Source organism: Hermetia illucens, chromosome 4 (assembly GCF_905115235.1).
Source record: "Hermetia illucens chromosome 4, iHerIll2.2.curated.20191125, whole genome shotgun sequence".
Taxonomy (NCBI): domain Eukaryota; kingdom Metazoa; phylum Arthropoda; class Insecta; order Diptera; family Stratiomyidae; genus Hermetia; species Hermetia illucens.
In genome coordinates, this window is record NC_051852.1 from 552534 (window position 1) to 696712 (window position 144179).

The following is a 144179-nucleotide window of genomic DNA, read 5'->3' on the forward strand; positions in this document are numbered from 1 at the left end:
TCAAGGGGTGGGGAAGTCGTGGGGGAGCTGAAGGACATTTCTGTGCTGTGATTAGCGCGCTACACACCAACGGGTAAATGGTAACCATATATATATATATAATTATGGAAACAGGGTCACTTAAGAAATTTAGAGAATAAATATATGTATGCATATGCCCGCATGGATATATGACTATAATATATTTTTGATATATTCCCAGCGGTAATTTTAACTTGAAAGCATATTCCTCGAAGATACGTAAGTAATTGATTTTCCCGGAAACATAGGAAATTTGCAACTAGCTGTTCTGCTTGCAGAATAACTTTTCCAGTGAAGTTGCCAACATCTAAGTGAACTTCATTGAATTCTGAAAAGGACTCCATCAACCATCAAACCAACCAACCTTATAATATCTGTGCATGTATACTTCAAGTGCAGTGCGCGTTGCTATTAATATGCATAGATTGCATGGATGGAAAATGATTGTCACTCCTTTGTCTTCTCTCAACTTTGGCACGTAAAATACAACTCATATCTGCACATGAAGAAAATGTCTAGATCTTAGGGCATGTGCTATTAGCTGAGAACTCGGTCCAATTAAGAGAAATTCAAAACTTTTACTAATTACAAAAGTTTCTTCCACTGCTCTATGCTTTGTTCAATGCTTCATGCAATGGCATATTGCACACATGCTCGTATGTAGGTACCCCACAGTCCTCCCCGTTGACAAAACTACAAGTCCTTTCTCACGGACTCTTCTTTTAATAATATCCTTTGCATAGCTCTCTGAAGGCATACAATATGTGCATTTTGCACATACGTGTGTCTTTACCACTTCGTTTACCTTCAATGACGTACAACTTCAAAGTCGGTCTCTCAACTAAATACTCCTATGCTGTTGGCTCGAATCCTAGCGCTGTGTGTAGCGAATGGATGGTTTGGTTAAATTTTCTACCTAAAATTGCATGGCATTAGTTATTTTAGTTTTTCGGTTAATATACCGAACTACGGGTAAGTACATATACGATATATCCTTGCTCTGCAGAAACACATGTTAGCGTGGGGCTTTGTGATCTACGCAAAACCTGACTAGCTCCGTTTTGCTTCACTTCCTTTTCCAGCACGAGAGCGATAGTGGTAGCATATGAGTACAAAGCTTCATAGGAATACCAAGCGTTTCCCTAATTCCTCTTTGGCGTACGAGCATACAAGGCTTCGCACATCACAAAGCCTTCACCGCTTCGCAAAAGCAGAGCGGCACTACTCAATCCTCTTCCCGAAAAAAATGTGGTTAAAGTTTTCTGAGGAAATGAAACACTAGATTCCAGTCTTTCTCTTCGTGGTGGAGCTATGAAGGGTCCTTAGGAAAAGGAGTTTTGGGGATTGGTGAATTGTGTTCGGTTGTCGCTATTCTATCAGGGAGAAACTATTTCATATATGCGAAATACGTGTACGGACCCGATTGCATACCATACACTGCGTCTCATCGAAAAGTTGTCATCAGTAATTAAGTATAATATTTTGCGAGGAATTATAGTAAATTTTGCGGTATGGAGGAAAGTATTTTCAGAATGTTGAAAACTGTCTTTATTAAATGTGTATAATATTTAAATGGTCCTATTGAGTTACAAGCCGCAAGCTTATATTATATAGAATGAACGACTCTAACTATGGCCACATATTACACATTGACATGGGTAGGTATTAGTGGCCGCTCCGTGGAGCCCATTTAGCGCTGCGATGCGCCGCTTTTTGCCACAAACTCCTAAGACCATGACAGCTGTTATGAGAGCAGGGAGGCAGAGTCCGGTCGACTCGGATCTTCAGAGCCAGCTCGTAGTATTCACGAAGGAGAGCAGCTTTCCAACCCTGCAGCTAGGACATACTTCCAGTATCGCTAGTACTTCCTGGGAGACTCGAATACACTATGTATTCGAGAAAACCCTCGCGCAGATTCCGTAGATCATCTTTGATCGATGGTAAACGACCAAAAGGCAGACCTAAGCAACGGTGGCTTGATACGCTGGATGCGGATTTGAAAGCCTCGAGATTGCACCCAGATCAGGCATTCGATAGAGCTAAATGGCGAAGCCGATCACGACGAGCCGACCCCGCTTGTGAACGGGACAAAGGCTGAAGAAAAAGAAGATCTTTGATCCATCGATAAAGATGGTTAATAATCCTGGCTTTTCAATGGAGCATGACAATCATGCTTCAAATTCGATATAGCCATACTTTTCAAAAGAAATTATATTGACAGCAATAGGATTGTAGGAGAAAATATAAAAGGAAAGGAAACTTACGGAAAGTCTCGATAGTCTCAATTATTAGTTGGTCTAGTTGGATGAGTCCTTTAGGGTTAAAACCAGACTTAGGAACCCAGAATGAATTTCGGATGGCTTTGCTTTATTAACGTTACATATGAAGGAATGGTACCGTGAATCTAATCTACAAAAGTTCATTGTTTGCGACAATTATAGGAAGGTATTTTTGTCACTACGAAATCGGTCATTAAATGCTGCCATCAACCGATTCACTTTTAAGTCGGCTCCCTGTTTATTTGAGGTGGATAGGAGCATCTTTATAGGTAGTGTTTTTTTATTTGATATAATCTTAGCTCCTTAAGAGGGCCTGAAAGCATCTACCTAGAACATACTTTCTTTTGGAAAAGACTGCTTTTGTAGTTGATAGATACACATTCTTGGGAGTTAAACGTCAGTTCACAAGAACGAACTTCACTAAAATGGAAATCTATTCAGTAGATAGTAAACAACTGTCACCGGGGTTTATTTAGAAATATAAGATAGAATCTGGGTATCTTTTAAGATACGCAAGCTAAATAAATGGAACTTTTTAGTTTTAGTTTAATAAATTTTATCAAAACTGAAATATTGAGTATTTATCTTCTTGTTAAATATTTGGAGTACTTTAGGAAAGGCTAAATGTGTAGACAAATAAATTACTTTTTCCTGTGGTTTTAGTTTTTTTAAATCTATTTTCTTTGTAGGCTTTTTCTTTTGCTTTAACATTTGTCCCGCTCACCGCTGATCGGTTGGTAGTCGCGAGGCTTTCAAATAACCATTCAGCATATAAAGTCGCCGTTGTTTCGTCCAGTATTTTCGCTGTTCAAACCAATCTTGTCAGTGTCAGTTGGAGTTCGAGAAGTCAAGCGGGAGGAGAGAGGAGAGGTCTGCTCAAGGACGCAATGCTAAAGCTGAAGCCGCCACCACCCACCAACTACGCAAAAACCGTGGCTGCCCAAGGATTTTGAATCCTGTACGTATATCCTAACTAGGACGGCGCTCCTCGGAGGGCGCTGCAGCCACCATATGGGGGAACTTTCGAAGTCCTTGAGCGAGGTCAACATCATTATAGCCTCAACGTCGGGGGCACGATCAAATGGGTCTCCTTGGCTCGATTAAAGCCCATCGCCCAACAAGAAAACGCGACCAGGACGAAAGGCGCGCGACGCGTCCATTTTCATTTGCGGCAGCCAGGGAAATGCAGCCGTGCCTCTGGTTCCTTGCTGAAATCTCCCTTTTGTGTCAGTTGGGGGTGGAGTGTTGTGGCGGAACGGGCAACATGCGGGTGGCGACCATGACATTGAAAAACAATTTCTGACATCGAAAGTTGTTTTACGGTATCAGTTGAGTTCAAGAAGTCAAGTAGGAGGAGAGAGGTCACTCCGCTCAATTAATTTAAGTAATTTAAATCAAGTTAAAGAAATTAAAATAAAAAAATCAATTTTAATAAAATAAAGTGTTTAGATTATAACGTGTTTCGCCACAAGTTCCACGCAACATCTTCGCCTCCATTACCGCAATGTCTTTTATAGTCGGCCAACACTCAGAAACATAGAGGGCGACTGGGTGGACGACATTGCAATAAATTTTTAAATTTGAGACGTTCGTTGATACGTCGATCACAAAGAACAGCAGTTGTGGAACGACACTTCATCCAGGTTGCTTTAATGTGTGAAGCAATTTCATGGCGCAGTTCTCCATTGGCTGGTAGCATTGATCCGACATATTTAAAACGCTCAGTTCTGGGCACGTCACTGTCATTGACACTAGTAGTGCCTATTTCATGGGGATCGGTTGTCAAAAATTCAGTTTTATCGTTCATTTCATTTTTGGAGATTTTGTAATGGATTGCTAACGCTTTCTTTGCTTCCCCGTTGGAATTTTTGTAAATTTGTCAATTGGCCAGTGTTTTATTGTCGAGAAACTTGCGGTAGAGGTATTTATTTTTATTCACGGACCTTTATTTTCACATCGTCATTCCAAAGCCAGGTATCTTAGTTGATTAACCGCTTACCTGGCTTGGTGACCTCATGGGTTGCATAGGCCGTTTTATGGATCGTGTCTTCAGTTAGGTTCCTCACGCTGTTTTATTTGTGGCTTGATTCGTAAGAGGGCAATCAACGGGTGATGTTGAAGTCCGATGGTCTTATAGAGAAAGGTTTTGCAGTCAGTGACGATGGTAAGATGTCGGCATCTTATGAGAATATAGTCGATTTGCATTTTACTGCTCCCATATGAGGATGAGACAATCGTTTGATTAACCATGTATTCATAATTACAAGATCATGGGTGTCCGCAAAATCGACTTTACGCTCGCCCTCCTCACTTTGGGCTCCAAACCCTTTCCCCCATGGCACCTGTTGCCGTCTGCCTTTTCACCCACATGACCATGAAGGTCACCTGCAATGATGATATAGTCATCAACGAGCATGTTAAAGGCTTTTGCATCGAGAAGTTGCCAGAAGGTATCCTTTTCGGCATCAGGTCGACCTGTCTGTGGTGCGTACACGATAAAGAAGTGAAGTCAGGTGATATTATGGTGAGGTTCATTAGCCGATCATTAAATCCTTTGACTTCTTTAATGCCACCACAAAAACGCTCTGAGATGGCAATGCAAATACCGTATTGATTGTGTGGGCTACCAAAATAGAGAAGTCTATAGCTATAGCATTGTCTCAGAACCTTCCTCCTTTTCCAGGGCTCGGGAGTAGCATGCTATGTAAATAACATGGCGGAGTTACTTTCTTTCTCTACAGTGCTTTTTATTAAGCTTATTTTGTCGCAAAAATTCGTTTGGTTACAGTTTCAGCTAAAGAAAATTATTCTAATTTATGGCGACTCACGTTGCGCAAAGAATTGTTAGCGAATACGACTGTTCAAACCGGACTGTACGTATTTCTATGCATATATCCCCCCGTCCCATACGTGTGCATATCGAGCAGTTTGCTATATTTGAGTAGGGAACATAGGAAGTGGAGTTCAGAAAGCCCTCAGGATGTCTGAAATGAAGACGAAATGGGTTTTGGATAAGTTTTCCTTTACACACTCTAAAGTCTGAACTATACGGTGAGAAGACGACTTAGTACCATCGTACACATCCTTTGCCGAATCTTATAGTGGTTTCAGATATACTATGTATATTAGTACATGCGGTTTTATAGAAAATTGATGGAAGCAGAAAATGATGGTTGCTTAGTTTCTGCATGGTAAGGTTTCTTCAGCAATAATATGTATACTTGAAACTTTGATATAAAGTCAACTCTTTTGAGGGAGGTACATCGAATGATGAGTTACATAGTGCAGCTTCCATGATGCGGAAGACATGTGAATTTGCGTTTCTCACAATATTCTTGAGAATCGGCGTTTCTCATCAAGATATTGTCTACTTTCCTGTATGTGTACAATTATTTTTGCTGTAGTGGGCGAGGAATATATGTAAATAATATTGGAGCGTCGTTTTCTTTATTGTTACTCAAGTAAATCATTATAGCGAAATTTGCATCTAAAAAAAATTATAAAAATTTCGAGTGGGTATTATCTGAGATATAGTCGTATCTACCAAGCAATATAATAGCTGCCGCGTTATATATATGTGTGTAGATAGAGAAATATTTAAAACTATCGAAGAAACATATTAATTGGTAAAAACTGTAGGCAACATTCACTAGCCCGAATTTTCTTATCGAAGGTTTCGCTGGTCTTCCTCATTTTAGATTTTTCGCTGGCCGGATCCTTATATCAGCCAACACTAGATGACATAAACTCAAAGCTTACCCCGCTTCAGGATATATCACGCAATCGACCGTTACCTAACATTTGGTATTGTCCCCTGGTTGACTCTTACACACTCTCCTTCTTATGTTGCAAAAAATGATGGCACGACTATAATATGCAAAGTGTTTGCGAATTCGTTTTCCCTCATTCATTCAAATTGACTCCCCTTCACGTGTTATCTATGACTTCCATTTTCCTCTATCTACTTTGGACTTCAATATTCACATCTGGTTCCTTGGCAGCAGTTGAGATGAAGAAAATGGTGAAGTCCTTTTGGGTTCAGAGCGACGTCAATACTTCTCCATCCAAGCAGAATTCATACGCGCAATTTTCGTAACCCTCGCTATCACGAATTTTATCCTTTTCACCTATGGATGGGATATGCGGACCGGATATAAAGCCGGCGGGTATCTAACTCCCCCAAAAAACGCACAGAGACAGTTCCCTATCGTTTGTGAAATCCAGGGCTCCTTCGAAATTATTTTTTCTACTTGTCGCCGGGAGGGTGCGTATGGTAGCAAGGAGTGATGAAGAAAAACAAGTCAAAAGTTTCGCAGGGACCATTTTTATATCCTCCGCCTCCCACAATCTCAATCTTGCCGTTTTTTAGCCTCACAAGGATGAAAATTTGCAAGTTGTAGGTGGATGGCATTTTTGCAAAAATGTTTTCAAGTGCGTGATATAATGTACAGTGTCTGACTATCTTCTGCGTATGCATTTCGGAGAATCTATTTTTTATGATACACATACATTGAAGGGACTGAAGAATTTATAAAAATGCTATGATCTTAAGGACGAAATGTTGCCGGAAAATTGCCTGGAGGTGTGCTAGTAACTTTCCGTCCGCTTATGACGCTGCGAATTGGACTCCAATCATAAACTGTCTTGTCGATTTAATACGCGCTGTAAAGATAAAATTCTGCTGTTAGGATAAAAAAGAATGGGAAAAAACGATGAAATATATTGGAACGACTGGAACCGTTAAGATAAGAAATGTGTCCTATGTATGTATATATGAGGGAAAGGGGCGAAAGATACAAAAATATGTATGGTTATAAATGTTCAGGTTCATATCTTTTGTTATTTTCCAATTTTGCGAAGCACTTTACCTTCACCACTCATGTATGTCAAGAAGCCAATACTTCTTGTGATGCGGCAGAAATGGTATCAGATGTGACTTACGTGTCCTCATGTGGAAAGCGTCCTTACAAGAGATTTGATTGTTTCTGCAAGACATGGAAGCCTCACAAAACGCGAAATATCTATGAGCTGTGAAATGAAAGGAAAAAACCCACTAGGACCTAATAGTGTTTATGTTAATGGAAATGTCAGTTTGGATTTGTTGGAGCGATTGATACACTTTGCTAGATATCGAAGATGTAATAATTGAGATCAAGTTACTTGGGATATTTGGGGGCATTTCCATATTCACTGGGTTGTTCAGATACATGCCCGTATAGAAGTTGTAATTAATACCTGTCGTCGAAGCAATATTCAATGGTGGAAAAATGATGCTTAGGAGATATTTTTTAACTGGAGTTTGGGTCATCTGGATTTGCAGACGAGTAACCATATTTAATTTGTTAGTGAAATTTTGCCCGTAACCATCGAAATCAGCCAAATTTTATGATTTAAGCTTAAAAAAGTCAATGTTGGACACATTTTTGGCTTGATGTACTCAAGTATCAGTTGATGTATAAGATACAGAGGTAATTTGGGTGACAGAAGCGAAGATCAGCAATTGAAATTATTGCAGTTGGGAAGCTATTTTTGTCCTCCAAAGTTAAAAACTCCAAGTATCGTTCTCAGCAATTTTATTGAAAGCATATGGACAATAATATTTCTTTAAAAGAGGCATTATCCAAACAAAATTTAAGGACGCTAGCTGGCATCTTCGTTCTTACTTAGCTCTCCCAGAGTGCTGATACTGTGTGGTGAGCGAAGGTTTTTGCCTCTGTCGCGGCTGCTACAGTTGGGCTCAACTCTAGAAATGTATTCATCATCATCAACGGCGCAACAACCGGTATCCGGTCTAGGCCTGCCTTAATAAGGAACTCCAGACATCCCGGTTTTGCGCCGAGGTCCACCAATTCGACATCCCTAAAAGCTGTCTGGCGTCCTGGCCCACGCCATCGCTCCATCTTAGGCAGGGTCTGCCTCGTCTTCTTTTCCTACCATAGATATTGCCCTTATAGACTTTCCGGGTGGGATCATCTTCATCCATACGGATTAAGTGACCCGCCCACCGTAACCTATTGAGCCGGATTTTATCCACAACCGGACGGTCATGGTATCGCTCATAGATTTCGTCATTGTGTAGGCTACGGAATCGTCCATCCTCATGTAGGGGGCCAAAAATTCTTCGGAGGATTCTTCTCTCGAACGCGGCCAAGAGTTCGCAATTTTTCTTGCTGAGAACCCAAGTTTCCGAGGAATACATGAGGACTGGCAAGATCACAGTCTTGTACAGTAAGAGCTTTGACCCTATGGTGAGACGTTTCGAGCGGAATAGTTTTTGTAAGCTGAAATAGGCTCTGTTGGCTGACAACAACCGTGCGCGGATTTCATCATCGTAGTTGTTATCGATTGTGATTTTCGACCCTAGATAGGAGAAATTGTCAACGGTCTCAAAGTTGTATTTTCCTATCCTTATTCTTCTTCGTGTTTGACCAGTGCGGTTTGATGTTGTTGGTTGATTCGTCTTCGTTGCTGCCGTTGCCACCATATATTTTGTCTTGCCTTCATTGATGTGCAGCCCAAGATCTCGCCCTAATGGCCGCCTGCTCGATCTGGATGAAGGCAGTTTGTACGTCTCGGGTGGTTCTTCCCATGATGTCGATATTGTCAGCATAGGCCAGTAGTTGGGTGGACTTGAAGAGGATCGTATCTCTTGCATTCACCTCAGCATCACGGATCACTTTCTCGAGAGCCAGGTTAAAGAGGACGCATGATAGCGCATCCCCTTGTCGTAGACCGTTGTTGATGTCGAATGGTCTTGAGAGTGATCCTGCTGCTTTTATCTGGCCTCGCACATTGGTCAGGGTCAGCCTAGTCAGTCTTATTAATTTCGTCGGGATACCGAATTATCTCATGGCCGTGTACAGTTTTACCCTGGCTATGCTATCATAGGCGGCTTTAAAGTCGATGAACAGATGGTGCAACTGTTGTCCATACTCCAATAGTTTTTCCATCGCTTGCCGCAGAGAGAAAATCTGATCTGTCGCTGATTTGCCTGGAGTGGAGCCTCTTTGGTATGGGCCAATGATGTTCTGGGCGTATGGGGCTACCCGGCCTAGCAAGATAGCGGAGAATATCTTATAGATGGTACTTAGCAACGGGATACCTCTATAATTGCTGCACTGTGTGATATCTCCCTTTTTGTGTATGAGACAGATAATGCCTCGTTGCCAATCGTCAGGCATTGATTCGCTGTCCCATACCTTGAGCACAAGTTGATGAACCACTTGGTGTAACTGGTCGCCTCCATATTTAACCAATTCGGCTGTAATTCCATCGGCTCCTGGCGACTTATGATTTTTTAGTCGATGAATTGCACGGACTGTTTCTCCTAAACTTTGTGGTGGCAGTATTTGTCCGTCGTCTTCAGTTGGCGGGACCTCCAACTCGCCGATGTTCTGGTTGTTCAGTAGCTCATCAAAGTAGTCAACCCATCGCTCTAATATTCCCATTCTGTCGGAAATCAGATTTCCCTCTTTGTCTCAGCAGGATGAGCATCGAGGTGTATAAGGCTTCATCCTGCTGACTTGTTGGTAAAACTTCCGCGCCTGGTGCGGTTACTCCCTGTACTTTTCTAGTTCACAGACTTGTAGGTTCTCCCAGGCTTCGTTTTTCCGTCTGTGAAGTCGCTTCTCCGCTCGACGAAGTTCGTGATAAATCTCTGCGCGTGCCCGCGTTCTTTGAGAATGCAACATTACTCGGTATGCGGCATTCTTCCGTTCCGTTGCTAGCTTACATTCATCGTCAAACCAGCCGTTCCGACTCGTTTTGCGGCTGGAGCCAAGTATATTTGTGGCCGTATCCATGATAACGTTCTTCAGGTGGTTGTGAAGATCATTTGTTGATGCTTCATCTCCAGATCCTCTGTTGACTGCACTTATTGCGGCATCCATTTCCCTCTTATATGTGTCGCGGAGGGTTGTGTTGTGGATGGCTTCAGTGTTCACTCTCACCTGATTGTCAGAGGGGATTCTAGGTGGTATTGTTATTCGAGCTCGGAGCACCATGCCAACGAGATAGTGATCCGAGTCTATATTGGCCCCCCTATATGTTCTGACATTCATCAAGGCTGAGAGGTGGCGGCGTTCGATCAACACGTGGTCAATTTGGTTGAAAGTGGTCCCGTCTGGAGAGGCCCACGTATGTTTGTGGACCGCTTTCCACGCAAACCAGGTACTTCCAACAACCATTTCGTGTGACCCTGCTAATTGAATAGTCCACAGTCCGTTATCATTTGTTTTTTCGTGTAAGCTATGGGGGCCAACGTATCGCCTGAATAGTGGCTCCTTCCCTACTTGGCTGTTAAAATCCCCAAGTATGATTTTGATATCATATCTGGGACAGGCTTCGAGGGTTCTTTCTACTGCCTGGTAGAAGGTATCCTTCTCCGACTCTGCAGTCTCCTCTGTAGGGGCGTGAACGTTTATGAGGCTTATATTTCTAAACTTGCCTCGCAAGCGCAGAGTGCATAGCCGTTCGCTTATGCTTTCAAAGCCGATAACAGGAGGTTCCATTTTTTGGCTGACTAAGAAACCTACTCCGAGCACATGGTTTACTGGATGACCAATGCGCAAATCGTTGTTCCTTTGTCGTTGCCGGGTCCGTCGTTGTAAAATCCGTCCTATCCGAGGCTCCTGTTGTGGCTTCGTAACAAGTTGTTTTCCATGTAGGGTTGTCAGCCCTACCTTACCCCCAACCTGGAGGACCGGTTGGTACAATTTGTCCCGTTTTTAGGCGCGGGAGACTCGCCTTCATCCTCCTCCGTCTGCAGCTTTTCGTCAAGAAATAGCTCCCAGCGGTCACCACGTGGAGGTGGAGATAGGGTTTGGTAGTAGAACTGTTGGTGTTGGTTCAGCAGGCATTTCCCAGGTTTTATGCTCCATCGTGGGTACCAATCCACGTTTCGCCCCGGGACCTATACTACCCTTTGACCCTTGAAATGTATTAAGTTCATCTGAAAAGATGATCGCGATAGAAGGAAGGCGCCTCGAGAAGCGTGTCAGGAAAATGGATGTCAGAACAACATGATTAAATATTGCAAATCTGGTAAATACCTGCCGGCAACTGACACACATGGCTTAAGGCAAGCCGAGAAATCAGGGAAACGACTATAGAAACAGTCTGCCGATCTGCGTGTTTCGTCTGTATGTATTCATAGAAACGAAGAGCTTCGACCTTCAACTTCAAGACGTTCCGATTTCGGGTTATGGGTGTCGTTTAGCAGTGGGAGAGCTATCCTCCGAACCGGATGAAAGACATCTTAAACACACCTGGTTTCCACTCTGAATCCCTTCCTATACTGACCACATAAACACCTTGCTGAGTATTTAGGAATAGCGGAGGATGTTTAGATATCCGACAAGGTCGCATTCAGTCATTGAAACTACTACTTCTTGTTATGGATAAAGTTGTCTATGCTGCCTTTCCTCAAAAACCTCGACAACATTGATGGTAGCTAATGGTTCTGGAGAGGGAGGGAAGCGGAGTCTGTTTGAATACAAATATCGACAAAATTGAGATTTTCAATCTCATTTCGGTCAGGTTTCGATCAATTATCTATTTTGGTGGTGTTGTTTCTGCTGATGGTGATATCAAACTCGACGTTGCTCGACGCATTAATAGCGCTGGATTCACCTTCCCTGTTTTGTCTAAAATCTGGATATGCAAATACCGAAGGAATTTCTGCGTCGTTTCATGACCGCCGATGAAACATGGCTCCGCCGGTACACCAGAGGAGAAGGAATAGTGGAAACATTAGACTTCATCCAGCGAATGTGCTTCGAAGAAGAAGAAGACTGTCCTGTCGGCCGGAAATGTTATGGCCACCGTTTTCTGGAATTCACAAGGTGTAATCTGAATCGACAGCGAATCCAGATCAGGTATTTGATAAAATAAAATGGCGAAACCGATCACGACGAGCCGACTCCGCTTGTGACGCGACAGGGGTTGAAGAAAAAGAAGAATATAATTCGGCAACCTGTAGAAGGACAAAGTCGTCATAGGACTCTACTATGCTGAATTATTGAGCCGATTCGACGCTAAATTGTAGAAAAAAAGCCCCTATTTGAGGAAGAAAAAGTGTTTTTCCATCTTGACAACGCACCTGCCACGTTCCAAATGGTCGAATTGGGTTAAGAACTGCTACCCCATCCACCATATTCTCCAGATTTGGCCCCGTGCGATTTCGTTTTGTTTCTTAACTTTAAAAAGTGACTCGCCGGGCAGAAATTTGAATTGAATGAAGAGGTCATCGCCGCCATTGGGGCCTATTTTGCAGACATCGAGAAAACATAGTTGGAGCATCGTTGGGTCAAGATAAGATGAGATTATGTTGAGAAATAAATCGCCACTAATAGCATAGCTTAATCTAAGGTACAATCTATGGCTTAAACTAACTTATCACTAAAGAATAAATGGCAAATATATGAAAAGATGTCTGGAGGAAAAGTCGAAAAAAACCTCCATTCATTAAATTTTTTTATAAAAGCGGGCGGGCGAGGAAGGGACTACGATGTGGGTTGGGATGGGGGTCATGCGGGAGGGGTTTGGGAAAGGAAGCTAGGAGTGGCGCTAAGGATGGGTAGATTTTGAAAACTGGGATGAGGAGTAGATACCGTTGTGGAAGATTACTCTACCGCCGGGGTCGAAAAGGAGGTTACGGGACTGGAGAGATAAGAGGATTTGTGGGAACAGATGAGTTCGTAGAAGATTCTCTTCGACGATCTCGATCTGCATGGCCTGGGAGATAAGTGGGTTTGAGTGTGACATGGATTTTTCAAGGAATTTGAGGGCATGACGGGCTAGGACGGCGTCAATGCGGGGCGTTTGGGAGGAGTCGTAGAGGATCTGGTTGGAGATGTATTTGGAGCGGTCTTCGTTTTTGTATATATTGGTGCAGTGGCGGAGGATTCTGCGCTCTTTGCAGCGGATTCGTTCGATTTGGTGGGGGAAGCGTCGGACCAGAAGATGAAGCCGAAAACGAGGAGGGGACGGATAAGCTGTTTGTAGCAAAACAGCTTGACTTTCTGAGGTGTTGGGCTAGTGTATTTTAGGATTGGGTATAGGGATTTGAAGGCACCTGTTGCACGGTTCAGTGCCTTCGTGATATGTGTGACATGGGATAGGCTGGAATTGATTGTCACCCCAAGGTAGATGACCTCTTTGACGGTTGGGATGGTGTCGTTGTGGATCTTCAGGGATAGGGATGAAATGTCGTTCCTCATTTTCGGCGTCATCTTAGCGGTACCACGGAATACGATGGTTTCGCATTTTTTGTGAATTTAGGGATAGTTTCCAGCGGGTGAAATACCGGTAGAGCTCGTCCAAATAGGAATTCAGGCGGGCTTCACCGGCAGGGATGTTTCTGGTGGAGGTGTAGAGGATGAGATCATCCGCGTATTGAAGGATTCGGATTGGATTTGGGTGTGGAGTTGGTTTAGGAAGGTCTGCGGTAAACAGGGAAAAGAGGGTAGCGGAGAGGACTGACCCCTGAGGGATGCCAGCCGGGCTAGAATATGGGGAGGAGAGGTGTTCACGGAGTTGGACTTGGGATTTCTGCCCATCAAGAAAGCTAAGAATTAGCTTGCAGAGGTGCGGATGGAACTGGAGGACTTCAGAAAGCTTGTATGCGAGTCCGTATTGCCATACGGAGTCGAAAGCCTTCTTTATGTCGAGGAGACAGGCTATGGTCGGAGCGTTCCGGTTGAGGCCGAGGAGGAAGTCCGATTTGAGTACGAGTAGTGCATGCTCGACTGAGTGTTTGGGACGGTTGGCGAATTAGAATTGTGGGATTGAATGATTGGAGTCACAGTGCTCGTCGATAGTGACTTTGATGATCCGCTCGAAAATCTTGGCAGAGGATGAGAGGATTGAGGTAGGCCTGTAGCTATCGAGATTTAGTGGGTTTTGGTATTTCTTGGGGATAGGAACAATTCGAATACTCTTCCAATCTGTTGTGAAGTGGGCGATGATAAGGCAGTGGTTGATGATGGAGGACTTAATGGGGGCAATGCTTGGGGTGCATTTCTTAAGGACGATGGAGGGGATTTTGTCAAGCCCAACCGATTTCTTGTTTTTGGAGGCTGCGATGGCCGCCCTGACGGAGTTTGGACTGACAAAGTGGATGGGGAGGATATTCTCTCGCTGACTTGGGTCGGCGAGGGCATGGGTGAAGGGATTTTGTGTGGGTTGGGAATGAGGTAGGAAGGGTGGGTTAGGAGTTAGGAGATCTTTTCGTTTACCTCGTTATCGAAACTTGGTTCACGGAAGTGGAGGGTGCAGTGGTGGGCTTGCAGGAAGTGGTGGGCGAGGACTTTCACTTTTTCTGTGGGTGGGATGTTTTGGGGGAGGATCGCGTTTTGTTGGACTGATTTGCCCAAACGCGGGTAGGTCTTTCTGAGTTCCCTGTATGTACCAGGGTTCAGCTCAGTGTTGGAGAGGCGGTTGTGGAGATATTGGGTATATAGGGTGAGGAGTCGTTCGCGAATGAACTTGTCCAGTTCGCGGATTTCGGTGAGGAGGTGAGAGGATTGCGGAGAGTATCTATTCCTAAATAATCTCCGCCTGAGGGTCTTTTTATATTGGATGTCGGATAAGATATCGTCGGGAAGGGTGATTAGGTTGCGGTAATTTAAGGGACGGGAAGGGATCAATTCGTCGCATACTTGCCGAACTGCTTCGGTGTATTGACGAACTGTCAGGTTGATGGAGTCATTAGGAACTGTACGGTTGGATGGATTACTTATCGAACCGCCCTCGTAGTTGCTATTTGTATCTAATTTCACTAACCAAGAGAATAAGAAGTACAAGTGAAAGATGGTAACAGAAAACTGATCCTGGGTGGACACCTAACTTGAAAATTGGTTCTTCAACCACGCTTGCATAATAATGTAAATGTAAAACTAATCTTTTTGATTGCCTGTAGAGCTAACTAATTTGGGTTAGGCAAACCGAGCAGCCATTGAATGAGAACTTGCTTTTTCCCAGATGATAAAAAGCAGTAACAGCATATTATCAATAAATCTTTCATGAAAAATACTACAAACGATGTAAATATGTAAAAGATTTTTGAGTAAAAACTATAAAAATGATTTAGTCTCGATGATTATTCCTGCATCTAAGTCATATGATATACTTATGTACGCATAAGGATATGTGTAAATTCATGCAGTTTCATCGTCAAAGTGGTCGAACAGTCTTTTCAGTCTATTATTCTTGGTATTTGTAGTTGTTTAACGTCAACGAAAAGTTTCCTATTCAGTGACAAAAGCATGCAGATAGTATTAGGGGATGCCACGAGTGGAAGACTATATGTGTACATAAAAGAAGGATTAATCTGAAAACCCACTTCAGAATAGTTTCCTTATGTTTACCAGACTCTTACGTTTTGTGGGTTGATTTTTCTTTCATTTTGCATTTCTTCATGTTTTTTGTGTGTATTCTGTTTGTCTCTACTGCTTGCTTGGGCTTTTCACCGCATATTCATTTTCTTTCATGCTGCTTGCTTCGTATACGACATGATGTTGGTGAAGCTCAAAGCAAAGAACAGCTAAAGATAGAGGATATAGAAGAACACAACTTGAATTGTTGGTAAAACATGTTAAGGCTCTTTATCCATGGCCGCATAAATGTTTTGTGCAAACATAGAGTGTACTATTCGTTTGAGATGAGACTGCCAACCGGGTGAATGGAAGTAGGATTTCTGTAGGAAGGAAAGCCACCAACTTGAGAAATATGTCTCTGAAGAGAGGACCAACTAGGACTCAACTCAAATCAAATAGGATCAACTCTATATACATAGATGTGGTGCGCTAGAAATGAATTTTTCCTTACAAACATACTAAAATTCAATATGACGGTGGTGGAAAGATGATTTCCTTTCGCTGATGCACTTTTTATCTTGTTTTGGAATCTTATGGATAGGAGCCTATGGAGAAGGGACGGTGGATACATTTTGCAGGTTTTAACCCTTTGCTATGATTCGATTATGCATGAAATATTGATAAAATAATTGGGCAATAGTGATTGTAATATGGATGGAAGTATTACATATCTTCAACTATATCTACGTGTCATAATTTTCGACTTCTAGCGAGGTGCCAAAATTGTCCCTGGAATTTTCAAGATACTTATGCTTTTGTTTGATTATTCTGCGCCAAGAAGTATCAGTTCTAGAGTAGCCACTCGTGAACCTTCAGTTCTTTCCATTGGGTGCAGCAGACCAGATTCTTGGTTACTCTGCACTAAGTACTAGTGATCATAGAACAACATCTCTTGGGCTTTAATAAACGTATCTGTTATTTTTGGATAATATGCATTTCTATCTTAATGGGATAAGCATGAGTAAAGCCCATACACATATCATTAGAAATTGTGAAATCTGTGGATCATACACATTCTGATGACATCCTTTTCAAAGGGTTAAATTTGTGACGAAACAAGATTTTCATTTTTATGGATACGTTTTATCTGAAAATATTTCTTGATGATTTTTATTTTCCTTGAAGATGGGAACACTAGCCTGAGATCACGTCCTTTATCTTTCATTTATTAGGCCTTGGTCGAGGACAATGTTACTACTATCATCAGTTCTCACAAGGGAAGTGTTGATGTTTTGTTAGCAGCGATGCATGTCTTTTCTAACACAAAAACTCGTAAGTAACATGACTTCAGTTTCAGGTAACTATATGGGTGCGAATAAAATTTGATGCAAGCAAGGACTTGGATGTATTCCAATTACACCAAAGTCATTCCATTTTGTAATTTGCCTAACTGTATTTGGCTATATTGCCTGAAATGTTGAAGATACAAAATTTGTTCGTAGTATAAGAAAATTCTAATCAGATCTATGTTCATGCCAGTATTCACATGATAAAAACCAATCGAAAAAATATGAAGATAGGACTCAGTTTGCAGTTTCTTGTTTGGAAAGCATAGTGGTACGGTGGACGTTTCCTGGATGTACATAGAAATTCATAAGGGATTTTAGGGCATCTATGTAATGCTCTAGGTTTCTATTTGAAATAATCCTTGAATTAAGATGGTAGAAGGTAGCCAACAATCATTTGTCACTAGTTTTTGGTGTGTTGGAATCTTGAAATTTATAGTATCAAACTTTCGGATTTTTGACTTTCTCATTACTTGTTGCTCATGTGCCTAAGAATATTTGATTTCCGTAGTAGAAGAATACTTTAATAAATAATTTTTACATTCCGTTCCCCTTCAAGCAGACCCAGGAGTGACAGGCAAGCGAAGGTAAGCAACCTACAGATGATCACCTCGTTGGAGTCGAAGTCAACCCGTCTATTGCTGATAGTCTTCTTTTCTTCTTTTTCTTCAGCCTTTGCCACGTTCATCAGCTGGGTCGGCACGTCGTGATCAGTTCGGTTCCCTATTTGGTTGTATCAAATGCCTCATTTGGATGCAATCGCGAGGCTTTTAAATACCCATCCAGAGTATCAAGCCACCATTGTTTCGCCGGCCTTTTGGTCGACCGGACCAATCTTGGCAATTGAATTCTCGTTAGCACGAATTTCGTGGCCATACCATCGAAGACGCCTCTATCGCAATTTTTCCACAATCGATACAACCCCAAATCGATTGCGGATATCCTCATTTCGGATGTGACCAAAACGTGTTACGCCACTAGACTAACGCAACATCTTCGTCTCCATTATCGCAAGACGCCATTCATTGTTTTTTATAGTCGGCCAACACTCAAAATCATAGAGAGTGACAGGACGGACGACATTGCGGTAAAATTGTAGATTTAAGACGTTCGTTGATACGTCGATCACAGAGAATACCAGTTGTGGACCGTCACTTCATTCGTGATAGTGCCTGTTTCATGGGGATCGGTCAATCTGAGACCGTGTTGCATGAGGCGATCATTCCATTTTTGGACAAGCTATTCGAAATCATTTTTGCTATTAGACGCCAGAAAAACATGATCTGCATAGGGCAGTGTATACGGCGCTGGACATTGGGTGTCCCATGTGATTCTACTGTTGGGTATGTCTATTGCTGGTAGTGATATGGTCAACCTGATCTGTTTATTCCCGGTTAGGGAAAACTTAAGGGACCTTTCATAGTAAAGAGTCAGTCAAATACCGGCTCCCAAATCGAAACAGTGCCAACAAGCCGTCGCCGGATTCGTGTTTACTACTACATACTAGGCTTCCAAAGTACGAAACACAGTGCCGGAAGGCGAGGAGTATCTTCAGAGTTTCAACAAGCCAGAATGTTTGGCCGGATTTTCATTTATGTCCCCGGTTCTTGATAATGTTGCCGAGGAGTTTGTGCGCATTTTAGCAATCAACTAAAAACCACTTTCGATAGCCAAAGCCAAAGTCAATCTCTGTCTGATGCGCTTTTGACGTTACGGGCAACAATAGTGTTTCGAAATTTCCAGGATAGTCCACAAACTTGTATGACTTTTAGTGGTATGTATTAGCCATAGTTCACCGCAACCGCTATCCCTGCTTCCTATCGTTCGCTAAAGGGCCGTAGTCTATATGTTCTCTTATTGGTATTCACTAGAACTCTCACTAGTCAACTCTCGAGTTAAGCCAAGTGGTGTACGTATGCGGATATTTTATGCTGGATGGCTTTTATTCTGCAGTTGTCCATTCAGAGTTGTTAACTGAGGAGTAATGCAGAATATATCGTTTATAGTTTCTAGTTGTGAACGAATAGACTAAAGAAACTGTTGAAGACTTGTTAATGCTAGGAAACAAGAAATTTTTTGATGTGTATTCCGTGAACTTTTCGGCTGCTCTATTATGCATGTCTTTGTTTGCAAGAATCGCCCTACCTTCCTATTCCTATCCTAAATCAGGATATATATGATATCCAGAGTAGTCGTGAAATGCATATCTCCAATTTCTAGATGAAATTCTTAACTAACAGAGGAATGGGCCACACAGAACGAACCCTGCTGTGATAGTTCAGGAAGCATTAATTTTTTCTACAATAAGATACCACTGGTGGAGACCATTTTTGGCACTAGCGATTATGCTGAAAGAAATGCCACTTTGGATACGTAGCTAATTGGGAGACGCAAATCTAATATGAAATCAAATGTAAAAATTAGAAACTTTAAACTATTGAATTATCTAACTATGAACAAGATAGAATTTCGCAAGGAACCTACGCTTGAGTTGGTGACTTGGAGGATATTTTACTGTCCGGATTTCTGTGACGTGTGAAGCTAGTGTCGAAATCGCATATCACGGGTGAGAATAAAATAAGTGCACTGAATGTGTTCGTCATCCCTTCACTGGCATATGCACTCGGAATATTTCCGTAGGTGAAGATTGATCTGGAAAATGTCTAGCGGTGGATACGGGCTACTTCATCTAAATTCCCAATGATAATAATCGTTAGTAGGACCATTCGATTGGATCAGAGCCGTGAAGCGTGTTAGAACGCCTTATTCAAGACCGTGACGATACGCTATGGATTTCAATACAAAGTAGGAAGTAATATAGGCAGCATTGCGTTCACCCGTGATTACTACTTTGATTCGACTCAGGAACTCATTGACAGCAGAGTCGACTGTTATCAGAGATTCAGTCACGATACAAATCGCACTGTGCTACCAGTGATAGTTCCACAATATCATCGCCAAATCAATCCACTATGAGCTTATTTTTACACCAAGGTACTGGCGAGTCCTTTGTTTGCAGCTGTTTGTAAGGCAAATTGCGGGCTGACTCCACTTAACTTGAAGACTTGATCTTTTAACCATGCGAAGCAGGTGAAGTCAGATGAAGAGTGAATTCATGAATGGAAATCGAAGACTGTCAACACGTGAATTGTCTCTGGCAGCCGTTTGTCGATTTCCATTTGTTGGACAGATGTCTGTATCCGGTGAATCTCTTTTTTCAGAACAATGGGGCTATGTGTGCCATTCAGGACAGCATGGTCGCTAACCAGACTTATAAAAAGCTTATAATGAAAGAGCGGGTGGAGAGCGAGTACTGCAAAATATTTGGTTCGGCATTAGAGACGCTGGACTATTTTATTTCTGGCTGCACCTTTATGGTGTCAGCGCAAGACATAGACAAACATGTATGTAAGGTGATTCATCAAAACCCATGCTTGAGACCGATCATGGAGGGGGGAAGGGGGGGAGGTGATCACGGGAACCTGTATTCAATATTTGCGTTTATAGAAAGGATTGGGAACAGCAAGCTTTAACTGATCGCCATATCACACATAATAATTCTGACGTGCTGATAGCTGACAAGATGGGTCACTCCGCCTATATTATTAATGTTACTATCCCTCATAACAGCAACATTGAGTCGAAATATGCGGAGAAAGAGGAGAGAAATGGTAGTTGTAGTTTCAATAACATTGTCAGCTCCGGGTGTTGTACCTTAATCCTTCGTGGCTTCTCTTGATGTCCTGGGACCCGAAAAAAGTTTGGTTCAAACCAGGCAGAAGTACACCGTTATGAAAAAATTGCACGGAATTCTTGACGGATTTTTCTATTAATCTACCACTGGCTATCATTACCAAACCCCTGTATATTTTTAAGTAGGTAGGATTGTTCGAGCCTAACTACTTGCCACACCTGACATCATCAGAGATTGTGACAACTCGGGAAAAATAGTAATGTAATCTATTTGCTGAGTTTCCGCTCGAAACGTCTCACCGTAGGGTCAAAGCTCTTACTGTACAAGACTATGATTTTGCCAGTCCTCATGTATTCCTCGGAAACTTGGGTTCTTAGCAGGAAAAATTGAGAACTCGTGGCCGCGTTCGAGAGAAGAATCCTTCGAAGAATTTTTGACCACCAATATGAGGATTGACGGTTCCGTAGCCTACAAAATGACGAAATCTATGAGCGATACCATGACCGTCCGGTTGTGGATAAAATCCGGCTCAATAGGTTACCGTGGGCGGGTCACTTAACCCGTATGGAGGAAGATGATCCCACCCGGAAAGTCTATAATGGCAATATCTATGGTAGAAAAAGAAGACGAGGCAGACTCTGTCTAAGATGGAGCGATGGCGTAGGCCAGGACGCCAGACAGCTTTTAGGGATATCGAGTTGGTGGACCTCGGCGCAAAACCGGGATGTCTGGAGTTCCTCATTAAGACAGGCCTAGACCGGATATCGGTTGTTGCGCCGTTAATGATGATGATGATTTGATGAGTCGGGAAACTCAAAGGGTTTCTATCATTCATATTTCCTGCGGAACCTTTCTTCGGTATGCCTGCTGGATTTTTTTATTATTTTGCTCGTGGACATCCCCCCTAAGAAGTAGGACAAATATCAGGGTGTAGGACTGGATAATTGTTGTAATATATGAAATCTGTCCAGGCTTCTGACAAACAAATTTTTTGGTCCCAACAAATAGTTGGCAGCAGAACGTTCTCGCTCTTAGGATAAGTGCTACCGCTTCCAAATTTGTCTGAACGCTTGACTATGTTCGCCTTATTCGATTCCGATAAAGTAATGAATGAAATTACAATTTCAATACGAATTTTATTCTCACTATTTCAACACTTCTCAAACTATTCGAATAATTTGTTGGCAAACAATTTTATTCGATCTCATTTGCCACCCATCTAACTACCTCTGAAATCATCGGGCATGATTTATTACTTGAAAAATATTTTAAGGATAATCCGCCCATAATTTCACAAACATTCATCTGTGGGTCATTTCGTAAAACTATGCACAAACATATTGCCCACTCGTTAGGTCACGCTTGGAACATGTCTTTCTTGTGCGTGAGGGTCATTCTGCCTTTAGGGTCAATTGACCAATGTTGTTAGCGCATATGTTGACCCTACGACTTAGCGCATGCTGTGAAATCTTTTTAAACTTATATGCCCATGGCACGTCTGCTTGGAAGGGTGTAAACAATTTATGCAAAATTATTTTCCTCCATTGCAGAACCCTAACTTTGACCAGCGGTCAGCGAGGTATCTGGAAGGAAATGTAATAAGTAATGGTGATTTGTTGATGAGGAAAGCGTGGCCAAGGAGTGAGTCAATGTGCTAAATAGCACATAAATCAAAGTCTTATGACTTTTTCCCCGAGTTGTATTTTGGAATAGCTTCTTATACCGGAAATTTGTTGGGTGATGGTCGGACAGTACCTCTTGGGTAATTTACATTTTTATTTTCGACAGGCTCGTGGTCATAACATGGTTAGATTATTAGGAAATATTTTCGGTCAATATTCTCAGTGGGCTGTTAAATTGGTTATAAGTAATTTGATTAGGGCTTGAGAAAAGGAAGCCTTGTGGGGATGCAGGAAATAATCTGAAGTTTGTATCATGATGAGAGTTTTTTGGTATAGTTTAGTAGTACGTAAGAATATTGCTTTTTTAGGATGCCTTGCCATTGCTCCTCCAAAATAAGTTATTGATTCAGATTATATTGAATTATTTACGTGAGTAACGTGCCGTGTGTACGTTGAACCATGAACATTTACACATAAAACGAGAAGTATGGAAAACAAGAATCGATTTTCATTCCTCCATTTTACTGAAAACAGCAGCCATGACTCTCAATTCAATGGTCATCTTGCTGGGTAAGAAAATCGATAGTCTAAGTCCTACCCTTCTCATTTCTCTTCCCCCACAGTCACATCAATATTCCACCGTCCAGCTTCTTATGTCCTGGCCGCCCTATTTCTACGTGAATGTCGAAAAGTATTGTATACGAAGGAGACGACCGACGATACCACGTCCGTGTCCGTTCATCTAATACATTGCACTATATTCCATGTTCTACTATACATGAAAATCCTCGATTCATACAAATACGAACGGACACCAAACAAGCAAGGACGATTCAGATATTTCGGTAGAAAATATATATAATAGGACAGCGAGCAATAGTGGTAAATAGCTTGAGTTAGCTGATTGTGAAGTCCGTTCGAAATACTGGGGGATCTCGACTAAGATTTTATGAAATCAATAAGGGTGGGTGGTTTTTTGTGTTTAGTTTATTTTAGGGGTGATGCCTTACAGACCTGATGAACTTGCAAATATTGTTAGGTGGGTGATGTGTGGGGGGATATTTATAGTTTGACGCTTCCGAGAAACTATCAAAGACTGAATAGTAGAGAGTAAACATAGAACTACATCAACATCACAAGGATACCAAAATAAACCTTGAAACTGTCCCATCCTGAAAAGTAATCAAAATTTACAATTGTCAATTATCTGAGAAACCAATCTATGGAAATTACATTAGATAGTTTATAGGAAGCTATTTGTAGAACCACGGAAAAGAGATAATGGACGCTTTGTTCTTGGATGATATCCACAATTGTGCATAATCTATATGCAGCCTTCCATTTTAGAAAATTTATTCGCCATCACACATGTGCGCACGTTTCGCACACCCCATACACTCTGCATATGAGATTACTTACTGTCATATATAGCAGAAACTCACCCTCTTGAGCAGATATATTTGTCCAGGCTTTTCCATCGTATACTAAACTCCACTACTCCTTTAAGGACACATACGTACACAAGTATGTATCACCCACTAAACTGCCGTCACACATGCTTTCCGAAGAGACCATCGTGCACACAACGCTATCATCATCAGCATCGTCATCAACAACGTTCGGAGGAATATCTCTAACCAACTTCTCAACCTCCGCCATTTCGACGTTCCATTCCTTGCTGCCGCACAACGTACTCCACTCCCTGTCGAAATTTCACCAAAGGAGTAGTAAGCCAGCATTCAGAATGGTTTGATATCCTTGATATGGACAAAATGCTATATAGTATATACTCTGTGCTCCGAAGGTATAATGCCCCTATGTGTAGGGGTGACCGCAACTTTTCAAGAGTCCTGAGTCCTGTTACCCGTAGCAACGCCGCCATAGCAACGGTCAGGCAGGCACAATCTAGAGTCCTCGTATAGCGAAGCAGAGTGTATACCATACATAGACATTCGGTCGTTTGGATTGTGCTTAGGAAAGATATTTGCGAATCGTTTCGTTGTACGAACGTACGGGAGCACATCTAGCCCAAGTGGTCATATCCTTATTTTACATACATACAATATTCCTTGATTCCGGGATCGGGACTGGAACCAACTCCAACTATACGTCGTGCTGGGGTTCGATGCGGAGACGTTCCGTAGACGGGTAAATACATTATGGTGTAGCAGGATAGCAAAAGGAACGATAGGTAGCTTGGGTATGACGTGTATGTCCCAGTGGAGCACTCTTGCGTTTAGTCCTTTTTAGAATTGAGTCTTTCAGCTACAGTTGAGTTGAACTTCATGCTCCATCTATAGGAATCGGAAGGTTTAGCGGTACACATGTACACAGGGAAGTATAGTGTAGATTCGATGGGGTGGATTTGATGGATATTGCTTCACAAAATAGAGAATGGGATAAAGGAAGAGTGGGCATCATTCGATTTTCTCGTCTTTAAAATAGTAGATCTCGGGGCACAGGAAATGGTTCGATTCACATAAAACTGTACAAGGAGCAGAAGACCCAAGAAAAATAACAACAATGGAAGCACGGAAGGACAAAACCAATACTAGTTCGTTTACGTGCCGTGTAAGCAGCGGAGCTGGTGGAGCACTCTAGACATAATAGAATATTGGGAAAGTCGGACAAAATTGAAGGATGCGAATGGGCAAAACCCAAAGTTTTGTACATGGAATTTAATATTGAGGCCCAGATAATTCCGAGTGGAAGGGTATTAAATTTTGCGGATTAGGAACAGTTGGCATGAGAACGTTGTCGTTTGATTAAGCCGCAATTAGAATTTCATGATGTCCAATTCCGTTGAAACAAAACGTATATTTTGTACCGTTCGATACTGGAAACTTAATTTCAATTTGCAGCAAATTCGACATGATTGCCTTTATCCTTGTTCTAATGGGTACACAAACTTGGGGATTTGGCGAAATAAGCACAAGAACTAAAACTCCAGCAAAATATTGCACTTCCCTTTTTTTTCTGCACTAACCGCCACAAAATATTGTCACCCGGTCCAAACGGCAAACTTCTAAATACTGCACTCATCCAAAACATTCGAGATTCATTCCTTTTATCCTTTATACCTTGAATTTCTCATTCATCCTGATCAGTAGAATTTTTCAATTAATTATTCACTTACCTGCGTGTGTAGCAGAGAAAAATGTCCCATTTGAATATACATATATGTATGGAGACATGAATACGTATATACAAAGTTTTTTTTCCTGATTAGGAAGCATCCTTTTGCACTACTTTTAAATTAAGGTTTTGAAGAAGGGAGAGATGCAGAGAAATTTTGCATAATACGGACCTTCTTTACACTATTTACCTGCATATGCTTGTGTGTATGTATATCTATGCAAATTAGGGATTGAACCTCGAATTTAAAAGGGATACATTGCGATTTTAATATGACCTTCATTAAAAAATTAAGATTGGTCCCATCTGAATTTGGAATTCCCCAGTTGTTCGTGTTCAGCTATACACGGAGGTTGACGACTAGAGGATTTATCGGGCTTAGGGTCATTGAAGGAAATTCCAGGCCCGACGTGAAAATTATTCGGGTCCATTCCGAAATTGCAGAGTTAGCTTACTTGTGTTAACGACTCTATTATTGGGCTCCTCATGAAAACACCAGGCTCGGGAGATGACCATTATTTCAAACCCGCTTCGCGATATTTGAAAGGTGCACTCATTTTCAGTTTTGGACTTCAACTGCTTTGAGGAATTTTCAGGTTGTTTACACTCTTTTTCAAGGTTTGGTGTAAAACAAAACCTTATTAAAATCGATTCACTGTCTGTCTGTCTGTTGTTGTTGCTTGTCTGTCTGTCATACTCAGATTTTTCCAAAACGGCTACACCAATCCAAACAAAATTTGGTGGAAATATGGGAACTATGAAATCCCACGTATACAATGAGTAATAGAAATTTACGGTGAGTTGAAAGGAGGTCCCCCTATGGACTCAAAGGGCATGTAATTCTTTTTCACCTAATGTGGTCATGTGGAGTATCAAATGGAAGGTATCGATTAATGCTTTCCGAAATGTTAGTTTTGACGTAAATCGTAAAATGCGATAGTAAGAAGTCAAAATGTGCACACTTAAAGTGAGACGGAAACTACGCAACCATATATGAAATCTAGGCCTCAAAATATGTCTCACTCCGATATCTGCTAAAATAAACTTACTAATAGTATATTACCAGCTTTTTTAAATTGACTGAAAAACCCTTTTAAGTTCACCCTACGGGTACTGAATTTTGAATCAGCACGTATGTGGTTGACTGTTATCAATACAGTGCTTTCCAGATCAAATTGTTTCTGTAAATGGCTCTTTAAAAAATAGTTTAACTATGTACAAACGGAACTGTCGTGTCACTTAGGCAAACACAAAACCTTTTATACCTGAAGTGTCTAGTTTCAGCGATCTCCTAAACGGCCTCTTCCAGTGGACTACCCTGCTTGGGCGTTGGCCAAGCTCGCGCACTAGCTCCTGGATGTTTAATTAGAGGACCGTGGTTGCTCTCCTTCCGGGTTGCCGAAACTTAACTTCGGAACGATGGGGTAATCAAACACTACTGAAACAGAAAAGGCTAAAATGTTAGGAATTATACTTACGTTGATTGGCTTGGATTAAGTTAAAGAAAACACTCGCGACTCCACTTCAACAAACCTTTTATTTCTAAACACAATATTCTATTTTTTTCTTTTTAACAATTTTACTAACTAATTTCATAAGCGAGTTTAAAGAAATTACCGCGCGAAATAAAGTGTTCTCGGATAGAACACTTTAACTCTGTTCAGAGGCTTTTTGACTACTCAAAATTAAAAGTAATGCTATTCTTTAAGTCACCTATGTTTGACCCTTCCGTGTTTACACATTGCTTTGAAAGTGTTCTTGTACACAACACAATAACACTTGTTTATTATTATAAATTTGGTTGTTGGCGGCAAATCGACACCTGCTGTTGCGCTGCGAATTGCTGACACGGAAGAAAGTCATGTCGAGGCCAAATATACCATTTGGACGCATGGTATCCAATGCTCTTCCCAGCGATCTAGCCTCCCTTTGGTTTATCTGAGGTAAGTCAACTAACGCCTGAATTTCCTTTTCTATTAAGGCCCGTCGACTACTGTATCTTCGGTCAAGAAGAACCCATGCTTGTTGGTAATTCTCTCCGTATATCCCTAAATGGTCAATTACACGTTTTGCATCGCCTCTTAACTTGCTCTGAAGCATCATTAAGCGCTTCGCAAAACCGATTTCAGAACCATCGTATACAGAGTTGAAGAGGCTTTTGAATGGTTCGTATTGACTGATATCCCCACTGAATATTGGAATATCTGGGATTGGTGGGGCGGGTCTAAAACGATATCCTGAGTTCCAAGGGGAAAAATGGCTCGAAGGATCAAAATGGTTTGGCCGGGTCTGGCTGGGATCCAAGAAGGATTCTGAGCGGTTTGGTCCAGGAGTCCGCAAATATTCTGGGCGGGGCTGACTAGGGCCTAATAAATAGTCCGGTCGTAGTTGGGTGGGGAAGGGCCCAAGATTAGATGTACGCGGTTCGTTTCTCCACGTTGGATAATTTTGTCTATCCTTATCACATGCCCCCCATGCCCCTCCGAATGCAACTTCACACCTGCTTGAACTCCTGGGCGGATCCCTAGCTGTCGCTTCACCTTGGAGTCTGTCGTTGACGTCTATGTCCAAGTCTCGTTCTAATAACTCTGTTTCAACTTGTCTTGGGACGGCCCCCCTACTCGAACTTCCTTCACCGGGATCTATATAATTTTGAGTCATTGGCGGGAGTTTAGGGACTTGCTCCCTAACTGGCCCCAAAGTTAACGGGTCGACCTCTGTTTGTCTCTCCTCAGGAGTAAGAGAGGGATGAACTCTCTCAACGAACTCCTTTGCTTTCGAATAAATTGATTGCATGAGTCCCAGCTTATTCTCTCGAAAATATAATAAATCTGCCGAGGGATTCAATAATAGAAGCCGTTTATGTTCTGCAATGAACTCTAAATAGATCTGCCGGACCTCACTCCACGCGGTTTCAAAGCGTTCCTTAGTTCGCTTCTCCTGCCGCAGTTTGCGTAGCGTCTCGCGAACCTCTTCAATTTTCAAAACCCGCTTTTGCTGAGCTTCAATGATCGCCTGGATCTCCATTTTTTGGTTCTATTTCAACTGGTGGTCAATTAATTGATTTAAATATTTCCGTTTGGCACGGACAGTGTGTATGAACGACACACAGATAACGTGGGAGGCGCAACACTATAAGGACCTTTCCTTTGGTCTGAACGCGCTCACGTAACAACAACAATAATTTTTAAAAATTTCCGTTTCGCACGGACAATATATTATGAACGACACACAGAATACGTGGGAGGCGCAACGCTATAAGGACTTTGCCTTGGGTTTGAACGCGCCCACGGATCAACAACACCACAAAAAATTCACACCAACGATGATAGAGTGTCGTTAGAGAAACGTGGGAGGCGCAACGCTATAAGGACTTTGCCTTGGGTTTGAACGCGCCCACGGCTCAACAACACCACAAAAATTCACACCAACGATGATAGAGTGCCGTTAGAGAAACGTGGGAGGCGCAACACTATAAGGACTTTGCCTTGGGTTTGAACGCACCCACGGATCAACAACACCACAAAAATTCACACCAACGATGTTAGAGTGTCGTTAGAGAAACGTGGGAAGCGCAACGCTATAAGGACTTTGCCTCGGGTTTGAACGCGCCCACGGATCAACAACACCACAAAAATTCACACCAACGATGATAGAGTGTCGTTAGAGAAACGTGGGAGGCGCAACACTAAAAGTACTTTGCCTTGGGTTTGAACGCGCCCACGGATCAACAACACCACAAAAAATTCACACCAACGATGATAGAGTGTCGTTAGAGAAACGTGGGAGGCGCAACGCTATAAGGACTTTGCCTTGGGTTTGAACGCGCCCACGGCTCAACAACACCACAAAAATTCACACCAACGATGATAGAGTGCCGTTAGAGAAACGTGGGAGGCGCAACACTATAAGGACTTTGCCTCGGGTTTGAACGCGCCCACGGATCAACAACACCACAAAAATTCACACCAACGATGATAGAGTGTCGTTAGAGAAACGTGGGAGGCGCAACACTAAAAGGACTTTGCCTTGGGTTTGAACGCGCCCACGGATCAACAACACCACAAAAATTCACACCAACGATGATAGAGTGTCGTTAGAGAAACGTGGGAGGCGCAACGCTATAAGGACTTTGCCTTGGGTTTGAACGTGCCCACGTATCAACAACACAAAAAACAATGCACACCAACGATGACGTTCAAGTACTGTTTTATATTGTGTAGACGAAACACAATCACTATAATTTCCCGCACTTTATATATATTTTTTTTTTTTTTTCACAAGAGAAATTATTTTTATAATAGTAATTTTATGTAAAAACTTACTTTGGATCGTAATCCGGCTCGACGGACCAGCTGTTTACAAGCATTAGCTTGTTCATCTAGGGTTCTAGGTGCGAAATGGAATTCCAGTCATGGATGTTTGTGCTGTGTTTCCGTTTATCTTTCTGCTTTAAGTCTATTGCTTACGTAGCGATTGTGCGACGATAATAAAATTATAGTATCATCTCTCTGAAAATCAAAGAGTGGGCGCGAATAATATTGGTCAGGACAACGCTGTCGATGTAAGTTTCCCCTTCTTCTTTAGCTCTTATCTTATACGGTAGTGGGGTCGGTTTTCTTGATATGCTTCACCACTCTCCTGGGCCGTAAGCTTGGCCCGAATTGAGTTGAGAGGTTTTTAAACATTGAGCATATCAAGGCTTCCCAGTTTCGATCGGAGTTTTTGTAGTTTCCTATTGACACGAACGTCCTGACCTATCTTAGCTAAGGTATTACCACTGACGCGGATCCACCCATTGCTGAAACGTCATGTTGATGGCGAATGTCCTCATTTTGAATGCGATCAGAGCGATTTACGACACTGATCTAACATAAAAGCTTCCTTCCCATATCCACGAGGCAGGTTTTGCTGATACTGGTGGCTCGGAATCATACAGAGGGACAGGATGGGCAACGCTATTTTACATTTTGAATTTTGGACGTCTGTGCCATGCGGTGATCGCAAAGAATGCTAGTTGTGAATGGCTCTTCATGCAGGCTACATTGATATATGAAGTAATTCTATTGCATACTTGACCAGTGGTTACTACATATACTACATAGATATGAGAAAGGCGTTTTCAAAATTTAAAAATATTTCCATGTGACGTATGAATTTCATATCACGGATAACATATTTTAGGGGTGTTAAGGCCGTTTTTTCGTTTCTTTTCGGGAAGTTTTGTGAAGAACTGAATAAAAGTACAAAATTAATGCGTAACAATTTTCCGAACCCAATATTATCGTTCATTATTGAAGTACAGAACAAAACACTCATCTCCAAAAACGGTGTTTTTTGGGTGTTACGCTAGTTAGCGCTGTGCTTATAATCTTGTCACGGTTCTTAAACTAGGAATATTAAAAATTATCCGTTGATTGGGGGATTTCTTCCTTCCCAGCGGATCCGTAGCCCCAGGTAGTAATTTAGCCTGTCTATTTGGTCGCCATGAAACCAGTTAAGGGCTAAGGCATTCCCATATTAGTTTGGAGTCCACCTAACTCGCCCTAAGGGCCTTGATAGTTGCTTGCCTTTCGGTCAAAATAGCAATATTTTACCCCTTATAGTTCCTTTGGATGTTAAAGAAGGCACACCTTTCTATGGTGTATATTTCCGTCTGAAATATGATAGCGTGCTTACCTGTTGATTCAAAATACGGTTTTCTAAGATCGTGATACCTGAGCTTGTTCTGTTGTGAGGGACTAGTCAGTATACCAGGTAATCAGTTACTGGTTTAAACCATAGGTCACCGCCGCGCTTTCCCAACTTGCCCCGCAGCTCCATCGTGTTTCAAAATGAATATGCAAACCTGATTGTGATGGTATCTCTTGGTATCAGTAATTTGTGATATCTCCCAGAAAGAATGCCAAACTTTTTTCGATTTATGCAGTTCTTCACCTCGTTGTTGCACTCGGACACTCTGAAGATTGTTTTCCTTGGATATATGTGTGTTTGTGGGAAGATGAATACGGTTTTTTTGTTTATGGATTGAAGGGTCCTAAGTCCGCATCTCATTAATGTCGAGCCGGACCAAATGGAGAGCCACTTACTCCCACTCTTTTTTTCCACCGATTCCTCTTTTAGGTTTGATCGCCAAAGATTCATAAAATTAAAGGATGAAGACTGTTTACGATTTAGTGCCAGGGCAAAGGCAACTTTACGCTCACTCACCTCTACCCTGGGAGCAGCGTGACCGAGCGGTTCACAGATGTAGTACGCTCTTTTTATAATTTGAAAAACGCAACATGAGTGCGAATTATATCAAAGGCGAATCCGCCCAAGCTTGAGACCAAAGTTTGACCGGCTTTAAAAAAAATTTTTGCTTAGGGATTGAAGAATAGTAAGTACGCATCCACTTGATGCCACTGATGAGTTGCCTCTGTTTTGGTACGAAACCATAAGCCGTCTTCGCTCTGTTTTGACGAATAGGAATCTATCTCAGAAGGATCTCCAGGGAACATACATACAAGCCAGTATCTGAGGTGTGTGTATCCCCATAGCTATTATGCTGAGTTCGGTTGTACTTGTCCAGATTACCGTCGCATAGGTGTATATCCAGTGCACATCCAGCGTTGTCTTTTCGGGGTGCATCCCCATTTCTTTTTTGCTATGGCCCTGCAAATCATCAAAACCTTTGTTGCTTCCCCACATACATTGCCAATATTCGTCTTCCTACTCTGAAAGTAGTATAATTGCCAATATTTGACCTCTATTTCACCTGTCGGCACTTCTTGCAATATCTTTTTAAATGTGTGAGCTAGATAAAGAAGTGTATGTTACAGAAACTTACAAATGAAATGAAATGTCTCCACTGAAAGCGATACTACTTCTACGATGACGGTCCACAGGAAGGTCAGCTTCCAGTTTGTCGATATTTTTTCCAGGGGTTTCAAAAAGGTGTCTATTGGATGGGCTTCTTTCATGGGACTTCCAAAAAGTGGCTTTGATGGCTTAAGAACTTTCTCGGAGAGGTGTTGTTTTTTCCCTTATTATTCATTGGTAGGTTCAACATGATTCAAGTTAATGCGGACTTAGGACCCCACAATTCTCAAAAAATAGGTTCAATTTGTAGAAAGTCATTTGGTGGATGTAGATTTTTTTTTATAACCATTCATCTTACTTTTTCAGTATGAGTTGCATGTACCATTGAAAGGAGGCGGAGAATTGTTTTGGCTTGTATAGAAGGCTTTTTGTAGCTACTCCTATTGCTATATCGTCTCACTCAACCTTGTTAAGTTGTATGGTCTTATCATGATAAAACGGAATAATTTAGGGATAGGTTTTAAAAAGGCAGACCTAAACAACGGTGGCTTGATACGCTGGATGGGGATTTGAAAGCCTCGAGGTTGCATCCAGATCAGGCATTCGATAGAGCCAAATGGTGAAGCCGATCACGACGAGCCGACCCCGCTTGTGAGAGGGACAAAGGCTGAAGAAAAAGAAGAGGTTTTAAAAAGGCAGTTTCTTTATTTTCTGTATTTCGTTTAAATAAAACTATTAAAAAAAGTTTCCAATTTTACTATAGATTTATTTTTGAAAAGTCCAAAAAGGTGTTTCGATGCAACCTGTGCTCTTTTTCAGTGCTGGAAACTTTTTCTTTTAATAGTTTTAACTTAGGGATGCATCTAGCTTTCTCATTACTGTATTAATTCTAAATATAGGTGGCTTTCAAAATGGCATCAGATATGTTCTAATTCATTTATAAGGATTAAAGTAGGTAGAGGACGCCTTTAAGACGACTCCTGTTTCCATGCACTAAATGGTTTTTCACGAATCATACGGAAACAATACTGCATTTTCAAGGATGTAAAGAAAGTTTTCCAAATTGTATGTTTCAAAATTGTACTATAGAAGACTTACCACTCTCCATTAATAACCGATCGAAGGAAGTTCTTAAATTACCTAATAATATGCCATTGGGTCTTCCCCATTAGCAGGTAAATCAATTGATAATGACGCTGATGCAGAAATTTGAATTAGGGATTTGAAGATGACTGGAGGAGAAATTTTTGCATGGCAAACAGGGGTTGCAGAATACCTTTGAGAAGGGTAACGTTTTCTTTTGTAATGAATGAATGAATATGCATTCTAATTTAATAAGGTTTTTGCTTGTGCAAGGATTAAATGAAGGGTTGCATAAAAATCCCGGTCTGCAGTTGCTTCCGTGGGAAAATGATGCAATGAAAACGTAAACCTATTCGATCACCTGAAGATTCTCATTCAAATTAAAATATTAGCAAGGGAATTTCAGAAGATTACGTTGTGATATCACATTACATTACTATACTATAACACATTACATTACTATACTATTAAAAAATAGTCATTCAAATCAGGTATAATCGGCAGTACGAATATTTTTGAAAGGTAAATACTCGTTTTCTTGAACGCTTCCTTGATTGAAATTAACGAAATTATATCAATTCTCTCCCCTAAAATGATAATACTATATATATACTATACCTCCCATCATATGGAACCCATCAAGTTTTAAATCTCTCGCATGGACGCCTCATAAAATCGATAAATATCTTTCACATATAATTCTTTTGCAGGAACTTTACAGACTGCACAAAGGGTATTGTTAACCGTTCTTCGACTTTAGCACTCTTTGACCACGAATCTGAGAATTTCGCACTTATCATGGTTACTACAAAAGGGTCAGAAAGGAATTTGAATTTCAATAATGTCGGTTGAGTACTTGATGGAAATTGTAGAGCGCTGTATGTGGTATTAAAGGGCATGGAAATCTGTATAACTTTATCACGCTATTAGTTGAGTGGATTGATCCACTCGAAAGATACATAAATTTTACTCTAACGGTGACAGTTTTACTTAAGAGTATCTGAAAAGGAGTGTCGAAAATGTAGAATATATTGTGAGCAATGTTGATTTGAATAAATTTCAAGTACAAGTAGTTAAGGGGTAGGTTCAACGGAGTTTTCCGCACCATCATGAGTCCATAATTACTGGAGTAGAGCAAGTGATCGCCAGACGTATTATTATTTTTTCCGCCCATCAAAACCTACTGGGTAACTATCATCAACAAATCATCTGTCTTATTAAAGTGTTGATCAAAAATGCCGTGACATTAACTGATTGACCTCGAAGAATCTTGACTTTTCACCTAAGGATACTGTCCACTTTCTGCTCAATAAACGTAAGGTGAAGAGCCCTTTAGTTCTGATGACACTATGAACTTTAAAGAAATGAACCCCTCAAGGCATGTCGAAATGTTACCTACAAATGTGTTTCTTGACTGCGATATGAATGCCATGAAACTTTGTCTTTACCCTTCCCTGTCTCTTGAATTTGGTAGCACCGTTAATTCAAAGTAGTACAAGAATGAATCTGATGCGTTCCGTGAGAGATCTATCGGGTAAAAGGTGAAAGGGTACAATGTAAGAATTGAATTCAGTCTTTACAACCCTCGTTTCAACTTCACATTCTCTGTTGAGCATTACGTGATAGACTTCTCAACAACAATTCGATCGTGAAATATGCATCCTTGCATAAACAGTTAAGATTGCATACGAGTAGATGCACTCCTATCAAAATCACACATGTCAAATGTATAATTTCTACTTCGGATCCTTTAGACTGAGATAAGGTTACCCCCTATCACCATCATCTTGTCACAGTGATTATGCAAACGCATTTGTAAAGAACATTCCAAATTATGATCGCATACTGCAAGGAAATTTCACCGAATTCAATATCACAAGGTATCGTGAAATATAATAGCGGAAGGGTTAATTTTCGCTATTTTTTTGGACCCTGGGAGAAGAAATTAAAATTTGCATGGGTAATAATTTTCTTTGGGATCGGGTGGATTGGAAGCGAAGGGTTTTTTTACGAAAGAATTATTGCAATTGTCCCGATCGACAGTGTATTGACAGTGAATTATTTAGGTCACACATGTCGCCGATTTCCGTGATTCACGTTTCGGTCCCTATCATTTGTTGCTATTGTTATGCAAAAACTGCAGCCTAAATACAGCACGTAAAGGAATTTAGGGTTGAAATGGCTGGGTAAAATTCAATACGTTGAAACGCAGATGGATGAAATAAATTAGAATGATACTTTGTACAATGAAGTTGAGGTGCCGAATTTTGGTACATTGCAACAACATATATCATGTCAGTGATTATACACTTATTTCCGTTCAAATTCTGCAGTGATAAGAATTTTGATGAATTCAATAAATCTGATGCAGAAAGCATTCTGACAGCGAGACGTGGGTCCAAAAAGCTAGATGATTGTGAATATGAAGACGTGATCTTGCGAATGTCTAGCTGTAGTGCTTTAATGGGGTCGTGATGTATTAGGAAGAGGAGTTAGATTGATGAGTGTTATCTACATATACGAGATTGACTACTTTATCTTTTCTTTATGGGGGTTAACACTTTTAAATTTTTTTATGACTTGTCAGGAATATTGTGAGAAAATTTGAAATGAATCGGAGCAAAACTTAGAGAGATACAGTGGTTTAACCAAACACGCCTTATACGTGACTCAGTGCACACTCGTGGTACGAGAGGCAAAAGGCTGGAGCGGCTAAAGCGTTGGATTCGTTCAAGACAACTATAGTGCTTTTCCTAAGGACGTTTTGGTTGCCATCAGGCCTATTAACGAGAATCTGAGCAAAGATACCCTCCTGGAGCGATGTTTCAGAGGTTTTCCACAGATTAACAATGAAAGTTCGAATCAATTTATTTAGAAAATCTCACCAAATCACTTGAGTGAAACCTCTGTCACCGTTGAGATCGCACCATATATGGCAGCCTGTGTCTTCAATGAAGGTTCTTTGCTTTACCAATCTTTGTGTAAGGTATGAAAATCAGAAGTGGACCAAGCGCCCGTGAATGGACGCGATAAGCCAAACCGGGCCGAGAGGTGAAAAGCAGACAAAAGAAGGCAGGGTTTGTTGTAGACAGGAGCAAAAAGGTGCTTTAGACATTATGGATGATAGCAACATCATTGGTGGGCCTAGCACCGATGATTGAGCCGATGCATCTCGCTTAGGAATATTCTATTCCAATTTTCTAATGTTCAAAAATTCAGAGTGTTTTTCCCACAACTCAGGTGTTTAAATTCGGTGCCCCTCATAACAACAAAATTACAACACCGATCCTTTTGAAATTTTGAACACTCTTTCTGCATATAATTTACGAGGTAACACTGGAGATTTTTTTCAAAATTTTTTATTTTGCAATAATAAATTAACCGGCTTTTTCCGCGAAAAGCGTGTTTTTCCCTTCAAAGTGTTTCCAAAAAATGAAAAAATAAAATTTCCAAAAACCCTCCCAACGTTACCTGGAAAAACGATAATTTAATGAAGGAACTTTGATTTATTGATTTCAGGTGAACCGCTACCGCATTATTAGGGGCACGGCAATTCGACTTTTTAGGAGACGCTTCCGAATAATTGCTGCCATTCCTTTATTTTTTAATATTTTTTCATGAAAATTTTACACAATCTTCTTCGAATGTCATACCTTAACCTTGTGTTGTCAAAAAACGGTAGGAATTGTTGGAGAATCTCATCAATTTAATGTCAATTAATGCTGAAAAATGTGGCTTTAGAATGAGATGATTTAAAGTTGATTCAATTGTGAAAGGAGTGAAAGCAGTTTGGTTGAGACAAACAAGGCAAAGTGATTGGTGATCTCTCTTATGATTATGAGTGTCCAGAATACCTTCAGCTCTGCAAGGTAGGCAGATATGCTTCAGGCGTTAGAAAATAGGTAGTTTCAATCCTGAACCGACGCATCTTCATCTATGAAATTCGAAGGCGATAGAGAAGCAGCAGAGGCCAAATCAAGTGAAAGTAATATCGATTAATCGGTTTTGTGAGTGCAGTGATGAGAGAAGTTGAGGGAACAGACGAGTACAGAGAAGATTGTCTTCGGCGTTCTCAATCTGCATGACCTGGACGATAAGGGTATCGGCGTGTGTCTAGCATTTGGTTAAGAAATTATGGGCTTGCGGACGAGGACTGCGTTGATACGGGGAGTTTGACAGGAATCGTATAGGATTTGGTTGAATATATATCTGGAATGGTCTTCGTTCTTGTAGAACATGGAGCACCTGGAGGATCTTCCGTTCTCTCAGGCGGAACCTCCTTATTTGTGACGGTGAATAATCGGACCAGAAGATGAAACCAAAAGTTAGGAGAGGTCTAATAAACTGTTTGTAACAGAATAGCTTAATTTTTTGGGACGTTGTGGCACTGTATTTTACAATGGAATGCAAGGATTTGTCCGGAACGTCGAGATTCAAATTTCACTGGTGGTAGTGTATCGTGATTTAACGTCGGATAACAGTCGACTCAGCTGTGAATGAGTATCTGAGTCAAATTCGGATAATAATCTCGGGCAAGCACCATGCTATTGTAATCCTGTAGTGTACCTTTACGGTCTTGAATAAAGTGCTCTAACACAGGTCAAGGTCCTGATCCAATTGGATTATGGCGCCAACGATTATTATTATTATACAGAGATTCACAGGCACCATTTCCACGGTTCAGTGCCCTCGGAAAAGTTGGTCATATCTTACTGCTTCAAATGGACGAATCGCACAGATTGCTCTTAGCTTGAATTGTTTTTTCTAGGCAAGATGACGATAATATGAACGAATCTAAATCGACGATGGGTTGGTGTCAGAACGAGATTTTTATAGTGAATTCCAAGATTAAAAGATTAGAGTGCACTAAGAATATTTGCATAAGTTGCCAGAAGTCAATGCCCGTGGTGTACTTTTAATACTATTGAAATGTAAGTTGGAGCATTCTATTGAATGTTTCGTATTTTTATCATTTTGAGAGAACTAACATTTTTTCGCTTGCGTCTTAGTTTACATCATCAGCAATACAGCGTTCCATTGTTTTCTGTCCTGCTCTGTAACCTTGGGTTTAATTAATTAATTTTCTTTTTTCATCCATTTTTCCAGTAAGCATGACAATTAGTTTTGTTGTGGCTTTGATTTTCAATTTTGGGGATGAAATTGAGAGTTTGTGGCGGTGCTGGCAGAAATTCGAAGTGGAACGATCTGAATTTGCGTGGGTGTGAAATTCACTTATTTTTTTTTAGATTAGAGACTGACTGCTTAATATGAATCTGAATAAATGTCTATAGTAATTGCAGTAGCAATGTGGCCAGCATTATATTCGCTTGACTCTCCTGACTCTCTCTTCTTACTTTATTATAATTCCGGAAAATTGAGTAGGAAGACAACTGCAGTCAGTGAAAGCAGGATTTTCGTCAACAGCAACCAGACTGCACCCTCATTTTTCATTTCTATCAAATTAGAGGGAATTTTCCAATTAGCGGCATCGTGAAATCTCAGTTCATCTTCATCATGAACGGCACAACAACCAGTGTCCGGTCTAAGCCCGCCTTAGTAGGGAATTACAGACATCTCGGGTTTCCATCGTCAATTCGATATTCCTAAAAGCTACCTGGGGTCCTGTCCTACGTCATCACTCCATCTGAGACAGGGTTTGCCTCGTCTTCTTTTTCTACCATAGATATTGCCCTTATAACCTTTCCGAGCTAGAGATAGATTCAACCATATGGATTAGGTGCCGCGCCTACCGCAACTTGTTGAGCCAGATTTACCCACGGTCGTATCCTCATATAGGGGACCAAAAATTCTTCGGAGAATTTCTCTTTCGGCTGCGGCCAAGAGTTTGTAATTTTTTTTGCTAAGAACCCAGGTCGCCGAGGAATACATTGTAATTTTTGACCCTAGATAGGAGAAACGATCAATGGTCTCAAAATTGTAGTCACCTATCTTAATTGTTCTGATTTGACCAGTACGATTCATTATTGTTGATTCTTCGGTTTTTGGCGCTGACGTTGCCACCATATACTTTGTCTCAGTTAGTGTGGTAAATTTGGTGATTTGGGAATTTGTACAATTTTGCTATTTTCCAAAGAATCCTTTTTGGTTTTCTATAATATAATTTTGAAATTAAACGAAATTTTGAAAAATATGCATATGAAATGAAAATTGGTGGTGTTTCTATCAGTCTCCTGTTCACTCTTTTGTATAATTTTCAAGGATGCTGGGCTTCAGTTTCAGTATCACATCCATTCACATGTGCAAGTTATAAGCATACGATAGCAGGAGACCACAAAAACGAACATAAATAGCAACAACGAATCATGCTAGAACCCGGAGCGCGAAATTGGGGAGGCTGATGCTCGACCAAGTGGACGATCGTGTGTTTTGCAATCAATATTGGACGTCTCCCAGGTGTGGAAATCAATAAGCCTATTCATTTAGTATTAAGTAGTATAGAGTAAGAGTAGTATTTTTTCATCTAAAAGTATTTTCCGTCTTTCTTCAGCTCTTACCAGGAATCTTACGAAACGAGAATGCTAGGATGGGATGGGATGGGATCAAACGAGAATTTGACTCGTAGACTCCACGAACGTAGTAGAACACTCTTTATTTTTTATTTTTCACGATTCTACTGAAGTAGGTTTTGATTCTAAGCCCTATCCTGTTGCATGGGTCTTTAGCACGTTGTCAACTTACGATATTTTTCTCCTTCAAGTGATTGCTACACGGCATTTGCGACAAAATAAGAGGAGACCGATGAAGTTAAAAGAACGCTTCAATAGAACATTCTGTCCTGGAATTCCAATAGGGAACCCTAGAAATGTAGTTTCAACGAGATGTTTAGTACTTCTTCTCCTTAAAGTATTTTATTTTTTTTACGTATTTCGAATATTTAAATTTTAATTTAATAATGTAGGGCGATACAAAATGGATGGTAAACTTCAGTACAAAAATCAGTATTAATGTGTTCACCGCCGCGGTTGGAAACAGAAGAGACCGGCTTATTTCCATGCGGTCCTTACTGTCCCAACCAACGGCATTTTTCCACCGCTAATTCTCCACTCCCTTGGTGCGTTCTAAAATGAGTGAGTGGAGAGTTCCGCGCCATCTATCCGTCCGCATCCGCAACATTCGAAATAAATTTCGAATGCTGCAGATCCTGCCGCGCCACATCACTCCGCCCCCAGACGAAACCTAGGGGTGTTGTAGGTGGTAACTGAGTGGCTGCGGTTGCTGAAAGATTAAGTGACGATGTGCCCACAGCACTCAAGAACGGCCATGTTATCGGCAACCGATATTCTTCTGGCCACTGAACGCAAACCTTTAGTCAGACAAACTGATGGTTGACCATTTGGTACTGCCGGTGTTTTCTTAGTTTGAACACGCGCGGTAGCGTTATTCACCTCAATCTTGCGTCCCTCAACCACAGTGCCGTGAAGACGTTCGCGTGCTCGCTCCGCATCGCTACTATTAGCGAATGTTACAAAACCGAATCCCTTACTGCCCCTTTCATTGAAAATTATTTCTACGTCCAAAATAGTTCCGAATTGCCCGAACATTGCTCTCAAATCTGGGTCACGAAATCTAAATGGAATATTGGATACATGGAGTCGCTTTGGTTGACTCTTTTGATCTGCAGAGGCTAGTGCTGCAGCCGATACAAGTGCAAGTGAAGTTGCAGAAGCTGCGGCCGGTGTAGTTACAGCAGTTGTCACAATCCCACCACCAGCTGCTGACGCCGCTCCCCCAATTCCTGTTACTATCGCTGTAGGGACTGTTGTTTGTGACGCTACTGTGCTTGAGGACGCCATTGATGGGAGACCCAAAACTGGCAAACCTGCAGAGTTTGATGAGGGTCTACAAGTCGCGACTGTTCCAGTTGCTACTCCGGGACTGGCGACGATTTCACTGCTCGCGAATAAAATTGTATTTATTGTATCTGTTGTTGTTACGGTGTTGGTGCTGCTATTGCTCAATCCACTGCTGCTCATGGACAAAGCGCATCCAACTGAACTCGCTATCGAGGAATTTGGCGGCATTCCGTTGAGGGCTGTATTTGTGTTCACAATTCCACTACTGCCTCCACCTCCTCCAGTACTGGAAAGTGTCTGCTGCTGTTGTTGAGCCACCGTTGTTTCCGATTTCGTTTGCTGTAATAAATCAGGTGTTTGTTGTTCAATTCCATTTGCTAGATTACGATTGTTACTATAACAGTGATTCCTCAGGGGTAAAAGACCAGAAAGAAGTGCCAAATATTTTCATGCATGACAAGTTTAACTAAAATTTGCTTTCGAATGCTGCAGATCCTGCCGCGCCACAGGTCGGCGGGGAAGGTTCTTTTCCGGGGAAACTGCCCCACCTGGGAAAGTAGATATTTTTGAAGTTTTGTTTGTTGAGTTAGAAAGAAATTAGAACCGTAATTTCAACTCAGTCTACAATTGTACTATCCACTGAAGCCAGCTTCCTGTCTGCTTTGCTCTCTGCTTTACATTGACTACAGATAATCGCGTCGACCACTTTAATATTATTAACAATAAGGATTCTCCTATTAATCTATCACTGGCCACCACCACCAGCGCCCCTTTATCTTTTAAGTACGTAGGATCGTCCGAGCCTAAATGCTTGACACTTAGTGCTAGTATTAGGTATGATCCGGCATCTGTTGAGATTGTGTCCTATCGGAAATAATAACCGTTGGTGCGACAATCCAATGGGATCAGGGCCTTGAAGTATGTCAGAGCACTTCATTCAAGACCGTAAGGGTACACTACCGGATTACAGTACCCTGTAGGGGGCAATGTGGTCAGCATTGCGCTCGACCAAAATTATTACCCTGATTTGACTAAGGTACACATTCACTATGAAAAAGAATCTGCAATTGGTCATTGGATATGAATTCTAGCAAGACCGGCTTATCGTCGTCATATAGTTGAACTAGAAGCAAAATAACATACAAGGGAGGCACATATTATGATAAATCGAAAACTTTGGAAGTCATTATAATAATAATCATTGGCGCGACAATCCAATAGGATCGGGGCATTGATGTATGTTAGAGCACTTCATTCAAGACCCTAAGGGTACACTACCGGATTACAGTACCCTGTTGGAGGCAATATGGTCAGGATTGTGTTCGCCCGTGATTATTACCTTGATTCGACGTCAAGTCACGATACAAATTCGACTGCCACCAGTGAGATTTGAAATGCGACCTTCCGTACGACAAACTATTACTCTAACCACTGAAGTGATAACTTAAAGATCAATGTCCCGTTAGAAACCTTATTATGTGTCCTAGGACCCTCAGGTTTCTTCATAAAGATTTTAGCCTGCTGACAGGAGCCAATCTATTAGCCTCTTTATGGTCAAAGATGTACGAATTCCCAGGCACCAATATCAGGATCGCCTTGTTTAGTCGACCGATTTTCAGCACCACCTGCAGGCCATCAAAAATGGAATAATAAGATGTCCTGTTCAGTAACGGGGCCGGCTCGTTTTGATCAAATGCGCCATTTCTCTCAGTCATAGACTAGGCTCGCGAAATATTAATTATGTTATAAATAAATCAGTGCAACAGCCAACTCTTGTCGGTGAGCAAAATGTTTTGTTGAAGTATCTAATAGATACCTCCAATAATAAAAATACGAACAGCCGTTTTTGCATAGGTAACTTAAAAAATTTATTTTGAATATACTTCAATTTCTTTTACACTCCTATCGCTTGTACCAAGGTCCTGGAAATTCCAAGAAAATCAGGGAATATCGCTGAGAATTATGAAGATTATTGTAGTGAAAGCTCTTGTATTTCTTGTAAAGTGCCGAATATTTGAAAGGTAATGAAAGGGTTTCATTATTTATTTTATTTCCGAGTTATCACAATCTCGGCAGATGCCGGATTTTACCTAATACTAGCACTAAGTGCCAAGCATTTAGGCTCGGACGATCCTACCTACTTAAAAACTAAAGGGGCACTGGTGGTGGTGGCCGGTGGTAGGTCAGTGGGAGAATCCGTCCAGTACTCCCCGCAACATCGAGCACGTATGCAGAATGGTGTACTTCTGCATGGTTTGAACCAGACTGTGCGAAAGTCCCAGGACATCAAGGGAAGCCGTCAGGGATTTAGGTACAATACCTGTAGCTGACAATATTATGGGAACTACAACCACCCGCTCGAGACGCCAAATTTCTTTGATTTCCCGAGCCAATGGCTCATAGTTCACCTTCTTCTCCACGTATTTCCGTTCAATGTTGCTATTATGGGGGATAGCAACATCAATAATATACGCGGAGCGACCCGTCTTGTCAACTAGCAGTACGTCAGGCTTGTTGTGTGCGGTATGGCGATCAGTCAGAACTTGCCGGTCCCAATACATGCTGTAAGCAGAACTATCAAGTACTGCTTGCGGCTCATATCGGTAAACCGGACATGTTCCCGTGATCAGCCCATGCTTATATGCAAGGTTTTGATGGATAACCTTACATACAGCATTATGCCTGGTTATGTATTGCACCGGTGCCATAACAGTACAGCCAGAAATGAGATGGTCCAACGTCTCTAACGCCGAACCACACATTCTGCACTGGTCGTTCTCCACCCGTTCTTTCATGATGAGCTTTTTATAAGCTCGGGTGGCGACCACGCCATCCTGAATGGCACACATGAACCCCTCCGTCTCAGCAAAGAGCTCCCCAGCACACAGCCATCTGTTCGACAGATGCAAATCGACAAATGGCTGCCAAAGACAATTCACGTGTTTACCGTGCATTGCCTTCGACTTCCATTCCTCGATCCGCTCTTGGTCCGACTTCACCCCACTCAGAGGATTGAAAGATCGATCCTTCAAGTTAAGTGGAGTCAGTCCACAGTCTGCCTTACAGACAGCCGCATGCAAGGGACTCGCCTGCTCTTTGCTGTAAAAATAAGCACGCAGCGAGTCGACTTGGCGATGATGTTGTGCCGCCACGTCAACCACGCCCCTACCTCCGATGTCACGAGGCAGGTTCATCCGCTCCACGGCAGACTTTGGGTGATGCATTCGGAATTTGGACATAGTTGTCCGTATCCGCCGCTGGACGTTTTCCAGGTCGGTCTTCGTCCACGGCAATATTCCGAATGCATAAGCCAGTGAAGGGATAGCGAATACATTCAACGCGCTTATTTTATTCTTCCCCGAGAGATGCGATTTCAGCACCAGCTTTACACGTCGCAGGAATTCGGACAGCAGAGCTTCCTTCAGATCACCAACTCGAGCATGGGTTCCTTGCAGAATTCCTAGGTACTTGTAGAAGTCTGTCTCGGTCATAGCTTCGATGTGGAGGTCACCAATGCTATGTCCGGCATGCGGCTCGTGATGACCTTTGCGAATGGCTTGGATTCGACATTTGTCTAATCCAAACTCCATCCGAATATCACGGCTGAACATGTCTATTATTCTCAACAGACTTCTAAGATGGTTGTCAGTACCAGCATACACCTTGATGTCATCTAGGTACATCAAGTGTGTCAGTTCGCACTTAGCACGTAGGCCATATTTTATTGCAAAACCATGCCCTCTAGCATCATTCAGTAGCCATGAAAGGGGGTTCAGTGCCATACAAAACCAAAGAGGACTCAATGAATCCCCCTGGAAGATGCCCCTCCGTATACGGATGGGCTCTGAGGTATTAGCACCCTCAGATGTACGGACTGATAAGGTGGTATGCCACCCTTCCATGACTGTCGCCAAAAACTTTATTAGTTTCGGATCAATGCGATACAGATGTAGGATGTCGATTAGCCAGGTATGCGGAACGCTATCAAAAGCCTTGGCATAATCGATATAGCAACTGAAGAGGTTTCTTTGGCCTCTAGTTGCTTGTCCTACAACTACCGAGTCGATAATGAGTTGCTCTTTGCAACCCCTTGACCCAACTCGGCAGCCCTTCTGCTCCTCGGACAGAATGTTGTTGGTGTCGAGGTGCGCATTGATCCTTCCACTAATAATGGACGTGATGAATTTGTAGAGGGTTGGTAAGCAAGTGATCGGTCTTGTGTCTGCGGGGTCCTGCACCGTGTCCTTCTTAGGGATAAGGTAGGTAATCCCCGCAGTGAGGAAAGGTGGAAATTCCTCCGGCCGACTCATGACCTCATTTATACTGCGTGCCAACCAACTGTGTACGCTGGTAAATTTCTTATACCAGAAATTCTGCACCCGATCCAGACCTGGGCCCCTCCAGTTCTTCGAGCTGTTTATGGCTCCTCGAACTTCCTCTTCGGTAACATCCGCGAAATTCATGCCAGGTGTATTGACATGGCGGGTGCCTTCGGCGGTGATTCACTCAGCATGCTCAGCATGCTGGGCAGGTAACCCCCAAAGTCCACCCCAATACTCTTTCGCTTCCGTCACCGAGAACTGTATTGTCTGGGTGCTCTGTTGGGATTCGTTGAGAGATCTGAAAAAGCTCCGCTGGTTCCTCGCGTATGTTGCATTCTGGACACGTCTGGAATAACTTTCGCCATACCGCCGTAACCGACTGCATATGACAGAAAGTTTCTGTTTTAGTGTGTCCAGAATTTCAACTACGGGTGTCTCACAGGGGATGGCATAGTTCCGGTAAACCCTCTGCACTTTGTTTCTCACCCGTCGGCTGGCACTGCCAGTGCTGATCTGAATCAGTCTAGCAATGTCCTGCCTTAGTGAGTCCCGCCGACGTTCCAGACGAATTTTCCATGGTGGATCTCTTTTCTCACTCAAACCAATAACACGAAAGCGAATCTTCTGACCGTGCAATCTGATAGCCGCAACTGCACCACAATACACAAGTGATTGTAGTTGCAGCAGCGACATATCAGCACACAGTCGAGATGCAATCTCATCATTGATTTGAGATAGAATTCCCGGAGTTGCTGGAGATGCATAGAGCCTGGGAATGCCTGGTCTATGCAAAGGATCCATATCCGAGAATTCTATACACGCTCTTTGGAATTCGTCCCGAACCTCAGCGGAAACCTCAGCTGGACGGTGGAGAAGAGTGCTTCGGCGAGTACTGAACCTGTTGCCAGCAGTGCGGCGTGGTGTTGTTGATGCCGCCGCCTCTGCCCCCATCGACTCTCGGTCACCAGTTTCCCCGATGACTTCAAGTCGAACACGTTCCCTGATGGTGGCCGGGATTGTGTCGCTGCGAGTAATAAAGCGGTACTGGTCTGCGACTCGCTGCACAGTCACGTGCGCGAATTGCGGGAAACGCTCGACGAATCTCTGGTGCAACAAGGGGCGGTAAGATGTTGTACCCGCCCCCGCCGTTATTTCGTAGTAGGAGCGGATGATGAAGAGGTTCATTTCTTCAGTCCATTTCATCCGCTTCCTACGCGAACCTGCTGAAGTGGTCGCCACAGGTTGTGGCGAAACAGCTGCAGCAGGCGGAGCTGTGCTCCTGGTCGTCGTGGCGCCTAGACGTCGAACCGCCCCACGACTAGCGGTTTCGACGCCGTGCTGTCCATTACGAGAGCCCGACCCAGTCACCAAGTCAGACGACTCCCGCCGGTTATCCGTACCGGACCTTAAATTTCTCCTTCTTCTCATTTTTGGTGGTGCATTTTATCCCTAGCTGCCAGGTGTGTAGATAGCTTCCTTAGTGAGTAATCTGCAAGTCTGCAAAGTTCCTGCACTTTCCTCGCCTACCCCCTGAGACGCTGCGGTGGCGTACAGCCATTCAGACTGAAGCTATCCATCCCTCCTCCTTTCACAACCGGGCTTGGGACCGGCTTCGGCGGAGTTGTTATTGTTGTGATATTAGATGGAAGTATTGGAAACTTCAGAGGGTCAGATCAGAACAATCGTATGGAGTGTGGATAAAAACTTTGAAGACGTAGAACAAGTGGATGATCTCGATCTAAAATTACGCTTTTCTTTCAATACATACGAGTATAGTCGAAAATAATCTACCATTTTGTTTGCCCCTTAGTATCTTTTTAACCAAGAGAGTAATATCAAAAGGTCCTAGTAAGAGTCTACGAAACGCTAGTTTCTTTTCTGTAAGAATGAAAAGTTTTTCTTGGACAACCAATGTCAGTATGAGCAGTAACGTAGGTAGCAACAAAATAGGGGTTGAAAACTTGAAAGGACAAAGAAAATGAATTATAAATGTATATCGAGTGTCGTCAATTAAATGACAGAATCAAAGAATGGGAATATGGTTACCAATAGATTTCCAGATTTCGATAAGGATGGCAAATGACTTGGTAAATGGTTATCTAGAAAAACACAATTGCTCAATCTTATGCAAAAGCTTTATATTCTTTAAAAAGGACATAATTACTAATAGTACCTTAATTTTATAAGTAGCTAACGTTATACAACCGTTAAAAAAGTTCTACTTGCATTTGAATGATGATCAAATATCACGAATTTATAACTAATGTAATGTTTAAATGCCTACAAAGGATCAGATCCTTTACTACTAGTTAATATCCTCCGAGATAACGTTTAAGTTCATTAAAGAATGCTTCCTTGTAACTTCTCTTCGTCTTTATAGTCCCCAATCATTGCTTCCGAACAATGATTTAATATCCTTGCACGAGGAGTTCTCGCGCTTTTCACTTTTTCAACGTTGATGACGTCGAACTGTGGCAAGTGCCACGACGTCGGAAAGAAAAACGCTCGCTTTTCGAACAAATGATATTCTCTGATTTCCCTACTTTTATCTTTTCTTAATTTCACTCCGCGCTGAACTTGTTGTAGCCTCACTTTTCCTTCGCGCCAACAAGCTACTTCTCCGTGTTGACTTTCGTTCTCTTCTTTACGAGATTCAACGTACAACGAACCGGCATTGAGATAAACTCGCACTTCTATATAGCGTGAAAAGAAAATTTAAATTCTTCGGGTAATAAATTTTCCGCGAACAGCAGCGAAAAAAAAAATAAGGAAAAAAAAAATCGGGAAAAATTGGATGGTATTGCTTGCCAGGCGGATCCTTGAGCGTGGAGCGCACGTGGAGAAGAGGTTATTATCATACAGTTGTTGGGAAGTACTTGCCGGCATTATTACTCCTACTACTGGTGTGGAGTTCCGATCCAGTTTTTTTTTTGCTTGGCACTCTTGTATGTCAAGGTCGCTCCTGTTGTTGTCAATGTTAATTACTATCGATTTTTTTATAGTAAAATATACCACCCCATCTAGCCTGTTCATTTACATTCATTTACGAAGCGAGCACAGAAGGGAGGGAAAGAAAGAAAAATTCAAGTGCGAAAACGTCTTGGGAATGTCTGGCACTTCGAGACTGAGTTTAAAAAGGACTTGTGAATTAATGTTATGCAAATTATAATCAATCTTTGACACAGTTTTGCCCTGCACCTGTTGAAGTAATTTTCATTGTTGTTTCTTTCCTGGAGGAGGAAACTTAATTGTTTGGTTTCTCGCTTTTTTTAAACCGCGGAAATGTTTTGAAAGAGTGTTGATTTAGGCGATTGAATTTTATTTGGATAGAGTTTAACTGTGGATCCTTGTAAACTTCTAATTCAGTTGGTATACATATGAAATCCACTGTTCGATCGAGCCCACTCCGTTTGTGTGTTAATATGAAGTAAAACATCCAAATGCTTTTAAATCTAGATTTTTCATATCTATGATAATAAAATGACTTTTCCAAGCTAAATATTTGTGAAATTATTCAAAACAGTTGAAAATATTCTCGCCATTTCCAAATCACATTCCATGGATATAATACGCCCTTCTAATTTCCTGCGTGACCATCTTATTTACTTATGTGTACTTCACCCTCGCAAGCAGTCCTGCATTTGGTTGGCCGACTTTGTTCCATAAATCCACCCTCTGTTCCGTTTTTTTGAACAAGGGCTACATACATAAGTCGATTGACCAACATACAAATGTGATTAGTCGGCCATTTTGTCGCTCAAGTCTGGGTAGGGACAGTTGTTGCTTCGTGAATGCTTATATTCGGTGGCATGACAATGAGTTTTGGTTTGTTTCATTTCATTATAGAAATGATAGTGTAACACATTGTTCAATAAGTCCCGGGACTAACTATGAAAACAACATTTTATCGGCAAAATTCTTTATTATTCATCAACAAAATCTCCTTCAAAGGTAATGCAATCATTCCAAACCTTCTCTAACTTTTCAATGCCATGTTTGTAGAACGATTTGTCTTTTGACTCAAAATGAGCCTAAGTAGCAGCGATCACCTCCTCATTTGAGCCAAATCTTTTTCCCTGGAGCATGTTTTTGAGATCCGCAAAGAGCCGGTAGTCACTGGGGGCCAGATCCGGCGAGTACGGAGGATGAGGAAACAGTTGGAAGCCTAATTCGTTGAATTTGGTCATCGTTTTGATTGACTTGTGGCACGGTGTGTTGTCTTGCTGAAAGATGACTTTCTTCTTCTTCATGTGTAGGCGTTTTTTTCGCTATTTCGGCCTTCAAACGATCCAATAACACTATGTAGTAGTCGCTATTGATGGCTTTTCCTTTTTCGAGGTAGTCAATGAAAATTATAATATTCGCATCCCGGAATACGGACGCCATCACTTTGGTGGCCGACTGTTGTGTTTTTGCACGCTTCGGGCGGCTTTCACCGGTCATACGCCATTCAGCTGACTGCCGACTTGACTCCGGAGTGAAATGGTGAATCCATGTTACGTCCACTGTCACATATCGACGCAAAAAATCCGGTTTATTGCGAGTAAACAGTGCCAAACACCTCTCCGAATCATTGATACGTTGTTGCTTTTGTTCCATTGTGAGCAAACGCGGCACCCATTTGGAAAAAACCTTTTTCATAGCCAATTTTTGGTGCAAAATAGCAAATGCAGTATCAGTTGATATGTTCACCATCTTATCTATCGCATGCACTTTCATTTTGCGGTCACCCATCACGTTTTTCAATACTTGCTTGGTGTTTTCGGGAGTTACTGCCTCATTTGGCTGACCCGAACGTTCCGCATCATTTGTATCAGCACGACCGCGTTTCAAGTCAGCATACCACCGACAAATGGTTGTTTTCGACGGAGTAGAGTCCGGATAACATTTTTCAAGCCATTGCTGAGCTTGAACAGTGTTTTTTCCCATTAGAAAACAATGTTTTATCAACACACGAAACTCGTTTTGGTCCATTTTTTTCACGATTGCAAAGGTAGCGTCACTTTGACCACTATAGCTTTCTTGGTTATGTTTCGAATTACATGAAATTTTGACACATCTTATCTGAAGGTTGGTACTTCCGAACCTTGGTATATAAATGGCATTATTAGCACCATTTCTACGCTAGTCCCGGGACGTATTGAACGATGTGTTATTACTTAATGAGGATATTTTTAATCATGAGAGTAATGAGCTATCGCCAATAACTGTTTGTAAGCGAAATTAGAGATATCTATTCTTGCGCAGAACCCCGAGCGTATTGCTTTTTTTTTAAATTTTAAATTGATTAAGTTTCTGCTTCACAAGCGCCAGCATTACAAATAATAATCCATCCAGATATTAATGACAAATTTCGTTTTTGCGATTAATCCAACCATTAAGCCTTCTTTAGACTACAGCAGAGTCATTTCCCTGCAGCATCCTTGACACATGAGATTGCGCCTTTTATACATACGCGTGTGTCCTTTATCTGACTGAAAGTTATTTAAATATTTCGTCGGTTTCTGATTGTCATTTAAAAGACTCATAGCGGTTAGCTACTCACACCCACCTATCATGGACGTGATTCCTCCACTGGATCAAGTGTGTATTCTAGACAAGATGGCACTTAAACGTTCGCATATATTATATGGCAGGGCGTTTGGAAATTTATGCGTGTATTTATTTACATTTTGCCTCCTTAATGGTTAAACTTTTTTCAGTATCGCTTACCTCACGAAACTGGCAACATGCAGGTTATATTATGCTTTCGTTTATCTTTCATTTTGTGGGATGTGCGACTATAGGAACGGGACTGAGATTTGGAAAAATCTCGTCCTTAACAACACATGGAATGTATGCTGGCATATGTACATAATTACATACATACATGAACGCATAAATGAGATAAGTTTTTCGCATCAGTACACACTTATTAGATATGTGTGTACAAGTAAATCCTTCGCCATGTATGCTATGCTAAATTGCCAAAGCAGTCACAGTGAGTATCTTAAAGATACCTACTGCTGAAGGATCATAAGCCTTCCTGAATATATTCTACTTTCCTTGACGGGAAATTGAACATGTGATTACAATTTAAATATTAAAATTCCTGTAACCACGGTATTCATCTTTTTTCTGAAACAACCTGCATCGTATACTCTGTAGGTATGCTGGTATGCTTCGCTTTACTTCAGCATCGATATGGTGTACGCTGTTTGAGGGGATTCCATGGAGAAAGGAGAAAAGGAAAGCAGGAAAAAACTGATTTAATGGATTCTGAATACTATAGTGGGCTGTGAGTTATTTCTCGGTGAATTGTAAGGCAGACATTGTTTCATGTTAGTAGCTGGGAATTCATCGAGGAATCCCTAGGATGAGTTCGACTTTTTTGGTTATGGTATTCGAATTGACGCTTTAAGGTGTAATCCATGTAAAATAAATCGAGGAAATCGTATATATATATATGCTTATTTTTGGTCAAATAATGATTTGGCTGTGGAGATAAAACCTTATTTACAACAAAACAAACCCTTAGTAAAGTCGGTTCACTGTCGGTCTTCCTGTTTATCTATTCGTCCGCTTTTCTGTATGGGTATCAGCCGATTCATTTGCCTGTATGGCAATGTCCATCCATCCATCTTGTACCCAAATGCTCCTACATTAGAAATCCACAAAACCTTTCATATCTCTAGCTCCGAGCTTCCGGTCTTCTACTTGTTAAGGTTTTGTGTGAAACAAAACCTTATTAGAATCGAAACGGTGTCTGTCTGTCCGTCTGTCCGTCTGTCTGTCTGTCTGTCTGTCTTTTTTTTTTTTATGGATGGAGGTTGAAATCTTAGAAAGACACTGCCGCGCCAGGTTGCAGCAGCGTGTGGGATTCTCACCCACTAAAACCACCCCCACTTTCTCCTTTTTCCTTCCCCGCGGGACCGCTGGACTGCGCTTTACGCGACCACGCCTTCCGTTCTTCGCGTCCTCCTTGCGCGCTCCGCTCTTGCCAGTTCCTCTTGTATTCGTTTGATGGCGGTGTTCACCGCACACCAGTTTCCCTCCGATTTCAACATTTCCCCGACGATGTTCTGCGGGCTTAGAGTGGTTTTCAGGGAGTCTTCCAGACTCCTCCTTTCTGAGAGAAATCGTGGACAGTGGAACATAACATGCTCCGGGTCTTCAGGTGTGCAACCACATTCAGGACACAAGGGAGAATCATCCAGCCTGAATTGGTGCAGGTACTTCCTGTAACCGCCATGTCCTGATAGAAATTGCGTCAGATGGTAGTTAATCTCACCGTGTCGTCGCTGGATCCATTCTTCAATACGGGGAATCAAAGTGTGGGTCCAGCGACCCCTCTGCGAGTCATCCCACCGTTTCTGCCACTTCTCCAGCGACTCTCGCCTTGCCGCCTTTCGGCATTCTGCATCCTTTTCAAGAGGATTCATTTTCCTTGTCTCGTACAGGCAGCGTGTCTCACTTGCCAGAATGTCTATCGGGATCATTTCCGCAATAACACACGCTGCCTCGCCTGATATTGTTCTGAAGGCGCTGCACACCCTTAGCGCCACTAAGCGGTAAGTCATATTCACTCTCCTACGATTACTCTCACACGCTAATGCTTCCTCCCAGACTGGTGCCGCGTATAATAGTGTGGAGCGAACCACTCCGGCCACAAGTAATCTGCGACTGTACCTTGGACCTCCAATGTTAGGCATCATCCGCGCTAATGATACGCTGGTATTTGCCGCTTTCTCACAGGCATAGTCCAGAGGTCCCTTGAAATTGATTTTAGCGTCAATCATCACCCCTAGGTATTTGATAACCGGCTTCGAAGTGATAACGTGACGTGAATATTAATCGTATTCCTCTTCCTACGATTGGTAATCAAGACCGCCTCCGTCTTTTGTTCCGCAAGGTCAAGTTGAACCATCTCCAGCCACGCTTTTATGGCGCTAATGGTTTCGTTAGCGTACATTTCAACGTCTTTAGGCTCTTTCGCGACGACAACCACATCTAGATCATCTGCGAAACCGATTATCGTGGCCTCCTTTGGCACGGGAAGGACAAGGACTCCATTGTACATGACGTTCCACAGGAGAGGACCTAACACTGAGCCCTGTGGTACTCCTGCGGTGACGGTGCACTGCTTGGATCCCTCATCCGTGCCGTACCACAGTGTCCTCTTCGAAAGGTAACTGTTGAGGAACTTAGTCAAGTAACTAGGGACACCCGTGTTAGCCAGTGAACTTTTTATCCACTCCCAGCTTGCGGAATTGAACGCATTTTTGATGTCCAATGTCACTACGGCACAGCATTTTTTAGACGACATCGCGTCTCGAGCCAGCTTCAAAACAACGTCTACGGCGTCGATCGTTGAGTGGGCTTGACGAAATCCAAATTGTCGCTCCGATAGTCCATCCTTGTATTCGATGATAGGGAGCAGTCTGTTGTAGATGACCCTTTCGAGCATCTTTCCTGCCATGTCGATAAGGCAAATCGGTCGGTATGATGATGGGTGTCCTGGGTGTTTATTCGGCTTCGGGAGCAAAACTAGTTTTTGCCTCTTCCACCGATCGGGGAAAATTCCTTCTATCATGCATGTCTCAAACACGCTGATAAACCAGTCGGGTCTGGTCTTAACAGCGAGTTTAAGGGCTCTATTGGGAACAGCATCCAGACCGGGTGCTTTGTTATCACCAATTCTACGGCAAATTTGCATAAGTTCCTCCTCAGTTACCGCAGGTATGGTGTAGACGTCCAGTGCTCGCTTGTGTTGTTTGCGCTCCCCTTTATCCGGGGGGAAGAGCGCCGTCACGATATCGAGCAGAAGATGCGGACAGGTCAATTGTGGTGTTCGCCCTCTCATCTTCTTCACAACTATCCTGTACGCTGTTCCCCAGGGGCTTTGGTCTGCCTCTGTGCAAAGCTCCTTGAAGCATTCTCGCTTGCTGGTCCGTATAGCCTGCTTAAGCCTACCTCGAAGGTTCACATATGCTAGCCGTTTCTCGTCGAAGTCTGGTCTTGCTCTAGATCGTTGGCAGATCCTTCTAGCACGAAAAAATGCATTCCGTAGCACTGCGATCTCTTCATTCCACCAATAGTTTGAGCGCCTTTTTGCGAGAACTCGTCGCCTCGGCATAGCAGCGTCGCATGCTCTTGTTATGCGTCCCATCATTTGCTCTACCTTTTCCGTAGCCGTTTCAGAAGCAACTTGCTCCTTCTATTTGGTTCACGGACCACTCTTTTCTTGACGATGTTTCTAATATGTTCAAAAACAGTTTGTTTTTTTTGGCTTGGTCGGTTTCGATTGCAAGGTAGAGGTGATCTCATCAGAAGCTGTCTCTACCTTTCGGAGCAGCATGACCGAAAGCGGCTTCCTTTTCCTTTGCTATTCTTATTTTTCTTCCATTTTATTTTTAATAAGACCATGCTTCAGTTTATTCTATTTATTTATTACCATCGCGTTTAACTTCATCAAAGAAATAAATCTACGACAGCGAGATATGCATTAAGCTGCACACAAACATCCATGACGAATGGGATTCGAACCCGGACCAACAAGATCGAAACGCGTTAAATTTGTAACAAATAATATTCATTATCGTTTTTTGATATGAGACATTAGACGACAGAGGTAAGACGAGGTTTCAACTTTGGTGTTCGTAATAAAAAATATGAAGAGAAACTTTAGTATACCATTTTATTGAGCGATAATAACTAAGCAGCTAATTAGTTGTGGTAAATCTCTTCATGAAGTAGTTATATACTCTTCATAAGTTGATATCGAACCTTGATCGTCGGGAAAATCTATCGATCGCGTCCTTCACTTTCGAAATCTGAGTAGTGATGCCCTATCTTCGCCAACAGAATCTGCCCAGGGCTTTTGTGGTTTTCCCACCGGACTTTGTCCCTCTGTTTTTTCTACATTCTGTTATACCTATGGATGTGTAAATATGTGTTCATGCACTTTTCTTTTCTGACTGTGCATGGGGTAGTGTTTGCTCATCTCTGGTGCGCAGACAAAAATGGCTATGGGAAGGATACCCAGAACATAAAACCACACTGGAAGACAAGAGGAGGAAACTTACGGTGCAGGGGCTCGGAACCCCAGTACCGACAGCTTTTGGGAGTGAGCAAGCGGGCTCCCGGTCGTCGATATCCCTCGACCGCAGTGCCTCGGTGGTGGACAACTTGGCCACCTTGGCATATAATGCTACAAGTGATTTGGATCTAGAGAAGGAGATGTTTAAGCGAAGTACAACCTAACCGAGAACACCAATAACAAGAGCAAACAAAGATGAACTGAAGGCAGATCGCTGGACAACAAAAACCATGATAACACCCCAACATATGTTAAAGATGCGCAAAAGCAGGAGGTACTCCATGACCAGGAAAGGAATCCATTCAAAAGAAGCGCGTCAACTATAAGATCTCCACCAATGTCGAAGACGGTAAAGGATAAGGTACAGTCAAGGTCTATAAACGCCAAAAGTGAAGGAGCGTATAAAAGGAGTAAGCCTGCCGGGGCTTATATGGAGCAGAGTCCCGATCCGGAGGAATTACCCTTCACCCAGCTTGGGGCCAAAATAGTTGAGCTGTCCGAGTTTATCAATAACAAGCACAACGTGCACCAAGCCATAAAGAATATGGTGAGGGCTATTAGAGTCTTCTATAATAGATCACAGATGGAGGAAAAGAATAATAAGGATACACCGAACCCCGCTGTGCCAACAGTATCACAAGCGACCCACGTGACGCCTAACCGTGCTAACATCGAATCCCGACGAAATAAACGAGTACGTGAAAAAGAGGGGGATCCTTCAAATAATCAGCAGGCGGAGAAAAAAAGTCGGACGGAACATTCTGAAAACCAACACCAACCGCTCAGAAGGAGGAAAGCGTATAGCGAATCTAGGAAACTCGACCAGCGTTGCAAAGCCCAAGACGAACGAAAACGATGGATGGACTAAAGTAACCAACAAAAAAGCGAAACGAAAAGCCAAACCTGTCCAGATGCGATTGTTATCTCCAGTAAGGGCAATCTGTCCTACGCGGAGATACTCAAAAAGGTCATAGCTGATCCCGACCTAAAAGATCTGAGCGGAAATGTAAACAGAATCCGAAGAACCCAAAAAGGGGATCTCATGTTCGAGCTGAAAAGATCCAGCGGCGGCAAAACTGATGACTTTCGCACTCAAGTGAAAAACTCACTTGGGGAGAATGCCGCAGTGCGTGCCCAAAAAGATGAGATCTACCTATAATGTAAGGATCTCGATGAAGTAACATCGAAAGCAGAAATTTGTATTGCTCTGAAGGAGCAATTCAAGTTGAAAGAACTTACAGAGGAGTCTGTTGTGGGCTTACGAAAAGCCTATGGTGGTACTCAACCGGCCACAATACGAGTACCAGCGGAGGCAGCGCAGATCTTGTTGGCTGCCGGAAGGGTTCGGATTGTATGGGTTTTTTACCGTTTAAGAGAACAAATTTCACTGAAGAGGTGCTTTAAATGCCTCATGTTTGGGCACTTCGCGAAGGCGTGCACCAGCAGCATTGATTGATCCGATCGATGCAGAAGGTGTGGGGAGAAAGGCCATATTGCCAGAGAGTGCAATAGGGACCCTAAATGGTTACTGCGCGAAGTAAAATGGGGACAGGCTAACCGGCATATTGCCGGAAGTAGTAAATATCCCGAATTTAGGAAGGCGCTCACTGAAATGAGAAAATGAGGTCTATTCAAATAAACCTGAATCATTGCAGGGTAGCTCAGGATTTACTTGAGCAGACCACATTGAACAGTAGGGGTGTCAGTCCATCTCATTGCTTTAACCTGACGTTTGCCTTAAACGCATTTGTCAAGCTATTATTGATTCTGACTTGCGTTGTTGATGGGAACTTTGTCATTCCTGTAAGGCTTATTAGCTTTGCAGGAATTTTCAAGTGAAGCATTACTTTTTATGGTACACTTCGGTGAATACCCTCGTATGCCTGCTTAAATTCAACAAATGTTTCAAGGACCAGAGGGAGATTATGCGGTGTTTCCAACGATTAATTAATTGAAGTAATAAAAACTTGTTGTTTCTTTTTCATTGGTGTGGGTATTTATTCTTGGAAATTTCGATATTTCGGGAACCACTTGTTCCCTTCATCAGTGCAAACAAGTTCTTCTTCTTGTTTGCACTGATGAAGGGAACAAGTGGTTCCCGAAATATCGGTATTTGCAAGAATAAATACCCACACTAACGAAAAAGAAACAACAAGTTTTTATTACTTCAAGTTTCAAGGACATCAATGTTGAGTTGCTAGCATTTTTCTAGCACTTGCTTGACCATAAATAGCTGGTCGATTGTCGATCTTCCAGACCGAAAACCTCCTAATTCTTGTCTATAGTATTTTCGTCAAGATTTGATAAGACGTACAAAGTAGTGAGAAGCTTCTGTAATTTACCCATCTCAACTGGCCACCTTTTTTGTGGATAGGGGATATTACACTTTTTGATCTGTTCTTGGTTAGAGATGAAAAGAACCAAATTAAGAATAGTTTTCATGGTCCATGATGAGCTCTTCGGGGATGTCATCTATACCTGACGCCTTGTTTCTTTTTTGTCATTTAATTTTTGACCCTATTTCTTGCAATGTTGATGGGACAATGTTCCCATTATCGTCGACCATAACTCTTGTAGGTCCTGGTGATTGTTCTTTGAAAGAAGACTCCATCTCTCACATATTTCACTTTCACCAACTATGACTGCCTTGTTTTTGCGTTTACAAAGGGTGGTTTTGGATTGATACATACGCCTTAGGCTCTTTACTACTTGGTAGGCTTATGGCAGGTGGGTAATGCTGTCTTTAATTTTCTTTGACTTCTCGTCAATTTCCTTCAATACTTCATGAATTTGTTTGTATTTTATTTTATATTTTGTGGGTTTCGGAACTGTTGAACAAGTTCATTGATTAGGCTGCGAGCTAAGTCGTACTTTGGAAGGTAGAAAGCACTGCTCGACCGTATTTCTTGACTTCACATAAGCATTTGACAAGGTCTAGCACGAAGGCCTCATCTACAAAATCAAGGAAACGCTACCTACGAATGCTTGCTCGAGTCCTTGCTACTAACAGGAGATTTGTTATTAAACGAAAACGCTCCACTTCACGAGAATCTAAACTCAAAGGGGAGATTCTATAAGGTAGTATCCACGGTCCTCAGCTTTACTTGATATATACTTCAGACTTGCTCACAAATGAGCGCCTATTTACTTCTACCTTCGCCGACGATACGATGATACTTTGTACACATTCCCAGTGTTGAATTTCGAGGCCTCCAGGATTACATGAAAGAGTTTGAACCATTGCTGCCTGCTATCAATGAAACAAAGTGGAGTCATATCACCTTGACATTGAAGAAGCGAACATGTTTTCTAGTAGAGCTTTAGAGCGTTTCCATTCCTTAGGCTAAGGAGACAAGTTACCTAGGAATATACCTATATGGAGGCCTAACTTGGAAAAAACATATTGCGACCAAAAAAACTCAGGACAACCGGAGATTAAAAAGAGATATATAAAGTGACATATAAAGCAGCGAGAAAGCCAATTTGAATTTGTTGTAGACAACTCTGGGGATCTGCTGATACATCCTACATCAAAGGACTAAGCTCCTTAGAAATCTTCCCTTCCTACCTGAATCAGTTCAGAATCTAATGGGCAGAGACTCTCCTGAAGCCAAGATGCTCTTTGATGATTTTCCAACAAGGATCTCTTCGCTAGATTCCACCATTCCACTAGATTTGTTTCGCATCGGACTTTTTAATTCAGTTTCATGGTGGTTCTGGTTTACGCCCATATGGTGGACAAAGCTCCTTGTGGGCTCAATGAGTGAAGTTGCGCTGTACAACTCGAAGGCCGTAGTCCTTAATTGCTCCAGAGGTATTAAGTAGGCCTCGCATTCACTCGTATGAATGCTGAGCCTCCACTCAGTATGAACCAGTACCGCTGCGCTAGTCATGACGGGGCTCTGATTGTGTACACGGCAGGTACTCGCGTTAGACTCCCATTTCACTGGAATTCTTGTAGACAAATCATTAGTGGGTTGATCAAAAAGTAATGATAAAAAATAAGCGTCTATGAAACAGGCATTACCTCAATAATATCTCAGAATTCCTGTCCTTGACGTTGATCATTAAGCGGAGGATTCGCGAATGATAGCCTTTACATATGCGACTTTCTGGGTAGATGCGATGTTGAGAACACCAGTTAGCAGCTTGCCTCGCCTTTTCTTCTTCAAGGCTTCGCGCCTTCGCCACATCTGCTCTATTGCCTATTATAGTGGCTCTCTCTTTTATGTAGTCTGTAGCCCCATGGATTTAAGTAAATGAAAGTCATAACATTCCCGGAATCCATGATTTCTGGACCAAAATGATGGATGTAAGTTCTATCTATGATCATGAAACAAGACAAAATTGGGATCAAATTACTCTGAAACATCTCAAGATCTGCTCTTAAAATATGTGTTAGGTGTTGCCTTCAGGTAAATATTGTATCTGATGGTCATCATCGTTCAATTTCTTTTGTTCTCTGCGTGGAACATGGATGGGTCATCTTGGCGGGGTCCATTTTCTGTCTGGGTTTTACCAGTCTAAACTTCTTCCACCAGCATGCAACTGTGGTACCTTTTTGAAAGATAAAACTTTCTTCTGGGAGGATATCATTATTAGAATGTTTTGGGTCTACTGTTAGGGAACTTAATCTATGATGGCGTTTTACGGCTCCCAGTAGCTAAGCTAGCCTTTGTCGTCGGGCTCACAGATAACGTTGGAATGATCATAACATCCAATCACCCCGAAGAAGTACAGATTTATGCGAACGAAGCTATATGGACGATGAAGTCTTGGCTTAAATATTTGGGGCTGGAGTTTATCGAACACAAAATGGTGTTAGTGCTCTTTATATGTTGCATGTTGTTAGCTCTCAGCTTCAGCTGAAATACTTGGAAGTAACATTTGACTCTAAGATGTGCTCCACCTAAAGCTTACGGGGCGGAAAGCGGCGACTATCACCAAGGCAAGGACGCTCTCAAATATAGGCGGCCCTAAACACAGTCGACAATTACTTTCATCGCGAGTCGTTAGCTCTGCCTTTTTATATGCGCCAATAGTGTGGGCGTCCGCGATAAAAATCGGAGAAAATCGTAGACAGCTTCAAGATGTATATCGGCTAAACGTTCTCCGAACATGTTGTACCTATCGGACAACACCTTCTGAGGCAGCACTCGTGATTGTGGGGATGATGGGGATATTCTAGTCGACGAGGCAAGCCATTTGTACGAGAATCAGGAAGCGAACCTAAACAAGGATAGTGAGTGATGAGGTCATTGGCTGCATGGCAAACAGCGTGGGACCAGACGGAGAATTGCCAGTGGACACACAGGCTTATCCCAAACATAAGTATGTGGACTATTCGGAACCACGATGAGACGAGTTATGATCAATTCCTAACCGGACACGGTGGGTACAGGAAGTACCTCTATAGGTTCGGTCTCAATGAATTGCCCGATTTTCCTATGTTTGAAGGTGCAGCCGAAAATGGAAAAGACGTTTTTTTGACTTGTCCAAGATTTAAAAGCTCAAAGAAACAGAGCTAAATATCCGTTTAACAGCGGAAAATCTGGTAAGGTGGAATGGTGCAATCAAATACCGTATGGGACGCAGTAGTTGCAATGGTGAAACGGATCCATCGTCACCTAAAAGAAGTAGAAGCGCAGCGGAGACATAGATGGGAAGCTACTGCAATTAACGCCGCGCAAAGCGGTAGCAACTCAACTAAGAACTGAACAGCTCTGCAAATCAATACTAGAATGGCGATCCGCGGGTGTGGTGAAAATGTGGGAAGTTTTAAGCGGTAAGAGTCCGGCATGCCAGATACGCGTCCATGATGGATTTCGAACAAGGTCCCGACGAAACTATAGTTCAAATGGATAGTGCGAACTTCACCTCATAAACTTTTGCTCAGAAAGTATCAACTAAATATTCAATTACCCCCTAAATTATAAAATTACAAATCAATAAAATATTTCCACTATTTTTTTCAACCCTGGAACAAATCCTTCCGTTAATTTCATTTTTATTTGTCAGTTGGGTCACCTCATGCAGCACTGAACCAGGGTGAAAAGTGAGCAAGGCTGGTTAAAGCGCTTGATAATTTGTTCATCAAATAAAACTCCATTAAAATTTGAATGTTGCCTGCGCCCTCTCCAGCGTTTTACCCTTGTTGTTGTTGTTAATAATGTTCATGATTATGGGGATCCTCGTAGTGACGACTTGGCATTGTTGAAAAGGAAGAACACCATTTACCGAAAAAAATCCTTAGACAAAAAAGAGCATCAAAATCAAAACACTTGGCGCGAAACATCCCATCAGTCCCATTCTCCGGATGAAACCGGTCTGTCTGTGGAGGATACTCCCGTAAAGTTGAAAACTCGAAGCTGCTATTGCATCATTTTTGAGAGTATCCTCGTCTGCGTTTATATTATTGTATTGTCTCCAGTCGGCGAACGCCTTCCATCTTCACTTTCTAGTCTCATTAAAAGCCAACAAGTGAAAAGAGTTCGCGGAAAATTCAACAGGATGAGTGGGCGGTAATGGTAGCCAGTAAGCACAAGGCCCAGTCGGAGTCAAAACAGAGAACAAAATCCTTGATGAAAATGAGAGGGAAAAATTAAAAGAAAAAACAGAAATCCTCTTCTGCTACACATAAACATCGACAGGATTTTTAGATTCTTTTCACGCGCCCCATAATAATTCATTACTTCAGTACAGTCGGTGAAGTTGGCGGGCTTTTCCAGAAACAAAACACATTTTCACGTTAGTCGAGAGTCGAAACAGTTTCCACAGAAGACTTGCAGGACAACATAGGCAAAGTAAAGTTTACCACCAAGCATTCAACAGCGTTCTCGTTTAGATCCACCGGTGAGACAAGGGCCTGCTGTTGGTAATTAAAAAAGTTGAGATGGCAGGGGCCAATGATGGGGCTCCATTGGGGTTGTTATTCTTAGTAAGAATTTTCCAGGAAGTGTCCTTCCAAGCTTGGAGCTCAACGAAAATTCAATCTAATGACGTTTGACGTTTAATAACTCAATACGCGCCAATCTATTTGTTCAGAAAGTTATTCAAGATATTTTATGTTAGATACTTCCAATGAATCTCTGTTATATCCTGAATGAGGTTTGTTAATCCTTACTCATTATCTACCGTTACTCGCAGGGATGGTAACATTGCTTCATCACTAAAGCCTTACACCTTTCCAGCTTTCCGCTACTATCGCGAGGGTATTACAGCAGACCATCATGAAAAAAATTTCCGCGGCAAGGATATATGTATATGCGATAGGACTAAGTAGCGGTGGTGGGTGAAACTCTGCTTAAAAAAGTGGAAAAAATGAAGAAAGCACTCTGTCGCGACATGGCCTAGGTCATGGACTTTGACACAAGATTGTTATGCTATTACCTAGTGGTGTACTTCCGGGATTTTAACAAACCGAGAAGCCTTCTAGCCATTTGACCCCGTCGCAGCGCAACATCCCGCTACCGTGTCCTTTGCTCCTTGAGTTTTTTTTGTTGGGTTCATTGTTGCTTCCACTACCACAGTCGTTTCGTTTTCGGTTTTCCTCTTGTTTACTCATCAGAGGCTCATCATCTCAGACTCATTACTGTTATTGTCCTTAATATCTTCGAGAAGGAAAAGACCAGTCACGAGACTTTGCTGTTTTTTTTTTTCTCATTTTGCTGGGATCATGGGAGGAATGGAATTGGGTGAGTATGGTTGAGTCCTGCTAGGACCGCGTGATTAGTGAGTGCGTTTGAATAATGAGCAGATGGAGATGAGATTTGTTTGTGTTGTTGGGGCTTTTTGTTTTCCTTTGATATTTCTTTGAACTTTGTGGAATTTTTTTTCATGAGGCAGGAGAAAATGAGGCTAAGAAATGATTCTAATGTGCAACGTCCTGTAAACATGACGTCTAGAACATAAACATACGAAAGTTAGCCGTTGGGTAGATGCCACACTTCAGTGCACTCGTGATTAAAGCTGGAGATGTTATTCTTTGGGTTCAATCTTTTCTCCTAATTAGCTTTTGCTTATCTCATAGCCAGTGGGTTGTCGTATTTTACGGGGTAAGAATGAGGGAAAAGTAATGTGGAGAATATTTAAAAGGAATTAGTACAATTGGTCACTCTTTAGTTATTTTTTGGCACTAATATCCTTTCAGAATCGTAATGTGCATTTAGTAAGAAGTTTTGGGAAAAAGGGTCCTTTTTAAGGTTTTGTGTGAAACAAAACCTTATTATTATAGAATCGATTCGATGTCTGTCTGTCCGTCTGTCTGTCTGTCTGTTTTTTTTTTTTTTTATGGATGGAGGTGGAAATCTTAGAAAGACACTGCCGCGCCAGGTTGCAGCAGCGTGTGGGATTCTCACCCACTAAAACCACCCCCACTTTCTCCTTTTTCCTTCCCCGCGGGATCGCCGCAAAGCATTACTTCGCGGGATGGACTGCGCTTTACGCTACCACGCCTTCCGTTCTTCGCGTCCTCCTTGCGCGCTCCGCTCTTCCCAGTTCCTCTTGTATTCGTTTGATTGCGGTGTTCACCGCACACCAGTTTCCCTCCGATTTCAACATTTCCCCGACGATGTTCTGTGGGCTTAGAGTGGTTTTCAGGGAGTCTTCCAGACTTCTCCTTTCTGAGAGAAATCGTGGACAGTGGAACATAACATGCTCCGGGTCCTCAGGTGTGCAACCACATTCAGGACACAAGGGAGAATCATCCAGCCTGAATTGGTGCAGGTACTTCCTGTAACCGCAATGTCCTGACAGGAATTGCGTCAGATGGTAGTTAATCTCACCGTGTCGTCGCTGGATCCACTCCTCAATACGGGGAATCAAAGTGTGGGTCCAGCGACCCCTCTACGAGTCATCTCACCGCTTCTGCCACTTCTCCAGCGACTCTCGCCTTGCCGCCTTTCGGTATTCTGCATCCTTTTCAAGAGGATTCATTTTCCTTGTCTCGTACAAGCAGCGTGTCTCACTTGCCAGAATGTCTATCGGGATTATTCCCGCAATAACACACGCTGCCTCGCCTGATATTGTTCTGAAGGCGCTGCACACCCTTAGCGCCACTAAGCGGTAAGTCATATTCACTCTCCTACGATTACTCTCACACGCTAATGCTTCCTCCCAAACTGGTGTCGCGTATAATAGTGTGGAGCGAACCACTCCGGCCACAAGTAATCTTCGACTGTACCTTGGACCTCCAATGTTAGGCATCATCCGCGCTAATGATACGCTGGTATTCGCCGCTTTCTCACAGGCATAGTCCAGATGTCCCTTGAAATTGATTTTAGCGTCAATCATCACCCCTAGGTATTTGATAACCGGCTTCAAAGTGATGACGTGACCACCAACGCGAATATTAATCGTATTCCTCTTCCTACGATTGGTAATCAAGACCGCCTCCGTCTTTTGTTCCGCAAGGTCAAGCTGAACCATCTCCAGCCACGCTTTTATGGCGCTAATGGTTTCGTTAGCGTACATTTCAACGTCTTTAGGTTCTTTCGCGACGACAACCACAGCTAGATCATCTGCGAAACCGACTATCGTGGCCTCCTTTGGCACGGGAAGGACAAGGACCCCATTGTACATGACGTTCCACAGGAGAGGACCTAACACTGAGCCCTGTGGTACTCCTGCGGTGACGGTGTACTGCTTGGATCCCTCATCCGTGTCGTACCACAGTGTCCTCTCCGAAAGGTAACTGTTGAGAAGCTTAGTCAAGTAACTAGGGACACCCGCTTTCGCCAGTGAACTTTTTATCCACTCCCTGCTTGCGGAATTGAACGCATTTTTGACGTCCAATGTCACTACGGCACAGCATTTTTTAGACGACATCGCGTCTCGAGTCAGCTTCAAAACAACGTCTACGGCGTCGATCGTTGAGTGGGCTTGACGAAATCCAAATTGTCGCTCCGATAGTCCATCCTTATATTCGATGATAGGGAGTAGTCTGTTGTAGATGACCCTTTCGAGCATCTTTCCTGCCGTGTCGATAAGGCAAATCGGTCGGTATGATGATGGGTGTCCTGGGTGTTTATTCGGCTTCGGGAGCAAAACTAGTTTTTGCCTCTTCCACCGGTCGGGGTAAACACCTTCTATCATGCATGTTTCAAACACGCTGATAAACCAGTCGGGTCTGGTCTTAACAGCGAGTTTAAGGGCTCTATTGGGAACAGCATCCAGACCGGGTGCTTTGTTATCACCAATTCTCCGGCAAATTTGCGTGAGTTCCTCCTCAGTTACCGCAGGGATGGTGTAGACGTCCAGTGTGTATGGTGGGGGAGAAGCTACAGCTTCTGAGCACTCAGGCCGCGTTGGCCCATTGTACTCGCAACGTCTAGTGCTCGCTTGTGTTGTTTGCGCTCCCCTTTATCCGGGGGGAAGAGCGCCGTCACGATATTGAGAAGAAGATGCGGGCAGGTCAATTGTGGTGTTCGCCCTCTCATCTTCTTCATAACTATCCTGTACGCTGCTCCCCAGGGGCTTTGGTCTGCCTCTGTGCAAAGCTCCTTCAAGCATTCTCGCTTGCTGGTCCGTATAGCCTGCTTAAGCCTACCTCGAAGGTTCACATATGCTAGCCGTTTCTCCTCGAAGTCTGATCTTGCGCTAGCTCGTTGGCAGATCCTTCTAGCACGAAAATATGCATCCCGTAACACCGCGATCTCTTCATTCCACCAATAGTTTGAGCGCCTTTTTGCGAGAACTCGTCGCCCCGGCATAGCAGCGTCGCATACTCTTGTTATGCGTCCCATCATTTGCTCTACCTTTTCCGTAACCGCACCACCGGGACTTTGGCCTCCCAATAGCATCTCTATGAATGCATCCTCCTCAAGCCCTTTCACGGACCAGCCCCGGTTTCCAGCCTCACGGGAACACGCATCGACGCATGGCCCATATTCGATCTGGAGGAAAATCGCCTGGTGGTCGCTGTGAGTATAATGCTCACTGACAAACTATTTCATTCTCCTCGCCAATGTGGTACTCACATATGTCAGATCGACTATTGAGCCCGACCCTGTCCCACGAAAAGTGGAAACGTTTCCCGTGTTGGCAAGCACCAAATCTAGCTCCGCGAAAGCCTCGAGCAGGATACGGCCCCTGGTGTTCCTAGTGCGACTGCCCCAATCCACGGCCCACGCGTTGAAATCACCAGCTATGATCTTGGGGTTTCGACTTCTTGCATCCGAGACTAGCATACCTAGCATTCCTTCGAATTCTGTTATCGTCGCGCTTGGTGGAGCATAGCAACTATATATATAGATACCAGCTATTTTTGCCCTGACGAATCCAACTTCTGGAAACTCCATCACTTCTTGAATGGCCTGATTTCCACACGCCCATATTGCCGCCTTGCCAGTTTCATCTGCAGTCCAGGTACCGCTCTTATTGTTGCGATAGGGCTCGCTGATTCTGGCAGCTTCGATTCCCTTCTCATAGATGGTCTGCGAGAGAAGGTCTTGCGCTGCCTCGCAGTGGTTGAGGTTGATTTGTATCAACCTCATTTTTTTACTGTATTCAAGGCTCGCCTAAACACTGGGCATCTGCTGCTGCCTGCAACGTGCCGACAGTCGACGCCCTTTTTTTCCTTGCAGAGCATGCATTCAGGCTCAGCCTTGCACTCCCTGAACATATGGCCTTCTCCCCCACATTTTCTGCAACATTTTGACCTGTCACAGTCACCGGTGCATTTCGCCGCTATGTGGCTGAATTCCAGGCATCTAAAGCAGCGCTTAAGGGATACTTGCTCCCTGAGTCGGCAAACGACCCAACCTATTTTTACTTTCCCAGCCGTCAGCAGTTTGAACGCTGCTTCAGTTGGTAAGCTTATGATTGCCGTTTGCGTGCCTCCGTATGCCTTCCTCAGTCCTCTGATTGCGGAATCTTGCAAGCCAAGGGGTCCGAACTGCTTTTCTAAGGCGTCACGGATATCCTCCTGGGTCGTGATTTCGTCAATGTCCTTACATTCTATGACAAGCTCCTGCTTTCTGGCCCGTACTTGAGCTTCTTCTCCTAAGGACTTCTCCACCTTGCCGAGGAAATTTTCCACTGTTTTGCCCGCAGACTTCTTCAGCTCCAGCATCAAGTCTCCTTTCTGGGAGCGTCTGATTCGGCTGACGTTTTCTCCAAGGTCCATCAGCTCAGGATTGGATTTGATCTTCCTAAGGATATCGGCGTAAGTCATATCCCCTTTTTTGGAGATGATGATTAATTCGGGCCGTAATCTTTTTTTCTGCGTCGTATTTTTCCTTCCGCCAACCTTGGTCCATGCTTCCTTGGTCCCTTTTTGAGGCTTTGCCTCCCTTGGGTCAATTGGAGCCGGCGCCGCAGTTTCCACGATGTTGGTAACTTTGTTTCCCTTGCCTTTTGCCGGTGAGAGGCCTTTTTGCCTTTTCGCGTCCTGTGAGGATCCGAAAGAATCGTTCGCGCACTCTCTACTCCTCTTTTCAAGTTTACCGCCCTTTGGATTTTGAGGGGGTGTCACTTGTGTTGCCTGGGTGACGCTTGATTTCTTCGAGGCGTTTCTTTCTTCTTTGGCACCATTGTATAGTACCCGAATGGTACGGACCATGTTTTTGATGGCCTGGTGCCTGTCTGTCTGTCTGTCACAGCCGATTTATTCGGAAACGGCTGAACCAATTGTCACGGTGGGAATATGTGATCTGCCGTTCCCTTTACATGCAGCAACTGCCACCATTTTGTGTTAAGTTTAAGGAGGGCTCCCCATACATGTGAAAGGAGGGTGCAAAATTTTTTTTCATAAAATGTGGCCATGTGCGATATCAAATGAAAGGTCTCAATTAGTACTTTTCGAAACTGGCTCAATATTTGATATTGGCTGAAACATAGGGGAGTGAGGGCTCAAAATATGACCCCCGAAAAGTGTAACAGGTCTCGTTCTCAGAACCTATCCAACCGAAAAATCTGAAAAAAATCACAGTGATGCATCTCTACGAAATCTAGGCCTCAAAATATATCCGGTTCTGATATCTGCACAAATAAAGTTAATAATATTTCCACATTTTAGAAATTTACCCGGCACCCCCCTTATGTTCATCCCAGAAGTACAAAATTTGGCATGGGTATAATGAAGAATATAATGCACAATTTGGTCAAGTTTGAGGAAAATCCAACTATTATTAACAAAGTTATAGGAGGTAAAACTTTACAATTTTTTGTGAATTTCGTGCACTCTACAACCTGCATGACGTCATCATTACATATCAATTCGTCAATACGACAACGAAATGAGTTCTTATGAATTTGGTCGCAGAGAATTATTTTGTTTTAGTTTTATCTAATCTGTCAATCAGATATGTGTGTATGTAGGTATATAATATATGCGTGCTAATGAACTTTGCGGGTAGAGCCTAATTCAGATAGATATAAGAAGTAAATCGGAAATATGGGTACGATCAATTTATATACGTGCCTATATGTGTACAGTATTCGAAAATAGGCAGTTTGTTTGTTTAGGGTGAGCGTAACATCTATGGCTGTAATATGTACGTATGTCTCGTAGTTTTGTAGCTGTATACGGGGAGAAAAATGTGCGTTGAAATTTCTTAGATAAGATGAACACAAAACCTTTATACCTGAAGCACGAGCTTCCGGTATTCCGACTTGTTTATTTCTGGTGCCCCGTAACATGCTATTTACAGGAGCTTATTAGATCATCGTCCTTTCTTATTTGTATCCTTTTAAGCAGTCCACCCATACTGTGCTGCCATCTATTACCCCCTAGATTTCATCGCATGCATGCAACTCACCTTCGTCTATCAGCTACCCATATGAACATGGCGCAGTTAATTTACACAAATGTGAAAGGATAGCGTCGTGCCAATCAGAAATTCCTAATTCAGAGCCAGCCAAACGCAAGATTCGGTTCATGGAAGGACATACGTCGAATTCGAGTAAGCGCACATACATATACCCTTCACTCACACTTCAGCTCTTATATCGACCAAATTGAATGGAAGGTTGGTTTCGAAACGGACATCCAGGAATCGGGTTTCTATGCTCGTCGTACTTGTTGTGAATTTCGTTCGTACGAGACACACTCGATGTGGGTGTTGAATTGAAGAAGTTGAGGGGATTGGTCGGATGTTGCTGACCCAACATTCACCCTATTTCACATATTCAATGCGCATAGCGTGTTTTGCGATTGCAGATATGTGGAGGGACGAAGGATATTCCATGGACTCCTTTACAGTAGGGATATATGGAGGTATATGCACGTGAATATGTGCGAGCAAGTACGAGGATAAAGTCATGGCAAATGGCTCTGAATATTGGACCATATCACCTTAATTTTAATTCAATTTCGATAAGTATTGTACATATGGAGTTTTTTCTTTTGATGAAAATCGAAGAAAGACGCTGCTGTGTCAGGTTGGAACAGTGTGTGGAACTCGCACCCACTAAAATCACCCCCACTTCTTTGTCCACATCTGCAGGGACGAACGTGAAGTATTATTTCGCAAGGAGAGCTTTATTCAAATCACGTGTCTGCCCTGGTTTTTCGGGCTAGATCCTGGTTTTTGGGGTTTCTATGCCGGTTAATGTTGCGCTTGCGACACTCCAATTTTTATCCCACCGTATTATCTCCTTTACAAGGATATAAATTTCGATAATTACATTGAGGGCGTCGCTTTACTTCCTTCCTTCATCCATGGACCGGATGGATCGGTAATCCAAATAATTCCTATAACCAACGTGTCCCATATGGAACTGTGGCAGTTGGTACTTCGACCCTTCGTGCTTTCGCTCGATCTATTTTCCAATACACGAGATCAAGGTAAGGTAAGGAATTATCGTATCTTTAGCGACTTATCGAAAGTGCGCAGCCACTTTGGACGGATTCGTCGTTCTTCCCTGATTGAGGTAGTGCACCTTAAAGGCTAGAAAATCTAGAAGGATCTTTCTCGCAATAACACACACTGCCTTCACAAGGTTGTCCACTACCCTCGCCCGGACAGGAACTGCGTATAGCGGGTTACTTTCACTAGATTTACTATATGTTACCTGCGACTATATTTTGGCCCTCCCGTCTATCATCTTTGCCTGAGATGAACTAATCTTTGCTGCCTCCTATCGCGCATAGTCTAAGTGCCCCTTGAAGTTCATCTTGATATTGATCGTTACCTTTCGGTATTTAGTTACATATTTTGAGACTGCCTCCTAATCGCCAGCGCGGATGTGACAGTAATGTTTCTCCCGCTTAGTAACAAGGACCGACTTTGTCTTTTCGTCTATCAGTTCCAGTTTGGCGATTGGTAACCATAATTTGATGGTATGAATGGCTTTACTTCAATATAGCAACGTTTCTCTGGGGTATTTCGTAACGATTTGGTGGCTGCTCTGACTACAGTTTTCACTCATCCAGACTCATCACTCATTCACTCATCAGACGGACGATCCGGCCCAACCTTCCACCTCGGAAAGTAAACACCCATCCGATGTAGGCTAGCACGATGTCCAGTTCTGCATTTGAAATTGCCAGCAATAATTTAAGGGCTATGCTGTCTAACGTTTAACACCAACCAGTCTGGGATCTCCTGACATGATGTTATAGTTACGTTAGGAGAATCACGCTGTTGATTTTGGGCCTTACAAAACCGGGTCTCTCCATTGTTCACTGTATGTTTCGCCTTCTATATGCTCATATTGCGGCGTTGCCATGCCTTTCATCCAAATATTCAAATATAATTTGGAAACGGTTCACATTTTATCAGCACGTCTACATTTGCTGTAATGTTCGATTTGTAATTAGTGGTGCGATCCAGCTTACATTTATATACCAGACGCCTATCGCTAGCCGCAACATATTGGTTGTTCATATCTCCTTTTCCCTTGTTTAACATAAATCGCGAACCTCCGGTGCAATCCTTGATGAGTTGACTGTTTTTCCGCACTTTCTGTACCTTTTCGACCTATCACAGCAAACGGCGCAGAAGAAGAGCTTTTACCTAGTCCAGAAGCGGGGTCGCCTCGTTTTGGTCGATTGTCCCATTCTACCCGGTCATAGGCCTGATTTGCAGTCGGAGTTGGGACGCTTATCAAGCCACCGTTGTTTCGTTGTTGTTCTTCACATCATCATTAGCAACTGAGTCCTCGTTAGCGCGAAATGCATGTCCATATAATCGAAAGTGTCTGCCTCGGTAATTACCGTGCAAAATTTTGCACAATCGCGGATGTCCTCATTTCTGATGTGTTGATGGTGTGTTACGCCACTTATCCAACAGAACATCTTTGTCTCCATTGCCGCAGGCAGCGTCCGTAGATATACCTAGCTTCCCTAGGTGATAGTTTAGTCGGCAGTGGGACCAGTGGGAATTCCCACTATGATTCGGAGGTTCTTCTTTGTGAGGCTTAAACAGTCCGTTGTGCGCTTGGGTTCGTATCCCCTAATAAGTACTCTGGACTGCTCCATTTCTGGTAGGCTCGCCCAGTATAGTTTTTTAATGTGATAGCCATGAGTTTATTTCGGTGTCCACAGAAAGGTTCTGCCCGTGTAAAGGCGTCCTTGCTTCCAACGCAACATGGCCTGGAGCCCAGAGTATAATAATAATGATAATAATAATAATCGTTGGCGCAACAATCCATATTGGATCAGGGCCTTGAAGTGTGTTAGAGCATTTCATTCAAGACCGTAACGGTACACTACAGATTATCGAAGACTCCTTCGAGATCTAAAACCTCACATAGTGCTTTTTCTTCTGTTTCTATGGCATCCCGTTATTCATCCGTCAACTTATACAGGGCAGTTTTGGCTGATCGCCCTGGCCGGTAAACGTATTGACACTGATGTCCATCCCATGCACATCTGCCTGACGATTAGGTATTCGATAGTTTCCTGCTCCTCACGAGTGAGTATTTGGTCGAGAAACATTTTTGGCAGTATGGCCAGTCGAATGTCCTTGACCACACTAGCATAGCTAATGGCGGGCTTCCTGATTCCTGCTGGTAGATCAAGGTTGAATGTACTCGGGTTTTCCTCCATCGTGGGTTCAGGTTTCTTGGGAGCATTCCCCTCATGTGGGCTAATCTCCGCTGCTCCCTGCTTTTTTGGTTCTGATGAAAATGGCTTAGAACTGTACTGAGTCTTCTTAAACGCCTGTTCTAGGTTTCAGGCCTTACTTCAGAGAACGTAAGTACCATTTAGCATCTGCGCTACTGCGGCCTGTCTTCTTCCTGATGTTAGATATATTGATCTCAGACGTGCCTCTACTTATCCCTGCTTTTTGAGCAGTGGTGTTTATTGGTTATTGTCCTCACAGTACGCCTTAACCTTGAATCCACTGCTTGGCGTCCTAAATTCTCACTTTTTAGGTGTAATCACCTGGCTCCCACTAATTCGGAGATGTGCTTCCGCTTGGTTGAGCCTGTTTGTTTGTAGTTTTTTTGTTTTTATACGTGTACTTATTTGATTCCCTCGAGTATGAGGGTTAGGAGGTCTACCGTGCCATAACCTCCCGTAGCACGGTAAGGTCAAACTTGCTCACTGAGGTAATCAGATATTAGTGAGGCTCCGTTCGAATACTGTTTTACCCCCACTGCAAACTATTCATTGGGCACGGTTTGCATGACAGTCTGGATTGGGGGAGATGTTTTAATAGTAAGGCCACGTTGTACAGGGAGTGACTATCACCATTCACTAATCGTCTTGGTAAACGAGGGGCTTGGCTCCTGAAAATCCACATATCACCGTCGAAGAGAGATAGCTCACTCTTAGAGAGAAACAGGTTGGCCCAGGAAGCTATATTCCGTAGCAGTTTATCCTGTAGTGCACCGCTTGATCCCAGCTAGCTTTTGTATACTCTTGCATTCGATTCTTATCTCCTGCAACTCTAACATCAGATGCTCTTTCTATGTTCTTTCACTATCACTCATACCATCAGCCGATTCCGAATCCGCTTTTGCCTTTCGAATACTTTCTCCGTCCTTGGAATTATTATTCCCGGACGGATCTTCCTCTTTATCCCATTGCTCTGGCTTGCGAGTTTTCAATTCCTACAATTTTGGGTATGTTCGCCGGCTCAACTTTCTTCAGTGAAGTGGCTTTTTTCCTCTTACCAGCTTGCTGAGGGCTCACCGACATCCTTCCTATTCTATTCTTTTGCAATGGAAGTGATTGACCCCGCACCTGCATGGTAGTCTCCAAAGAATTCCAGGCTAACCTCGTTAACGACCTATGTGATGGCGACACCACATGGGCTAAGCTAACCATAAAAAGTTAACAGGGAGATAAAGAGATACTATGGTGCTCTGCATATTTCCCCTACGACGCAGAAGACGTTCCCAGTGGAATATTCATCAGAGCTATCCAATATGCCAAAAGTAGAGGCATGGGGGTAATAGCAGGATGTGATGTCAACGCTCACCACATATGCTATGGAAATTCGAACATCAATGCGAGAGGACCGAGACTACTGGAGTATCTAGTAGGAACCGATTTGCAGATCCTAAATGTGGGTAATGAACCCACTTTCTTCAACGTGGTCAGGCGAGAGGTCATCGACATCATGGTGGCATCTCCTGACATCGCGGCTCTGATCGGATAGTGGAGGGTATCAAACGATATTACACTCTCGGATCACAGACGCATTGATTTCGTTATGGGCATGGATCCACCTCCACCCACTTCATTTCGGAATCCGAGGAAGACAGATTGAGTGATGTATCAAATGGAATTGAGCGCCCGAGTCACAATCCCTGGGAAGCGCATCAAATCCATTGCTAGAATTGAGAAGACAACACAGATGATCACAACTAGCATGGGAGTACCTTTCGAAGAAAGCGGTCTACTCAAGATGCCAAAGAAGGGTAAAACACCATGGTGGAACTCGGATTTGGCAAAACAGAGGAGAACGACAAGGAAGGGTGAATCAAGCATTAGCTGGAACCACTATAAAGAGGCACAGAAGGCTCTAAAGAAGAGCATAAGGTCGGCTAAACGATCATCTTGGAGACGCTTTTGCGAAGAGACTAACTTTCTTGAGGCAACCTCAAAGCTGAAGCGGATTCTGGTCAAAGAACGTAGCCAGAAACTGGGTTATTTACGTTTACAGAACGGGAAGTACACTGCTTGAAGTACACTTCCCAGGCAGCATCCAAAATCTAATCTCGGGGCCAACAGGTGCATGCAGCCCTCAACAAAGAGACTGGAATCTGGCATTCAAAGTAGTATCACTGGAGCGAGTGAAATGGGCATTTAACTCGTTCCATAGATACAAGTCTGCAGGTCTGGATGGCATCATCCCTGTGCTAGTAATAGAAGGAATGGATGCCCTGGGTCTACACATTCGGAATATATATCGTGCATGCCTAGCACACGCTGATATTCCAATTAAATGGCGGGATGTGAAGGTGTTGTTCATTCCCAAACCAGGAAAACCCACCTACACAGATGCAAAAAGCATTCGACCGATCAGCCTAACGTCCTTTCTGCATAAGGGATGCATACATTCCTAAGTGGCCACTTCGCCATAGGCAACACTCCTACCAGAAAGGCAAATCCACGGAGACAGCACTCCATGAACTTACGGCAAAAATTGAAAAGGCGATGTCCGAAAAAGAATACACCTTAGGCGCATTCATGGACATCGAAGGTGCCTTTAATTATGCCTCATTTGCGGCAATTTGTGATGCGGCAAGACAGCATGGAATCGAACCGCTGCTAATCAGTTGGATCCTTCACATGCTAGAGTGGAGAAAAATCCACATATCGGTCGGCCAGAAGTCTATTGAAGCAGGATGTCTCAGGGGCTGCCCACAGGGAGGGGTTCTCTCTCCACTGTTATGGCTCTTGGTGATGGATACCCTGCTGTGGCTCCTGGAGGACAAAAAAGTCTTCGCGCAAGCATTTGCGGACGACCTAGCCGTAATAATTACCGGCAAGTTTGCGGACACGGACGCATGAATGCAACTCTGCATGTAATCCACAGCTGGTGCCTCCACAATGGACTCACGGTGAACGCTAGAAAGACTGGACTAGTTATGTTCACTAGGAACGTCAGGTGGGGCAGCTAAACGCTACCTACCTTAGCAGGAGAGGAAATCCAGCTGGCACAAACAATCAAGTACTTAGGAGTACATTTCGACTTCAAGTTAAAGTGGAAGCATCATATCCAGGAACAATATCAGAAATCCTGCAGATTGCTCTGGTGCTGTAGGAATGCGATAGGTAAGACCTGGGGACTTTCACCCAAACGGATATACTGGATGTATACATCCATAATAAAACTCATTTTGATGTATGCATGCATCGTCTGGTGGCCAAGACTGAACTTTGCTAACAGCAGGAAGCTGCTAACGCAGATTCAGAGACTTGGTTGCCTAAGTATTACTGGAGCAATGAGTACTATACCGACTGCGGCACTTGAAGCTATCCTAAGTTTATCCCCGATTACCCCCGAAAGCGGCCAACGACGCATATAGGCTCGATACAATTGGGGCGTGGAAAGGCGGCCAATCAAACGGTCATGCGTCTATCTGGAAATTCCTTGAAAAACATCCGGTAGCCCTGATGCCGACCGATCATATGGTTTCCAGATTCGTCTTTGAAAAGGCATAGACTGTCGTAATCACCGAAAGAGATGAATGGTTGACAAGTGGCTATGAGTCTTTTCAGATTACAGACCTAATAATCTTCACCGACGGGTCAGTCATGGAGGATGGATCGGTCGCAGGGGTGTTCTCGGAGAATCCGATTATAGAACTGGCCCGACCCCTCGGACCATATTCCAGGCGGAGATATATGCCATTTCATTGGCAGCAGAAGAATGTCTGCGACAAAAATGGAGTGATCGCATCATTCGAATCTGTTCCGACAGTCAGGCGGCACTAAACGGCAACAACATATCAAGCCAGTTGGGGTGGAGTTGTCATCAGATGCTGCTGAAACTTGGCCGACTGAACGGAACATTCCTCGTGTGGTTGTCGGGCACTCTAACATCGCCGGTAATGAGGAGGCTGACAGACTGGCTCGCCGAGGGTCTGGATCCACAATGGTGGGGTCAGAACCAGCTCTTGGAATCCGACCATCTACTGTCAAGTCTACTCTGAAGGGTGAAATTACAAGGATTCACGCAACCGAGTGGAGAAATTTTGACTCTTGCCGGCATGCGAACATCCTTGTGAAGGAGCCTAGGGCCACTAGAGAGGCATTTTTGTTGTCCCTTAAGAAGTGGGACATGAAAACCCCAGTAGGGCTTTTGACGGGGCACTGCCCCTTAAACTACCATATGGAAAAGATTGGGGTAGTGGTTTCGGCTGTGTGCAGCCAATGTGAAGAGGAGGAGGAGACGGCCCTGCACTTTTTATGCAGCTGCCCGGAATCCTCAGAACTCAGACGAAGACACCTTGTCAAGGTTTTCTTCAACGAAGAATCTGCACACTCTCTGCCTCTGGAGAATGTTCTAAGATTGCTAAAGCCTGCGAACACCGTAGGCGGGAAGCCATTGAATAGGCAACTTACGGGGATAGTACAATGGGCCTAATAATGGCCTGAGTGCTTGGAGCTGCGCTCGTACATGCGAACGTACATATTTCATATTTTTTATTTACTCAGTTAATGTATAACCAGATGATGCGCCCTCTATTGTAAAAAGATATTATTTTACATCTTTCAGGTTTCGAAACTCACCGATCTGTAATTCGAGTTAAGTGAAGACAAACTCCCTTATCCATGTCTCCTACAATGTGTATGTGATCATATGTTTTTCGTTAAGTGAGTACACACTCCAGGAGGGAGTCCGGTATGCTGCTGATCTCACCCCTAAATCGCTGAGTGGATGGCATTGTGAGCTACATCGATCTCATTCGAAGAACAGCTGTGTCATTGCGTTGTTGTTTCTATGCATTGTGGCAAAATGCGTTCGTGGAGGATTGCGTGAATTATGCAGGAATTCGATTAAAACATGTGGAAGCCCGTTATTTCCTGGAGTTCAAAGGTAAACTTTTTTACTATTTTATATTTTGAGAAATTAAGTATTATTATACACATATTATTGGTTGAATTGCTTGGTCGGTAAATACATAAACAGATGATGAGTTTGGCCAGAATATTTCTATTGGAAGCCAATGCCTGCTTGATGAGCAGATAAAGATTTTAGTTTAAAATTTTAAGAGCAAAATAGTTTGCCCCGTTGGATGTTGGCCGGAAGCTTAATGACGCGTTGATGGAAAAAGCCCAAAGTGGTTAATCATTGACACGATCATTTCTTGCAATGAAATTATCATTTTATCCTAAAAATTTGCTTTAAATGCAATCAGTTTGTCTGCATCAGCTCGAAAGAAGTATGCTCCACTAACATATCCGGCATAGTACCGGACAGTAAATTTCCTTGGATTATCTGTTGTTGGAACACTTGCGCCTGTTCACTTGACCAAATGCGATAATTCGCCTCTGCTTCCATTTACTCTAGACCTTCTAGGCTTTGTCGGGATAACTAACTAAAGGTTAAATATTTGAATTAGCTCCCATAAAGTGGTCATGTCTCAATTAGAAGTTCATAACAAATACGAATAATTTGTAAACATTTTGCAAGCTTGTATCTTTTTATGATGGAGCGATAAACCTTGATGAGATGAAATGCCGTATAAGGAGAAAAGTCGGGACCGGGAAGAAAATTGTAGGGGGTTTCCTCTTTAAGCCTCTCTGTGCTAAGTCGACCGAAGAACCCTACGATTCTCCCCTATTGTTCTACGGTATGTAATTCTAGAGCAACTCACTCCTTCGGCACTCCGTGATGCAGCCAGCAATACATTCGCCCTTTATAAAAAATCGGATGTATCCAGCGTATCTCTAATCAACACATCTACCGGTAACTGATTCATCCTCCAACTTAGGTCATCATTGATGATTAGAATATACAGAAGCCTTGAAGCTTTTGAGTAACAGTGGCGGTCAGTTTCCATGTAATAGCATGGAGGGAATATTGGCCTGGAACAACCTCAAGTCAGATAGGAAGATTGCCTTGGTTTTGCCGGTGTTTATCTTCAGTTGAACTCTGCTTCTCTCAATTTCCAAACCAGAGCCATTTGACCAAGGGGGGAGAGCAGACAAATGTCATCAGCGTAGTGTTTGAAGAAACCTGTCATCATCCACTGAATTCGCTCACGTTCTCCGAACAAAGTAGTATTCGCGACAGAATGTAAGCTTGCCGTGCTCCGCTTTAAACTTCTAATTCCTTAAAAATTTGACCTGCATGCACCCCATAGTATGTCGCTCTGATAATAGCTATTAGCTTCGTCGGATGCCTCTTCTGCATAAATAATTCTAAATACACTCCCTGTTGATGTTGCCGAAAGTCTTCTTGAAATTAATGAAGAGCAGCTAAGGCAGAGATCCGAACGCCGTACTTTGCTCCAAAATAATGCAGGTCGATTAGGCTTTCCAGATGGTCTTTAATGCGTTCCAGGATCATTTTAACTTTTATTTTTGCGACAACAGAAAACGCGAAAATGTCCCACTAATTGTCGCACTCACGACGGGTTTCCTTCTTCGGAATCTTAAAGATCACCGCTTTCCTTCACTCACTGGGAATTATCTCAGGAACCGAAGATTTACGGATGAGTGGAAGTAGTAGTTCTGCTAAGTCAGCCAGAGCTGCGATGAACAGTTCTATGGAGAGTGTAGCGGCTTAACCCGTTAGGTGGCCAAGATGGCTTGGAGTAGTCCGTATCCGCATGTTACGATGACTAGCTATTTCATTCATAAGAGGCGGAACTTGACCAGATGCTATTCCGCTGAGAACTGTGACGAAATGTTCCTTAAGATGCTTGCCATTGTAGATGAGGTGTCTACCGTTAATGTTCCTTACAAGACCATAGAGAGATTTGCAACTAATATCAAGCTTTTTGTGATTCGGAATATAGTAGCGAAATCGTAGTTATTTGCGGGAGTTTTTACTTCCATGATTCGCACAATGTTGAATTCCTTTTTGACATGGCATACGCTACCCTTCACTTTCGGTAATTTACCGCGGTATGGGTTCTCAATTGCACCACGTTCGTTCCCACTCGCTTGTCGATCAGCCTCCCGGCAATGGCCTTGAGCTTATAGCACCGTTTGGGATGTGTCCAACAAGCTAATTTGCATCGGAAAGCAAAACATTTGTGAATCGAACTTCGGTGTCAACGCTTGTGATAAGATGCGGACAGCTATTAAGTAACGATCTCGCTCCCAGCCGATGTCAACGTCTACTTATTTCCTCCTCCTAATATCGATGTCGTCTATCTGATTAAAGGTAAGTTCGTGGTAAGTTCAAACTTAACTGACCTTATGGCAGGCTCTGTGTTTCAACAATGTACCACGATGTCGAATTGGTGGAAACTGCGGAAATTTTTAAACTTTAACTGTTGTCGTTACGGTTCCCAATACCATGTTTCTGCATCACAAGTTCGAGAGTTATCAAGGCCCACCTTGAGATGCAAATCTTCCATCCTGTTCGTAATGTTCCCTCGGGAAGTCTCTCCGTGGCTGCATTGAGTTCCTTAGAGAAAGCATTCTTCTCTTAGGAAAGCCTCTTTCTTTTAGGAAACTTGGAGAGAGATAAAGGGCATTTGCCTATCGGTGATTATGAGGCAATACCTGAAATCGTGCGAGTCTCACAAAGGGCCAATGATGTCGAGGTGGATTGTGTGGAAACGCTTGGTGGACCGGGAGGACATTCGTACCTCTTTCCTCACATGCTTTGTAGCTTTACAACTACGTGATCTTTCCCAGACACGTGTTGAATGTCGAAAATGAATTGGCTGGTAAAGAAGTTGGCGAGAGGAAGCTTTGTCCGGTTTTTGTTTTAAAACAAAAGTGAGTGGCTTATGGTCGGTGAACCCTGTGAGCGGCCTGCCTTCTAGGGAATACCGGAAGTATTTAATTGTGGGTAAACCATGATCATAAGTGCTGTAGTTTCGTTGAGTGGAACTCAGCTGTTTGGAAAAGAAGCTCAAAGTTTGCCAGATTTGGTTCACTTTTTGGTGAAGAGCCTACGGCAATGTCGGAGGCATCGACAAATACAGCCAGGGGTGCATTTTGCTGAGGGAATGCCAGAAGTGTAGCATCTACCAGCTGTTGTTTGGGGGTCTCAAACCCCTGAACAGTCTCTGGGAATGATACAATCAGACGAGAGTCTTTAGTTTTCGGCCCAGAGAACAAGGTGATAAGCATGGATTGATGGTAGGCGGAATTGAAATCGCTTGCACCTTGACTGAGTCCGGTTGGATGCCTTCAGGGGTAATCAGATGGCCCGGGAATCTCACCTGCGATTCTAGAAATTTGAACTTTTTAACGTTGAATATAAGACCGGCGTTGAAAAATGCACTCGAGGTGGTCTAAATGCTCGGACTCAGAGGAGGACACGACCAGAACATCATCCAATATATGAACCATAAGTTGAGGTTCCGCAGCATAGAGTGGATGAAAAATTTGCACCGCGTTGCAGAGCCCAAAAGTCTTCCTAGTGAATTCGAAGAGCTCCCGGTTTTCGGGAGCTGCAGGAATTTAGTGGTATGCCTTAACTAAGTCCAAGGTCGAGAAAATACGAAAAATTGCGATAGAGTGGGCAAAATCGTGGATGAGTGGTATGACGTAGCGGTCTGGAATGGTCTGAGCATTCAGACGTTTTTAGTCGCCACAAGATCTTGATTCGCCATTGGATTTAGGTACTATGTAAAGTGGCGCAAACCAACAACTGTCTGAAGGTCTGCAAATACCCTGTTTTCCGCGCAACTGCGAGCTTCTGCCGTGATAATGGACGCACGGCGTATGCCAAAACATATGTTTTCCTTGATACTAGACAAGAACTTAATCATGAACGCAATGAGTTCTTTCCGACTGTTTTCATCTTAGATATTCAAAGCTTATAGTGATATTGATTTAATAAAAAAAATTGACAGAATTTCAGTTAGTGGATGTGATGCTAACCGCTGTAGCTGGAACACATCAGCACCAAAAATATGATGTCTGATTCGTCCAAAGGCCGGGCACATAGAAAATGTTCTATGGATTCCGCTTCCTCATTACGGGATGGACACGTATTATCTTGCAGGATTCTTATTTTGCCCAGCTAGTGAATCATGCCTACAATACTTCTGCAAATTTTTCAACTTTTCGACAGGGTAAACTTTGCAGTATGTTTGTTTCATTCTAACAGGAAAAGTTTGATGTGTCTAGCCGCACTAAGGCTCTGCTACCTGTCATTATGGAAAGCTTGTTGGCAGCTTTTGCTACCAACATTAGCCAATGCTACTGACACTCGAGTTGCTAGTTCGCATCCCGACAATGAGCGAAAGTGTATCCTTTTTTGCTAAGGCATCCGAGATTTGACCAAATACTCAAAGTAATTCTACCGTATTGAATCTAGAAATGGAGTTTAATTCGTTTCAATTGCTCAATGGTCTCGCAGGAGACTACGATGCTCTGTGCTCCTCATGTCAATTGTTTCTCCATATATCTAAACGTATCAGTCTATGAGCTTCTCTCATTGCAGTGTGCTGAATATATATTTATATCTAAGGGTTGAAAATTGAATAATATATTTAGAGCAGCTGTGTCAGATATCGTGCTCATGGTACCGGTAATACCCAGGCATACAGATTTTTATGGTAAGCCTAGCTCACAGTGAAAACCCTTGGAGTAGTCTTTTATTACTTCTGTCATCAGGAAGGAATCAACAACAACATACTTTAGTACACAACAATCTCTGTATTAGTATAGCATAGGTCCATTTGGTTTAAGTTTCTTCGACACCATGCAGGGTATACGGTTTCAACTCTCGAGTTTGTGAAAGTTTGCCCGCCCATGCTCTTTTCTAAGAGAGCCCAACTTGGTTAAACCATCGCTTCTAAGGATGCTGTCCAGTATGCTTTAAAGGAATCTCAGTTTGAAGGTTTTACAAGCTGTTTATATTTATGCTGTGAGTACCCGAAGTTTAATCAGGATTCATTTTATTGAATTGTTTCAGCATGGTTGCCTCTGACAATTTTAAGATCAGAACGCACGCTCTCAGTCTTGAGGATCTTTCATCGAAGAGGAGCCTCCTTTAGTGTTCCAATGCCACAGATTTTGTTAAACCAGAAATATACAAGGGCCATCATGCCACTTAGCCAGGCTTGCTGCTAGCAGAAAGTAAGAAGCATTGGCATGCTTCACGTTAATTTGACTAAGCCTTATATTTTTGGACTTAGTGTAATATAATATGAAAACAGCCACTAACTGAACAGACTGCCTCCAGTGTGGGTCTCACCGGAGTTACCAGCTTAACTCCACTTTCTGGATATGGCACACTTGGTGATCCTTCCCAGGTTCATGGTATTCGGGCGGTATGAATCCGTTTTCACATATTTGACCAGTTTCCACATACCGGTATTTGACTAGTTAAGTTCGCCTAATCAGCTTCCCTTTCTTTCACTTTTTCTCGTATAGGCAGAAAAGAAGATTCTGAGGGGGAAGGTTCAGCCTGTAGTCCCTTCTCTTTTGCAGCTGAAGTCTTCGTCTGCCAAACCCTCCCTCTCCCGTTTTCTGGAAGAATTAGGCAATCGGAGGCAAAAGCGCCACCGACATACAGGTCGTAGTCGGGTTTTCAGTTCCTCTCGTCCTAGGAGTTGCTGCACTTTACTTTCTGCGTGACTGCGCGGTAGGCACTGCGTATAGGCTTTACACTGAAGTCGAGACCATGTTTTCCACCGATTTCTCCGTGGAGGAATATGAATCTAATTATGCTTGATAGCTTTAAGTTACTGGTGGATTCAAAGTGTGTGACTTCTTACCACTTAGTGAGTTAAAATCTGTTGCTTATATCCTATGAGTTAACCACGATAATGTGGTGTCCGAGGAGCTGGCCTGCAACTTTTTGCTCGACCATGTACAGTACTTCAGATCATCATCGCGTCTAGATATCGTGTCACACCACGGTAGCTTTGAAATAAAGATACAATTACATCTATACGCCTTTATAAGGAACTAAATTTCAAACAAACAATTGTCGGCCTATAGTCAGCACCGTTACAATAGTTTCCATTTTTATTTCATGGACTACTGGATTTGTGCAGACCATTTCGATCTAATAATTTTCTCTTGAAACCAGAAGGATTTACTTGAATAAAAGTGATTTTTTCCAAATCTTCTTTCACCGATGGTCTATCATTAAAACTCCCATTCTTCATATTGTTCATTCGATCGTCTTAATCCTTTGATGGTCCTAAATGTTGCATGTGCTAGACATATTCATTTTTTTCGATGGACCCATAAAAACGTAGGGAACAAAAAGAAAGGATATTCCGATAAAAACTCCTTTGTGTCCGTGAAAGCATTGGTATGGTTTTCTATCGTCTCAGAAACGAAGTAAACTCTTTTCATTTTTACGAGAATAGACGTGGACAATTGCTGCTTTATCCAGAACGGGACAATATGATGCAAGGAGCTGTGACCATTGTGAACCATTTTTTTTTTTATGTTGTGCCGGATTTTACAATATTATTTTCACACATTTAAAAACAACTTTCCCGAGATCGAATTTCCTTCATCTCAATTGGATGAAAAAACGATCTAGAGTTTTTCTCGGCATCCGTTTTTGATTTGATCTCAAGAGCACTTTTATATGATGCACCGTAGACAGGATGTTCAGGGAAAAAACTCACCGACTGTTAAAGAAAATCAAGGCAAGGACATGTTTTTCTATCGGTCGCAATGGAAAATAAGATACTGGAAAATCTGGATCGGGCTTCTTTGCTCTAGAAAATAATGCTCATGAAGTATAAACACCTCAGAAAAAACGTGAAAAATGTGTATGCCTTCATTAAGATATTCCTCCCTCAAATATCCCCTAATTGGGTCGGCTAGCTGCGGGTATTATACTTACGCGTACTTTATCTTAAGGATAGAGACATGTACACACGTTATCCAGACTCGAGTGTTCTAAACTAAATTTAGACATGTCCCTGAATTTTGGTAGTCGTTAGGGGTCTAGATTCACATCTGTCTACGGACGTTAGGGTTAAAGGTGTCAATTTTTGGTGATAGGTGATCGGATGCACGTGTACCCTGGGTCTTGATATGTTATGTCTAGCGGCTCCGAATATGCTTGCAAGAATTTTAAATATTTGGGTACATGTCGTCTAGCGATCATTCCAACACTATCAAAATATGTTGTTAGGATTGAAGTGGAAACTAAGACAGGAAGCACACAGATGCTGGCTGGGGGTGAAAATTACTTAACAAAAAAAACAAAAAAAGGGTGGCAGCCTCAAACAAAAACACGAGTTTCATTTTCAGGCTAGAATTGAATAGGTCATTAATAAGCTCAAAGGGGAGCAGAATAACTGACCAAAGGCAATCAATTTCCAAAGATTCGGCAATAAAATTATACGAATAATTTGCCAGATTGTTGCTATAAAATCCAATTACCATAAACAACAATATTAACCTGCATAACTTATCAGTTATCATGTTTTTTCCATCCAGAGAGGTCAAATGCAATATACTCAAAAAACTATTTATGATGGATGTGCCCTACTGCACTTTAATTCTCGGATCATTTATCTGGTGATGTTTCATGGTGGATTATTCAATTGTAAGATAGACGTTATTGTTAAAAAAATCACGGAAAAGGCACGTTGTCCATTATATCGAAAAAAAAACATCGCCAAACAATACAATATCGAAGGGCCTATGGAATGATCGAGGGTGGCCCAGTGAACTGTATTGTTCGTGGATTTGTCTTTTAGAATGGGCAGGAGGATTTTTTTATGATTGACATGTCCGCATATAAGTATGATTTGATGTGGAGTAATTGATTGGGTATTGATTGATTTTCCTTACTAGAAAATTTATGCTGGTTTAATTAGAATTCAAGATGATCATGAAAAATACTCTGTTTTATGTGAACTTGCGCAGTTACTGAACATGCAGTCTGATTGCTTCGTATGGTGGTAATTGTATCTTTGTATGTCAATTTAATTTTAAAAATACATTGATCAGCTTACGGAGATAGACGTAAATAGTAATATACTTAAAGTGGGTTCATTCTTACTGACCAATTCTTGTATTGCGCTTATCAAACATTCAGTTAGATAGCACACCTTGATTTTCTGCAATCAGCGATCACAGACAAACAATCAGCCATATCGTAGAGTTTATCCTAGAACATAATTATTTTCAAAATATCTATCACATTTTCAATTTCGCTACTTTGTTGTTCACTGTTGCGATAGCAGGTCTAGCAGCAGCAGATCTCTTTGAGGTCCCCAACGAATTGTCTCTCTATCGTTCGTAGCCTGATTCTAGCTAGAGCTTGGCAATCGCAAGGAAGTGCTTGAGGGGTTCTCTCCTCTCTCCACGTCTACGGCAAAGCGAATTATAGGATATGCCAAGCCTGAAAACGGTCCCCTATAGGCTAGTGTTCCGCGCAAACTGCCATAATCTTGTATGTATTTGCACGCAATTGATCCAAAAGCTCCCGCAATCGGGGCTTGTTATAGGCGGGCAAAAACTCCCTAACCTTGGCGCATACGGTGAGCATCCGCTATCTGAAGTTAGTGGCTTTTAAGTAGTGCGAGTAGATTCAACCGTTGTTAGTCGTCAGCAGGAGGGCGACTGTGCTCACCAAGCCCACCAAGCTCCGCCTGGCAAGTTGATCAGCCTGCTTACTCAACTATATGTTCACATCACCAGGAAGCCCGAGGAGGTTGACTTTGAGCGTTCCGTCTGTTCAGGGTGTCCTAGTACTACTCCACTAGCCTTGAGCCCAGAGTAAAATTAGACTTCAAGCTCGGTTTGCGTATGGAATAATCCGTTGGGAATTCCTAGAGTTCCTGGATTACTTCGCCTAGGATGTTAATGTTGTAGTAGGTCTCCGGTGTCTAATATTCGGATTTACGTATTCTGACAACACTACACTTTACATGAATGTCCAGCGAGAGGAGGTATAGGAGAGCATTGAGTGCGTTTGCCGAATAGGACTGCAGAGCTCCAATAGCACCTGCTCATGCGGTTACTATTTAGCTTAGTTCCATGCCTGACAAGAGGGGAGGAAGTGCGACGTAATCGGTGGCTCGGAGTTTTTTCGGGGGCCCGAACAGAAATTTCAATAAAAACAGGGGATAACAGGGAGTCGCAAAATGTTTACCCCAGGACCTACGTTGTACTACTTGCTTAGTACCATACGTGAGGATGGGATGAATCGCTTGGCGGCTCTATTTTCTTACAAATCCTCACTTGGAGGCGTAGAAGGTTATGCAGGCCTCCTTAACCCTCAGTTCTATGCTCAGTTTCTAATTTAGCTTATGATCCAGGATAACACACAGATACTGCACCAATTTTTGTCCATTTAGCCGTGGTGGAATTCGGATACAATTGTCTTCGTGGTTTTGTTTGGATTTATGCCGATTCCTTTCTCCACGCGTCTTCTATGATTTGATTCAAAACGGAGGGCGTGCGCTACCACGCACTCCGTAGAATTTCATTCATTACTATCAACCAGAACACTGGAGAGACGGAACTACCATAGAGCGTCCTTCTGCTCACAGTTCTGGGCAAGTTGCTACCTCCCAGATTGGATTATCCTGGTTTTTAGCTTGGATACAATCCGATATGTAAGGTACTCCTCCAGTCCTACCTTGGTGAAAGACACTTTGATGGTTTTGGTACTAAATTTGTTGAATGCTCCCTCTATATCCGGGAAGGCAGATAGGCTGTGTTATTTGTAATGTAGCGACCGTTTAACCGCGCTAATTACGTTGGGAAGAGTTTTCTGTGGTTTTGAGTTGAGTTAGGTGTACTGAGATTTGGAAAAGGGCGTCCTTACTATGATCGTCCTTAAGTGGATGTCCAGGGCGCGTTCTACGGTCTTTAACACGAGGTTGATTTGCAGAAAATCTTTCACGGACTAATGGTCATGCCTTCTCGTTTTCGGTATGAAAACTACACGCGCCCGTCTCCAAGAGTGCGGTACATATCGGACCGAAATATAGCTTCGGTAAGAGTCTATGCGACATTGCCAAATGTTCGGTAACTACGGCACGGTGCAGGCGTATTTAGCTTGTTCAATAGCGAAATTTGCATTCTGTACCTTTCTATGCCCAGAACATTTGCTAACATTACTAGATACAGCAAATTTAAGTTGAATGCCTCTCATCGGTAGTCGCCAGCTTCGTGCTGCATTACCTACGTTTGGCAGTGTCCTCATTACAGCGGAAATTATGGTATTCCCTAAGTTACTGATTTATAATTGCACCTAAATACTTTAGGGTGCACCTAAGTTGTATTGGGAAATAAGAAAGGGTTCTTGATGCATGGACCGTGTCAGGACGCAAGCGAGTAACGAGTTGACTTCGCTAGAAGTCGAAACAGAGTAGGGATGAAATAAGTGAATCCCTTGGCGTCCAACAAGCGGCCAAGAAGAAAAAGGCCTCTTCGCGGAAAAAACTGAGCTGGACAAAGTTTCGAGTAGTTCTTCGATTACGCTCCCAACTTTGAAAAAAGGGGAAGAGCCTACAGCTCGAAGCTCGAAAAATGGACAAAGGCGGGCGGCAAAACCTGGCAGGAGAAAAAGAAGATTCGTGCGGAAATAATCATTATTTCCAAGAAAGGAGATATGCCCTACGCCGATATGCTTCGTGAAGTCAAAGCCGATCCGGAATTGACTGACTTGGGCGACGGTGTGAGTCGTATCAGGCGTAAGCAAAAGGGGGGCTTATGCTGGAGCTGATCAAATCTAGCGAGAAGACAATTGATAGTTTTCGCAGTCAGATGGAAAAGGTGCTAGATGAGCAAGCAGAGGTGGAAGCTTGAAAACAGCAGATAGTAATCGAGTACAAAGACCTAGACGAGGTCACTTCACAAGAGGATATCTGAGCTGCGATAAGGGAACAATTCAACCTTAGCGAAATAGAAGAAACTTCAATCAACAGGATGAAGAAGGCATATGAAGGTAAATAGACCGCTTTTATTAGCTTGGTGGTGAAATCAGGGATTTAACTGATTACTGCGGTCAAGGCAAGAATAGGTTGGGTCGTATGCCGACTTAGAGAGCAAGAATCTCTCAAGAAATGCTTCAGATGCCTCGATTTCGATCACTTTGCGGCAGCATGTACTAGTGAGCACGATAGGTCGATAAGGTGCAGGAAGAGACCGCACGGGAGATCCTCAATGCATGTTGTGTAAAGGGAAAAAGGAAGTGGACGACCAGTAAGTTGCAGGTGGTGATCACTACCACCACCAAGTAGAGCTGAATGAGGTTGATACAAATCAACCCCAAACCATTACGAAGCAGCTCAAGACTTGCTCTCGCAAGCCATTTGAGAGTTGAATGTGGACGTGGCAGTAATATGTGAACTATACAGAAATTACGTACGTGCTGTGTTGATGAAGGACTCATCATCGGGAGACGTGGAGATATGGGCATGTGGACGGCAAGTCATTCAAGAAACAATGGCATTCCCAGGACCCAGCTTTATAAGGGCAAAAATCAACGGCGTTCATATCTACAGCTGTTATGCTCCTCATAGTAAAATATTAGCGCAATATTAGGAGACGCTAGACAGCTTGGTGTTGGACGCTAAGGACTACAGCCTCAAAATCATTGCAGGCGATTTCAACGCGTGGGCCTTAAACGAGGAAATCGTGTAACGAACACTAGGGGCCAAATCCTGCTTGAAACCTTCGTAAAGCTTGACATTGTACTAGCCAACCTTGAATACGGGCCCAAGAAGTAAAGTGATAGGTTTAGGTCGATCTAACCTACTTTAGTATCTGGTTGGCGAGTGTAATGTTCTGGCAGGTGAGTGAACACTGCACCATAGTGACAACCAGGCCATCTTTCTCGACTCCAGAACGAGGGAGGCGACAGTCGAGTGCGCACCAGAAGCGCAGAAACCAGGATAGCTGGGTGGTTCATTTGAGCTTTCGAGGAAGAGACATTCCTGGCGACTTTAGAAGGAGATCACAACCCGAAGGGACGCTGCTGAAAAAAGCGAGCCAGTTATGTCAACTGGTAAGTGAGGCATGCGACTCTACAATGCCGCGATGAAAGTTTCACCACAGTAGGAAACCAAACTACTAGTGGAAACAAGATGTCGCACTCGTGTTTCGCTAGAGAAATGTAGATAATTTCAGTGTTTGCCAGGATAATATTTAGACTTATGAACACTTCCGGTAGTACATTCCCTCTTGTATTGGATTCTTGGCTGCCCTGCTAAGCAGTAAAGTTGCCAGGTAGATTTTCAAATTATGACGATCTTCGCCAATCACTCCATCAGCGTGAGGCTTAGTGCAGGTCTACAGCTGTAAGTATTTATTGTGAATATTTTACCTCATATTACTCATATTATTTGAACTTCTGATGTTCACTTTTATACGAGGAAGCCAGTCCTTGGCCTACAGATTTCGCTATAGGTAATTATTTTACGCATAAAAGCAATCGTTTTCCAGAATATTGACCATTTACATATGTATGTGTGGTCATTGTTGCTTTAGCAATCACTTGACTTCCCTTGTTTAAAAACATGCAACAACCAATCTGGATTGTTAACCGGCTGCACTACTTTCGTAGTTGATGTACGATGCGAAGTTAATAATAGTAGTTTAGTCGGGCTAAGGCGGCTTAAAATGTCCAAAACTACTCGCGAGTGTTACATGCCACGGTTGGAGACAGAAGAGACCGGCTTATTTCCATGCGGTCTTTTCCTGTCCCAACCAATGGCACTTTCTCACCGCTAATCCTCCACTCTCGTGGCGAGTTCTAAAAAACAAGTGGAGAGTTCCGCGCCATCTACTTGTCCGCATTCGCAACATTCGAAATAAATTTCGAATGCTGCGGATCCTGCCGCGCCATATCACTCCGCCCCCAGATGAAACCTAGGGGGTTTCGGCGATTGATCCCGGAACTCCGTTCACCTTCAATCCACAAAGTGGACACGTCGGTGCTTCGGGGCGCACACGGGTTTCAGTCTGGACAAAGAGACCAGCTTTTTGTGTCCACCGATCTGGAGCTGGAAGAAATGTTCTCCCCTCTCGAGAACGCGGTACGGGCCCTCATATGGAGGCTGCAGCGGCTTCCGGACGGCATCCGTCCTGACCAGAATGTGCGTGCATGTGTCCAGTTCCTTGAGCAAACAGGCAGGTGTGGACGGGTGTCGAGTGGGTGGTGGCGCTTTGATGCGTCGGAGATTGTCCCTCAGCAGACGCACCAACTCCGACTCTGTGAGACCCGATCTCTTGTCGAAGACCGGATCGCTTGGGAGTCTTGGGTTCTCCCCGTATACCAGCTCCGCGGGGCTGGCAGCAAATTCCTCTCGGCGGGTTGTACGTAGGCCGAGTAGGACGAGAGGCAAGACTTGCGTCCAGGACGGATCGTCGCGTACCATAATGGCGGCTTTCAGGGTCCGGTGCCAACGTTCTAGCATCCCATTGGATTGCGTTATTTTTCCTTTTATAAGGTGGACATTTAGGATTTTTCGTGGAAAGTAATGCAAAGTTCCTGATTTGGGTGCCAGGGTACTTTAGTTATCTTGGCTTTTAAGAGGTGGACAGATTGGACCCCCAGAGGACTGTTCCCACAATCGTTAAGTCTGTTCGGGAGGGTTATTTGGTCAGTTTTTAATTTAAATGTAAATGTTTCCCATTTCATAGAACGTATTTGTCTAAGGTAGCTTAGTGGAACGCTTTGGTGCAACGGATATCAGTATTTGGTATAAATTACTTGTTAGCAGTATTCTTCATAAACTTAAATGTACCTCATTTTTGAAGATTACTGCTCACCTCCCTCTCACAAGAGATGACTATTCATAAATATTGATTCATGGTGGGAGGAATATACAAAAAACTTGACTGAAGGTTTCGTTCAGGGCAGAGGCAATTTATCAGACGTTGCCTCACTTCTCCCCTGGGAGAAGCATGACCGCAAGTGACGAATCGTTCCATTTATATATAATTCGTGGTATGTTCAGACCTAAACTAGGCCGAAATGAATTTTTTGTTGAGGATAATGGGAGTCCTGTGTCCCCATCCACTTAATGACGGTCCGGTCCTTCATTAAATGGATGCAAACTGAAGACTTCCAGCATTCTCAACAGGGAATATGCGACTTTTTTCCTCTAGTCTATTGAAACGCTGATATACCTATTTTGGTTTGTCACGTCTATGGTCATCTGATCTCTTCAAGGAGCAGCTTATCGATGGCCTTGCTAGCTCTAAAATTTTCAAATGTCTAGCAAACTCAATTTGTTTTCTAATCAACAATTAACGAGCGTTTTCTACATTTACATTAATTCTTATCTTTTGTCTGGGCTTAGATGTTTCTAGACCCAGAATAGAATTTAACGGTTATATGTATCCATACCAGTATCAGCAATAAAGAACTCATATAAACATGTTCTAAACAACTAAAAGTCGTGAAAAAAATAAACGAGGTAAACTCTTGGCAAAAACACTCACCCCTCAGCATTTTTTGTTAGTCTTATCTCGGTAAGAGAAGTTACAAAAAGCAACAAGGATCGGTTAGGAAGGAATAATTCGAGAAAAAAAAAACTCAATGCACGGTTACATTTTTTATGCAGTTAGGATATATTTATATACATTTTTTCAGCATAACATCGCGTCCACAAAGAAAAACCTGACAGCGAATTCTTTGCCTTCAAAAAAAGTATAAATCTCCGGAATAACTAATTAGAATCTAATAAAAAATTGAGAGGTTATCAGATCCTTTAAATTTCTTAACAACACAAATTCAAGGACTGCAGTAAGGTCGTTCAGTAAAATAAAATATTTTTGTATGCCATAATATGATCGAGATATGATTTAAATTGAAAAGAAAAGCAAATAAAGAAAGGCAAGGGGTAGGATGCCTAAGAACAACGACAATGGAAGACATTCATTAAATAGATTTGGCTTCAGAAATTTGTCCTTCAAACTAGAAACTTCCTTTTTGTAATATTTAATTGTTAGTTTGCCAAGTGTCAACGTACGAAATTCTCTAGATGGAGTGTTGGTTGATAAACTTTCTATTTAAAGGGAAAAAGTGGGAATCCTAATCCTGATCCATGATTCTAGTTGAATTAATCCTTTTAAAACTGTAATCCGGGTTTTTATCTTAAATAAAAGAGAAATATGCTTTTTTTGAAGATAAAAATTAAATGAGGACTGATTCAAGGCTATTCTCATAAGTAAGTATCCGGGGAAATCCTGTGTCAATCACCAATTGCCACCGATGGACAACAGGATGGTAATATTAATAGAAAAGTTGCGTGTCAAAAATATCGAACAAATCAGTTGAGTTGAGTAACCAGTAGCGACCATTTATTATAGCCGTGGCTAAAATAACCTCGCCACTAGGTACCTGGCTCTTTAAATGAAAAACAAAAATGAAATATGTTACCTTAGTGCGCTCCGGTTTCAATATATAATTTATTTTATAGACCTAGAGTAAGAAAACGGAAGTACCAGTCACCATCGCCCTCCATGGACGATGATAATAAACAAAAAACCTTTAGGGTAGAGGATATCCTCTAGCCGTTTTATCACTAATGACAGCATTATAAGAGAAGAGGAGCCAGGTAAAAGCTAACCCCCGATCCAACTTCTCAAATGGTGGCCCCATTAAATACCACGAACGAAAAGGCGTACACGAAAATGTCTAAATATTTTCGTTCCATCCGTGGTGGGAAAACTTACCAGAAAAGTCATGTCACGAAAATGCCATCCGATGGTCATTGCGCACTATTCTAGATCCCCAAGGGTGTCCTGTTTCGAAGTTTCTGCTGCCGTCTTTCCGCCCCGAAATCGTTCTGAACCCTTAACAGGCTCAACCGTCTCATCGTGCCAATTTTATTACTATTAGAGACAAAAGAGCTCTTCTGGTCGGAGTTTCTGCTGTAATTTTCCAAAGGAAACGAAATTGAACATCGGCCAAGTTGGGGAGTAGCCATGTTTTATCAATAAAACGAGAGGAAAAGTTTTTTAGGGAGAGTGTGAGGAGACCAAGGTATTTTGACTCATTCAAATCTACTGCTTGCTTCGATGGATATAGGAAAGGTGCATGTTCGCGTATTGAGAACTAGTTGGATCAATAAATATAATGATTTTTGCCCTGAACTCCTCTCGGTTAGGTGGTGCTGGCGCTGAGTGATGGGCAAAGGCATTAGTTACTCTACGGGGCACGTGTTATTAATTCAAGGAGTTTTGTACGCTGATTAAATCGTAGCTCAACTTAAGATTGATCTGGCACACAAACATGTAGATACATTCTGACAATAGGACACTTAGATAGTTTCAGAAAGATACCGGATAAATATTATTAACAATAGTCACAAGTACGACAGTATGTGCCCTGTAAACTATAGAGACATAATATGGTCAAGAGAAGCCGAAAAGTCCTTTGACAAATTTAAAATTATGGGAAAGTTTTTTTTTTTTTTTGGTAGGGTAGGTGAATGCATTTACGCACACAGTGTTGGACTCCCGATTCGGTACGTTGTCGGACTACCAACTAAACACCTCCCCATCGTCAGAGAGCTAGCCTGGAACCGTTTGTCACATTACTTCGGGCCAGCCCCCGAACTCTCCCGTCTTGCGGAGCCTTCAAATCAGGGAATTCCTTTCACCAACGGGAGGGGAGAGGAGGAAGGGAACTGTCAGTTCAAGGAACCCCCTGCCATCCGGCTCCTCCACCGGTCGAGTTCTATCTTCTTAGCAACGAGAAGGGCCCGAACGTAATGGGCAACATGGTTCCAGCTGTCAGCAGTCCTCAGCATCTCTTCGACAATGTTGTCTGGAGAGAGATCCCTGTGTTTAAATAGAGCTGCTGACGAACCCCATCCCACCTTCCACAAGAAAAAAAAGTGTGGTGGGCATCGTCCACAACTCCATTGCAACACACAATGCGGAGAACGCGCTTTTCCAATCTTGTGCAGGTAAGACTGCAAATTTCCATGCCCACTTAAAAATTGGGTAAGGAAATAGTCAGTCTCACCATGCTTCCGATTCAGCCACGCACCTAAGTCCATCTGCCTCTAGTTTCATTTTGCCAAGAGAGCTGCCACTCGTCTAGAGTGTGTTGCCGTTCTTCGCGAGCAACCACCTCCCTTGGCTCATCTCCCTTGCGCTTGTATATGGCCTGACGCTCCCTAGCAAGAAGGGCAACGGGGATAACTCCCGCGATCACCATCACGGCCGGTTCAGAGACTGTGTGGTACGCAGACGCCACCCGTAAAGCTCCCCGTCTCTGTACTTGCGCGAGGCGTCTACGATATACCTCCTTGTCAAGAGCGCCAGCCCATACCTCTGCGCCGTAGAGCAGGGCAGGCTGCGTTGAGCTCATCAGGACCCCCAATGTTTGCCATTAGCCTACTTAACGCCGAAACTCCAGCCGCAGCCTTGTTCGCGGCTGCTTGGATTTGCTCAGAAAAGCTCATCTTTGAGTCAAGAGTCAACCCGAGGTACTTTACCGCTGATTTTGACTCGATTATCGACTCGCCGAACGATATGGGACGCAGGGTCGGAATTCTCTTGTTAGTCAGGATGACTACTTCGGTTTTTTCCAGTGCAAGGTTGAAACCATGAGTAGTCATCCATCCGCTTACCCGTCGCATCAGTATGCCGAGTCTGCTTTGCGCCTGTTCGACAGTGCGTCCAGCAACAAGCGCTGCGACATCATCTGCGTAGCCGACGGTTCCTCAGATAGTCCCTCAAAATCCGTAAGAGATAGTTCGGCACGTTGAAGGTATTCTCTAGTGTGCCTAGAATGTCTTTCCATCTTACGGAATTGAAGGCGTTTCTGACGTCAAGCGTTACGAGGAGCACCACCCGTCGAGTTCGGCGGCTATGTGCCTCCGCTCGTCGAACGGTGTCCACGACCTGCATGACAGCATCAATTGTCGATCTCCCTGCCCTAAAACCAAACTGCCGGGGAGGTAAATCTTCGGCAGGCCGTATCGCTTCAGCGAGTCTACTTCTGATGAGCTTTTTGAGCACTTTCCCAGCAGTATCAAGCATACAGAGCGGGCGGTATGAAGACGGCAGTTCGGGATCGCCTTTCCCTTTAGGGATCAGCGCAAGCCTCGCAACTTTCCAACGAGCAGGGAAAATGCCCTCTTTCAGGCAAGCGTTGAATGCGCCGAGCAGTAGGTCTGACCGGTGTTGGAATACCAGTTTGTACACCTCTGCTGGAATACCATCGGGTCCTGGCGCCTTCTTGTTTTTCATAGAGAAGACTGCCTGTTCCAACTCTTTTATAGAGAAAAGTGGACAGTCCTCTGCGCTCTCCGCGCCGACGTCACCATCCCATACGGGGTGTGCAGGGAAGAGTGCCCTCACAATGCGGTCCATCTGCTCGGCCTTAAGTGAACAGGTTTCCGCAGAGCCCCGATTTTTCGGGTTACAAGTTTGTAACCGAGTCCCCACGGATCCCCATTCACCTCGTCGATCAGATCTTGCCAGCAGCGAGCTTTGCTCTTGTTTATTGCGCTGCGGAGTCTCCTTTTGGCTGATTTGTACTCCATCATTATGGTACATGCCTCCTCCCGGTCGCCTTGACGTTGTGTTAAGCGGCGGAGCCTGTGACATTCCTTCCGGAGCTCTGCGATTTCCACTGTCCACCAATACATGGAAGGTTTGCCGCGCCTCGATGTCTTCCTGGACATGGAGGCTCCGCAGACCGTCGTTATTAGGTTCATAACTGAATTTACGACAGTATCAGCAGCGGCGCCACCGCCCCCAGGAATACCCTTCAGCGTGGCCCCACCTGTTCCCAGAGTTTCGACAAACTTCCCGGTGTTCACTTTCGCGACGTTCCATACACAGAAAGATCGCTGGGGTGGCGCACACCGAGAGTTTGTGTCCACCACTTCGAAAGCAATGTATTGGTGGTCACTTGCTGAAAAGTCTTCCAGAACTCGCCACCCGTCCACCAGCGACACCAGTGATTCCGATGCGAAGGTTACGTCTGGAATGCTTCCTTCGCAGCCTGGGCGCCGGAACGTTGGGGTGGATCCGGTGTTTAGAACTACCAGTCCTGTTCTCGCCACCATTTCCAGAATTCGTTTCCCTCTGGAATCTGTGTGAGGCATGCCCCATTCAAGTGCCCTAGCATTGAAGTCACCCCCGACCAGGATCCGCCCATCCGTGCTTAAGATAGCGTCCTCCAAAGCCTCAAGCCTCCGACGAAAGTCCGGCATCGTCTCATTCGGCGTAAGATAGACACTAAAAAACGTTATCCCTGAACACCGAATCCAGACAAAGCCGTCCCCTCGGCCTTGGGCAAGAACCCCCAGGAAGGTGCCGTCCCGAACCCAGATGGCAGCGGTACCTGATATGTCTGGGTGCCATGAAACTGGGCCCTTGTTTCGGTACTGCTCACTGATGAGTACTAAATCAGCTTTGGTCTCCGCAGCGAACTGCGCTAGCAACTCGTGAGCGGTTGCACTCCGGTGCATATTGATTTGTAGGATGCGAATCATGTTGACCGTATCCTAGCTCTTTCCAGTTCTGCTCTGAACACTGGACAACGCCCCGATCCCGCAGTGTGCGCAATGCTCTCATCAGTCGCGCCACGGTCCCTGCATAGGACGCAGTTTTCCTTTTCATTGCAGCTGTTTGCTTTATGGCCTGCCTGGCCGCATTTACGGCATGTTGCCCTTCTGTCAGGTCCCCGACAGTTTGCAGATGTGTGCCCATAATCCAAACATCTGTAACATTTGGTTGGGGCGGCCCGAATTCGTATCCTACACACTACCGAACCAATTCTTATTTTTCCGCTGTTTAGAAGCTTCCTCGCGTATTGCTCGGCAACTTCCACCACAGCGAGTTTTTGGAATCTTGAGTTTGCGGAGGTGATACCAATCCGGACATTGGTTACCTCCGGGCATTCGCGTTTGATGGCCTCTTCTACCTCGTTCTTTTCCGTGAGACAGTCAAGGTCTCGTATTTCTAAAGCACACGTGGGTTCCAGACTAGAAACCAAAGCTTTTTCTTCTAGAAGCCCCTTGACTGCTTCACAGAACGTGACTTTATTTATAGTCTTCGGGCCTAGTTCGACTAAGACTCCACCACCCTTCGTTTTACGTATGGAAGACACCTCCGCTCCGTTGTCTTCGGGTTTGATTTTGTAACGGATTTCGCTGAGGACTTCCGCAAAAGTCTTGCCTTCTGTCGGCTTAATAAGCAAAGCTGGCGGTCTAGTCCTCCTTCGTCTCCCCACCTTTTCTTTTGGCACTCCGTCCTTCGTGTCCGCCTTAGTTTTAGGCAGAGGTTTTTCTGATGGCGCGACGTGTTGTTGTCTTTTGATCCTCTTCGCCTTCTTCTTTTCAGCCCTGGAGAGTACCTGAGTGAAGTCTCCTTCAGGTGTCCCTTCCTCCTTTCGTTTTTTACCAAGTTCGCTCTGCAATGGGCTGTCAGCGATCCGTTTGGTACTCGTGGTGTTCCTCTCGGGAAGTGCGGTTGCTTCTGCTTCCTGCGGATTTTGTCTTACTTTCCATGTTCGCCTATAGTATGAAATCCTGTCCAGGAGCTCTTCCAGTTCCATTAGCCCGTTTTTCACCCCCTTGCCGACGTTTTTCTGAAGGAACGTCGAAGATCGCATGTGCTTCACAACCGCCGTGCATTTTTTAATAAGTCTTTCCTCTTCCGCTTGCGCCAGAGTAATCGACAGTCCTCCCATTCGGCTTATATTCGAAACCATTTTATTAACTTCGGCAGTTTCCACTGTGCCTCTTTCCCCAATTACAGCACTGTACTGTATGATCTGGGTTCCTATCTGTGTTGCAGGTGCCGCATCACTTTCTGAGTCTTTCTCTCCGTCTGCGCGTCCCGATGTCTCGTCGGGTATTTCAGCCCTTGTTGCGTCCTTCGCTGGGCGCTGGGGCGAACGGCGCATTTTCGTGCTGCGAATAAACGCAGCCAGCTCACTCTCCACTTCCACTATCTCCTCGTTCGCTTTTATTCTCCATTTGAGTTGTTTACCAGCGCATCGTGTGCAAGGGAGCGGGCCGCAATAGTCAGGAACGGGTATACCCTCGGGGACACAACCCCTACCCCAGTTCCCTGAGGCCTGACCTACGCTTAGCTGATCCCGGAATTCACGGACGGATCAGCGCTCGCTCGGGGCAACGCGGTCTACTAACACCGGTTCAATGCACACTACCCGACCAGGGTCCCGAAGGGGCTGGCTCCTGATACACGCCACAACTACCACCTTGGCAGAGCTAGGCTCACATCACCCCATCGACGTCGACAGGGAGTTGTCGACGGCTCCGGGGACTCCCAGTGTGTCCCGGCGTGTATCGGTCATTAGCAGTTCGCTCTTCACCGAGAAACTTTCTCGAGGCTACTACCTAGGACGCAAGTATTATGCCACCTAGGGGGTCAGAACTACTTGCTCGGGCACCTCGGGGACGCCACTCCCCGTATCGTAAACGACCCATGAAGGATCGTTGACGATCCCTGAGGGAGAATTATGGGAAAGTTTGGCATAAATTGAATCAACATTTTCAAAAAAATGTTGTTCTCTGCTACATACATATATAGAGTCCTCTACCAAACTACACTTTACACAATTGATTAATTAATTAATTAATTGACCAGTTATATTGTATCTACAGTATTACGTATAATGTTGAATTGTAAGTTTTCGCGTAATATTTTATAGCTGTGATTGTGGCGGTGAGTTTTTTGAATATGTCTCCAATTTGCACGATTTATTCACAGCGTGCCGGATATGTTACCGACAACAAGAATAGTTTGTCTCTCTATTGCACATCCTTTCCCCACGTATCATTGTTGTAATCATGGCGTTGTAGTCGCTGTTATCATTGTTATCGTTACTATCGTCAACGTATAGTACTCTCTTCGTAGGGCGCCTAAAAGGCAACGAAGGTATTTGTGTTAAACGGCCACGATCATGATCGTCACCTCTTAAGGTAAAATTACGCAAATTGATTACCTTTTACAATGCCTCGCTACTTTCTTGGTACTCACACTGGTGCGAGCAGTATTGGGAAGCTACGGGGTGGAGGTAGTTCTTATTGAATAGAGATCTGCAGGCAAACTTACTTGCATTAGGAACTCATGGTCTCCTAGTGTAGGAATTTCTCCTTACATTCGACTAAAGTGTATAACTGCATGAACAGCGCCCAACGCGTTCTTTGGTCATGTTTTAGCCATATCTTTGGCCTGTTTTCTTCTGTTTTTGAATAATTCTTAAAGTGTTTGATGATCGTGTTCTTTTGGACTCTTGATCTCTTTATCCGCCGAGAGAGTGTCACGATACAAGTGCATTTTAAGGTGCCGCTAGAATGGCCAGAATAATGTACTTTTTGTGGGCATTCATTTGAATTCTATTGAATTGTTGGCTATTGCTATCTTGTTACTTTTACCTAAACTTAACCAGTATCTATATATAACGCCAGGACCATATCTTCGAAATGACATTGCACATTATTTACTGTAGTTTCTTTTTGTAAAATCCTTTTTTGTTTTATTTCAAGGACTTAGTTTGTGTTACTACACTAATTATCCATTGCCAAGTTTAGCCGTTTCTGAAAATGTTGTGTAAAACAAAACCTTATTAAAATCAGTTCAATGTCTATCTCGCTATCTATGTACATACATATACTCCCTGCGTGTGGAATCTCCCAAACCATACGTGAAATTACCACCTCTACTACCGGGTGTCATCGGCAACCTCTATACTTGATTAAATTGCCCTTTCTTCGAATTGCATTTTTAAGCAAGCCAGGATATTAAATTGTCGGTGTATTAAGCCTCCTAGACTCTCAAAAGTGGGCAACATTCTTTCACAAATTACTCAATCCAGCATTTTCTTAAAAAAGCATATAAGTCTTTGGCAAGATAGTTCATCAGGAGCTTTGTCGGCTAACACCATCTCCATCCATTTCCATCGCGGAAGAGAAATTCGCTCCATCAGGCATGTCTCGTACAAATGTGGAAGCAAGACTGACCTCGACTTAAGCTTAAGGTCCAGCGTCGTGACACCTTCCTGCTTGAAATTTCAAACAGGTCTTTCTGTATTATTGCAGGATTACCATCGCGTTCGAGGGCCTTTGGAGATAATCCGGTTTCATCAACCTCGTCCAACAAATAAATTGAATTTTGGGCGGGCAAGTCTCTTAATTCCTTGGTTTTCCTTCTCAAATTGAACACGATTGCTTGAGTGACGTTTTAGGGCATATTACCAGCTGGCGAAGAACTTACGAAGGTTAGATATACAACTGAACCGACTGTTTTCGGCAGATATTAACTTCGTTCTCGAACATCTCTGCTACTAAACCCTATCGCCATCTGTACAGGAGGAGGGCAAGTCCTCCTGAGCTAAAAGCGGGATACACTGTGTCAACTGTCGTCCAACTCCCCGATTACTATGAAGCCACACATTGAGCCTCGGGCTGGATTGATTTTACAATGTCGGACCCAGCAAAGAAAAAAGCCAAACGATTCCCACATTCTCTCCTACAAGCCGAAAGTTGCTTTGCAGCTAGCCGATACCCCGTTTCAATATAGGATTGATGTTATAGTATTGCATGAAATGCGCTGGACATGAATGGTTTTGAGCCCGCCATCAACTTAATGGTGAGCCGCACTAGTTTGAGAAGCAACACTTCTAGCACTTGATGGGGACTATCCGCATTCGTACCCTGCATACTACCCATCCAATTTTGACTCTCCCGCCGTTAAGGAGTTTCCTCGCATATTGCTTGGGGACTTCCACCACGGCGAGCTTTTGGCCTCGAGCATTTACAGAGGTAATACCTACCCGGGCATTGGTCACCTCTGGACATTCACGCTTTAGCGCCTCCTCTACTTCGGCCTTTTCTGTGAGGCAGTCAAGATCCCGTATTTCTAGAGAGCACATGGGTTCTAGGCTGGAAACAAGAGCCTTCTCCCCCAATAGCCCCTTGACCGCTTCGCAAAACGTGCTCTTGTTGGTCGTCTTTGGGCCCAGTTCGACGAGAACTCCACCACTCCTCGTTTTCCGTATCGTAGCCAGTGCACAGACCATTCTCTTGAAACCGAACAGCTACAAAACTTTTTATAAACAAATGCGGTTGCAAGGCAAATTTTGATTTCACAGACAAGAAGGAAGCCTGGGGAACCGGCAAGTCTATAAACTCGATAAGAACAGGGAGCAACCGGATCAGGCTCGGGAGTTTCCCCAACAAGTCAGTAGAATGAAGTCACATGCACCTCGAGGCCCATTCTGTCAAGAAAAAGGGGGATATCTTCAAACCAGACCATGCGGGCATTTTGGAGGGGCGGGGTGAGTATTCTTATTATATGTTCAACAGCCGGAATATCGGCGAGTTGGAGGTCCGTTTAACTGAAGTTGATGGGCAAATCCTGCTACCATCAATGTCATTTACCGGCTTAAGCCACCAAGAGCCGATGGAAGTACTGCCGAATCTGATAAATATGGAGGCGATGGTTTATGAATTCATGCCCAAGATTTGGGGCAGCAATTCTTCGTTATCCTGCTTGGCTGCCCAGAACATCATCGCCCCATATCAAAGAAGCTTCTGACCAGGCAAATTTGTGACAGTTCAAATTTTTCCTACGCGGAAATCGATTGAATATGGTCACCAGTTATACTATCTTTTCGTCGGCTTCTAGGTCGCCCATAATAGCATCGTCAGAGGGAATTCGATACCCTGACTAAATGAATAAGACTGGCTAGGTTGGCCGTGATCAATGACTATCAACGTTCTAAGACAAGAAGTACGCTAGCAAGGTATCCTTTTTAATCTGACCATGGAAAAGATGATCCGTGAGGCTGACGCTCTAAAAGTCCATCCAACTAGGGGTCTGTTTTGACAATATTGACATAATGGGAAAAGAAAACTGCGATACACAAATTATCTTCGTTCAGATCAAGTAAGCAGCAGTTGCTATGTCAGCATGAAAAATGAAAGAAAGAATAACATCAAATAACACTGGTCAACTGAGATCAATAAATATAGGAGAAAGTAACTTTGAAACGTTGAAGATTTCTCTTATGTAATGTTGCCGTTCACAAAAAAAAAAACAACTATCGCGACGAAATCCGCGCAAACGGTTGTAGGTACCCAACAGAACCTATTTCAGAGATTTGCGTTCTTAGCAAAAATATGGGAACTCTTCACGGCATTCGAGAAAAGAGTTCTTCTAAGAATTTTTGGGGACACTACAGGATAATGGACCATTCCGTAGTTTATATAACGATGGAGTGGATCCACTCCGCCGCCCTTTTTTCCCTTCTTCCCTTCTCTCGTATCCTACAAAGCTCAATTCTGGGTGCTTTATTATTTTGATTCTTATCAATTGCCCTTCCTCCTCCCAAATTGCCTTAGTTTGCTCTATCCGACGCTCTTAAGCTGACAAAAGAAAAATTTAATTGACATCATCCAGGGCAGAAGCAACTCATCAGACGCTGCCTCACCTTTGCCCTGAAAAACTTGGGTGTTTAACCCAAAAAGAGGAGTCCGCGGACCACAAGAGAGGAAGTAAGTTGCTTCCCAAATGGTCTGGTCTTTCATCAAGTAGGTGTGAGTTCATTGCTCCCAGCATCCTCAACAAGATCTTAAGCTGTTTTTCGCTATATTGTCGTCCTTCAAGTAAATCTAAACACTTTGGTTCACTGTTGCTTTGTTAATGGCTTAGCGGTGAACATCAGAAAATGTGCTACTCGTTCAAGACTGCATTGACTTCTTTTTCCTACTCGGATATTCCTTACCAATTCATCAAACTACACTCAAGATTTCGGAGTCATTTTCGACTCGGCTCCGCTCCGATTCTCACTGTTTGAAAGTCACCAATCGGGCTGCGAAATTGATTTTGACTCCATCCTCCATCCTCCTTTACTCTTGTCAACTCTACTATTAGAAGTATGCTTCAGTAATGCTTCCTTCTGTAACATTGATTGTCTTGTCCTACCTACCCCTCCCGTCTCCGCTCTTTTAACCTGCCCTTCTTATAACACCGTAGAGACTATCTTGATTTATGTACATTTTTCAAACTTTCCATGGGTATGATGGACTGCACCTCTTCTAATGACGTCCTTTCGCCGTCCCCGCCTTTTATAATACACACAACGTAGAGATTTTCAACGTGTCCTTGCAGAGCTCGAAATCCACTATCATTTCTTGACTCCAAAACTCTGTCAAAGTTACAACTCACAACATATTAATCTCTTAAATTTTCTTCATTCAGAACTTTTTAGCATAGGTTAATGTTCTTGATTCCTTTTCCTCGTAAAGACAATAAATAATTGGAGTTTACTCTGTTCATTGTCCGTTAAAAAAATGAATAAATCAATGAATTTATGAGGGATACCGTGATCATTTAATTGTGGAAAAATCCAGCTTAACAAGCCGTAGTAGGCGGGTGTCGATGAGGATTATCAAGCCTGTAAAATGGATAGGGGCAGTATCTATAGTAGACGAAGACGTAGCAGAACCTGTCTGAGATGGAGCGATGGTGTACGCCAGAACACCAAACAGCTGTCAGGGATATCGAATTGGTGAACCCCCCGGTGCAATTCGTTATAAAGTCAGGCCTAGACCGGACAACGGTAGTTGCACCATCGATTATGATGATTATATTTTGAAAAAAAAAATAAGGTGGAAGCTCACGAAGGTCTGTTTCTTAGAAACCGTTGTACGTATTCGAATGAAATTTGGGGGGAAGGCTGGAACTGTGAAAAACCGCGCGAGCGATGAATGACATCACAGGAAAATTCGACTTATATATAAGGACTAAGTACACTAACTTCAGGCACACTTGGCCTGATTTTTTAATGCTCATTAAGAACATCCCCATATATATATGTCACCTAGGATCTTCATTTCGCCAAATATGATGTTGTGTTGAGTTTGTGGAAACCATCGGGGAGCAGGCGTGTAATTGTATGAATAAGTTTCACATGCAAAGGCTTATTGCCCACTGATGGGAATGTTAGGAATGGTCTAGCTGTGGTATCTTCTTCCTTTGAGAGTATTTACCTTTCCTAAAATTGGCAAATTTACCTATTTATATTGTTCTGTTTCCTAAGTCCGATGTGATGATATGATGTGATGTGATATCACGTTTCTGTCTACTAGGATCGATGATGTGATGATATGATGTGATGTGATATCACGTTTATGTCTACTAGGATCGATGATGTGATGATATGATGTGATGTGATATCACGTTTCTGTCTACTAGAATCGACAATAGCTTCTAGAAGTTTTTCGAATATTGATTTACCAATTATTATCATAATTACATTTTCCAACAGCTTAGGAAGTATACGATTTTCATTTTTTGTATTAGAAATGTTACAGAACCCTTTGGACGTGTTTACTGGTGGCTGTTAACATCACAGGGTCCGAAACAAACCCGCTTAAGCGATGGCCGACAAGATCACGAGGGACTCAATTCCAAACTCACCAGAGCATCAGGGACATCCCACAAATCAATGGAATTCCCAAAGAACAACTTGCAGTGGCAACTCTAATAAAATCCGGTAAGTGGATTAGATTTACTGATCATTACCAGGCAGGATTCTAGTCATTTCCTAGTCTATTAGCAATGAAATAATAGGAGTCATCACAAATTCACAGTCAGATTAGAACAGGGCCAGCTGATTCATCGTAATTTGGCCGTATTTAAGTTCAATAAGGGAGTGTTGTAGCGGTTTTAATTTCTTTGAGGGAAATTTAATTGAAATAATTATCTTTTTTTCTTACCGATGTAATAACTCCTAAAGTTACATACATATTTGTTAGAGGGGTAAATACAGTGGTCGTGAAGGTCATAATATTTTTTTTTTTTGTGCGTACACGGAGGTGGAAAATCTTAGAAAGACACGTCCGCCGCCAGAACGGCGGAACTACAGCGGGTGCGTGTGGGATTCACACCCACTAAAAACCACCCCCGGTCTCTCCAGCCCCGGTCCCAGCCCCGCGGGACCACCATTGAGGTATTACTTCGCGGGGTAGGTTTGCTCTTAGGCATTCATCTTTCTCCTATTTGCAGCTTTCCTCCTTCTTTGTTCCTTCAGCAACTCCTCCTGCATTTGGATGATTGCGGAGCCAACCGCAAGCCACTTCTCCTCGGACTCCAGCATCTCAGTAACCAAGCTCTCCGGGGTCCCGCTCCTGCCCAGCACCTGGTTTAAGCTCCTTCTCTCCATCGCAAATCGTGGGCAGTGAAACATCACATGCTCTGGATCCTCCGGTATGCCATCGCATCTGGGACAGTTCGGAAAATCATCCAACCCAAAGCGGTGCAGATACTGCCTGTAGCAACCACCGTGTCCTGTGAGGAACTGGGTAATGTGGTAGTTGGTCTCCCCATATTTTCGCTCAAGCCACACCCTAATGTTGGGAATGAGCCTGTGCGTCCACCGACCTTTCGCAGACTCGTCCCATCTGCGTTACCAGAGATCAAGCGACTCTGACCTTGTCGCACTTCTACGCTGTGCATTCCCCTCCATATGTCTTGCATTGTACAGGACACTCATTTCTTTGGCCAGAATGTCAACCGGGATCATGCCTGCCACCACCAATACTGCCTCATCTGATGTGGTTCTAAAAGCACTGCAAACCCTCAAAGCCATCCGCCGGTAAACCGAGTTCACCTGCTTCCGTCTCTGAGAGTTTGCAAGCGCCTCTGCCCACACAGGCGACGAGTAGAGCAGGATGGAGCGCACCACTCCGGCTAGCACCAACCTCCGGCAATGTTTCGGCCCACCAATATTTGGCAGCATTTTTGCAAGTGCCGTGGTGGCACTGGCTGCCTTTTGGCATGCATACTCTAGGTGTTCCCTAAAACTCAATTTGGTGTCAATTATTACCCCCAGGTATTTGATAGCCGGCTTTGATACGACCGTATGTCCACCGACCTCCACTTTTACAGTGTTATTTTTCCTGCGTTTCGTTATTAAGACCGCTTCCGTTTTCGCGTCCGCCAAGGTCAGCCCGGCCTTTTCTAGCCAGGACTTTACCGCTCTCACTGTTTCTGTTGCGTAAACCTCCACATCTTCAGGGTGTTTTGCTGCAACAACCACAGCTAGGTCATCAGCAAAGCCGACAATCGTAGTCCCCTCTGGGACGGGAAGAGCAAGCACCCCATTATACATGATATTCCACAACAGGGGACCAAGTACCGATCCCTGTGGTACCCCGGCTGTGACAATGTACTCTTTGAGGCCCTCATCCGTCCCGTACCAGAAAGTCCTCTCTGAGAGGTAGTTTTCCACCAAATTCGCTAAGTATCCGGGGACACCTATGTCAGCCAACGCCCCTTTAATTCTATTCCAGTGGGTCGAATTGAATGCGTTTTTGACATCCAACGCCACCACGGCACAGCAGCCGCCAGAAATCAGTGCACCTTTTGCCAGGTTTACCACCATGCCAATTGCGTCCACTGTAGAGTGGGCGCGTCGGAAACCAAACTGGCGTTCCGACAAACCATTGCTGGCTTCGACGATGGGCACGAGTCTGTTGTAGATGACTCTCTCCATCATCTTCCCCATTGTATCCAACAGGCAGATAGGACGGTACGACGCTGGGTTTCCAGGTGGCTTGCCAGGCTTCGGAAGCAACACCAACTTTTGCTTTTTCCACTGGGCAGGGAATATTCCTTCTTTTAGGCACGCCTCGAAGGTGTTGGCGAAAAGGTCGGACCTAGTCTTCACTGCCAGTTTCAAAGCTCGGTTGGGGATGCCATCCAACCCTGGGGCCTTGTAGTCACCGAACCTACCACATATTTCCCGCAGCTCCTCCACAGTTACAGGTGGTATTATGCCGTCATTTAGCTGGACAAAAATTTGCCTTCCCCTATTTTCGTGGTGGGGGAACAGAGTGATGACAATCTGTTTCAGGAGGCGCGGACAGGTCACCTGGGGTGATTTCCGCAGCCTTTTCATCACCACTCTGTAAGCCTCGCACCAAGGGTTTATGTCGGCATGGTCGCACAGCTGTTTGAAGCAGTTCTTTTTGCTCCTCCGAATGGCTTCCTTTAGGCGGCCACGCAATTGCTTGTGTGCCTCCTCTCGACCGTCGCCACCGGGTTTTCCCCTGAGCCTCTGACAAAGCCTCCTTGCCCGAAAACATGCGGCTCGCAAACTTGCGATTTCGTTGTTCCACCAGTAGTTGGGTTGCCTACTGGGGAGCAATCGCCTTCTGGGCATAGTAGCATCGCATGCTTCCGTCACCCATCGAGTGATCTGGGTGGCTTTCTCTCCAGTCGTACCATTCAGGGATATGTCGGATTTGAACAGCGCGGAAAACGTGTCCCCCTCGAAAGCTTTCACTGTCCAGCCAAGCATACCACCCGGCATTCTGCGAAAACTCTTTGTCGAGCTCGATCCCTTGATCTCTATGCAGATTGCCTGGTGGTCGCTGTGAGTATAGTCCTCACTGACATGCCAAGCGATTCTACTGGCTAAAGTGGCACTCACGTATGTCAGGTCCACTATAGACCCCAGGCCCCTTCCCCGGAAAGTGTACGAAGACCAAACATTCGCCAGTACCACGTCCAGCTCCGCGAATGCTTCGAGGAGAACACGTCCCCTGACATTAGTTACCCGGCTGCCCCATTCAAGAGCCCACGCATTGAAATCGCCTCCTATTATGATCGGCCAACGTCCTCTTGCATCCAAAACAAGAGCAGCAAGCATCCGCTCATACTCGACGAGTGTAGCGCTGGGTGGAGCATAGCAGCTGTAGATGTGGATGCCCTTCACCTTCGCTCTGATGAAGCCCTCCTCCGGGTGCTCCATTATTTCCTGGAAGGCTTGTTCTCCACAAGTCCACAGCGCTGCTTGGCCCGTTTGGTCTTGGACCCAAACGCTACCACCGCGGTTTCGGTATGGTTCACTCAGTATGGCCACATTGATGTTTTTCTCGCGGATGGCTTGCGCGAGTAGATCCTGCGCCGCCTCGCAGTGGTTGAGGTTGATTTGTATCAACCTCATCTGCGATTTGTGCTAAGGGCTCTCCTGTATTCCGGGCACCTGCTGCTGCCCGCAATGTGCCGATTGTCCACACCCTCCTTTTCTTTGCACAGTAGACAATTTGGGTCAGCTCCGCAGTCCTTGCTGATGTGGCCTTCCACTCCGCATCTCCTGCATTGCTTTGACCTGTCATTTGGGTTAGTGCATGACTTCGCAATGTGACCAAAGCCAAGGCATTTAAAGCACCGTTTTAACGCCATCTGTTCCCTAAGGCGACACATAACCCAGCCTATTCTCACTCTCCCTGCTGCTAACAGTTTGAGTGCGTCCTCCACTGGTAGGCTGATGATGGCTGTTTGTGTTCCCCCATAGACTTTCCTTAGCGTTTTCACCACTGACTCTTGTAGTCCGGCAAGATCGTACTGTTTCTCCAACGTTTCGCGAACCTCCTCCTTCGTCGTGATTTCATCTATATCTTTGCAGATTATAGTGATTTCCGGCCTGCTAGCTCTTATGTCGGCTCCCTGCCCTAAAGTCTTCCCGATTTGGCTTAAGAATTTGTATGCGGTTACATCCTTGGATTTCTTAAGTTCCAACATAAGATCTCCCTTCTGCGACCGTCTAATACGGCTGACGTTGTCTCCCAAATTGGTGAGTTCGGGGTCTGCCTTCACTTTCCTGAGAATGTCGGCGTATGACCCTTCGCCTCGTTTGGAAATGAAAATCACCTCCGGTCTTATCTTCCTCCGATAATTTCTTTTCCGCGGTTCTACCTTCCTCCAAGCTTCCGCATCCGCCTTTGAAGGTTCGATCCCTTTTCTCGAGGTAGCCACTGCAGTATTTTCACTGGTAGCTTCAGACGTACTTTTTATGAACTCCGCCTTTTTGGGAGTTGAGTCCTTTTTCCTTTTCGGGGTTTGCTGGCCTGTTGAGTCATTCAGCTTCTCGCGCAGCCTCTTTCCCGGTTTCTCTCCTTTTGTGTTTTGAACCGGCGTTATTTGAGTTGCCTGGTTCACTTTTCCAATCGGCGACTTCCCTACTCGTTCATCCTGGGCCTTGCCGTACGCCAAACGGATGCCTCTTATCATGGCCCTTATATTTTGGTGAATGTTCCTGCGCTTCTTTATAAACTCACACAGCTCCATGATCTTTTTACCGAGGGCAGTAAAGGCAGCTCCAGACTGATCATTGCCCAAAACATCGCTCGGGTGAATCGGCGTCAGTGATTCTTTCTCATCGAAGACTCCCGCTATACGCTTCCCACTGGGGGTAGCGATCGTGGGGGTTTGTGCCCGTGTGGGAGGGGATCTGCGAAAAATCGAGCTCCTTCTGAACGGATCCATCACTATAGCCAGTTCAAGTTCCTCCCGTACGCTTGTAACATTAGATGCCACAGTAGCCAAGGTTCCCACTACTGAGGCACTGCGGTCGTTGGATATCGACGGCCGGGAGCCCGCTTGCTCACTCCCAAAAACCGCCGGCACTGGGTTTCCGAAGCCCTGCACCGTAAGAAGGTCATAATATAAAGTAGGTACGACGTTATATATATAAATAATGAATACGCAATAGAACCAATTTATTATCGACGACATTAGATAATGGATTGATTATAACATAACGATAATTGCTTCAAAAAACCATACCGGAAGATATATATCTGTTTGGGTTGAAAGTTTGCATATCCTAGAATTTTTTTATTTTCATCAGACTCCGTGTATATTCTGATTATACTATGGATTATAAACGATGGTAAATATGTACATCTCCATCATACATAGTTCGATTTTGGTCCAAATCCAGATGCCAAATTTAGACAAATAACCCATGGGCAATATCGTAATATTTCTCATTGAAATGATCGGCAGCGAAAAGCAAGTATCTTTGGTTAGCCACAAAATCACTTCTTTTCTTCTTGCTTTACAGTTTGCCTTGAATTTTCTTATTTTCATTCTCACCAGAAATTCATGAACATATAAACGACCGTGGACAGATTGTGCATATGTTGTACTGCATCGTATATTGCATTCTGCATCAATATTTCATTTATCTAAAAGATGTTATGTCGGCTAACCTTCTCCGGCTAATTCTACAGAATAAGAAAGCATCGAAAGATATGCTACCAGTACAACAATAATATGATCTTCTTTCGGTATCTTCTTCATTTCCCCACAGCATCTTCTTCAGATGTAACGCTACTTTGAGTAGTTCTCCTTTTTCGTATCCAAAAATATCATCCCTCCTTGAAGTTAGGGAAGGGTCCGTTTGTCTAACGGATGTCTTGAGATACTAAACGAATTCGACTCAACTTTTGCTGTAGGCTCACGTATTTTTAGTTCACGATCGCCTATCTTCCAACTGCCCAAGGAGCACCTCCTAAGCCGAGAGCTCACTGTTCATATCGTGGAATTCTGACGCAAGGAGCACAGAAGTGCCAGTAAAGATTTTCTTCTTGCATAACGTAAAAGTGTGCAGGAAATGTGGAAATTCTAGTAAGTGCATGTTATGATCGGAAAATAGCCCCCGCTCTTTACACTATTCTTGAGCTGGCATTATCCAAATTTAATGAGTGTTGCAGTCATTCTCGGTGTCTGTTTATGCACATTACCGCTCATCCGTTGCATCTCGGCCGGTCCATCAGCGAGTTGAGAAGCCTAGATTCTTGAAGCAAGGGATGTCAATGCCATGTCGGCTTTGAAAGTCAAGTTCAATGGGAAAAACATGATGCCAAGTATATTGCTTCTGTAAATGGAAAATGGTGTCGCTGGTCTTTTTTTAGATTGCCCTTAGACTCGATTCTAGTTTAGCACGCAGCGCCATAGAACATGGTCCAATTGGACTGGAAAGATATTCGAAATAGGGGATAGAGGATGCATGCTAGTGATGCATTATCACATCAAAGCCCAAGAATATGGGCCTAACAGTTTCACAATATGCTTTTGACGAGCGACGACGGTGCCGTCTGTTCTTGGCCAGATTGTTTATTGAAATTTCGTTCTAATTTAGGATTGATGTAACTAGTCTACTCTGGAAAATGTTGAGTATGGACCTTTTTGCGTTTAGATACATGATAACGTATAAAAGCTGTATGTAAGTAGTTTGTAAGTCACAATAAAGTGTATTCTTACGTATTTTGCGTAACGGTCATTTGATGAATAAATATTGAGAAAGGTCCAGCAACATTACTCAAAACCTTCACTTATCGCTGTTCTGTTTGGTGTGTGTGTGTGTGTATGGTGGGGGAGAAGCTACAGCTTCTGAGCACTTAGGCCGTGTTGGCCCATTACGGATTCGTTAACGTATCGCAGGATTTCCGTTAGTGGATGTGATGCTACCCGTCGCAATTGGAGGACATCGGCACCAAAGATCTGATGCCTGATGCGTCCATAGGCGGGGCATTCACATAGGAAATGCTCCGTGGATTCCGCTTCCTCATTACAGGAGGGACACGTATCATCTTCGGTAATTCCTATTCTGAACATCTGCCCAGCTAGTGAATTATGGCCCGTTAGAATGCCCACAATACACCTGCAAGTCCTCCTGCTTTTCGACAGGATAAACTTTGCGGTACGTATGTTGGGTTCTGGCAGGAAAAGTTTGGTGTGTCGAGCAGCATTTAAGCTCTGCCACCTGTCATTATGAGAAACTTGTTCCCAGTTTTTGAAAACAGATTTAGCCAATGCTACTGATACCCCAATTGCTGGCTCCGGTCCCGGCATAGGGGAGATTGACCCCTCTTTCGCTAAAGCGTCCGAGATTTCATTTCCCCCTATGCCCCAGTGACCAGGTACCCAGAGTAGTTCCACCGTATTGAATCTAGACATAGAGTTCAAACGGTTTCTGCATTCCTGAACGATTTTCGAGGTGATCAAAAGACTGCTCAATGCCCTCAGTGCAGATTGCGATGCGCTTGCTCTTCAACCGCTCGTCAATCACCCAGTTTGCCACCCTTAGGATCGCATAAACTTCAGCTTGAAAAACCGTGGTATTTTGTCCCAAAGGAAAAGCCCACTTCTCGTTTTTATTCGAGAGGTAGACTCCGGCTCCAGAACTCTCTTCTGTTTTTGAGCCATCGGTGTAGAAGACTTCCGTATATCCCGCCACGCATTCCTCTGGGTCTTCCCAGTCCTCTCTACGCTTCAGGGTAACTACATATCTTCTACCAAACAGGTGTATGGGGACACGAGAATCGGAAGGCATTGTAAGAACTGGATTCAGTCCTCCCAGTAACTCTTCCAATGCTCTTTGCCCCCCCACATCCGTTGTTTTCCCATAGATCTAATCGAATTAGCCTATAAGCTGCTCTCATTGCAGTGCTTTGAATAAATATATCCAGGGGCTGCAAATTGAGTAGTGTATTCAGAGCTGCGCCGGATGTCGTGCTCATGGCACCATTGATACCCAGACAAATAGTTCTTTGCAGTGCAGCTAGTTTACGGTGAAAACCTTTTTGTCTCACCTTAACCCACCACACTACGGATGCATCTACGAACATCGGCCTAATGATGGTAACGTATATTCACATTACCACAAGAGGCCTGAGTCCCCATGTCGAGGCAAAGGTCCGTCTGCACAGCCCATAAGCTGTGAGAGCTCGTTTCATCTTTACCTCTACATGTTTGTTCCAAAGAAGTTTTTATCTAGAGTGACCCCCAGGTATTTCACTTCTTCGGAGAGTTGAAGGGTAGTACCCCTCATCTCAGGGAGACAAAATCCATCCAGTTTTCTCCTTTTTGGTGAATAAAACCATTGCGGTTTTATTTGGATTAACTGACAAACCATGTCTAAGGCACCAGCTGTCTATCAAATCAACGGCACGCTGTATATTCCTACACACCGTTCCAAGATCCCGATCAACAGCAAGTACAGCCACGTCATCAGCATGAGCTTGAGCGTGTATTGGCAAATTTTGCAGTTCGCATAGCAGTGAGTCGATCAGCATACTCCACAGAAGCGGCGAAAACACACCTCCTTGGGGGCAGCTCTTCGTTGCTTCCGTAGTCAGGTAGCGATCGACCCCTACCTCAGCGCACAGCAATCTTTGCGTTAGCATAGCATGGATCCACTTAATTAAAGCATCATCAACACCATGCGCTCTGGCGGCATCACAAAGTTTTTGAAAACACGCACAGTCAAAAGCTCCTTCAATGTCCACGAACACCCCCATCGCGTACTCACCATTCAAAGCTGCATCCTCTATCTTTGTGACCAAAGAATAAAGAGCAGCCTCACAGGAATTTCCACGTTGGTAAGCATGTTAGTTTTCACTAAGTGGGTGTGACCTAAGTGCGTTTCCACGAATGTGACGCTCCACCAGTCTCTCCAAACCTTTCAGCAAGAATGAAGTCAAGCTGATCTGTCTGAAGTTCTTTGGATTAGAATAGTCATCTTTCCCAGGTTTCGGTATGAAAACTACCTTAACCTGTTGCCAAGAAGAAGGCACGTAGCCCAGAGCAAGACATCCTCGAAAAATATTTCTTAGAGGTCGCTCTAAATGCTCCATACCCTCCTTTAGCATTGCCGGATAGATGCCATCCATGCCAGGTGCTTTGAAATGTTCAAAGAAGGACAGTATGGCAGCTCTCACCTTTTCATGGGCAACAACCGCTTTTGCAGTGTTCCAGTTCCCCTTGCAACGCTTGCCTGTTGAAGGGGTTGCAAGAACCGTCAACTCTCCCTCTACCACTTCTCTCACCTGTTCTCCCGGTTGGTGTACTTCCAGGAGGGTCTGTACTGAGTCCAGTCTGGGGCTCGTGAAAGTACCGTCGGGTTTTCTAAGAGAATCCAACTTGGCCGATTCATCCCTTTTGAGGACTCTGCACAGCCTTGAAGTCTCCCTTTCGCCTTCCAGTTCCTCACAGTACGCTCTAAAGGAGTCTCGTTTCGAGCACCTCACGAGCCTCTTATATTCACGTTGTGAGTTCCTGAAATTTAACCAGTCTTCGTCCTTGTTACTTTTGCAAGCACGATTTAGAAGTCGCCTGGTTGATTTCCTGAGTTTTTGCAGTTCTCGGTTCCACCAAGGAACCGTTTTACCGCTTTGGCTTCAGGAAATAGGACAAGCCTCTTCATAGCACTCTAAAAGTGTGCAATTCAGAGTTTTCAATTCATCTTCCAGCACCAAAGGAGTATTTAGTCGCCTAAGGAACTGCACTTTATTGCCAAGAAGTTCATTGAACTTTGACCAATCCGTTTTCCTAGGGTTTCGTCTTTGTACTGCAGACTGTTCGCCCGCAATAGTCAGATTGAATTCTAGATATCGGTGATCTGACAGTGAGACCTCGTCTAGCACTCGCCAGTGTGTAATTAACTCTAACAATTTTGGGGTACAGATTGTTAGGTCAATTACTTCGCTTCTTCTCGGTCCCACGAACGTAGGGGCGCACCCCACGTTTGCAGTCATAAGACCAGCTAAAGTAATGAAATCAAATAGCTTCTCTCCTCTTGGATTGCATTTGCTACTGCCTCAATAAATATGTTGAGCATTCGCATCGCAACATATTAAGAGTTCGAGACCACTTGATTCTGCATATGCCACCAGATCCTTAAGTTCTTGCGTCGGTGGAGGTTCTGTTTGGTAACATAGTAATTATCTATTGGTATCAAAGCAATGGAAAGCATCCATCATGCCGATTCTACAGCTATTCGCCATTGCACCTTCATTGGCTACTTACTTCCAGAACAATTGAAAATTACGGATAAATGTGCTTCAGGGCGTTGGGCGATGAAGACAATGGAGCGCGTATCGGTCGGCACAGAAGACATTAGAGTCTATCCGTTGGCGATTCGAGAAGTAGCACTACATCCATAGGTATCCTAAAATAGCTATATCGATTCTGAATAGTGGAGGACAGGAAAAAAAACCAGTAAATGCATCTCCCAAATAGAAGTCAGCCCAATGCGCTGCCTCCCATACTCACAACATACCTTTCAGCTATTGAGTCAGCCCATGTGAGAAGCGAACTGGAAAATCTGTTGTTGGTGAAATTATGTAATAAGTTACTTTTATTGAGAATAGTGTTATTTTGAGAAATATGCAACACGTTCGCAGGCGTTTCGTGACCATCTTGAGAAGATGCAGCATTGCGCCCCGGCTGCAAACTAAATACACTTACAAAGTTATACTTAACAATAAAGATGATGGTCCATTCTACCTCTTCTAGCTCTATCTTACCGTTTGTGTTTGCGATTGGTGTCCAAGTGGTTTTAACCATAAGCTAGCACTACTTCCCGATTGCACGAGTGATATAGTGATAATGTTTAGGATAATCCATCTGTAACCGTGTCTTTTTGAGCTAAATTTGTTGTTGAATTATTATGACTTGGTCCTCATTAATACCACTAAAAATTGACTTTATTTTCTTCAATCTAAACATCACATGAAGCACCTGACACAAAAGATTACGAACAAAGCCAAACAGGGTTAAAAACATCTTACTTCCTCCACATGCGCGAAAGGCTACAGTCACAACGTAACCACGGTTGAAAGACAGGCTACTATCGAAGCGAAATCCGGCAATGGTTGTAGGTGGAGCATCAGCACCTGAATTTACTTAAGCGGATAGCATGACATTTTCAACTGTGAATGAATGAATTAAAGTTTCGTTAATTAGTCATCATAGCAGATAAGCACTGATCACCCCCATGTGCAGAAATTGAAAACTGAATTTGTAGAATTCACACGATCATTTGAAATGCCTACACAAATTCCAATCTCAGGAGCGTAAATGCCCTCATAACCGTTTTTCAATCACTTGGTGGCATGGAAAGATTTCACGGATTTCAATCAAATTGTAACTAACATGTCAAGGTTCATAAAATTTTATGATATCAGTTCGTATGGAGTCTTTTACGTAATCAATAAAGTTGACGAGCCTGCATGTCTGTAGCTCGTCATATCGTTTTTCGTAAATTTTTCCAGAGACGTTTGACTGTTTTATTCGCACCATTCTTGGATTCCAGCAATGGTCACAACGAAATTTGTTATTTATTCCTACTTCAGGGTGTCAAAGCGTGTGCATGGATAATTATCTTTTTGTTCCCTTTTGCAAATGCAGTAGACAACTAGGAAATTCACTTCCCTCTTATGACCGCAGGAATCCGTAGAAGTTACGAAAGGGCAAGCGTGCTTTCCTATTTGGTTTGGCGTAACATCGACGTTTTGAGGGATATTACAATAAAATATTGTGAGGCTGGTGCCAAGTGGAATTTATCCATAGAACTATATTTGCACACGCGTCCTAGTTTCAAAAAAAGGTCCAGCAGATGTGCTTGTGCGAATATGCATACTACGCCTGTTAAGTGGCAAAAACGAACATCAAACTATGGGCAAACGTCTTCAATTGACCTTTAAGGGTACGAATGACCTTTGGGGTGGAATTTTTCGGACTCTCGGATATTTAGATAATGAGAACGAGATATGGGGTAGGATCGAAGGGATATATATTTGCCATAGGAAAGTCTACGTTGGCATGAATGAGCGAAGTATTCTCTTTTGTTTTATTCTTAATATTAGGTTGTTGCAAATGAAATGGCCGTTTTTGTATTAAAATTTGAAACGACTGTAAAGCCTCATAAAAATTTGTTTATTTAATCAAAATAGTTGTCAGTCGATTCAAAACACTTCTCCCAGCGAGATTCAAGAGCATTTATGCCAGTTTCGTAGAAGTCCAACTGTCGGGTGTTGATAAATTCATCGAAGGCAATTTTGACAGCCTCTTCGTTCCTAAATTGTTTTTCCGCCAAAAAATGATCCAAATGCTTAAAAAAGCGGTAATCGATTGGCGAAAGGTCCGGTGAATATGGTGGATGAGGCAGAGTCTCATACTGCAATTCGTTCAACTTTTGAACCGTTGTTCTGGAAACATGAGGTCGTGCATTGTCTAGAAGGAGTATCACACCAGCTCTGTTGACCAATCTCGGCCGTTGAATACTCAATTTTTTTGTGCATTTCCTCGAGTTGGGCACAGTATTTCTGTGCATTTATCGTTTCTCCAGGTGCCAAAAAAGAATAGTGGATAACTCCAGCTGTAGACCACCAAACAGTCACCAATACCTTCTTCGGATGGAGGCTCGATTTCGGTATATGCTTCGGTGGCTCATCAGCATCTAGCCATTGTGCTGATTGACGACGATTGTCGTATAATATTCACCTTTTATCACATGTCACTATTCTGCGCAAAAAGGGATCGGTTCTGTTGTGGGTTAGTAGAGAACTGCAAATTTCCATTCGAAGCGCCATGTTTTGCTCCGTAAGGGCATGCGGAACCCATTTGTCGAGCTTTTTGACCTTTCCAAGATGTTGCAAGTGCCGGGAAACTGTGGAATAGTGTACGCCCAGTTTTCCTGCAATGTTCCTCACAGACTGACGTGTGTCGGATTCGACTAGCAAACGCAGCTCGTCGTTGTCAATCGATGGTCCTGGATGTCCACGTGGCTCACTTTGAAGATTTACGTCCCTTGACCGGAATTTTTCGAACCACCGCCGTGTTGTTCGTTCGGTCACTGTATCAGCTCGAAATGCGCTGTTAATGTTCTTGGTCGCCTCCGCTGCTTTATGACCGAGTTTTAACTCATACAGAAAAAGTATATGTTCTTGGCTCTTTTCCATTCTTTTTTCCTTTCTATTCCCTGTTATCCCAACGATGGTCAAAACTGAAATGACTCCTTTTTTTTGTTAACACATTCAATTTATTTCTTATTGTTGCGGTTGAATAAGATCAGCTTACCGTCGCGATAACTGCTATTTTGGGAGGAGAGGGTTAGGAGGTCAGAAGGGAGGGGATGGTGGCGGTATGATGAGTCCGTGATGTGGCTGCGTGTGTGGGAGTAGAATTGGATGAGGTTATTTTCGTGGGTTAGGCATTTGTTAAGGAATTTGGTTAGCGAGGTAAGGAGGATCTGGTCTATGCGGGAGCATTTTATCTCGTTATAGACGGCTTGGTTTGGGTGGAGCTTGGATTGGGACAGGGATAGGGACAGACGGAAGAACCTCCTTTCACGTACCGGTAGACGCTCCATCTGGGCTGAGGAGACGTCACACCATGCGACGAATCCATACGTGATTATCGGTTGGATCAACTGCTTATAGCAGAAGAGTTTGACTTTTGGGAGGGTGGCGGAGTCTCTTTTGAGGATGAGCCATAGGGCTTTTAGGCCTGTTAGGGTCTTTGAAAGGATGGAGTTTACCTGGGGCGCGGATGATAGGCGAGAGTTCATGGTTATTCCCAGGTATTTAGTGGATTGGACGGCGGGAGTGGTGGATGGTCCGATCTTGATCGTGAGGTTGCGGGTGTCGGCCAGCATCTTGCGAGTAAAGGTGGCTCTACTGCGGAAGACGATGGCTTCGCATTTGCAGGGGTTGAGTAGGAGTTTCCAGTAGGATTGGAAGGTGTAGAGGATCAAGTCGTCAGCGTATTGGATGGTTTTAACTGCTTGGGGGGAGTTGGTAGGGTGCTGGAGTGGGATATCGGCGGTGTATAGGGAGAAGAGGGTTGCTGACAGAACTGAGCCTTGGGGGATTCCTGCGGGAGGACTGTAAGGGTCGGATAGGGTATCGTGGATACGGACTAAGGATTGACGATCAGACAGGTAGTTAAGGATGAGTTTGCATAATTGTGGGTGGAATTTGAAAGTGTGGGAGAGTTTGTAGGTGAGGCCGTCGTGCCAGACCGCGTCGAAGGCTATTTGGATATCGTGGAGGCAAGTTGTGGTGGGGATGTTGTTGTTTAGTTGGGATAGGATGTCAGTTTTGAGGACTAGGAGGGCGTGTGAGGTGTCGTGGCCGCGCCTGTTTGCAAACTGGAAGAGGGGGATAATGGCGTGGTCGGTGATGTGTTGGAACATAATATCGTGGATGACGTGCTCGAAAATTTTCGATGTCACGTTGAGGAGGGAGATGGGGCGGTAGCTGCCCAGGGACGCTGAAGGCTGCTCCTTTTTTAGGATTGGAACGATGTGGGATCGTTTCCATGGGGTGGGAAAGTGTGCAGAAAGGAGGCATAGATTGAAGAGTTGGGCGAGGAAGGGGCTTAGGGTTTGGGGCATTTTTTTAGGATGATGATGGGGATGTGGTCGGGCCCGGTTGATTTTTTTATTATTTCGGGATAGGATGATGTATTCAACTGTTTGGGGTGTGACGGCTTTTATTGGTAAGCAGTGGGGTGTTGTAGGTTCGGGTGGTGGGACCAGGAATTGGGTGTGGATGGCTGGCGTGGTAGTGAGGTTGTGGATGTGTTGGCGCACCGCAGTTTCTGTGGGTGGGTCGAACAAATGTCGGGTGGTGTGGTGGGCGGCCAGAAAGCTGTTAGAAATCAGGTCGGCGTGGGCTTTGGGTGAGGTGTTGTGCGGGCGGACGCTGGCATAGCGGGGTTTGGCTAGTCGGGGGCAAATATCCCGGAGTTTATTGCATGTTTGCTGATTAAGCGAGATGTTCGCATGCTTTACCGCGTACTGATCAGCGTATAGCGTCTGGATCTGTGATTGGATGCGCTGTGTGAGGGAGTGGATTTGTGACTTGAGGAAGTTAAATTGAGGAGCGTATCTGTCTGTGTAGTTGGCGTCGTAGGGCTGCTTTTTGTTTGATAAGGTCTAGGATGTGCGGTGGCAAGGTGATTAGGCCCTGGTAGTTTAGCGGTCTGAGAGGGATGGTTTCGTTGCAGGCCTTTGTGTGGATTCCGTGAGCTTTTCCACGGCTGAATCGATTTCGGTAGGAGACGAATTGGACGGGAGGCGGATGGTCGAGAGTTTGTCGGCTAGATTGTAGTTGAGACGTTGCCAGTTAGTGGCAGCGTAGTTGGGAAGGAATTTAGGCTGGGATTTGGGGATGAAATGACTCCTTGATTATATGTAGGAGTATTTATACTTCAATATTCCATACTAACAGCGCCAACTGGTGGTGGTTTGATACACGAAAATCTCAACTAACTTTACTTGATTGCCAAAGCCGCCATTTCATATGCAACAACCTAATATCTACAATTTTAACTTTTTTCATCTAGTGGGCATTTTTAAATCTACTCATAAGTTGATAAATTCGGGATTAAACATTCTATCTTTCATACACATCCATATACATATATGATCGAATCTATTTTGAGCCGAAATCAATCGACTGCGCGAGGATAATCAGTAATTTTAATCCGGATCTTATGCATTGTGCATGTCAAAAAAGGACTTTGTGTGCCACATCAAACTGGTGGTCTAGCAAGCATCTTTGGCGGTATTCTGACCAACGAGCATTAGCCATTTGTTGTATTAGGATCCAAGGAAACCATAACAAAACGATGCATTCAAAAGATTTCCATGCATCAACGACAATCTAATCTGACTGGTGTTGTTTGTGGGCACGAAATGGCTATGAAGAATGAATATCTTTCCGGCAAATATATGTATTATGCATGCATGTAGGTAGGTGAGGTAAACGGGATTTTTTTTTTGCGAGGTAAGCAATTTATATAGAATTGCATAATGCTTTTTGATCTTCACTATGGTTTGTGCAAGATTTAAAATATGTATCTTTTAGTTTAACTTGAAACCCTTCCAAAACTTAAGTGGCCCTTTAAGGATACTACAGGAGATGTGAGTAGTGGTGTGTGGGTTTCTCAATGATTACAATTATTGACTATGATATTGTTCTCGATTTATTGTTGAAAAGTTTTGCCAGCATCATAATGAATAGCGTGTCAGCTGGCGTCTGCTCAAATCGTAAGAGACTTTTTGTTTTTTTTTGGGGTAGGATAGGTGAATGCATTTATGCACACAGTGTTGGACTCCCGATTCGGTACGTCGTCGGACTACCAACTAAACATCCCCCCATCGTCAGAGAGCTAGCCTGGAACCGTTTGTCACATTACTTCGAGCCAGCCCCCGAACTCTCCCGCCTTGCGGAGCCTTCAAATCAGGGAATTCCTTTCACCAACGGGAGGGGAGAGGAGGAAGGGAACTGTCAGTTCAAGGAGCTCCCTGCCATCCGGCTCCTCCACTGGTCGAGTTCTATCTTCTTAGCAACGAGAAGGGCCCGAACGTAATGGGCAACACGGTTCCACCTGTCAGCAGTCCTTAGTATCTCTTCCACAATGTTGTCTGGAGAAAGATCCCCTGTGTTTAAATAGAGCCCACCACCTTCCACAAGAAAAAAAAGTGTGGTGGGCATCATCCACAACTCGATTGCAAAACACACAATCCGGAGAACGCGCCTTTCCAATCTTGTGCAGGTAAGACTGAAAACTTCCATGCCCACTTAAAAATTGGGTAAGGAAATAGTCAGTCTACCTAAGTTGCCGATGTCGCAGTCCATCTGCCTCTAGTTTCATTTTGCCAAGAGAGCTGCCACTCGCCTAGAGTGTGTTGCCGTTCTTCGCGAGCAACCACCTCCCTTGGCTCATCTCCCTTGCGCTTGTATATAGCCTGACGCTCCCTAGCAAGAAGGGCAACGGGGATAACTCCCGCGATCACCATCACGGCCGGTTCAGAGACTATGCGGTACGCAGACGCCACCCGTAAAGCTCCCCGTCTCTGTACTTGCGCGAGGCGTTTACGATATACCTCCTTGTTAAGAGCGCCAGCAGGACAGGCTGCGTTGAGCTCATCAGGAGACGCGGCTACTAGACGTAGGACCCCCAATGTTTGCCATTAGCCTACTTAACGCCGAAATTCAAAGCCGCAGCCTTGTTCGCTGCTGCTTGGATTTGCTCAGAAAAGCTCATCTTTGAGTCAAGAGTCAATCCGAGGTACTTTACCGCTGATTTTGACTCCATGATCGACTCGCCGAACGATATGGGACGCAGGGTCGGAATTCTCTTTTTAATCAGGATGACTACTTCGGTTTTTTCCAGTGCAAGGTTGAAACCATGAGTAGTCATCCATCCGCTTACCCGTTGCATCAATATGCCGAGTCTGTTTTGCGCCTGTTCGACAGTGCGTCCAGCGCTGCAACATCATCTGCGTAGCCGACCAGGCGCGACTCTTCTGGCATGTCGAGTCTAAGCAGACTGTCATAGGTAGCGTTCCAGAGGTCCGGCCCTAGGATGGATCCCTGTGCTACCCCCGACGTGACCTCCATCCACCCTTGATCCTCTAGTGTTTCATAGAGCAGGGAGCGGTTCCTCAGATAGTCGGCGGCAAGCGTTGACTGCGCCGAGCAGTAGGCCTGGCCGGTGTTGGAATACCAGTTTGTATACCTCTGCTGGAATACCATCGGGTCCTGGCGCCTTCTTGTTTTTCATAGAGAGGACTGCCTGTTCCAACTCTTTTATAGAGAAAAGTGGACAGTCCTCTGCGCTCTCCGCGCCGACGTCACCATCCCATACGGGGTGTGCAGGGAAGAGTGCCCTCACAATGCGGTCCATCTGCTTAGAGACGGCTTAGTGTTGTGCTAAGTTCACGTGATTTTTTATTCGAAACCAATTCTTGAAATCCACCCCGTTTTATCTCGTGACTCTATCCTTGGCTGTACATTGATTATATCGATCATAGGCTTCGTAATGATCTATTTTCATATTGGAGACTGCAAATTTTAAAAAGGTTCTTCTTTTGGAACGCGGCAAAGAATTGCAATTTTGTTTGTTTACGATCCAAATTTTCGAAGAATACATTGCAGGGAGACCCCCTACAGGGAGACATTTCGGGAGAAAGGATTTTGCTAGACTGAAGCAGGCTACCAACATTCGATTTTCGTCCTTCTACTGCTATCGGCTATAATTTTTTATCGCAAATAGGAGGATGATTCAACTTCTCTTTGCTATTCACGCAGCTGATGTCACTACCGCAAATTTAGACTTGCTTTCGTCCCTGTGTAGTCCCGGATGTTGTACCTATTGCTCAACCTGGACGAAGGCTTTCTTTAAGGCACGTTCGTTTCTACATAAGGCAACAGTTGGGTGGATTTAATGAAAATAATGCCCTCGTACTAATTCCTGAGTATCAAATCACTTTAACCATAAGTCAAGTGGGACGGCGCGATGGCTGAAGAGGTACAGCGTCAACCCCCTAACCTTGTTGCTCTGGGTTCGAATCCCATTCGCCATGGGCGTCCGTCTTCGTCTTGTATGTGTCTCGCTGTTTATGGGCTTATCACTTGCACAATGTTAAGTATGATGATAGTGAAACTGAAGCACAATCTGACTGCGTCCTATCCTCCTCCAAGAATGAACAGGAAACACCAAAAAGAGGATGGACAATAATGTATCTCCCTGCGTATTCCGTCTGAGTTGCTGAATCATGCCGACAGTCATCTAGCTGCTTTCATCTAGCTCCGTATATTGGTCATGGTCAACTTAGTATAACCAACTTGTAGAATTTTTTCTATTGACTGTCATAATGAGAATATCTAAGTGATTGCTGGTTTTCCTGGACTGGAATCTTTTTGAAATGGGCAAATAACGTGTTGGGCTCATACAGCTCTTGAGTATGATAGCGGAGAATATTTTATAAAAGGTGTGAATATAGATGTGTAGGATCTCCAACTCAATAGTGGTGTATTCTACGGTATACTGTTGGTCAAACTTCTGCGTCTGGTGCGGTTACTTCTTGTATTTATGGATTTGAGACATTAACTGATTTTCCCCAAGTTTAATTCTTTTATCTGTCAAGTCGTTTTTTCAGCATTTTCTGATTGCTTTTTCGACTGATTCGAAAGGTGTTAATGATAGTTTGATGATGTGAGGCAATATATGTCTACAATCAGATTGGAAGCGAACCTTCTCGAATGTAATACTGTTTCAAAGATAGCGCCCTTAAGATGTTTCTAGATCTCGTTTCTGTATGCTGTGATTACTCTATGGAACGCCTCGGACCTTGATGATGCGAGTCAATATAGGTTCCCAATCAGATTAGAAGCAAATCTTCTCGTAAGTACTATAAAATTTTCTGGCCCAGATACTTTCAATAATCATTTGCGACGCCGCTAATTGGGTAGGTCATTCGTTATTTTATGCTAGCTACGGGTGCTCAGGTATTGCTTGAGTACGGGGTCCTTCCTTAAGTTCTTGAATTTCCTAAGTGCCATTTTGATGTCAAAACTGGGTCGACTGTCTAGGGCCAAATGAGAGCGGTTCTGTGGCAACATCAAACTCCAAAATTAAGGCATGTCGACGTCAAAGTAATGAGGCTATTGACACCATAAGACCCGATGTTGCGGAGCATCTGAACACTTCATATTGTCGCGATGCTGAGCAGTTTGGTATGCATCCATCGACTTTGTGGAACATTTTAAAAGTCGAGTTGCATATTTTTCCATACAAAATGCAATTGCATAAAAATTAATGCTTTCTGATAAGCCTCGCCGGATTCAATACGGTCTAACATACAACATATTCCTCCTGGTGAACCTCAAAAGAAGACGAGGCAGAGATGGAGCGGTGACGTAGCTTAAGACGCCAGACAGCTTTTAGGGATATCTAATTGGTGGACCTCGGTGCAAAACCGGGATGTCTGGAGTTCCTTACTAAGGCAGGCCTAGACCAGATACCGGTTGTTGCCCCATTGGTGATGATGATGAACCTGACTTTTGGAGTCGTGTGATCATGACAGATGAGGCTTACTTTCTGTGCTAAATGTTCGTTACTGGGGCACTAGAATCCACACATAGGGGAAGAGGTGTCCTTACATTTGCCAAAAGCTACTGTTTGGTGCGGTATATACTCGGATAGAGTCATTGTTCTGCTCTTTTTCGAAGATGATTATGGTTCAACAGTGCGATTTCGGGCAATGATGCGCGATTTTTTGGCATCTGAGCTGGATAACAATGCCATGAATGATTACTGGTCCCAACAAGATGACGCAAGGCGCCATACTGCTGGAGAAACAATGGATTTATTAAATGTGATTTTTCTTGGTCGATTGATTTCGAAACAAGGTGATTTTGATGGGCTACCACCCTCACCTGATTTGACGCTAACTAATTTCGACAAACCAGAGTCTCTCGCACAAATTAAGGCAAACATACGCAACGAAATTTCCGGAATTGAATCTGCGCAACAAAATACACAAAAAAAATGATGGAAAAGCCAGAAAAGCCTGCAAGGGGCCCACATTTACCAGATATAATTTTCATTGTAGAGGCCCAAATTTAAATAAAATAAACAATAAAAGAAATACTTTTTTCTTCATTTGAAATTACACTACGAGAACCACAAAAAAACACTCTGTATGATGAATACATTGCTCAGGTGTCACAAGGGGGTGTTTAGGAGGGCTTTCCTGGCAGAGCAAAGGTGATCCATAGAGCAATTCCTTCTTTGTGGGTAAATCGATGGGTTTCTGATCACAGCTTATGGGTTACTAGTGAAAATGCAAAGTGAAGTTCAAGAGACCGAGATGGTCAGTCTGCTGGCAGTGACGTCTTACTGGATATTCCTCTTCAAAGGGGGAATGCAGTAAGCGATGACCGAGGAGCATTAACCCTGATTTGCTCAATTTACTTTGCAAAAGCTCGTTATGTATTGACAGCAATGGAGTAATATCCATAGTAGTCTTGCCATTGCTGCTGACATATGAGGACCATTTAGAGATTATGGTTGGATCTATTAGACGATTGACAGAGTTATTCCAGGAACTGGTGAAATCATCAAATGAAATTGGGTTAACGATCATCGAAAATAACACAGGATCATGGTCCAGATGCGCGCAAATACCGCACGTCAGGGGAATATCACCAGAGGTGGAGTTAACTTTGAGCAAGTGAATTACATGGTTTATTTAAAGTGCTGTCTTTCTAAGCACGAAAACGAAAAAAAATAAATCCAGAGATGAATAGCACAGCTTTAAGTAAGGAAAATAAGGAAGGTCTGAAAATAACTAACATAAGAACAAGTTTAAGCTAACCAATGCTAACCATGCTTATGACTCTAAACTATGGTTTGTAACAAATTCCACTGTTTCAGAGAAAACCATTTACTCGTCGATTAAGCAGCAGCTTCCTGTCGGATCTTTTCGGGCAATTCCCTTGAAAATTACAATCCAAAAACGTTCGATTTAATAACAAAAACGGAACTATTACGAGTATCGATCGTTTTTTCCTACTCCGGGGAAAAGTGGGCAATATTATCATATATGAATACGTTGGTGACGTTGGTCATTTTTCGTATTGAATGTGATGTCCTTTTTCTGACCACCTTTTCTAAGGTCAAGAGGTTATTTCGAGGGAGATTTGTGAAATTGTTGCAATTCATTTTATTACGAGGGATGATTTTCGAATTCCGTTCATATTTATTTAAGTAGCATATGCGTTTTCTCTGTACAGGAAATTGTGCCCTGTATTTTCGGGATTCCTTCAATCCCTTATAACGATTGTAAAGGAGAGCATAGGAGGAGCGTTATATTTGTGCGCTGTTATTCATTTATTTTCAGGTTTAGTTTATTGTTTATGATCTATGGTAATCAGTCCATACATATATATGTATACGCTATACTTATTTTTAAGGTTTTGTGTTTACACAAATCGGTTTAGCGTCTGTCTGTCTGTCCGTCTGTCTGTCTGTCTGTCTGTCTGTCTTTTTTTTTTTCTTCGGCGTTGGAAGGTGGAAAAGTTCAAAACCTACCGCTGGCTCCTGCCACGCAGTTATGTGAGACTTTTACTCACTAAAACCACCTCCTTCTCATTCCACTCTCCCCACGGAACTCCTATCAAGTATTGCATCGCGGGGCTGGATCAGCTTTTAACTGCGGCTCATTATGGTTCTCTCCCTTCCTTGTTTTCGTCGTAGTTCTTCCTGCCTAAGCTGTTGGTGAATAGCTTGCAGTTCCCTTACAACCTGGTTCCAGGCATCCGTTGACTCCAACATAAACTCCACAATGTTTTCGGGTGTTAAACGCCTGTCTGCGACCGCATCCATTCTTGTTCGGTGCGCGGTGAACCTGGGGCAATCAAATATGACATGCTCCGCATTCTCAGCCACGTTACCACCTCTTGGGCAGCATGGTGATTCGTCGTGACCAGATCGATGTAAATAAGCACGATAACCTCCATGTCCACTGACTTAACCGATACGCCATTCCCAATTTTCGGCAGTTCACTTTGTTATTCAGAGCAGTTGCCCAAACTGGAGCTGCGTAGAGTAGCACGGAGCTGACTACCCTGGAGAGCAGAAGACGTCGACTTTGTCTTGGCCCACCAATGTTCGGTAGTATCTTCGAGATCGTTGTAGCGATGCAAGACGCTTTAGTTGCGGCATACTCAATGTGTCTTTTGAAGTTGAGTCTTCTGTCAATAATTACTCCCAAGTATTTGAGCGATGGTTGGGAGTAAATTGTTTTTCCGCCAACTTTGATTTTCACAGTTGTGTTCTTTCTTCTCTTGCTAATGAGAACTACTTCTGTTTTATGCTCGGCAAGTGAAAGGCCAGAATTTCTCAACCAGGAATTGATCTCCCATATCGCTTCATTTGCGTAGATCTCGATCTCGTCTTGGTGCTTTGCGACCACCGTTATTCCGATATCATCGGCGAAGCCAATAGTTGTCACGTTGTCCGGTAGGCGTAGCGTCAACACTCCATCGTACATAACTAGCCACAGCAAGGGACCCAGGACAGAACCCTGTGGCACTCCGCAAGTTGTCGGGAATATTTTTAGCCCATCGTCCGAGTCGCAGTAAAGTCTTCTCCCAAGGAGAAACTCGACCACAATGCGTACAATGTATAATACTTCGGGGCTTGTATCTTTTCGAGTGCCTCGATGATTTTTTTCCATTTTGCACTATTGAACGCATTTTTTATGTCGAGGGTTATTACTGCATAGCATTTTCCTTCTTCTATTGTAGCCTGAGCCAAGCCAGTCAGCATGCTGATTGCGTCGACAGTTGATTTCGCCTTACGAAATCCGAATTGTTTGTCGGAAAGGCCTCCTTCCTTTTCCGCAACAGCGAGCAGTCTGTTATATATTACTCGTTCAAATAGTTTGCCAATGGTATTGACCAGACATATCGGCCTATATGAGGAGGGGTCACCCAATGGTTTACCTGCCTTCGGAATGAGTATTAGCTTTTGTACCTTCCATTGCTCGGGGAATTCTCCTTCCCTAAGGCATGCCGTGAAAACTTGGGCAAACATACCTGGTGCTGTTCTGGCGGCTACCTTCAGGGCAATGTTCGGGATTCCATCCGGTCCTGGAGTCTTTTTTTCAATCAATCTTTTTGCTGCGTCTAGAACCTCCTCATTTTCCATTATCGGAACTTCGTCGGGATTTAACTGTACTGCAGGCAGACTTGTACCATTCAGATCCACTGGGAATAGAGTGTTCACTATATTCTGCAACAACTCTGGGCAAGTAATCGGTGGGGAGCCCTCGCCTCTTAGTGATGACATCACCGACCTATATGCGCCACCCCATGGGTCGGAATCAGCTTCAGTACACATCCGCTTGAAATGTTCGGATTTGCTCCTTGCGATAGCTACTTGCAATTTTTTCCTCGCATTTTTATATTGTACGTGTAGCTCCTCGAACTCAGGTCGGTTTCTTCTGCGCTGGGAGCGTCTCCTAGCTTTGAGACACTTTTTCCGGCATTCCTCAATTTCGGAATTCCACCAAAAATTAGGATTTCGTCTTCGGAAAGTGCTACGTCGAGGCATAGCGGCATCGCATGCCCGCTGCAATCTTTCCACGATCTGTGAAACTTTGTTTTGTGCGCTTCCCGATAGCAATGTATCTTCCAGAAATACCTCCTTGAACATTTCTGCGTCGAATTTCTTAGTTACCCAGCTCATCGTTATTCGTGTTAATGGCTTCAAATTATTCCTTTGCGAGGTTTGAAAGATGATAGCCTGATGATCGCTGTGTGTGTACTCCTCGCTGACACGCCACTCCAAGTCTCTGATTGGTATCACTGACGAAGGTGAGGTCTACCACCGATTGCAATTCTCCCCTCCGGAATGTGTTGGCTCCCCCAGAGTTGGCAAGTACCACGTTCAAGCGCGAGAATGTCTCCAGCAATATTCGTCCTCTTGCGTTGGTTTCTCTGCTACCCCATTCTTCTGCCCATGCGTTGAAGTCGCCAGCTATTACTTTGGGGTTGTAGCGACTTGCATTGAAGGATAGTTTCTCCAGCAATGACATGAATTCCTCTAATGTGAGGCTCAGTGCTGCGTAACAGCTATAGATATATATCCCTCCAATCCTGGCACGGGTGAACCCGTCTTCTGGATGTCTTTTCGCATCTACTATAGCTTGGCTTCCGCAGCTCCATATCGCCGCCTTACTGGTTTTGTCTGCTATCCATACTCCGCTATGCAGATTTTCGTATTGTTCAGATACAATCGTAACGTCGACGTTGTTCTCGAATACGCTTTGGGAAAGTAGGTCTTGGGCCGCTCGACAGTGATTCAGATTGAGTTGCATAAACTTCATTTGGCTTTATTTATGAACACCTTTCTGAACACTGTCTGTCTGTCCGTCACATGCATTTTTATCGGAGACGGTTATAGCGATTGACACCAAATTTGGTAGAAAGATGGGAACTGTGAACGCTCACACATACAGTGAGTTACATCCTTTTACGTTGAATTTAAGGGGGGGGGGGGGGTCCCCATACATGCAAAAGGGGGGTGTAAAATTTTTTTTCATCAAATATAGTCATGTGAGGTATCAAATTAAAGGTCTCGATTAGTACTTTTCGAAGTTAGTTTAGTTAGTTAGTTTTGACATTTCTTGGAAACGTGGAGAATGCGGGGGGTTGAAAGTGATCATTTCTTTAAGGGGGCCATTCTCAGAAACTACCAAACCGAAAAATGTGAAAAAAATCAGGAGGCTGCCACTATATGGTGCCTTGGCTCTGAAATACCTTTCATACCGATATCTGTTCAAAGAAAGTTAATAATAGTACATTACTATAATTTTTTGTAGTTGGCTGGAAACCCCCCTTAAATTCATCCTAGCGGCACGAAATTCTCCAGTGATGTAGGCTATAATGTAGAGCATGATCATACCAAGTTTGATGGAAATCGCACTATTACTAACAAATTTATAATACGTCGAAGTTGTTGCTTCTTTGAAAATTGAAGACTATCAATGTCAATATCACCCGAAAGTGGACATATGCATATATTACGTGCCACGTACTAAGAAATACACAAAACCTTTCGTACCTGAAGCGTCCAGCTTCCGGTTTCCCGACTTGTTTTATATTAGTTACCAACTTTGTTGAATATTTTGAAAACCCGATGGACATAAAAAAAAAATCAAAGAAAATTTCTCTCGTAATTTCGCTCCATAAAAATCAGAAACAAGATCAGCATTTCCGCTGGTTGGCCAAGGATTCTTTTGAATCTTAATTCATTTTTAATTTTCCAGTGCTATAATCCAGGATAATTCGATTACCTGCTGCCTACATTCATTGGTATACCAAAACTAATGTCCTATATTCCGATATTTTTTCCAAAGGTCCTGTAAAAATTTTAGGATATACACTTGCAGGTCACTTAATTTTTGATACTATTACAGTCCGAAGAGAAAACCACAGTAGCATGACATTCAATACGCAGACGATATCCTGTTGAGAATCTTTCCCTATCATGTAACCTGTGTATGAGGACCAACAAATCTTGTATACAACTATAACCGTACGGAGACCACATATTTTAGTTGCGTGAAATTACGTTAATGCGTTGTTTATCCTGATGGACTCTGGCCGGATCCTTTTCCACATAGCAGAAAAAATGTGTCTTGGCAACCTAAACTTAACGGTCCCATCCTGTTTCGGTAGCTATGATGGCCAGAAATTCATAAAAAAAATACTAATGGTCTTCATGTTTCGTCGGTAAGGTGTTTTCTAGAATGAGAGTATATTATGAGTGAAAACATCCTTAGAAATAAGTCTAGATCTTATGCGGTTTCGAAAATACTGTTCCGTAGACATTGGTTTTTTCTGTGAGAGGATGTAGCCGTCAAGCTATGAACAGGTCGGCCGGCAAGTGTAAATATTGGACAGTTGTTGTTTTCACAGTTGAGGTCAGATGCAGTGTCCGGAAATGAGAAATTTGTATATTAAAATCCGAATCATTTTTCACACATATGGATATAATTAGTAGGTGTTCCAGTTATCAAAAGAAATGGTTTTAGACGAACCATGGAAAACGAGAAAAACAATATTAATGAGCCAAAGAACAAAAAGGAAACTACACAAATGGAGAGATTCGACCGGAAAAGGTTCAACGTTTCCATAAGTTTTGCATTTGCTTAATGATTTGAATGGAAATTTAATCGGCAAATATAAAGTTTGAGATTAGTTTACCTCCAACAAAAATGGAATCCTAAATTGAGGAAAACAAATAAATCCATCAGCCTGAATATAAAAATGCAGGATATCCTCTTCCTTATTTCCTAACCAGATGCAACTTCGAAATCTAAAAAGGATGTAGCATCGAATAACCCCTATGGTATTTATTAGGACTTTTCAATACAGCGACCAGATGCATATTTTCCTGGACCACGCGAAAATTAAATAACCCTTGCAAGGTAACCTACACAAAACATCCATCACATTATTTCCGATGGTATAAACGCATCCGTCTGCTTCTCTGCGTTGTTAATCAAATTTAATATCGCTGACGTCCTACCATGCATAAAAAATATTGAACAATCTTACCCCTATCCCATCCTGCACCGGAACTAACCAAAAAAAAACTACTACCGTCACATGAAAAAACTGTGGGGCATATTTTTTCCATTCAAATTTTAACTCATTATGTTAAGGAGACAATACCGAACCTGAATGACATGGGTCATGATATTTTTTGTTGACTCACATCGGGCTATATGTGAAGGTTACCCAAGCTTGTTCTATGCATGCGGACCATTTGAATAAAATATCAAATTTTAATTTAAGTCCACATTAAAAAGGACGACGCACGCAGTGATTTTTTCTGATAGAGTGAAAAGGGTGGACCATCGTTTTTTCATTGAGCCCTCTTCTGAGGCCTCACTATAAATCATAGCCACATTGTTCGTATATTTTATGTCAAAAAATTTAATAGTTAATGTTAATTTATGAATACTGCTCATTTGGTTAGGTCAGGACAATTGCGTTTTATTTTGCATACTGCGCCCATATCAAGTAAATTTCCTGCAGTTAGTGCCGTCGAGTTATAACCTAGGATGGTCTAAAATGGTGCATACATGGTTTTTGGGTCATGGGAAAGTACATGTTGCTGAAATCGTGTTTTCCTTACATTTCATTACGGCATTGTGTGGGTTCAAAATCTTTAGAGCAATGAGAGCCTCGAGCATAATACACAGAATCTTTTTATCATAGATTCCTTCAATTTATTTCACCCATTGCAATTACATCTTCGATTCAGAATTCTAATCTCTGGCATATGTTCGTAAACTATAAGACGTCCAGAATTTGCCAATTTTCTACTTTCAGCGAAAAAACTACTAATCCGAGTGCATCTCGGTCGATTGAATCAGCTGAATGAGCAAATTTTTCTAGGATGAAAATCCTTCCTTTGTGCTGAATGCAGTGGTGTTTACACGCGAGCCCTTATCAAGTTTTGCAAAGACATTTATCCTTATGTAAAGAAATTGTGACTTTAGGCGAAGTACGAACATCGAAATATTTTTTTGAGTAGGAAAAGAACTCACCACAATACAAACCACATGTGGAAAGGTAAAAAGCGTAAAATTGATGATAATTGACTAGTGTAAATACCTTTTAGTCTATTTTCCTTTCATATATGAAGGGCAGAATACAGCTTAGAGGCAACGATGACACGGCGAATGATAAAATATAAAAAAACTAAAGATTAAAGTTTTTTTTATCGAAATAATATATTTCCGACCATCATTGAAAATTTGCATTGCAATAATATGTAATCGGAATTTGAAAAAAAAATGTATATCAACGTAACATATAGAATTTGTATCCCTATCCTGGTCTTCTGGTTTTCATTGGAACCCATGAAAAGGACTTTTTCTATGACTTGAAAGTTCTGATTCAAATTCTCTGGCATCAATGATAATTCCACAAAGTCGGGATATCTTAGGCTTATAGAATAATATAATCAAAGCAGAATTGTCCTGCGTCGTAGAAAGGATTCTTCAATTGGTTGTTGTCAATTTAAAACCATGGAACGCAACATATAGAAAGTAGCCATAAAATAATTATATTCCATCTTTAGTAAAAAGTGATAGCCGGCTTCTAGCTTTTTTAGAAATTGGTTCATGAGCCGAGTGAGACTGGTGACAGAATATAGTACAGAATACGACGAGGTCACAATTTCCTCTTCAAGCGAAGCTACTATTATATGGTCGCTCATGCTCTTCTACTTTCTCCATCAAGTGACTTATTATAATACTCCGAAAATGCCCTTGATGTGAAAGCTGACCCATGGTGGGTTACCAAATATTTCTGATTGTCTCCTCAGTCACTTCACCGCTTCACCTGTTGTGCTACGGTAGGTGTTGTATAGCCCCACAAATGTGATGAAGGTATTGACCACGATCAATGGCTGGCAGTTGCTTTTTTCGAACTTCTTTTGGACTACCCCTATGAGTTGTCTAAATTCTCAATTATCCTGCTATGTTGCCCGGATTCTCTCCGCTTCAGTGTCTTTAGATGCACAGCATTTGCATTAGGTTGCCACCGGTATTCTTCCAGCATCAGGGACAATAACCGGTTCAAACAGAGGCGTAGTTTTTCCTCATGGTTTACACGTAGGTTTTTTGAAAGGAATTCCGAGCAGATAAACATGATACTTCTTTAAAGCTTTTTCCACTGCCAGGATTTCTACTTCATAGCTTGTCAATTGGTGACGTTTTCGAGCTGGTATATCACACTAAATGGAAATTCAGATCTTTGGAGTTTTCCAGCATCAATGGAGTTCTCAACTCTGCTCGATACCGCTCGGTTGTAGTTTAGTCTCGGTTGATGGGTAGTCGAATCGCAACATTGACTTTTCGACTAGCGCAGTCTTTAGCAGGGTGAATACTGCTTATTGCTGGAGGTCAAAATGGAATTTGATTCCATTCTTAGAAATTTGGACAGGGGCCTTGTGATTACCAAGTATTATTGAGTGAATTTGCGAAAGTAACTCATCAATTCTAGGAATTTCTGGACTTATTTCAATAAGTTAAGCACCGAAAATCTATCTATCTTCCTATCTATCGGCCTATGAAAGGATGCATAATTCAAATTCATGGAGCAGAATAATTCGGCGTCTTGCAACCTATCCTATGGGTCTTCTACATATTAGAGGCAGCATGTTAGGGTCCTTAAATATTTTCGTTTTAAGAATCCGGTAGTTGACGCTTGATTTCCAGTGTTTGCTTTTTTACTAGCACCACGGAATTTACGTATTCAGATGTGGTTAGTGATCTCCTTTTCGATACTCCTCCTTCTATATCCATTATGTCTTTGACTGTTTTCGGTGTTTTATTGAGAGGCGTCCTGAGTTATGGAATACTTGTATGTAGTCCGCTTACAGCATTTTTTATTGAATGATATATATGCTTCAGGGATATGTCACTATCATCTCGGGAATCTTGCACGTGAATGTTTAATGTCATGTCCATCCGGTATCATCTTCATCAATCCTGATTAGCCTATCCTTGAGTTGCTCGATTCGTACCGGCGCGTTATCCAGTAGTCATCTTCCGATAAGCAAGTCAACCCAGATACCCGTCTGATAGAGTGTTGTGTGAAAGCGTAGATAAGCCCGTTAATATTCACGTCATTCTAAAGTTCGGAGATAGGAAGACTCAACTCCTCTAAACACTACTCCTCTGTTTACATAGAAACTTGTCTGACTACATGGAGGTCACTATTCCCTCAACACTGTTGATAGATTCTTTCATACTATGTCCACTATTTCCTCTTCTTGCGCGATGATGTGGCTGCAATGCATGAGTGTAATGGGTCTACCCTCACCCTTGCTTTGTTGCTCTCATTGGCTTCATCAGCCTCTTGCGTACACTGGGACGATATATGGAACACCTTTTTCCCTTTTCCAATCTGGATAACCTCTGCTCAGAGAGTCCTTGGTTCCGCAATCAAAGCAGCGTTGCTTCCTGCATCTGCCGGTTCTGTGCTTTTCTTTTCTGTTCGATTCTCTTTTGCATCGCGATTTTCCATATCAAATCGATTTATTAACTTCGCGATCCTTGATTATGCTTGATATGTCTAATTCCTTAGTTTTAGGCAAGTACTAGTTGCCCACGTATTAGTGGGTTGCTAGTCGCTTGTGCAAACTGATTAACTAGGCATTTTCTCAGTCATGCACTCTAAATTTACGCCAGTTGTGGACCCTCCCTTCATCTAGGTTGCGTTAATGCGTGAAGCAATTTCATGACGCAGTTCCTGTTTCATATGGATCGATCGTCAAAAAATCAGTTTTATTCAGATTCAATCTGAGACCCTGTTGCATGAGGCGATCATTCCATCTTTGCATGCTAGGAAAACTTCATCTTTATAAAGCACTATGTAGGGCGCTGGACGTTGGATGTCCCCTGTGACAGTATCCATATCAAGAACAAAGAGGAGTGGTGAGAGGGCGCTTCCTTGATGAAAATCTACAGGGACGCGGAGCGGTTTTGATACACCCGTCACACTTCAAACTTTACTTTTCGGATCGTACTTGAGCAATTTAACCGACCGCACGAGTTTCTCTGGTACTAGGTGTTATCGTAGAGCACAGTTCGTGTGGCACATCGTCAAACGCTTTCCCCAGATCCAGAAATGCAATGTAAAGAGAGCGATGCTTCTCACGGTGTTTCTTCATGAGTAACCGCGGAGCCTGTAATGCGTCAATTCTTGGTTATTTCAACGATTTAGCGAATACGGTTGACAAGAATGTGTTAAAAAATCGGCAGATGCGATGTTGTTAGGTCCTGTTGCTTTCTCCAACGAAGTGTTCGATATCCTATGTGCACTCGTGTCGGCTTTTGACAAGTCGATACAGATCTCTCTCGTAATCCCGAGTGTCCGGTTTATCATAAAGATCTTTGTAATGGACTTCTCGGCTTGCATCCTTATAAATTTGCCAATTGGCGAGCGTTTTATAATTGAGAAACGTGTGGTAGAGGGGTTTCTTTCCACCGACCTTTATTTTAACATAGTCATTCCAAAGCTGGGTATCTCGGTTGATGAACCGCTTACTCTACGATTTGAGGTGCGATGGTCTCATAGGGAACGGCTTTGCAGTCAGCAATGATGGTAACATGTCGGCGCCTTATGAGAATCGACTATACGCTAGCCACCCTCATTATGCGCTGCCCCTGGCACTTGTTTCCATCTACCTTTTCACCTACATGGTGTCCTTGCATGGTTCAAGTGATTAGAGCACTAGGCTGTCGTAGCGGTTCAAATTTCACTGGTGGCAGAGGGATTTGTTATCGGGACTGGATGTCGGATACCAATCGACTCAGTTGTGAATGAGTACCTGAGTCAAATCAGGGTAATAATCACGGGTGGCAGTGTACCGCTACGGTCTTGAATGAGTACCTGAGTCAAATCAGGGTAATAATCACGGGTGGCAGTGTACCGCTACGGTCTTGAATGAAGTACCCTAACACACTTCAATGCCCTGATCCAATTGGATTTTCGCACCAACGATTACTATTATTATTATTTTCACTCACATTACCATTCAGGTCGCCTGCAATCAGCTATCAGTGGGCTCGTTGCTGATTTTTGCATCGAGAAGTTGGCATCCTTCTCGGCATCAGGTCGACCTGTCTGTGGTGCTTACGCGGTGAAGAGGTGAATAGTGCGATCAGCTGATATAATGGTGAGCTTCATCAGCCGGTCATCAAATCGTTCGACTTCTTTAATGGCATCACGGAGACCTTTTAAAATGGCATTGCCAACACTGTATTGAGCATGCGCGCTACCAAAATGGAGAAGTTTATAGCCATTTTTACCACGTTCGGGTTCTAAGTCGCAACTTTTGGTACTAAACCATCGGGTTTCTTGTAAAGCGCAGATATCAATACACCTTTTCCGTAGGGCTTTTGCGAGTTCCTCGGTTTTGTCAGTGAGGATGCCAATATTTAGCGTGCAGACACGTATTTGATTTGCTTAGACTAATTTACTTAGGTCCTGGGGTCGTTCATGCTTCAAGAGCCCTTTTCCCTTTTTGGCAGAACCGGGACCCGTCCTTCCGCGCTGGCTGAGGTGGAGGTCCTAGCATTTTTCTGAGGCTTGTGACTCAGTCGATCATTTTGTTTTTAACGACATTGGATGCATTTGCTTGATCAGCCTGTCGCAAGACCTGCTACCAAGAGAGATTAGGAAGGATTTAGCAAAGTGGAACTCGAATTATACTTTATTTATCTCTTTCCCTGATGTCAGCACTTTATTTTTGTTTTACTGAGGATAGTACAATATATGTTGCCTCAAACGCTCCTCCTCCCTCCATTCTATGTAAATACCATGGCGGAGTTTCTTTCGTCACCTCCCAACATTTTGAACGTGTCTTGGACATCTTTAAATCAGAATACTGGCGCTCGAACGTCGCAGATAATTTTAAATTAGCCTATTTCCATAAGATGACGACTTGCATCAATTTTTTATACCTGGGGATTCCTAGACAATATATGTTTCTCAATTTGGATGTTTTAAAAACAGGAGAAAAACAAAAGATGTTAGTATAAGATTCGAAATGTAAGAATTTGGCTCATAGTTGGGGGCGAAGAGAGTATACAGTTGTCAAAAGCAAAGTGGGCTTGAGCGGGAAATTTAATTGTCTTTTAATGGGTGAGACGAGCCTGGGAAATATGGTAAACTAAAGCATTGGCTAAGGCACTTTGTCTTCCATATTAATGTCCATTTGTTCTATTTTTGAGGAACAAAGTGGGGAGCTACTCTCTATTTTCTAGTTTCCCAACTTCCGCTGTTAAATTGAAAAACCTATACAGAATGTTTTAATTAAACTTGAACCGCGGAGATACTGGACACACAAAGTCTGAAGCGACTGCTAACTCCTTGAAAGAACACAGTAGTTTTAGTTGAATCTATTTGGGGTTCAACTATCCTATTTACATTTGAAATCAAAGGGGCTGCTGTCAATCATTTGCAAAAATAAAAATAATAGCAGTGTGAAGACATTGGCAATTTCTGATGAAGCGCAAAGGACGGATCGACCAGAAAAGTAGCAGGCGGTCCAGGAGGGGAGGGGGGATTTCAAAAGAAGTTAAACTACCCCCTTCTCGTGCTGGAGAATAAATGCAAAAAAGGTAGGAAATTGCGCCCCAAGAAAAGTAACTACTAAGTAATTCCCGGCTGTCTAAAAGTGGTTATTAAGTTTTTGGGGCAGCAACGCTCCATCCTGAATCGACACCTAATGGCCGAACAAAGTTTGCATTCACATCAACTTGTTGATCGTGTATGAAGTAGGCGGAAGTCTGAGGTCTAGAGGGCAATCAGATAGTTCTTGCCTGGAGTTTCAGCAGAGGCTATCTGGTACTATTGGAACCGGGATATGTTCCCCCGGGAATTCCTGAGGGATGTGTTCGCGACCCGGTTAATTGCAGTTCTCCCCCTTGTAGGAGCTGCATGGTGGTTTTGCTCATATAGCGGACAGAGCTCCTTGCGCTTTGCATTTCGGGGGCCGTATCCCTTAGTTGCGGTAGTGGTGTAAGATAGGTTTCGCATCCACCGATATGAACGCTGAACCTGCAATCTGTGTAAACCAGGACCGCTGCGTCAGCCACGATGGGGCTTTGATTATGGTCTTCAAATCAATCCGTTTCCGAATAGGATCGTGGGGTTATGCCTACATGGCAGATACTCATGTTGAACCGCCAGGACTTACCAAGTATTCCCCAAAATAGTTAGAACCATGTGATGTGTTTGATAAGAATGGGAAAGGACTGTGCAAAGTTGCGGTAGCTCGCGAGTATCAGACCAGAACAGTTTGGGAGTCTTCCTGAAGTGTATCCTGCATGCTGTTTATATTTGGTACTGGGTTTTAGGCAAGCAAATTTACGCTAGAGTATATGCAATCACAGGATCGACCATAAACACCCTTATTTCTCCCTATCTCTCTCCGTAGCCTACACAATGACGAAATCTATGAGCGATACCATGCCCGTCCGGTTGTGGATAAAATCCGGCTCAATAGATTACGGTGGGCGGGTCACTTAATCCGTATGGATGAGGATGATCCCACCCGGAAATTTTATAAGGGCAATATCTATGGTAGAAAAAGAAGACGAGGCAGACCCTGCCTAAGATGAAGCGATGGCGTAGGTCAGGACGCCAGAGAGCTTTTAGGGATATCGAATTGGTGGACCTCGGCGGAAAACGGGGATGTCTGGAGTTCCTTATTAAGGCAGGCCTAGACCGGATACCGGTTGTTGCGCCGTTGATGATGATGATCTTTGATAAAACTCGACAATTCCATAATGCATGGATATATGATTCAGTATCATTTATAGGAAGATAATATATTACGCTATAATGGAAACTAATGTCTAAAACTAATTCCCATGTACCATAATGAGCTGACACTACAACCGGCCAATATGATTTCCCACAATTAGGATTCGTCCTAAGAAGAGAGAATGAAGACAAACACCAAACGTTGCCCACGTTATATAGGTTTCCTTATATACGAATAGTAAAACCAATCTGTTCACCTTTTGGCAATTGTTTCGATTTCAGAGAATGGCATCGGCATTCGTTCAGCTTTTCCTCTTGTCATTGGAGTACTGTTTTTTTTTGGATTTCCAGTGAGCTCTGTTACAATTATTTCGTGAGTTTCTATTATTTCGTCTGCAATTTGGCTTCCACTGATCTTCTTCGCAGTTAATGCAAAAAGTTCTACAAAAAGTATAGGAAATGGGAAGACGAGAGGTAAGCGATTAACCTAGGCACCATTTCATCGATAGTGGTAGTCCTTTATAGTTGGCTCATCTTATCCTAATCCAAAAGGGTTGGCGTGCTAACGACGACAAGCACACAACGCTCAAAGCTGTTTAAGCAGAAGCGCAGCAATGAGACATTGTCAGATCGTGATTTATTCTTGAACAAGGTCTCGATAGATTGTGGCTAGTGTTGCAGCCGGTTGCGATCCGACCGTTGTTGTATTGCATTGCTTCAAAGATTCGAAGTTCCATATCATCATGTGGAGCAGGAGAAGACCATTGTTAAGTTCTGCAGCTTCTATTTGCCTGTGCGAAGAGCATGATCTGAGTCATGGCTAGAAAGGTAGTATATGCGATAAATGGACAGAATAACAAAAATATCGAGATGACCCCCTCATGAGTTGACAATGATGACCACCTTAGGAACGAGTGGTGCTTACAAAAATCACACAGCCAAGTATTACGTTGGCTAGAGGATCTTTACATGCACTTTTCGTGCATCTTGCTATGGGGCACAGCTACTCGAGACATTGTCCTACTGTGTCCTGCAGAACTAAGCTGAGAGATCTTCGTATAAGGTGGGTAGGAAGTTGATGATGAATTGGGGCTGTTCGTCGATTAAAAATTAATCGGAACAAATATATGTAACCGTTGAGAAATGAGAAGTGCAAGGCAGACTATATCGCACCTCAATCATTTGCGTTTTTCCTTCTACGTAGGATGAGACTCTAGGAGAGGCAGATAGGGGGCAGATGGGAGCCTTAAACTATTTCACTTTGAAGAAGCAAGTCTTGCGCTTTTACTACCACCTTGTGCGGGGCCAAAGCCATTACTGCACTACGCCGGAAACAAAATACTTCTTCGGGACCAGATTAACGGAATTTGTACTACGGAATTGGATATTTATGAGGAGAGAGGACATTTCCAGTATGCGACAACTGGTTGAATCACGGAAAATGCCGCCGTGAAGTATAAGAAGAAATTGAAGAGGTATAGCATGAAAGCGCCATGGGAATTGCATTGGATAGGTGCATATTACTCGTATGCCATGTGACCCATACAAAACGGATTCTGGTAAAAATTCAGATTGTCGACTTTATCATTTAGAAAATTTTGTGACTAGTAGACATGAAAATCATGATGATTTGGACGATGAGTGAAGACATAACACGAAAGGATCGGAGCATTACTAGTTTGTTATATAATGGAAGGTAACCGGTTCGCAGTAGTTAAGGAACGATTTGCCGCGACCTGTGAAAGGAATACGATATCGGTACTCTTGAAATCACAATGAACACACACTATATGTGATGAGTATTTCCGAAGATTTGAATTTGTTACGTTCATTCATAGGACTTTCCCGGGGTCTTGTTTCATAATATAAATTCCTTGGCAAGAGAAGAGCTGTAGAAGCACTGATTTCCTATTATCATAGTTGCAACAGGCACAGCTAAATTTCTTCAAAAATAACCACCGAAATTCTCAACAATCGTCATTGTCGTAGTTGTCGTCATCAGTATAGTACTCGTATGTAAGACGTTGAGTGCAATCTGTACGAATGTCTGGCATGAAATTCAAATGACAAAATCGTGTCGAAGATGCACCTTAGGAAAATAAACGGAACTCAACGGAATTGCAACATACACATGTATATGTAAATCTGAATATTGTATAGTTGTTAAGATCGACTTTTCGGTTTATAGGATCTTTTCCAGTGAAAACTATGCACAGGCGACAGTTGAATGTAACCTTTCAGGTGTCTAAGCAACTATGTTAATCTATGTTAATAGTTTGGCTTGTGATCGCACGATTAAGCACAAAGATACCATCGAATGACTTCGTTTGCAGTTACACCTCCAACATTGACATATCTTATTATTCGCTTATAAATGTATATGAATGCTTATATTTTTTTTTGGCGGTAGCAAATGAAGTCGTAAGTACCGCGAAGGGAAATTGTGGTACAGTTGACACATTTTTGCTTTCGTTCTAGAGCGTCTTGTATGGTATGGTATGGCAACTTTTCTTGGTCATAGAATTAGTTCAGGTGGTTTCGAGAGCCTGCCAGCTAGTGTATCAAGCCATCGTTGAGAGATAGCTTTCCAATGACCAATCTTACCTAATGAGTTCTCATCAACATAACATGCCATCGAACATCCCTCTCTCCGAATTTTTCCATGATAGGTGCAACTCCATACCGTTTGCGAATGCCTTTATTCAAGACGTGGTAATAATGTGTTATGCCACTAAAGTTATATCTTTGTCCCCACTGCCGTAGGGCGGCGTCCATTGTCTTTGATATTCGGCCAATACTCGGGACCAGAGAGAACGAACATCTTGAATCCAAAATTTACCACAGTGTCGTTCGCCCTCCCGCACAGTACATTGAATATATGGAAAATATGGTCAAAAATCGAAACGATCGAGTTTGTGGTTTATTTGCATTGGTTTCACGATCTAGAGCTCATTTTAAGGATCAATGTTTCGCACGATGCAAATAAATTTAAAATATTTTTAATTAGCGCGGGTGGACAGGATTGAAGTTTTGCCCTCACAGAATTGGATTGGATTGCTTGCAAAGGTTGAGCGGATTTTTGGGAATTTTTTTAGTTGAAAATAAATTTATCTCATATTCAAAATTTAAGAGAAAATATAAATAACGTATTTAGTAAAATGGAGTTCGAAATATGTTTTTCTACAGAAATATCTATCCCTTTCCTCCCTGTCCTGAACTCGCAACTTTTTTGTAGGCAGTTGGTATCTCATTTGTAGAAAACATTCAAAAAATCTATTCCTAATTGTGTAGGGTTGGTAAACTAAAACGAGATTGTTTCTCAGCGTAATAACACCTAATGGCATTTATATCAGAGAAAACGTTAACAACACTACCATCCAACAAGATCGACAGCATGATTTCCACCCTCGTTTCTTGGCGGCTTTGTAATCTAGCTTCGCTTGTCTGTAGTTCAAAAATATTCTCCTTCATCATCGTTTACTCAATTCTCACCAGGTTTGTATTTTCTTTTTGGAAGATTAATTTTATTGGCTGACAGTAAATGGTAGGCGATGGACGGTGATGAACCCATACTACTTCTGCTGTTTTCTTAGCCACCAATTTCAGTGGCAAGATAGCGTTAGTGAACGTTTATTGACTACTTTGGTACTATCCTTGAACCTCCATTCGCATGTTAATTTTATCTGTTCCTCTTAATCTAAACTTGCAATTCCCAATTTACTCTACTTTTTAAGTTGAAAAAGTTGCAAAAGAATCTGGGCAAGCGAAATTTCATCTGCAACACTTTGCTGTGATAACAAAGCGCTTTTCTTCAAATCTTCAAAGGGTGGGAAAACAGTGTTTATGCAGATCATTGATCGCAGGCCTCAAAAATGTATACTGCCTTCCGGATAAAAATCTAAGTTAATGTATAAATCTGATGCCTAGTGAGGACTTAAAGATAGCTGCTGATCACTAGCTGAAGATTTTCCAGTGATATCTGCAGCAAAGCTCCTTCAGTTTTCATTATGCGAAACTGAATGAAGTTTGAAGTTTTCTACAAAATCCGGCTGGCCCAGGTTACATTGCATTCCTTGTAAGGTCTATTGGCAACTGCACATATCGTAGCAGCCAAAAAACGTAGCGCAGATGAAAGCGATTTTTACCGATTTCGTTCAATTGTTTATTAAATTTTGGGCAAAATAACGTACTTATATTCTTGGTTTTTCTTTGCAATTCAATTTGTGTAAAACAAAACCTTATTAAAATCAGTTTACTGTCTGTCTGTCTCCTTGTCACACTTATTTTTTCTCGGAGACGGTTATAGCGATTAGCACCCAATTTGATGGGAACTGTGAACGTTCACGTCTACAGTGAACTACATCATTCTATCTCGAATTTGTGGGATGGGGTCCCGGTACATGAAAGGCAGGGGTGTAAATTTCTGTTCACCAAATATAGTCATCTGGGGTA

The 144179-nt window shown here is 43.2% G+C and overlaps 1 protein-coding gene across 1 annotated transcript; it reads right to left on the bottom strand.

The window, feature by feature from the left end:
- Positions 1-40541: 40541 nt before the first annotated feature.
- On the bottom strand, positions 40542-104740 carry LOC119656183 (RNA binding protein fox-1 homolog 1-like). The gene is made up of 2 exons (XM_038062533.1): positions 104577-104740; positions 40542-41505 (listed from the first exon to the last, which is right to left on the bottom strand). The coding sequence occupies exons 1-2, from the start codon at positions 104738-104740 to the stop codon at positions 40542-40544; spliced, it is 1128 nt and encodes a 375-aa protein (XP_037918461.1).
- Positions 104741-144179: the final 39439 nt, after the last annotated feature.

Excerpts from the sequence above, each read along its gene's own strand:
- LOC119656183 (XM_038062533.1), bottom strand. The coding sequence starts at position 104,740 with ATGATAATAATTGGTAAATCAATATTCGAAAAACTTCTAGAAGCTATT. Across the intron at positions 41,506-104,576 it reads TCATCACATCATCGATCCTA|TAACAATCGTAATCTAGCAA; the intron begins GTAGACAGAAAC and ends TCACTGTTATAG.